At 46.8% G+C, this 121,896-nt stretch overlaps 4 protein-coding genes, 2 long non-coding RNA genes and 1 pseudogene across 20 annotated transcripts; 3 read left to right on the top strand and 4 right to left on the bottom strand.

The window, feature by feature from the left end:
• Positions 1 to 25,940: 25,940 nt before the first annotated feature.
• On the bottom strand, positions 25,941 to 29,055 carry LOC120703501 (zinc finger BED domain-containing protein RICESLEEPER 2-like). The gene is made up of 2 exons (XM_039987609.1): positions 28,850 to 29,055; positions 25,941 to 28,436 (listed from the first exon to the last, which is right to left on the bottom strand). The coding sequence occupies exon 2, from the start codon at positions 27,081 to 27,083 to the stop codon at positions 25,941 to 25,943; it is 1,143 nt and encodes a 380-aa protein (XP_039843543.1). The 5' UTR covers positions 27,084 to 28,436; positions 28,850 to 29,055.
• Positions 29,056 to 31,683: 2,628 nt separating this feature from the next.
• On the bottom strand, positions 31,684 to 35,309 carry LOC120703502 (auxin-responsive protein IAA21-like). Its single transcript, XM_039987610.1, has 5 exons — positions 34,744 to 35,309; positions 33,767 to 33,957; positions 33,058 to 33,199; positions 32,356 to 32,417; positions 31,684 to 32,044 (listed from the first exon to the last, which is right to left on the bottom strand). The coding sequence occupies exons 1-5, from the start codon at positions 35,004 to 35,006 to the stop codon at positions 32,007 to 32,009; spliced, it is 696 nt and encodes a 231-aa protein (XP_039843544.1). The 5' UTR covers positions 35,007 to 35,309; the 3' UTR covers positions 31,684 to 32,006.
• Positions 35,310 to 76,072: 40,763 nt separating this feature from the next.
• Positions 76,073 to 78,392, top strand: LOC120703503. Its single transcript, XR_005687021.1, has 3 exons — positions 76,073 to 76,889; positions 77,047 to 77,657; positions 77,792 to 78,392. It is a non-coding gene; the product is annotated as an uncharacterized LOC120703503 (long non-coding RNA).
• Positions 78,393 to 83,145: 4,753 nt separating this feature from the next.
• On the bottom strand, positions 83,146 to 84,470 carry LOC120702025 (microfibrillar-associated protein 1-like). The gene has a single exon (XM_039985802.1). It carries the CDS (start codon positions 84,468 to 84,470, stop codon positions 83,487 to 83,489), a length of 984 nt encoding a protein of 327 aa, XP_039841736.1. The 3' UTR covers positions 83,146 to 83,486.
• Positions 84,471 to 86,975: 2,505 nt separating this feature from the next.
• On the top strand, positions 86,976 to 95,272 carry LOC120703504. Of its 15 annotated transcripts, none has more exons than XR_005687032.1 (9): positions 86,976 to 87,584; positions 87,713 to 87,920; positions 88,045 to 88,093; positions 88,183 to 88,217; positions 88,311 to 89,780; positions 90,471 to 90,598; positions 90,850 to 91,658; positions 92,922 to 92,958; positions 93,091 to 95,272. XR_005687032.1 is itself a non-coding variant. In XM_039987611.1 (6 exons), the coding sequence occupies exons 1-5, from the start codon at positions 87,397 to 87,399 to the stop codon at positions 88,392 to 88,394; spliced, it is 618 nt and encodes a 205-aa protein (XP_039843545.1). In that variant the 5' UTR covers positions 87,036 to 87,396; the 3' UTR covers positions 88,395 to 89,780; positions 90,471 to 91,262. The 15 variants fall into 15 exon arrangements, 1 of the variants encoding a protein (XP_039843545.1); XR_005687035.1 differs by having other exon boundaries at positions 87,047 to 87,584; positions 87,683 to 87,920; positions 88,311 to 88,436; positions 88,651 to 89,780; positions 90,471 to 91,658; XR_005687034.1 differs by having other exon boundaries at positions 87,048 to 87,584; positions 87,683 to 87,920; positions 88,183 to 88,281; positions 88,385 to 89,780; positions 90,471 to 91,658.
• A 3,741-nt stretch (positions 95,273 to 99,013) lies between these two features.
• Positions 99,014 to 100,922, bottom strand: LOC120703506. Its single transcript, XR_005687036.1, has 4 exons — positions 100,453 to 100,922; positions 100,077 to 100,175; positions 99,620 to 99,689; positions 99,014 to 99,339 (listed from the first exon to the last, which is right to left on the bottom strand). It is a non-coding gene; the product is annotated as an uncharacterized LOC120703506 (long non-coding RNA).
• Positions 100,923 to 106,607: 5,685 nt separating this feature from the next.
• Positions 106,608 to 117,209, top strand: LOC120703507 (annotated as a pseudogene).
• Positions 117,210 to 121,896: the final 4,687 nt, after the last annotated feature.

The raw sequence follows: 121,896 nt of genomic DNA on the forward strand, positions 1-121,896 counted from the left end.
AGCAGTTGGGGATGGTTGGCGGCCAGGGCAGGCCGGCCGACCCATAGGTCGGCCGACCAGGACCATGGGCCCCACCGCCTCAACTTTGCCACGTGGCACCTCCCTGTTGCTCCTTTAGGTCGGTTTGGGGTGCTGCGGCCGGTGGCTCCCTCCTATAAATACAAGGGAGGGGGAAGAGAATAGGAACACACACACACCACACACCACTCACCTCTCCTCTCTTGCATTCCTTGCATAGTCTTTAGGCTTAGTGGAGTTTAGGAGAAGTCTAGGAGTCATCGAGTCGCCGGTTGTAAGGATCGATGGACCAAGAGGGGGGGTGAATTGGGCCTTTTTCAAATTTCTAAAACAATTAAAACAACCTTAACCTATGCAATGCTAGTAAGGCTTAATTCACCAACCGGCCAACAAAGCAAACTACACAAGCTAGCAAAGATACAACAAGATATGAAACTAAGCAAGGTAGAGCTAAGTTATGATCTCTAAGGTCAAGCACATGAATAATTGCATGAAAGTAATTGCTTGAAATGAAAGAGTGGGCAAGAGACAACCGGATTTTTTCCCGTGATGTCGATGTGTTGGCACACACCCCTAATCCATGTTGTGACACTCACTAAGAGTCTTGTCACCTCCCATGTCACCAAGACTTGGGCGCTCACTAAGAGTCTCCGTTCACCATCCCGGCGTGGTGGAGCTCAAGCCACGTACAAACTTCTTCGGGCTCCCACAATCCTTGGCAAGCTCCAGAAGAAACATCTTCAATCACCAAGATCGCCTAGGTGCTGCCAATCACCAAGAGTAACAAGCTAGGGTCTTCACTTGAGCAAGAACCAATCACCAAGAATGGATGCACACAAGCTTCTCTCTACTCAAGTCCTTAGTCTTGCTTCTTGAATGATTGAATGAACAAATGTGTGGAAGATGAAGCTCAAGGTGGCTCTCAACAATAGTATATTGTATGAATGTTGCCTGGTGTCAAGAGTGTGCAAAATGACCCATCCGACGATCCTCCAATTGTCAGCGTCGGTTTAACCGATGAGTGTAAACTGCCCTTTTTGGAAACTAGCCGTTACAACTCGGGCAGATTAACCGACGTATCATCGGTTTAACCGGTGAGTGTAGTTGTCCACTGATCAACTGAAAAACCAAGTCTCTGGACAACCGCACCGACGTTAACTCAAATCTATCGTCGGTTCAACCGGTGAGTATAACTTCTGAAATCCCTGGAAAAACCAACTCACTGGGCAAATGCACCGACATCAATTTCAAATATCATCGGTTTAACCGGTGTGTATAGCCTTGAAACACCCTGGAAAACCAACCTTCTGGACAACTGCACCGATGTCAATTTTAAACATCGTCGGTTTAACCGGTGTATAGACTTGTCTAGACTCTGCTAACTGCGTTTAACCGACGTATAGAAATATGGAAGCGTTGGTTAAACCGGTGTATAGACTTTTTCTGATTTTGCCTTTTCTGATTTGAGTCTTGAGTGAAATCCAAATATTCTTGAGATATAAGTTGAAAACCATTTATTTGAACTTCTTTAGAACCTGAGTGACCATAGTGTGCATCCAGTTTTGATTGATCATGTCCATGCTCAAGTTACTTGACCTTAACCCCTCTTAATAGTGCGATCACTACAAAACTATAAAACCTATACTAACCTAAGTGTCCTTCTCAACCTTACGACACTTAGGACTAGAAAGATCCTTAGTCTTGATATATATTTGAGTTGAAAACCGAGATCGTCTTTTTGAATAATGAAATTTAGGGGCCTCTTTTGACATATGACCAAATGAGCGATAATGTTTCATTAAGCTGCACAAACTCATTAGTCACAATAATGGTTGTCATTAATCACCGAAACATACCTAGAGGGCCTAGATGCTTACACCGGTGTTGCTCGAGAGTCTGGTATGGGTTCATCTCTAGCTCTCTCTTGTAATATTCGATCGTTTGTAATAGAATTAGACTATGGTTACCGATATCTGCTTGAAGTATATTCTGAGTTATCGAGTATATGCTTCTTGTCATGGTTGCGTTATCATTCTATGCTTGCATTGTATGATCGCCCTGTGCTGGAGATGGTTAGTCTTTTGTTCTTAGAACTCTATCAACTGCTCCAGTATTCGTATGATTGCTCTAGTGTGATGTCTGTCCATCCGGAGGGTGGGGGCTCCATCCGGGACACTAGAGTATCCCTTACTAGTGTAGACATGGTGTCTAGATTAGTTAAGTGTTGCTGGATGTCAACTATACCCACGGTTTGTAGAGGTAGCCGGCAGGTGGTGACAGCCCTGTCCGAGCCTTTTAGTAATCCTCCACGTTCGGTATGGGGGGTAGGAGGTACATAAAGTCGCCGGGGTGTACGGGCTCCTTCCGTCGCTTCGATAGCAATCTCCCTGTTGTGTAGTTTAATCTCTGACGAGCAAACCAATGAGAAAGTGTAGATATAGCTAGCCTAGCACAGCTGACTCGAGCTCTGACTTTTACCTTGCTCCCGGCCTAAAGCATCTTTTATCTTTCTTTTATCTTTCTTTTATTTATTTATCCGAGAGGGTAGTTTGTGTGTGTGTCACACTACCTCCTACCATGTTATTATCTTACCCCTATTTATGCATGAGAATATCCAATCTAGATAGAGTTTACCCACTAATATATATATTCTCTCACTCACCGCTTTCCCTGTGGAAATATAAATGACACCCCGGTATACTCCCGGGTAAAATGCTACAGCGGTATTCCGTGCGCTTGCGGTTTCATTCGTGGTTCATGAAATACTGCCACCCCAAATTGGCATCTGCGGGCGTCATCGCTGGTGACGTTGGTAGGCGCCAACAAAAGTCAACCAAGCGTGCCAGTCAATTTGACTTAAAATTGACAAGGGAGAAAACAAAGTCAAATTCGAGAGCGTATCGGCTGGGATTCCGAATATCTCTCACACAGGCGTATCGGCAAGCTTTGCCGATACAATACACGACAAAAAGATATTAAATGCGAGCGTGTAGTAAACGAGCGCGTCGGCAGGATCAGCCGATGCGCTAAATGACAAAACCGGCTTGAAGTAGCCGATTACGCGGTTACGACAAAATCTAAGCTATGAATGTGCAACTTAGATGATGTAAACTAAAAACAAATCTAAACCGACTCTTGAGATAACAAAAGTGATACTGCAAAAAATCTAAAGCCGATCTAATATGTTTTTAGCAGATTGATCTGATAACGGCAAAAAAGCATAGGAAAACCTACAAATCTAGCCGATATCAATAATTTGTGAATAAATCTAGACGAGACAACAGCGATACGCCCAAAAGTCAAAGCCTAGATAAACTCGATAACTTTTGAATAGATTTGAATGAAGCCACAGCGATGCGCCCGGTAGCTAAAACTCAAATATACTTGGTAAAACGAAAACTCACCAGCAAACCAAGTCGCTCGAATGTGAGGCGTCCTTGATGAACTTGAAAGAACTCGTCGAAAAAGAAAAGAAAAGGCGAAGTCGCCGAAAAAAGTGCAAAGGAAACGTAAAGTTTTGTTGTATTGGATTTGTATCAAGTTTCTCCGGTCCCTTACAACTGATATTTATAGCCTAGCGCTATCAAGTCCTAGCCGATTACGGCAAACATTACTTGACCAAAAAGAAAAGACTTACAAAAGATAAACTATATTAAATATTACAACCGAATCATCAAGATTTTCACAGAGTCTGGGTCCTCTCCTCCTTCCTTGATCTCATCGGCAACTCTCCATCGACCGAGTACTAGAGCGATCGGATCAGCATCTTCCAAGCATATTCCCCTGGTCCATCGGACGGACTCCATCGGTCGATTCCAACCCTGTGCATTTTTTGGTTTCTTCCAAATCGGCCACCTTTCCTTCACAAAAATCACCTTCCTTGACACGTGTCAAAAAACGGTGTCAACACATGCCCCCCAATTTCGGAATAATTTATTTTGTTCCGAAACTATTCTAGCCCACGATCGTCCTTCTGCCCCAATAAGCATTTAGAGCCATTCCTCGTACCCCGTGCACACGACTTATTCCGTACAACAGGGTAAAACTCTTCTTTGCTCCTGGCCCTTTGCCTTCCTGTCCACACAAATCCAACACGCCGATTCACCTTCCGTCTTTTCACCTACCCAGATTGGGCCATAAATATCACCCTTTGGCCTTGCATCGGCAACAAGCCTCCATTAGCTACAGCACCTCCTTCCTCCTTCATTAAAAACCCTAGGTCTTTCTGTAGCAATGACAGGCATCAAGCGCTCCGACGAGGGTCCTTCCGATGCCCGCCGCCGTTTGGGGTAAGCTTTTCCTCTTTACCCTCAATCACCACATTCTAGCATGGTTTTAATCTCCAATCTTTGCACAGCGACGACGCCTCCTCTTCCTTGAACTCCTCCGGCTCGGAGGGTCCCTCTTTCCCTAGTGTTCCCAAGAGCACCAAGGAGTACATTCGCCAGCTCCTTCGCGAGAAGGACGAAGCTCGGCAGAACTACTCTCAGGAGACCATCAGGACTCAATGCCTCACCACCGAACTGGAGGCAGCACAAGCTGACCAGGCCATTGTCCGGGTCCAACTCACCGCCGCCGACTCCAGGGTTGCCTATAAGTTATTGCTTCCAAAGTAGCACCCCTTCTGTTTTTCTGATCCCTTTTCTGATACTTTTCTTTAGTTCTGGAGTCAAAGGTCCAAGCCCTCCACGCCGCAGCTGCCACCGCGACCGGATCGGTGAATGCTCGCGGGAACACCATCGCCGCCCGCCTAGAGGACATCCCCAACCGCGTCCGGGAGGTTGCTGGACATGGGGTCCACCGCGGCGCCGCTGTGGCCCGCGCCATAGCTCAGCTCGAGTCCAGCTACAACTTCTTGCAAGTCGAACTGATCCACTTCCCGCTGGGCAGCGAGGACTGGTGGGCCTTCGAGGAGCTTGCCGACGACATGGAGATGGCAGCCACCGCCATCTCCGAAGATGTTAGCATAGAGGCGGTCATCGGCAATGTCTTTGCCGATGATTAGGTTTCTAGGAGTAGCATCTCCCTAGAAATAGTCTTTTGCTATATCAGCCAGATTATTTGATCGGCCCTTTTATAAATAATATTAATGAAGTATTTCCTTTTCTTGTTAACGTCCGCTGCAACTTTCCAATTGACAGAGCAAAAAATCAACTTTGACCTGAATTTGAACAATCTGGATTGTGTAGATTTCTTGCACTAAGGGCGATACATGTCATATCGGCCATAACAATTCAACCGATAACTTAATTAATCGGCTATGCATCCACCCAAACGCTAGGGTAATACTTCTTCAAATATTTTCCATTAAGAGCTCTAGAATACTCTTCCCCTTCGAGCATTTCCGGAATGTAAGCATTACCAGGAATGCATCTGCTTACTTTGAATGTCCCCTCCCATGTTGGTGACCATTTGCCGAATTTCGAACTTTTTATTCCTATCGGTAGATTCAATTTCCAAACCAACTCTCCCTGCTCAAAAGTTTTGGCTTTCACCTTTTTGTCATACCATCGGCCAACTCTGGCTTTGTTCGCCTCAACATTCACAAGAGCCTTCAGCCGATGGCCAGCCAAATCTTCCAATTCATCTTTCATCAAAGCAGAATACTCATCGGCTGTCAATTGATCTTGAAACGTGACACGTCGTGAATCAAGTTTCAACTCCCATGGTAGAACAACTTCATGTCCGTATACCAAATGATATGGAGATACCTTTGTAGTGCCATGACAGGCCATCCTATATGCCCACAAAGCACAGTATGCCACTTTCTAGGATATTCATCAACCTTCCTCTTGATGAGCTTAATGACTCCTTTATTAGAAGCTTCTGCTTGACCATTAGCTTGGGTATAATATGGAGAAGAATTCAACAATTTAATCCCCATTCCAGTAGCAAATTTCTCAAACTCATCTGATGTAAACATAGTACCCTGATCGGTTGTAATAGTCTGTGGAATACCAAACCGATAGATAATATGTTCTTTGACAAATTCAATCATCTCCTTCGATGTAACATTTTTCAAAGGAATTGTTTCAACTCATTTGCTGAAATAATCAGTGGCCACCAAAATGAACTTATGATTCTTGCTAGACGGTGGATATATCTGACCGATTAAGTCAATTCGCCATCCTCTGAATGGCCATGGCTTGATTATGGGATTCATGGCCGACGCAGGAACTCTTTGCACGCTCCCAAATTTCTGGCATTCTTGGCAACCTCTGTAATATGTGAAGCAATCTTCAAACATTGTTGGCCAAAAATACCCGCTTCTCCTAATCACCCATGTTGACGGTCATTAACGACCAATTTTGACCGTCCACTACTGCACAAAAGGGAACCACAAAGTGGAATAAATGCTAGCATAGGGTTTATTTATTAACAAATTCCACATATGGTGCTTGAGAATGTGTGCAGGTGGTTTTGAACTAATTTCGTAGGTTTCAAGTACACTTTGGCCAGACATAAATCGCAGAAATTATCAGAGCACCGATTCAGGCTCAAATGGACCAAGTGTAGCCCAAGAACCCAGTTCAGACCACTCAAGACAGGCCAAGCCCAACTAGGTTAAGACAAGGAGGCCTAGGACAGCCTACTGGACGAAGCTGGGGGCGGTTGGCCCACCTGGCAGGCTGACCGACCTACTGATCGGCTGACCAGGCCCATGGGCCCCACCGCCTCAGCTTTGACACGTGGCGCCTCCCTGCTGGTTGCTTAAGTCGGTTCCAGGTGCTTCAGCCCGTGGCTCCCTCCTATAAATACAAGCGGAGGGGGTAGAGGAATGGACACACACATCACACCCTCTCAACTCACCTTTCTCCCTTGGAGCTTGAGGCCTTCATCCTAGATGCTTAGGTAGACTAGGAGGTGTAGAAGAAGAGGAGAGTGAGGAGAAGTCGGGGGAAGTGCCGGGTCTGTCGGCACTCTTCTCCGCTTGTACCTCGACGGATGCTTATTCGGTTGTAAGTGTTCGAGACTTTCTTTGTTTGTTTATTTGGAATTAGAGTTTAGATCGCAAGTTATCATCTCTGCCTTATATTAGTTGATGTGTATGCTAGCGAGTAGCATTTAATCTTAGCTTAAGACCCCGGATAGAAAAGGGTAGTCTTGGCCAGGGCTAAGGTTAGTAGGGAAAGGCGTAGACGTGGTGTCTAGGCTGGACTATACCACTCAGTTATCTGATAGTCCCACGGTTTATAGAGGTAGCCGGCAGGTGGTGACAGCCCTGTTCGAGCCTTTTAGTAATCCTCCACGTTCGGATATCAGATAGAGCACATATTGGAACTACCGGTTTGCATAAGTCGGTCGATACCTTTAGCTCGAAGTATAACGACGACGTGATCTCTTCTTCTAGGCATAGATTCTAGATATAGAAAGTCCTCTCTTCTGTCTTTTCCACACCGGCGCGTGTGTCCTTGGATGAGCCTGAACCTGTAGATAGCGTACTCATGTTCCTCAGTGGATACGATACCCTGGAATACTCTTGGGTGAAAGCTACAGCGGTATCCATGCGCTTGCGGATTTTATTCGTGACATTGCAAAATACCAACAAGCTTTCTGGCGCCGTTGCCTGGGAACGATAGCTACATTATCTACGGACTCAGTCGTCCTCGTATCTCTTTTTTTCTTTTTTCCTTGATTCTACCTCAACCCCTGCTACCCATGGAGCAGCTATCTCTTTTACAGTTCTCTTCACCCAAGAGCGAGTTCTAAGAGCCAGCACCCTCTGCTGACCCAATTCTTTCTACTAGCTATGAACTCGACTCAGGCTACATAGCCTTTGTTCAGGAAAATTCCTTTTCAGGAAGTGATTGTGAAAATCCCTACCATCATTTGTGCGAGTTTGAGCAAGTATGTTCATGCAAGAAAATTTCAGGCATGACACACGAAACTCTTAAATGGAAATTGTTTCCTTTTTCGCTTTTGGGAGAAGCGAAGTAATGGTACATTCGTGTCGTAGGCGGTGTGAATGGAAGTTGGATTGAACTTCAGGACAGATTATGTTCTGCATTCTTTCTTCTTTCACGAATATGCGCCTTACAAACAGAAATTTTAACTTTCCATCAGAATGATAAGGAATCAATTGGTGTAGCTTGGGCTATATTTACCTTATTGGTAAAATCAGGCACAGACTTGTCATTACCCGAGCATTTATTGCTCCAGCATTTTTATGCTGGTCTTGACAAGGAGTCTGCACACCATCTCGATCTTATCTCTGCAGGATCTTTCGCTCATCTTACCCCAACCAAAAGTAGGGAAGTCCTTGACAAAATCTTGGACAGAACCTCTTTCGTTTGTATTCATGAGCCAGTCCCCACAGAGCCCGATATGCGTCAAGCGGAGCCTTCAGAAATCGAATCGGAATCCCCTGAAAGCCAATCAGTAGATTCGATCTATGAGACCACCCCTGAACATAAATCCAAAACATTGGAGGAAGAAGACCCTCTACCTCCGGAATTTCTCCGAAGTATCGAGCCAAATGTCTTTGAAGATTTCGGCAACACCTCAAGATACTTCTGCCAGAAGCGACCACCAAGCCCTGTCACTCCTACGGATCCCTTAGAGAATTTTCTTTGGGAGATAGTTCAAGAGTTGACAGCATTGATCAGCAACGAATGGCTGCAGGAAGAGAGTCATCTGTATCTCCAATTTATCTAAACTCTCCCTCCACATCATTCCGTTGCCGTCTCCAAAATCAAAATGTGGACGCTCTCTATAGTCCCGCTATCGGAGCTAATCTCATGTCAGATGAGTTTTCCTTAGCTTTTCTAGGCAATTACAAACTCACTCCGACAGACAGACAGCTCAAGAGACCTTCAGGTTCTCTTACAAGCAGCTACGGGATAATCACCGATGTGCCATTATGGCACAATGATGTTAAAATCCGTCTGAACTTCCATATCTTCGAAGACCTCAACTTCGACTTCTTGATAGGACATCCCCTTAAAGCTCTCTTTTCGGATGTTCCTAAAGACGGATGTTTAAACATCAAGTTAGGGAAGGACACGTTCCACATCCCTGTGGATCGAGCATTGACATGCTCAGTGGAGGATCTCCCTATTCCAGAGACGATCGAGAAAATAATGGCCACTTCCACCTCCGAGTTTTTTGACTTGGGCCTCGAGGAGGATATCGAGGAAATGCCGGAAGAAGTCAGCGATGCAGAAGAAGAATCCGGTGAAACTTTTGAATTGCTCGCGACTGAGAAGCCATCACGACCTCCGATTGATCTAAAGCCTTTACCTTCAGGGCTTAGATACGCCTTTCTGAATAGTGATGTAGAGTCTCCCGTGATCATCAGCGACAAACTCTCAGAAGAGGAGACGAATAAGCTCATTGTTGTTTTAGAGAAGCATCAATCGATCTTCGGCTATGCCCTACAAGACCTCAAGGGCATCAATCCTGCCCTCTACACCCACCGAATCCCATTGGATCCCGCAATAGCACCTTCTAGGGAAAACCAAAGAAGGTTGAACAATGCTATGAGGGAGGTGGTAAAGAAAGAGGTTGTTAAATTCCTAGATGCCGGAATTATCTATCATGTTCCGCATAGTGAGTAGGTAAGCCCAGTCCAAGTTGTGCCCAAGAAAGGAGGCATGACGGTGGTGGAAAATACCAAGAACGAGCTAATTCCCCAACAAACCGTCACAGGATGGAGGATGTGTATAGATTACAGGAAACTCAATAAGGCCACTAAGAAGGATCACTTCCCACTACCTTTCATCGATGAGATGTTAGAGCGGTTGGCGAAGCACTTATAATTCTGTTTCCTTGATGGTTATTCTGGTTACCATCAAATACCCATCCATCCCGAAGATCAGAGCAAGACCACGTTCACATGCCCCTATGGAACATATGCCTACCGACGAATGTCGTTTGGGTTATGTAACGCGCCCGCGTTGTTCCAAAGATGCATGATGTCCATTTTCTCCGACATGATCGAAGAAATTATGGAAGTTTTCATGGACGACTTCTCAGTCTATGGGACGACCTTCGATCATTGTCTAGAAAAATTAGACAGAGTCTTGCAGAGATGCCAAGAGAAGGATCTGATCCTCAACTGGGAGAAATGTCAGTTCATGGTCCGTGAAGGCATCATTTTAGGACACTTAGTGTCCGAAAGAGGGATAGAGGTGGATACGGCGAAGATTGAAGTCATTGAACAACTTCCGCCTCCCATCAATGTGAAAGGAATAAGAAGCTTCCTTGGCCATGCCGGATTCTATCGAAGGTTCATCGCAAACTTCTCCCAGATTGCTAGACCCCTCACAAGTCTCCTAGTCAAGGATGCTCCTTTCCAATTCACAGATGAGTGCCATAAAGCCTTTGATAGGCTCAAAAAGGCACTCATCTCAGCTCCAATCATTCAACCCCCAGATTGGAAGCTCCCGTTCGAGATCATGTGTGATGCTAGTGATTACGCTGTGGGGGTCATACTTGGTCAAACCAAGGATAAGAAGCATCACGCGATCACGTACGCAAGCAAGACACTTACTGGAGCTCAGCTCAATTATGCCACAACAGAAAAAGAGCTCCTAGCAGTTGTCATCGCTATCGACAAGTTTAGATCCTATTTAGTGGGTACCAAGGTCATCGTCTATACAGACCATACCGCACTCAAGTACCTCTTCACTAAAAAGGATGCTAAACCAAGGTTGATTAGATGGATTCTTCTACTCCAAGAGTTTGATTTGGAAATTAAAGACAAGAAAGGAGTAGAGAATTCAGTGGCGGATCATTTATCGCGTATGACCAATACGAATACCCAAGACCCGCCGATAAATGACTTCCTACGGGATGATATGCTTCTCAAGGTAACAGCTTCGCACCCCTGGTATGCGAATATCGTAAACTTCATGGTTTCGGGGTATATACCCCAGGGGAAAGCAAAAAGAAGTTAGTGCATGAGAGCAGACGCCACCTATGGGATGCACCATATCTGTACCGAGTCTATGCAGATGGGATACTCAGACGTTGTGTACCCACAGCAGAAGGACAAAAGATCATAGAGAAATGCCATGCGGCACCATATGGAGGTCACTATGGTGTATTTCGCACTCAAGAAAAAATCTGGCAGAGTGGTTTCTATTGGCCATCTATGTATGAAGATACAAAGAACTTCATCCGCAGATGTCCAAACTGCCAGAGGCATGGAGGGATCACAGCTCGCGATTCAATGCCCCTGAACTACAATCTTCAGGTCGAACTTTTTGATGTCTGGGGTATTGATTACATGGGACCTTTTGTAAGATCCCAAGGATGCGAGTATATTCTGGTCGCCATGGATTACGTCTCCAAATGGGTCGAAGCCATGCCATACAGAGCCGCTGATGCAAAGCATGCCCGTAAGATGTTCCATGAGATTATCTTTCCAAGGTTTGGCACACCACGGATGGTAATCAGTGACGGAGGGTCACACTTCATTGACTCAGCCTTCCGGAACTTTCTCAAGGAACTAGGGACAAGGCACAACATCGCGACTCTGTATCACCCTCAGACCAGCGGTCAAGCAGAAACATCTAACAAGCAAACCAAGAATATTCTGCAGAAGACCGTGAATGAGATGGGAGGGGATGGAAGCTGAAATTACCAGATGCACTGTGGGCATACCGTATAGCATACAAGACACCCATTGGAATGTCACCCTACCAGCTTGTCTACGGGAAAACTTGCCACTTACCCGTAGAGCTGGAGCACAGAGCGCATTGGGCTATCCGAAAGTGGAACATGGATCTTAAAATAGCCGGAGAATACCGAAAGCGTCAGATCTTAGAATTGGAAGAATGGAGAGACAAATCTTATCATAGTGACTCGATTACAAAGAAAGAACCAAGAGATGGCACGATAAGCGATTGAAGCCTAAGAACTTCAATCCCGGAGACAAGGTATTGCTCTTTAATTCCAGGGTCAAGTTATTTGGTCATGGGAAACTATGAAGCAAATGGCACGGACCGTATCACGTCATCGACACATCACCACATGGAGCCATCACGATACAAGATGACGATGGTAACGCCTATAAGGTAAACGGTCAACGACTCAATCTTTTCCTAAACCATAATAAAGCTCTTGATGAGGAGATAGACGTGATTGACTTAGTCGATCCCGTACTTACATTCAAAAAGAGCCATATAGGCCAAAAGGGCAGGTGGGCCCATCCTACCTCTCAAACTTATAACCCCACCAGTTGACCCGCGCAAGCTGGGGCCCACTGGAGCCCAGCCTTGGCCGGCCGATCTATAGGTCGGCCGAATCTGGACCAGCCCCAGTGAGTCCTAGCTTCGGGACACGGCCTCATTGACCCACCTACAGTCCAACTCTGCGAGGCGTGACGGCGTTTCGCGACGAGAAAAGGAGTCTCGTACTCTTCTTCTTCTCTTCAGAAACCCTAAAACTCTATACCTTGTTTCCATCTATTCCCCAAAATCTCCATTGGTTCCACTAGCATCCCATCACTATCAACCCATGGCCGGCAAGGGAGAATCCAAAACTTTGAGTAGGGATCTTAGATAAGACCCCACTCGTTATCATAGGTTTAGATGAGCGCAAGTCTTAGTCCTGTCGTTTAGGTTTAGGTCAATCTAGTCACGCCCAGGTCTTTATTTCATCTAGATTTGTGAACTTTGGCTCCCCGGTGTTAATGCCAGCAGAGCCCCATTATCTTTCATATTTGGTTTGTTTTGTCTATGATCGAAGAGCAGGTCGAAAACAAGTGTGGGGGAGATCCCATGACGCTACACATCTACGATCACATTCACACGTCACGTGCACCTCCCGCTCCGACTCATAAGTTTGCACTACCTCACTTGTTTCCTCCTTTTAACGTTTCTAAACATGAGCATATCTTTTCAAATCCTTAAACCTGTTTAAGAAATTTACTAATAAGAGCTCTTGATAGATGCCTTGCATAAATGTTTTTTATACCGCGCTTAAGTTTGTGAACTATATTTTATAGGACCCACGATGCTTAGTTGTTGACTAACGTGATATGTCTGGTTTAAAGTTGTTTGTCTCTTTCATGTTGATCAGACTGGGATTTTATTTATAAAAAACGAAAAACTAAGTTCTTGGTCTTATCTCTTTATCCACCATGCTACCAGAGCCATATGATATGATCCACTTAAAAAAATCCCATGCTATGTCTCTTGGCTACATGATTGAGCTTGATCAAATTTTGTGACCCATCATGGTTCTGCTCTATTTACGCACTTGATTTAAGGTTTTATGTTTAGATGAATCTTGTGCTCCTTAAATATTGTCTGACAATGTTATTCAAAAAGAGAGAGAGAGAGAGAGAGAGAGAGAGAGAGAGAAAAGATGGCATGCCAAAGAAGCATGACCCATCAAATAAAATTAGACATGAAAAGGAGCACATATTTATCTGTGCACTAACCTGATCAGTCGTAAATATGAGTATACACCTGTGGATCCAATCTTTGATCTTGCAATAGATTTGGGCCAAGTAGACGACATTCTACCTCATCCATCGAAACTCCATCTATACCATCAGAGCCGGTGAGCTAAAATAAGGATAAATGCTGGTAAGAGGCTACGAGCGACTCTAAGAGACCCATGGAGGAGAGTAAGACCATGAACAATTTTATAATAATATTTTTCAAAATCCCCAAGTCTGGCAACATGACAGGATGACACTTGAAGCCAAGATCATTCTGTTCTTCGACAACTCAAGATATCATGATAGACACATTGAAGTTCACAAGCAAGAGCAAGTTATGAAATAACTTTTGTGTAGGATATTCTATCAGGAAGCTATCGGCTCACCTTAGTCCTGACCTTTACTCGGGACGGGCAAAGGGCCAAGTGTGGGGGATCTTGTTGACAGTCATTAACGACCAATTTTGACCGTCAACTCCTGCACAAAAGGGAACCACAGAGTGGAAAAAATGCTAGCATAGGGTTTATTTATTAACAAATTCCACATATGGTGCTTGAGAATGTGTGCATGTGGTTTTGAACTAATTTCGCAAGTTTCAAGTACACTTTGGCCCGACATAAATCACATAAATTATCAGAGCACCGATTCAGGCTCAAATGGACCAAGTGTAGCCCAAGAACCCAGTTCAGACCACTCAAGACAGGCCAAGCCCAACTGGGTCAAGAAAAGGAGGCCCAGGACAGCCTGCTGGACGAAGCTGGGGCGGTTGGCCCACCTGGCAGGCTGACCGACCTACTGGTCGGCCGACCAGGCCCATGGGCCCCACCGCCTCAGCTTTGACATGTGGCGCCTCTTTGCTGGTTGCTTAAGTCGGTTCCAGGTGCTTCAGCCCGTGGCTCCCTCCTATAAATATAAGGGGAGGGGGTAGACGAATGGACACACACACACATCACACCCTCTCAACTCACCTTTCTCCCTTGGAGCTTGAGGCCTTCATCCTAGATGCTTAGGTAGACTAGGAGGTGTAGAAGAAGAGGAGGAGAGTGAGGAGGAGTCGGGGGAAGTGCCGAGTCTGTCGGCACTCTTCTCCGCTTGTACCTCGACGGATGCTTATTCGGTTGTAAGTGTTCGAGACTTTCTTTGTTTGTTTATTTGGAATTAGAGTTTAGATCGAAGTTATCATCTCTGCCTTATATTAGTTGATGTGTATGCTAGCGAGTAGCATTTGATCTTAGCTTAAGACCCCGGATAGAAAAGGGTAGTCTTGGCCAGGGCTAAGGTTAGTAGGGAAAGGCGTAGACGTGGTGTCTAGGCTGGACTATACCACTCAGTTGTCTGATAGTCCCACGGTTTGTAGAGATAGCCGGCAGATGGTGACAGCCCTGTTCGAGCCTTTTAGTAATCCTCCATGTTCGGATATCAGATAAAGCACATATTGTAACTACCGGTTTGCATAAGTCGGTCAATACCTTTAGCTCGAAGTATAACGGCGACGTTATCTCTTCTTCTAGGAATAGATTCTAGATATAGAAAGTCCTCTCTTCTGTCTTCTCCACACCGGCGCGTGTGTCCTTGGATGAGCCTGAACCTGTAGATAGCATACTCACGTTCCTCAGTGGATACAATACCCTGAAATACTCTTGGGTGAAAGCTACAGCGGTATCCGTGCACTTGCGGATTTTATTTGTGACGTTGCAAAATACCAACAACCCACTTCATCTTATAGGCCGATTGATGGGACCCATAGGCCCCTTCAAGAATTTCACCCATTAATACCTTTGCTTCTTCTTTATCGATGCATTTGAGCAAAACTCCATCAATCGTCCGATAGTACAAATCTTCTTCAAATAGCACATACTTGACTGCCTAAAATCTAATTTTTCTGTCTAATTTCTTGGATGGATCTCTCAACTAATCAACAATCTTTTTCCTCCAGTCATCGACCGTTAATTCCAAAGCGATACCTTAAAGCATGCTGAGCCAGCCGATTTGCATCACTGTTATGAAATTTTAGAACATGCTCAATGGTCACCTTCTTGAATTCCTTCAGCAATCGGAGACATTCTTCACGATATGATTGTTGACGCTTCTTAAAGCGCCAATTTACATACCGCAAGTGCACGGATCGTGTAGCTTTTCCCTTAGAGTATTCCCCCAAGGTTTATCAATCCACGGAACAAGTGTATTACTAGGCTTAACTAAGCACTAATGATGTTGGTAAAAGATCTATATTGAGTGTTTGAGTGTGAAATAGATCTAATCTAACCAATCTAATCTAATCTAGACTAGTGAGCAATGATAGATGTGTGCACAAGATATGAAGAGAATTTGTCCATAGGGTCTAGGATCACTAGAGATGTAATCGCCAAGCAACGAAGAACAGATCTAATCTACTAAAGGTGTGTTCCAAGATCAAAACATTTCCCTCCCGCATACTGTCACTACACGAGGATAATCGGTAACGAATCAACAAGAACACGATAGTTGATGTAATCTAAGTAAACCATGCAAGAGCAAAGCAAACCCAAAGCCAAGTCGCGAACTATTAAGCATCAAAACATCATCAACAAGAATCGTGATAGATCAATCTCATAAAGGATTCGGCAATTACAACTCAAGATCTCCTTACAACCCCATGAACAAACGAGGACTTTACCCCATGAAGCTAAGCGAAGCGTAGTCGATCATGGTGACGAAACCTCCGGCAAGGGATGGATCCCTTGCTGTCCTCCAACTTGCAGTGGCGCCGAGGGACGATGAGGCCTCCAGTGTTGCCTTTCTCTTGTGTCTAACTCGAATGGATCTCTCTCGATCTTTTCTGCTGCCCTTCTGCGATCCTTAGATGACCCCCTCTTTGACGGCGGCTTCGGGGTATTTATAGGCAGATATAGTCGATGGTTTTGGTAAAACACAGATTAGGGTTAATGCATACTTCGCGCTGAAGAAAACTGAGACCGATTGGGCCCCGAAATGGGCTAGGCCGGCCGGCCGGCCTGGGCCCTTTCTGGCCCGTTTTGGTCCCATCTTTTGCGTGTTGAATCTTCCTCTTATTCCTCATCTTAGCCCAGTTGTAACTATGCGTCAAAACATCTCCGAAATTGTCCAATTTCCTGTCAAAATGCAACATGCTCCAAAATCCAGGACAAAATCAAAAACAGTCAAGTTCGGGTGCCAAGTGGCGGGTTAGTACATGAATCATCCCGAAGAATTTACCAAAACAACTCCTAATTGTATAATAAAATGGTACTTAAGGAGCGCCAACAATGATCGCAAAATATCATCTTTGCATTCATATTCTCCAATTAACTGACTAATCACCATCATAGAATCTCCAAAAATTTCAACAGCATCAGCTTTGATTTCTCGAAGTAATTGAATCCCTTTGAGAATAGCACGATATTCAGCTTGATTATTGGTCGCGGACGCCTCAATCGGAAATGAAATCTCAAAATTTGTCCCCCGTGGGGAAATCAGCACCACACCAATTTCAGAACCATTCCCGCATGAAGATCCATCAAAGAATAAAGTCCAGGGAACAAAATCTACCATGCTTAGCTCCGGCCCACAATGTTGTACAACAAAATCGGCTACGGCCTGACCCTTAGCTGCTTTAGCCGATTCGTATCTCAAATCAAATTCTGACAAGGCCAGGATCCATTTTCCTATTCTCCCACTTAAAATTGGCAGCGAGAACATGTATTTAATGACATCATCTTTGCTCACGACAACACACTCAGCCGATAATAAATAATGTCTAAGCTTAGTACAGGAAAAATATAAGCAAAGACATAATCTCTCAACGGGAGAATACTTGATTTCAGCATCCAGCAACCTTCTGCTCACAAAATATATAGCTCTTTCTTTTCCCTCAAATTCTTGAATAAGGGCCAATCCGATAGCACGTTCATCAGCCGATAAATATAATTTAAACGGCTTATGATTTTGGGGAGGAACCAATACTGGAGGATTAACCAAATAATATTTGATTTCATCTAGCGCCTTCTGATGTTCCTCTCCCCATACAAATTCTTGATCGGTCATCAACTTCAGTAAAGAACTGAACGGCTGAATCTTTTCGGATAGATTAGATATAAACCTCCGAATAAAATTAATCTTACCGATCAACGGCTGAAGTTCAACTTTTGTCGTAGGGGCTTCAACTTTGTCAATGGCTAATATAGTCTTCTGACTAATTTCAATTCCTCGCTCATGTACCATGAAACCCAAGAATTGGCCAGCCGATACACCAAAGGCACACTTATTTGGATTCATCTTCAAGCCATGCCTTCTTGTTCATTCCAAAGCTTTACAGAGATCGGCCAAATGCTCCCTGTGTCCCTTTGACTTCACAACTAGATCATCAATATATATTTCTACAATTTTGCTGCTGAGTTCATGAAAAATATAATTCATGGCTCTTTGATACGTTGCACCGGCATTCTTCAGTCCGAAGGTCATGACTACCCACTCAAATAAACCAAGATGCCCTGGACATCTGAATGCAGTTTTGTGGATGTCTTCTTCTGCCATAAAAATTTGATTGTATCCAATATTGCCATCCATAAAATTGATCACCTTGTGTCCAGCAGCGGCATCTACCAACATATCGGCTATCGGCATAGGGTAACCATCCATCGGTTGAGGTCCCTGAAATCAATGCACACTCGTAATTTGCCATTCTTCTTGTAGACAGGAACCACATTAGAAATCCATTCGGCATAACGATACTGCCGAATAAAATTAGCTTCAATCAACCATGTAATCTCGGCCTTTATATCTGGCAAAATCTTAGGATTTCACCGTGTTGCTCCTTGCTAATATGGCTGATATCCTGGTTTTATAGGCAAACGATGTTCTATAATAGATCTATCCAAACCAGGCATCTCATAGTATTCCCAAGCAAAGCAATCTTTGTATTCTTTTAACAAACTCTTCAATTCCTGCTTGTATTCGGGATCTAAATTGGCACTAATAAATGTCGGCCTTGGTCTATCACCATCTCCAATGTCAATTTCTTCTAGTAAATCGGCCGACGTAAACCCATGTCCCAACTTCCCTTCTTCTTCTAGGAACTCATCCATTAGGAATTTTTTGAAGAACCGACCGCTTGGATCGTTGTGGAACTGTTACTAGCCGATTCATCATCGGCCTTAGCCTTAACACGCCAGACTTGTGATTTGACCCCCTTCTTGTTTAGGGTTTGTTCTTGCTCTTCCTCTATAATCTCCAGCTGGCGTACCCTCTGAACACGTCGCTTCTGAGACTTGGTCAAACCTCCTGGACACCACTGAGATTGACTTGTACGATTAGGCTCACGCTCTGAATCTCTCTGCATCGGCTGATCGTCTTGCACTCTGTCATCGGCCATCTGTTCTAGCCGATTGTGTGCGGGCACTCTTCTTCCAGCAGGATCACGTAGCATGGTCCTGCCCCCCAGTCGATCATGCATCGATACCTTTTTTCCTAGCCGATCATGCACAGGAGTGCGCTCACGTCGATAGGGTTCCTCAACATGACGTGGCCTCTTATATGATCGGCTACCTTGACCATTGCATTCGGGACAATTATATGCCGATGGCAATGTCAACCCTTCTTCCCAGCAGTAAACAAAGAAAGGACACCTCCAATGATCTTTCTCACGACGTTCTTCCTCTTCTCTGCGCTGCTGCCTTTCACGATCACACTGAAACTTATTCAACAGCATTTGAGATGTGACATGTCTATGTGGCGCCGATGAACGTTCAGCTTTATCCAGTGGACCCTTTTCTTTGATCTCATCGGCCACTATCTGTGCTTTGGGATCAACAGCCCCAGATCTCTTGGCCGATGATGACATCAGAACCTTGGCTTGAGAAGGACCTTTGTCTCTGGCCACATCAACCATGTTCGTGGCAAAAGGATTTCAATCGATCTTCATCGTCTTCTTGGGAGTCTCAAACTTCAACCTCCCTTGCTCGAAAGCCATCTGAATTTGCTGCCGGAAGACCTTGCATTCATTTGTATCATGCGACGTGGCATTGTGCCACATGCAATACTTCATATGCTTGAGCTCTTCTTCCGACGGGATCTTAAGGTATGGCTTCAGCTTGATCAACCCTTCCGACAATAACAAGTCAAAGATCTTGTCGGCTTTGGTAATATCAAAACCATATGGTTCAGGCTCTTTCTTACCGAATGGACACGTCACCGGCTTCTTGCTGTTTTGTATCCACTCAGCCGATGCGACCGTTTCTTGCTCCTCTTCAGACTCATCATTAGCAGAATACTCCACATAGTTTATTTTTTTCTGAAAAGGTTTCTTGGACTCGTAGGATCGAGTCTCCCCTATCATCCGACTCGCGATCTGGCTAATGCTTTCAAACTCTTGCGATGCATACTTATCTTTAATGTATGACAAGAGCCCATTAAATGCTGCATCAGCCAATTGCTGATCGGACAGAACCAAACTGTAGCATCGGTTCTTGACATCTCTGAACCTTTGGATGAAAGCAGCAACTGATTCATCATTTCTCTGTCTCAAGCCGGTCAAATCGGTCAACTTTAACTCAGTAACTCCAGAGAAGAAGAACTGATGAAACTGTCTTTCTAGATCGGCCCAATATAATATGGAGTTTGCTGGCAAAGTGGTAAACCAAGCAAAGGCCGGTCCAGACAAAGACAAAGAGAACAACCGAACCCTGAGCGCATCATGGTTGCCTGCCTCACCCAACTGTAAAAGGAACCTGTTAACATGTTCCATTGTAGAGACTTCTCCCTAACCTGAGAACTTTGTGAAGTCCGGCATCTTGTACTTATGTGGGAGAGGAATCTGATTGTAAGCCAGAGGATAAGGGGTCTTGTACATAACAGATTGTTGCTTTGGCCTCAAGCCAAACTGCTCCCTCATCACTTCAGCTATTTCTGCGTTCCAATCAACTTGCTGATCAACTGCTGGCATCTGCTGAGGAGAGGCCATGCTTGCTGTATTTGTCATCATTGCAAGCTGCTGAGCTATATGATTCATCGGCTGTTCAACCGATTACATCTAATGTACCTGTTGAGCTAACCGATTGGGTGTCTGTTGAGTCATCGTCGGCTGTGGAGCTGATGGACTAGCCGATTGTTGACCAGTAGTATCCATGTACAGTATGCTGACACACCGTATCTGTCCAGTTGCCTGATTGTGGAAAACCCAGTTGACTCCCTTCTGATGAGGAGATTGCGAAATCAATACTTCTGAAGGAGACTGGGGTTGAAGCAGGATAGCAAGACGCTGTTGTGGGGTCATCGGCGGTGGTGCCGATGCATCCTGCTGAGTACCCATCAGCTGGGTGGCCGATGGATCAGGCTGAGAGGTCATCGGTTGAGAAGCCGATGCATTGAACTGTCCTTTGACTGGTGTGGTAAAGTGTTGTCGGTCGAAACCCACCGGTGAGCAGTGACAGGCAACACGAAGAGCCGGGAGGTTGCCGGGGCGCTGGCAGGCACTGCTCCCTCATCGACGGCCCGCAATTCCAGCACACGCCGCGGCTTGTGAAGACGCAGGGCGTGCCACCTGACCTATACCCGATCAGGAAGGTGCGAATGTGCTTGCAACGATTAGCCTGCATACACAAACACGTGGAAACATAAGTCCGAGCCGTGGTCGGCTCCCCGGGACGACTCTTGCATCGGCTTTAAAGAGCCGATCGAGTCCCATGTCAGATTGGATCTGCATCTATCCGGATATTGATAAATAAAGCAAATAAGTATAAAGCTGCTTCAATTAAACCTAACTAATCTAATCCACGATGGTAAAAGCTTCACCGCTAGATCGAAACATCCTACACGTGACTGGGCCTAATGAACGTAACAGATAACTAAACCATAACCCAAAACAGAGGCCTAAGAACTAGCAAGAGCCGATTCCCGGAACAATCCCTATTAAGGCTAAGATAAAGCATCTCGTACACCACCGGATCATCCAACCCGTTTGCAAGGCCTAATCTAACGGATATTACGCCAACTCTTAGAGATAAGAGTAAACCATAACAGATTAGATCTACTAGACATGAAAGAAGCAGGGTGTTGCCTTTACGCAGCTAACTCTATGCAACGAGAGCTAGTATAAGATGATGACATGATCGCGTAAAGACAACATGATATTCGTAGATGATAAGCAACAAAGCACAACAGATCTACTAAAATCCATGCTACGAACATCGAGATAACTAGTACTACTCGCCATCAAAAATGCTTCAGTACGAGTAATACCAAGGTAAAAGCAAGAACAACGCTGCCCTGATCGCGAGAAGTGATCAGGGCAGCATGATGCTTACTTGGATGAAACCCTAAGATTAGGGGTGGCGATGCGCCGAGATTGTTGTTTGCGGGACGTGATGACGTTCTTTCTCATGAATAACATAGGGTACATATTTATAGTCCGGAGACTTGGGAAACAATCTAAACTAATCTTGTCCCGATCGGACTCTATCTCTAATCTTAAAATAAATCTAAAGATACATGGCCCATGTGGCCCAAATGCTCACGCAAGAGCCGATTTACAAGCCTTCTTCAATCTTCTGCTTTAAGCCCATCTTGCTCTCAGCCCATAAATTAATCATGTTAATTTATGTCGATAACATAAAGAAATCTGGATGCATACCATATCCATCATTGGATCCCATCCTTTGGGAAATCCAGATGCGGATCCACCCTGCACAGCTGTAGTGATAGGCGAAGTGGTCGTGTAGACAGGAGCTGTTGTAGCCGCAGATGCTGTAGCAGTAGTTTGTGGTGGCACCTGACTGTTGCTCGTTCCTGCTTGGCTATTTTGAGTCGATAGAGCTGCTGCTATAGACACTTCCAAGGGGACATATTGCATTTGATCTGGTTGTATGTAGCAAGGACCCATGCACCCCTGAAACGTACCTTCAGCGAAAGTTTTGACCACTGCGTTGTGCACCGTGTTGCCCATGACGGTCGCACTCTTGATGAAAGCTTGCACCACAGCTTGGCCAACCGCATCTATCATCTTGTTCTCATGTTGAGTCTCTGTCAATGGATGGAAGGATGGAAGATCAAACTTCTTGATCACCTCGCCTGATCTAGTGACGCTGTACGACTTGAGACATTCACGTTTAAACTTCTCCACCAGCTCTTCATATTCCTTCTTTTGTTCTTCTTTGAGCTTGTCTTCAGGAACAGGAATTTGGTTCTCTTCACTGACCACAGATTTATCAGTAATGTCCACCATGTTGAAGCTTTCAGTCCCACCGAGCGTGCCAAAAGATGTGTTGACGCAAAAATCAACACACTGGAATCCGAGGGCAAGTGTTCGCCAAGCTCCGAAAAGTCATCCAAGCGTGCCAGTCAATTTGACCTGAAATTGACAAGGGAGAAAACAAAGTCAAATTCGAGAGCGTATCGGCTGGGATTCCAAATATCTCTCACACAGGCGTATCGGCAAGCTTTGCCGATACAATACACGACAAAAAGATATTAAATGCGAGCGTGTAGTAAACGAGTGCGTCGGCAGGATCAGCCGATGAGCTAAACGACAAAACCGGCTTGAAGTAGCCGATTATGCGTGTACGACAAAATCTAAGCTACGAATGTGCAACTTAGATGATGTAAACTAAAAATAGATCTAAACCGGCTCTTGAGATAACAAAAGTGTTACTGCAAAACTTAAAGCCGATCTAATATATTTTTAGCAGATAGATCTGATAATGGCCAAAAAGCATAGAAAAACCTACAAATCTAGCCGATATCAATAATTTGTGAATAAATCTAGACGAGACAACAGCGATACGCCCGAAAGTCAAAGCCTAGATAAACTTGATAACTTTTGAATAGATTTGAACGAAGCCACAGCGATGCGCCCGGTAGGTAAAGCTCAAATATACTCGGTAAAACGAAAACTCATCAGCAAACCAAGACGCTCGAATGTGAGGCTTCCTTGCTCAACTTGAAAGAACTCGTCAAAAAAGAAAAGAAAAACGCAAAGTCGTCGAAAAAAGTGCAAAGGAAAAATAAAGTTTTGTTGTATTGGATGTGTATCAAGTTTCTCCGGTCCCTTACAACTGATATTTATAGCCTAGCACTATCAAGTCCTAGCTAATTACGGAAAACATTACTTGACCTAAAAAAAGACTTACTAAAGATAAACTACTTTAAATATTACAACCGAATCATCAAGATTTTCGCAGAGTCCGGGTCCTCTCCTCCTTCCTTGATCTCATCGGCAACTCTCCATCAGCCGAGTACCAGAGCGAGCGGATCAGCATCTTCGAAGCATATTTCTCTGGTCCATCGGACGGACTCCATCGGCCGATTCCAACCCTGTGCATCTTTTGGTTTCTTCCAAATCGGCTGACTTCCCTTCACAAAAGTCACCTTCCTTGACACGTGTCAAAAAACGGTGTCAACAATTTGTCTCTACAACCTGAGCAAGACCACTTCTCCTTACATCAAGGCATCATTAGATATAAGGGCAGAATTGACGGGGCCATTCCACGGCAATCCAAAACCAAGTGATGCAGGCACTGCACTCTAGACCTATAGGAGGTTGTTCAGGAACACTTGTTACCTACTATAGAATCAAGAAACTATTTTTCTGGCCATCAACCAAGAAACAAATTCAAAAATTTGTGGGGGCATGGACAATCTGTCAACAAGCCAAAGCTGAAAGGGTTGCATGTCCTTGGCTTCTCCAACCCCTTTTTGTATCATATCAAGCTTGGCAAGTATTGACCCTGGATTTCATTGAATGGCTTCCTAAGTCACTTCATTATGACAGTATACTGGTGGTCATGGACAAATTTTCTAAATATGCTCATTTTATCAAGTTTACTCACCCTTTCACTGCTTTCAAGGTTGCAAAGTTGTTCATGGAAAATATCTATAAACTACATGGAATGTGTTTGGCCATGGTGTCTAACAGAGCCATTACCAGCCAGCTTTGGCAAGAACTCTTTAAATTGTCTGGTACTGAATTGAGGATGAGCTCTGCATATCACCCTCAAAGTGATGGTCAAACTAAAAGAGTGAATCAAAGTGTAGAATCATTCTTGAGGTGTTTCATTCAATCCTGCCCTTCTAAGTGGTCTGACTGGTTACACCTGGCTGAGTTCTGGTACAGTACCAACTATCATTCTGCCTTGAACAAACTCCATTTGAATTACTTTATGGTCATGGCCCTAGACATTTTGACATTGAAGCGACTTATTCATGTTCACGTGTTGTTCCTGATCTAGAAGAATGGCTGAAAGAAAGGGAGTGCATGACAGGATTGCTGCAACAACAGCTATTAAGAACTTAGCATCGAATGAAAAGCCAAGCAGATAAACATAGAACACAATGAACATTTGAGGTGGGAGACATGGTTTGTATGAAACTTCAACCCTATGGGCAAACTTCGAATTTGATTATACTACCCAACATATGCACTATCAACATATATTTGGTGGATTCAACGAAACAAATTTGGTATTGTAAATACTATTATTTTTGTATAAATTTGGCTAAAGTTGATCAAATTTGACTTAGAACAAACCTAATAGGTCATGTAAATAAAAATGGAGGGAATAGTTGCAGCACGATTTTTCATTTTTTTTTAAATCTCTATGGTAGGGAAAGAGGCGAATACTTGTGGACCCAACATTAAGGATGTGTTTGGAGTTCTAACTCCAGAAAATTGTGGAGTTCTTGGAGCTGCTAATACCTAGCTCCAAAAATTCTTGGAGCTAGAGTTGCAAATAAATCAAGGATAATTTGCTGAGTTATTATACTTTTATTTAAGATTTAAAATAAAAATATAAAATTGGCCTCAGAGCTAGAACCATGCCGAAAACAGGCTTTGTCTACGGCCACAGCTCATCACATGTTACACATATACTCCCTTTGTTCACTGGCTTTGCCCCCACGGTTGTACGTCACCCTGACAATGGGTTGTGATCCTCCCGTAACCCCAGCCCGGCCCTATTACTCTAGGGATCGGCCCTAATCCTTATCCAACCCATGCTATAATATATATAATACCCTATCCAGCCCTAACCTTTCAACTTCAAAATTCTAATCCAATCCTACCCATTTTTTAGCCCTCGGGCCGATCCTTGCATATATAAGCACACCAGCCCTTAGGGCTGCGGAAGCCATGCTGTTTCATATGCACGTAGCCACGCAAGTACTGGAAACCTGTATTGCAGTAAGTTCCCCTAACAATAAAAGCAAGACAGACCATATACGATGAAATAAACATACATCTGTCCTCATAACTTAGAAACTATAAATAATTAGTTCATGTCGAACATCATCAGTCATCAGATATACACTCGTTTTATCACCATCAGGTGAGGTATTTATCAACAAAAAAAAGGTATTGCCGGCAAATGCTTTTCGTTCAAACTACAGAAGCGCCTCAGGTTCCATGAGATAGGATTGATACCACCTAAGTTAATAACATGAGCAAACTAATCAGCACTGAGAAGTTTTTGGAAGTGAAATGGTAAATCAACATAACACAATTGATACAGCAAGATAGCAGCACAAGTGTAAGGCCCATTTACCTTCATTCATCATCTTCTTCGTCATCTGAACCGAACATCCTCTGTCCACTGAATGGTTCGCCTTCCTCTTCATAGTCAAATCCAATCAACCAATTTATAGAACAATTTAGGGCTTCAAGAGTTTCAGGGGAGAGTGAAGTCCTATGTTCACCAAGGATTCTTCCAGCAGCACTAAACGCGGATTCTGAGGATACTGTGCTCACAGGGATAGCAAGAAAATCTCTAGCCATCAAAGACAAGATTGGATATGCATCTGAATTCTTCTTCCACCATGCTATAACATTAAAGTTCTCATCTGGCCTCACAAGGATTCTAGGGTCCTCCAAATAAACATCCAACTCTGATCGTTCTGAACGAGCATCTGAGTTTTGTGATACAAATTGGACAAATGCAAATTCCACACGTCTTTTACCACATACCAGTCCTAAGGAACTAGTACCAGACTCAGCAGACTCGCTTGTGGCCTGCTCATTAGATATATTGAACACAGGTAAAGTGTGGATCCTCACAATATTTTCATATTCTAGGTAATACTTCTTCAAGTACCACTTTAACTCTCTCATTTTCAGATCAACATTTTCACCAATGGTGTGGAAGTAGAACTTGATGAAGTCAGCTTTCATACAAGGATCTAGCACAACAGCTATGAGAAGAACCATATTAGGATTTGTCCAATACTTCTGGAACTTGATATACATCCTATTAGCAAATTCATGGAGTAGTTCATTAGTGTTCCACGTCTCATCGAGCAAGACATCTCGGATGGCTAGCAGCATTTTCAAGAAAAGGTGGGATGTAGGATGCCTATCCGCAGAAAACACTTTAGTAGCCTCGCTAAACTTTTGAAGAAAACCATGAAGAGCTTCCACATTTGCCCATTCATAATCACTTGGAGCTTCATGATATTGCTCAGCTGCATATCTGTTCAGAGCCACCTTGTACTTCAATGCTTCGTTTAGCATGTCATATGTTGAGTTCCAACGGTGTGGAATATCCAGATTCAGTCCTGACTTTGCTTTGAGGCCTGAAGTTTGTACAATTGTGTTGAAAGCCTGCATCCGGGATGGTGTCAATGTGACAACCTTGATGTTATCCCTCACTCTATAAATTGCATTAAGAATGACCTTTAAACATATGTGGACCATAATATTCAGCACGTGGGCAGCAGTGTTATCTAGTCGTCCGACTAATCACGATTAGTCGCGATTAGTCGGGCTTATCGGTCCGGTGACCCCGATAAGGGACACCGAGTAGGTTTGGGTGACTAGTTTTCTAGTCGTCCGACTAGTCGTCGACTAGTCGCGATTAGTCGCGCCGATCAGGTTGGAAAACGATCGGACTTGAGATTGTTTTGTGGGCTATTTGAGTTGTGGGCCTGGGCCGGTGACGGTTCGCAAGGTGGCCCATTAGGTTTTTGGTATATAGAGGCTGAGACAAAGTTCTGGACAATTCACAAATCATCTCTGACAAGTAAGTGAAAAATCGACCATCATTGTTGCCTTCATGCTTGCTTTTTATTAAGTAATATGCAGTACATATATCATATCGGTCCTGGGACACATAGGACGACTAGCCAGACGACTAGGACCGACTAGGCTCGACTAATCGGCCAGATCGACGACTAATCGCGACTAGTCGTCAGATCGGTCCCATGGCGACTAGGTCCGACTAGACGATTTGAAAACATGGGTGGGCAGCACACCTCATATGCAGGTGTTCACCTTAGAAGAACATCTCAGAACCTAAAGCATCACGCATGTCTTTTACTGCTCTGTTGTTCACAGTTGCATTATCTAATGTCAAAGTAAACAGATGGCCAACCAAGTCCCACTCTACCAAGCATGAGGTAATCCCATCATGTACTGCATATGATGTATGTGGGAAAGAAATCTGCTTGAATGATATGATTTTCTTCTGCAGCTCAAACTCCTCATCAATAAAATGTGCCGTAACACCTAGGTAGCCCAAATTCTGATAAGACCATAAATCAGCTGTGAGACTAACTTGTCCTTTAAATCCTTTGAATTTTTTCCATCAGCTGCAGCTTCTCCTCTTCATATAGCAAAACACAATATGTACGCACACTTTGACGACCAACAACTCTAAATGATGGCTGACAATAGTTTATCAAGTTTTTCCAATTAGGATCATCTGCTTTTCGAAATGCAATCTCCGCACAGAAAATATTTGGCTATCAAAATACGAAACACTTCTGGATCAAAGACAACCTGATCACCATTGATAGACTTTGTTTTTAGTGTTGCTAAGAATCTATCTCTATCTTCTTGCGGAATAGCATGACAGTGAAATCCAATATGTCTATTGAGGTGATTGGTGCCTTTTACAGTATTTGCATATCGCCTTCTCTCTACCATCGACCACTTCTGAATCAACAAATTTCCAAACTTCAGCCCCTCTCTTGGAAGATCGACTTGACTGGCCTGCTACTAAACTATCACGACTGTCCACCACAATTTCTGGAACTGAATCCATATCACCTAGATGACAAAAATGTAATTTCAGTTAAGTCTACAGATGCAAATGATGATGCATAACAAAAAAAACTCAACAAGAACACAGAATATTATCATGAATGCATTTGGTCATATTGTAGTAGTCTCTATAAATAATTTAACACAAGAACATTCCACTAGTTGCCCAAGGGCACCTGACCAAGCACACACAAGACAGGTGCCTGGTAGTACCTAGCAAGACCTAAGCACGAGTCCATAAACACTTGTGGCTATTCTTATCTGCCATCTAGTAAATTGAAGCAACACCAGCAGTTAAAACCATCGAACAGAGGCCGTACAGCCTAGGTTCACGGGGTAGACACGATGTTGTGCAATGCATTAATTGAACGTATCGATCAAAAGTCAAAAGATAGCAACAAATCGAGGGTGTGTCGTACATGCAAGATTCACGGAATATGATGGCGAGTGGTGGCAGCGGTAGTGCAGGGGCTTCGATTCTCGGCGAGGAGAGAAGTTGCTTCGAGGGTGCGCCGCCGAGCAGAAGCTGCTTCGAGGGTGCGCCGCCGCCGTCGCCACCGCCGCCTTGCAGCGCTGCCGCACGGGGAGAGGATAGGAGACGCTGTAAACCTAACCCTTTCTTCAGAGTCCACGGGCCGGCCCTTTCTCACGGTCCACGAGCTGATATTGGGCCACGTCTAGAATCTAGCCCTTTAGAGATAAACCCCAATCCAATCCGGCCTTTTCTTATATAGAGCTCATATGGAGCCCGTAAATAACAGCCCATGAGTTTGGGAGCCCATACGGCCCTTGGATTTAGCCGGCCCATTGTCAAGGCTAGTTGTATGTCTCACGTTCCTCTAAATCCTACGGCAACCGTCGCCTGCAGCCTCCGCCCCTCCGGTTCTGAGTGAGGCACAACTAGTAGCAGTAGGGTACAGTGCAATCTCCTGCACGTACGAATGGTACGTACAGGGGTATCTCATACGTGCAGTGCTAGTGCAACACATGCGGATCCACCATGTGCGCCCTGCGGCCAGGTCAACTGTTCCTTCACATGCCCGCGGTCTTCTGTTAATTCGAGCCACTTTTCCTGGCTTTGTACGCGTTTGTGGACCATGAAGATATGTCGTCAGAGAGAATGGAGCGTAGCAAGAGCCGACAGAGAGAAAGAGTTCGACAATCAGGTGCACCTCAGATCCTCCTGCGCCCGTGTCCCCGGCCCAGTTCACCGGCGGCGAGGTGCTGCCGCCGCTGGAGCTGCCCCACCGCCTGACCTCCACCCCGAAAGCCTCGATCCGGCCATCATCGCCTCCTGCATACCCACCCGCAGACGTTCCAAGGGGGAGTCCCGCCCGCACGCGCTGATGCACGCGCGGTTCCTCCCTCCCTTTCCCTTCCCTTTGCAGCTGCACGGCCGTGGAGTAGTCATGGATGGGCTTCGTTACTTGGACACCCAAAGGGGAACCGGCAGCTAAAAGGCATCTCGAGAGTAGGCACTCTCAGCAGCAGCAGCAGAATTTGCGGTTGGAACTCCTGCAATCATTCATCACACTCTGAAAACAAACCTCACAGAACTCAAGATGGCGAAAACATCTCGCGATCCGGTCATCAAAGCAGATGTCCTCATCGCGTACCAAGGGTGTGTAAATTTGTGTATATAAACTACACATTTGTCCTTAGAATCCACGCAGAAGTCACGCATTTCCGACGGCGAGGATCCGAGGCAACGGTTTTGCAGCAGGGATGGGGAATGCAAAAAATGTTTGGTTGGGTAGGCGAGCGAGAATACTACGGTAATGGTAAGGAAGCAAATTCACCATGTTCACTGTGTTGGTGCTGGAGGCTGCTGCTGGAGTGGTGTGAGAGAAAAACACTGCTGGCTGGCTGGTAGCTAGAGACTGCTGCTAGAGTGGTGTGAGAGAAAAATACTGTTGACTGGTGCTGGAGCAGAACAGGGTGATATGAACTGACAATGTTGCACATGCCGCAGGTCCACAGGAACGAACGAACCAACAGCAACAGGCGCAGGACCACCGCGTACTGCAGCAGCGGCCAAAAAGGCAAATGCGATGCGCGACCACATTTGGCGTTGGGTTGCTGAGGAATCAGAACAAACCAACCACGACACCAATGACCGCACCATGACCACACCACACTAGTAGCAGTTGAAAACACATACTAGTATATGCCCTAGCAAGGCCACCAACAAGGCAATGAAACCACACCATGTTGCAGCTCAGTTGCTGAGGAATCAGAACATATCGCTTGTTTTTTTTCTTTTTAATAATCCTCTTGTTTTTTTCTTTTTAATAATCCTCTTGTTTTTTTTCTTTCTTTCTCCCTTATCACAAACAAATTAGCCAATGGCAGAGCTTGACTAGGTAGGACAGTGGCAGCACAAGCAAGACAGGGGGCATCAGCATCTCCTGTGTCTCCGCATGAAAGGACACCCATCCATATCTTAAGCAACGGCGCAGCACAATGTGCAAATGCAGTTCTTCTTTATATATAAGAATATGCAATGCAGTTATGAGCCAACAAATTAAAACCACAATGCCAACCACCGAGTCACACTGCTAAAGATAAACATATAGCCTCTAAATGAATGATCTGTGTGATAAAGATAAACCAAGTCAAAGCATCGGTATAGAAATATTCATGTATGGTGTACGCACATCAAGAGTCCTGCAAAGAGAAACAAAAAAAGCCCGAATTCGCGGCGGTGACAAGAACAACCCTCGCTGAATTGTATTCAGTTTCCTTCCACCACCATCTCCTACTTTACTTGATGCTGGATGAATGATTGCAGGGAAGCCTACACCCTGCTTTCCAAAGACAGTATCATGACACCAGGAAAAGGATAACAGATTGGGGGGAAGGCCCCCACTAACACGAGCACTGATTGAGGGCCACTATTGACAATAGGCAGGGCACCACGCTTGCAGACTTCCAGTGCATGCTGCATAGAGACTGGAATGGATTAGACAGCAAAAGGGACTCTAGAGTTCTGGACCAGCTCACTTGGTAAGGTTTTGGATGCACAGAGCCAGCAACCGATGCGAGCAACTGAGCAGGTGCAATGGCTTGGAATAGGAACAGAAGATTTCTGACAGCCTGATGTGGTCTCCTAACTGCTGAATTATCAGGATTTGACAGTTCTGCGAGAACAGCTACGGGACGAGAATGATCATCAAGTTACAAAGAATGCACAAACAGTAATGCGGCCCTTCGAGTCACCGTGAGGGTTTTGCAAACAAACAGATGCTGGATCATGCGAGAAGTTTGCAAGCACAAAGCAGCACTCCAAAAACAGTTGGCAACTTACAGCATAACCATTTACAACAGAAAACACACTGTGACAGACATAGACATACTCACACATCTTATGTTTGCAATCTGACATATCTGAGTCCAAACCAAAAAAAAACAAGCAAAATAAGGGGAAAAAACAAAAACCATAGGTGTACATATGGATATAAGTAATCCCCTTCTCACATGTTAATTCCTTTAACCTTGAGGGTTTGAGAATGGGACCTTACAGGTAAGAGTAGAGTAGGATGAGGCTGTAGAGAGCAGAGTGCATTCATCCTTTTCCTAGTTACCGTTCTTGCTCTTCTCGGTTGCTCTGGGTGCTGCAAATATTAAGTAAACTATCGGATTACACACATATATGAAGTGAAAACAAGTTAATAACAGAGACTCGCTCCCTGATTCATGACCAGAAAGCAGGGTGAACACATTTTCACGTGTACGGTATATGGAATAGACCAGACCTAGTTCAAGCAAATTGGAAGTCCTAATAATTCTATAGAAAAGCTTATACAAGGTGCACTAGTGCAGACTGCAGGAACTGCAAGCAAGAGATTCTCTGATATGCCGCCACAGAAAAAGGCATGAACACTAGCAATACACCCATATTCAACCACATATTACTTGTACTTACCAAGGCCCACTGCATCTGAGCCCTTCATGATCCTGAGCCTCCTACAGCTGCCCGTGAACATTCTGCATTACAGCAAAATTTCAGAGATGAAGCAGCTTTATTTCCGAGGACAACACAGTTCCTGCACCCTTGGTTCAAGTCAAAAGCTCATCGGAATATGCAAAATGTTGGTGGGGCAGTAACTGGCACCCTGTGTAGGCCTATGGAAAATGTAGAATAACAAGGGTGTTAAGGGAGAGGATAACCTCCACCACTCCCCCAACAGGTAGGGATTCAACAGGTTCAAATTTGAGCTTCCCGTAGCATTTTTACTTTATTAATTGAAAACCATTAATCTCTCCCATTTCCTTTAGGAACAATAATACATGTGCTGATGAAAAGTGATCTACAAAATCTTCCCTATAGAACTTACACAGGACTGAGAGCAGCATATCAACACCCACAAACAAAGAACTTCAAAACCCAAAGCAGTAAACAGAACGTACTAAATTTTCCAATCTACTATAAGAAAAACAATATATCAATATATTTAACTATATAAGACAAGGATACATGGTGACGATGATAAAAGGTTTCACCCAAACATTATTTTTTTCAAAATACAGCTCAAATCCATCCACATTGCTAGTTCTCCTAGTTAATAAATTATTAAAATTTGGGCTGTGTTCGAGAAAAAAAAATTGGGCTAAGGAAATCACTCACCTCCACGGGACATCACCAACAAGCATCCAATCTCCATCCTTGTCCTTATATGTGAGCACAAGTTCGGTCCCATTTTTATGATCCATTAGTCGGCAATCAGATAATCCTTCTCTTCCTGATTTTCCATTAGATTCAATATCACCTGCAGGAATAGATACAAATTCAAGTACTGCTCCACCATATATAGAAAACCCCTCCAGTTCAGTCTTCTAACCAACATGGATGAACAAACAAGCAACGTTGCCACACTCTGCGCATCTCAAATACAACAGCAAGAGCATTTCTAACAAACTGCAGTTCAGCACAAAACGCATGAAGCACCGTTGTGCACGCCAAATATAGATTCTGTTTTTGGATGAAAGGGGATGATCCAAAACAAAATGCTTTACGCAAACAGCATTGTTACAAGCCATAGAAGATGATAGAAGGTATTGATACATAATGCAAGAGATATTGATGTCAGGGCAAGAAGGAACTAAGAAAATAGAAGCTTCAATTGATGTTCAATAGAAACACTGGTCCTTGTTCATAATAAATGTGGAAACGTGGTATATATGGATAGTAGATTTACATGTACTGTAAATACTGCATATCTTCAAGCAACAATTCATAGAAAAAGAATCAGTTAATAAAGAAATGTTATACATATACTAGTAGACAAAATCATAGTGCTGAGGAATGAAAGATCAGAGCCAACCCAAGAACTCACCAACAGTAAAGGAGCTGAACATTTTCTCCAGCGCCAGTGAGAGCTCTTTGTAGTTGCTGTACATCTTAAGGTCCACCTTCCTGAGGTATGGCGCACCATCCATGCTAACCTTGACATAGAGGCAATCCTGGTTCATCGCCATGGTGTTCTTTCTGTAGCTGCGGATTGGTGGCCATCCTACCACCTGTGCCCTGTTACAGTTATTCGAAAAGTCAGCATCCACGAAATATTGCTCTAATTTGCACAAATATATATAAAAAAAAACACAGCACAGCTTCAGCTGCAAATAGTTGCCGGATAAATGAGCTTGCAAGTACGGATCAGACAAACATTCCCAAATACTAATCACAAAGCATAAAGGAAAAGCAGGCTATTTGCACACTCGCTAACTACCTTGTTTCAGAGACTCTGGTACACTGGCATCAAGCAAATTGACAACAGACGTAAAAGTAATTCTTTTCACAACAGAAGAACTGAAGAAAGCCTCGTCTGCTTTTTCAGAGGAATGACAGGTTATCTTTTCCGTACAATGTTCTTCTTTGTTTAGCTAAAGAGGGGAACCTCTTATTGCACACATGCGCTGCCAGCCTTTTTTTTGTTTTTTCTGTAACATAAATAACTAAATTCACCAGGATTGTTCATTTTTAATCAGCAAATAGTGAAAAAATATTTTTGTTCGGAAGCTGCATGATTGTTTATTTGTTTTCAAGGGGAAAAAAGCCGGAGACAGATCAGACAAAAAAACAAATTAAGCAAATAAATAGGCATGTTACATAAAAATACGCCAAGAACATCGAGGAAGGCGCAACTTGCATATTTGTATAAAAAAAGAACAAGAAACTAACTAGCACTAAGAAACCCAATAAAAAAGAATTTTTTAGGAAAAAGAAACAGAAGAGCTTAAACTGCCACCACCAGGCCACCAATCCGCAAATCCACCATTCACGCACAGCAATCCGAGAGTGTGTTAGACGTACTTTGCCGCCGGAGCCTGCGCCTTCTTCTTGTCCTCCTCGTCGTCCGCCGGTTCCTTGCCGGTTGCAGCCGCGTCCCGCCGCACGATGGCGTCCGCGAATCCGCGCTTGGCCCCGCCCTTGGGAAGCAGCTCGAGGGTGAGCGGCGTCCCCGCCACGGCGTCGCCGCCCTCCGCGTCTTCCGTGCCCGGCAGCCCCAGACGTAGCTCGGTGGCCGCCGTCGCCGGCGACAGCCCGATGTAGTCCCGCTCCTGTGGAGGCGCCATGCCTAGCCAAACTTTACGAGCATCACCAAATCCTGGAATACTGGGTTCTTGGGGGAGTGAGGTGTCAGGAGGAGGGATGGGCTCGAGGTTTGTCTTGGCCGCTGGCCGCCGCTGCTGCTGAGCTCGTGAGTTCGCGAGTCGGGAGAGGGAGGAGGCAGAGGACAAGGAGGTGGGATGCCTTTACATAGAAGTCCTTGTAACTATGCTTTAAGGGCATGTTTAGATTATGGTTATGTTTTTGTCCTCTTCAATCTTTGCCATTTTTTTTTTTTTGGGGCAGCTCTTCAATCTTTGGCATTGGGATTTGGGAGGTAGAGCAGTGCAAGAATCAAAGGCGATAGGAAATTAGAAAGGTTCCGAATGGACAGTGTGCCACTGAAGCTGCTAGCAGTGTTTTCTAATTGCTTTTTTATTCGACACGTACAACTGTACAAGTGTTGAAGATTCTAATTCTACTGTGTGTGTGTTCTCCATTTTGCGGTATGGTGGTTTTTTGGGACTGATTTTTTAGTTTGCAATTTCCAGATTGTAATAGCTGCACAATCCCAATATGAAGCAAACGGCTAGACCGCTAGAATGCAGCCTTTACTATTTGTTTTCTACGATCTGCAGCTGAAACAAATAAATGGGCATTTAAACGCGTCAATTTTAAATAGTAGTAGGACAATAGGAGGCTTCTTTAGTTGGAGACAAAACTGCAGTTCGTTGCCGGTAACCTGGCCGATAAACATGTTTCACGAATATAATATATATACTCCTCCGTTCTAAATTATAAGTTATTTTAATTTTTTTCACAAGTCAAAATATTTAAAGTTTGATCAAATTTATACCATTTAGAATACCGCACAAGGATCGTTAAATTATTCATTAAATAGTATATATATTTGGTATTATAATTTTTCTAACTTTTTTATAATTTTGGTTAAACATAAAAATATTTCCGCGCTCTTTAAGAAAGTTAGGATGACTTATACTTTGAAACAAAGTACACCCGGAAAAAAAGAGAAAGTACGCTGCATGAGATAACCAGATCGAGGAACTTACACTAATAAATTATTACCATCACTATACCAAACAAAACGACATTATTTTTTACCTCGCCGTTGACGCGTCGCCCGCCAGACGGCCAGAGTCGCAGACAAGGGAGCAGTACGGGCGAGTAGGACTGGACACGCTGGTTGGATGGCCCGACGCGGAGACGCCACCGGAACGATGGAGCCCCAGGCCGGCCCGGCAGGCGGTCAGCAAACGCCGCTGCCGGCGGGCGCCCGCAGGCCGCAGCCGACAAGGAGCGATGGGGGACGGCGACACGCGCGCGCACCCGGCACCACGGGGCGACGGCGACGCGGCACCGGCCGCCCATGCCCGCGCCTGCTGCCGCCGCCGCCGTTGTCTCCCGTCCGCCCCGGCCCCATGGTCGTCCATGCGACGGCTAGCAGCTGACGGGCACGCCGTCGGCCAGACGGATTAATGGCGTCGGTCGTCGGCTCCCGTAGTCCCGTGCACGTGTGTCCAGACGGGACAGGTGGGTGAGGAGTGGGTGGTCACCACCGGGGCGCGCGTGCGCGCGCGCCCGGCCGGCCGGCGGGACCGCGCACGTGGCCTGGCCCATGGCGGCATGGCCGCTGCTCGATCGATCGACGGATGCTGTGCACAGCCAAGCAGGCGTCGCTCTGGGCGGGCCGCGGGCGTGATGAGACGCGAATTGGATGGGATCGTCGTTGGCGATCCACCGATGGGGATCCCATGCATGCTGCACAGCACAGCATGTAGGTGTGCGGTTGCTTGCAGCTCATGTCGTAGTACACTACTACAAAAAGAGTTGAAAACAATTTTCTGAGGCGGGCACACCCAACCGCCTCGGAGGTACCGTCACGGTAAATGAGGATTTTCTGCCGCCCACCTGTGTTAATGGAGTAAAAAACAAAAAAGAAAAAGAAAAGCCCGGCCTGCCGAGCCCATCTGGGCTGCCCGCGCAGCCCGCCGCCGCAGGGGCTGCCGCGCTGCTCCACCGCGCCGGGGCCGCCACGCACCTCCGCGCCCCGGCATGCCTCCGCCACCGGGAGGCGTCCGTGCCCCCGCGCGCCGCTGTTGCCGGTCGCCGGGAGGGGCCTTGCCCCCGCGCGACGCCGTCGCCGGGAGGGGGCCCCCTCCGCGCCCTGCTCGGCCGGATCCGCCGCGCCGCCGCCGGTGAGGGCCTACTCCGTGCCCTGCTCGGCCGGATCCGCCGCTCCGCCGCCGGGGAGGGCCTCCTCCGCACCCTGCTCGGCCGGATCCGCCGCGCCCCCTCCACGACCAGGGCCGAGGCCGCGCCGGAGGAGGCCACCGGCGGCGGATCCGGCCCTGCCACGCCGAGGACCGGGGCCCCGCGCACGTCGTGCCTCCTCCACGCCGTCCACACAGGGGCGCTACGCCGGCGGGTCCACGCCATGCTGCGGGAGGGAGAGGGGAGAGAGGGAGGGAGAGAGAGAGGGAGAGTGAGGCGGTGGAATGAGGGGAGTACCGCAGACCTAGGGTTATGTTTGTTTTATACTCTTTTTCAGCTATTGGGCACATTTGGGCCGCGTTTGGACTTGATCTATTAACCGAGGCGGACCATTGTAAGGTGACCGCCTCTGAAAATAGAACTATTAACCGAGGTGGTTACTTTAATGTTGACCGCCTCGGTTAACCTATTTTGCGAGGCGGTTTTTTCTGACCACCTCGGTTAATAAAAAATGACCGCATCGGTTAATAGAAGGCATTAACCGAGGCGGTTTTTAATATGCCCGCCTCCGAGGCAATTTCAAAACGCCTCGGTTAATGAAATTTTATAGTAGTGAGTAAGACGACGTCCCAACTGACCTGACCGAGGACATGGATCGGATCTTCTCAGCTGCCGTGCATGCCAATGCTGCGTCGATCACGCATGACACACAACCTTAATTCAGCTCAATTTGTTGAGGTAGGTTTCTAATTCAGACAGTAGTAGTTAGTGATAATAGTAGAAATTGGTGTGCTATAACGTGTATGTAGATGATGATCCTGCAAAGAAGACAAAGCACGTTATGGTCTCAACAAGATATCATAAGAGTTGAGAGTATCGACGATGTGAAAGAATATAATCAGTATGATCAAATGAACCTCTTCACAGACCTACCACAGAAGATAAAAGTTATAAAAGCAAGCATCAAAAAGGACGGCAAGCCATGAGCATGCAAAGACGACTAATCGAGAATTGTTACCACTTAAATATATGCAGCTAATATCTCATGCATTCATATATTTTGAAATAATTATAAATATGAGATATATTAATGTGTAAAAGTGATTGTAATATGTCAGGCTTACTATAATATTTTGTTTTAGTTATGTTTAATTTTTTAAGCATATTGTAGCTGTATTTAATAACAGTTGCAATCAATACATATAAATTGATATTTAATGACATACAAATTTTAAAATATTCTAATGTGTTTTCTTTTTTTTTTGATATAATAAAATTTGATTTATTCATTATATACACTTCAATTAGATTTTGATATTTTTCTTATGTTCCACGTCACAATATACTTGTGGTAAAAATTTCACATTTTTTTAAAGTGTTATGTTATTTTTATGAATTAAATGAACTTTCTATATACATTTCTTATGATATTTGTATGGAATAAATTTGAAAATCATTTGTAGGGGTGAGTGAGACTCCCACCTCGCCCGCTACATATCTTTTTCAAATTTATTTTAAAATTTTGTTTAATTCAAATAAAATAGCAAAATACATCAACAACGTGAAATTTTTACCATAAGCATGAAAAACATAATTAAACACGTTTAGTATTTAAGAGTGTGGAAAACACAAAGTTAGCCTTAGTGTGACTTAGGTACACAATATGGTTTCAACTCTTTTATTCCTTATATATACTGCAATTTGATTTTGATATTCTTCTTATGTTCTACCTATTGCAATATACTTATAGTAAAAGTTTTACATTTTTGAAGTGTTCTGCTATTTTTATGAACAAAATGAATTTTTAAAAAAATTAGAAAATCATCTGTAGAGCTGGGTGGGGGCCTCACCCACCCCTACAAATCGATTTTCAGGTGCGGGTGGCACCCCGAACCACCCCCTGAAAATCGATTTGCAAGGGCAGAAGATGCCCCACCCACTCCTATAAATGACTCTCTCTATATATACTCATCCTTCCAACACTTACAAAATTTTCGAGTTCGTGGCGAGGACGCCGTGAGCCTGCCCTAAATTTTCGAGCTCCTCCACACGCTCCCGCTCCGGTCCGCCGCCACCACCCCGCGGCCCCCCGCTCGACGCCAGCATCGCTGCTTCGGCTTGTGCACCGGCTTCCCCCGTGCCTTCGCCCCGGCCCGCCGCCACCAATTTGGCTCACTGCCGCCACCTCGCAACCACACCCCTCCCTGCTGGCACCGCCACCACCTCGTCCTCCCCAACCTCCAGCGCCTCCTCCATTCGCACCGCCGCCTCATCCTCCTCGTGCACCAGCGCCTCCCCTCACCTCAGCCCCGGCCCCCCGCCGCATACACCCCAGTCCACCACCGCCTCCTTGGGACTGCCCCTTCCCCACCGTTGCCACCGCACCTCATCTGCCCGACCTCCCCTCCGGCGCCTCCTCTGCATGCCTCGCGGGATCTGTGCCGCCACCCCGAATCTGCGGGCCCACGCCTAGCCGCGCCGAGCTCGAGCTTGAAAGTGCATCTAGGCCCCTAAATTTATTTTGGTGATTCTTGATAATCACAATTTGGGATATGATGCTTTCAATAAGATGTGTGCAGGAATAAATGAAAATCTTCAAGAAGAAGATGAAAAGAAGGCCCCCAATTCAAATTCATTATATGGTGGATTCTATCGGAGTTTTAATTCTAATTTTTGGTTTGAAATTGAGTATAGGATCACCGTACTATCAAGGGGGATGTGTTTGATTGATCTAGGTCGTTAAAGTGCTTTATTGACATGAATTACATGCATGAGAGACAACCTTTACACTCACAAAAACAAGTTGCACAAATGTTTCTACACTGGCCGAATGATTCGGCCTGCACAGCCATTTTGGCTCTGTTCACGGCCGGATGATCCGGCCCCTGCTATTTGTGAGCGCCCAAACCTCTCTGTCCAAGTCCGGATGATCCGGACCTAGAACTCTCTGAGCGCCTAGTAGTCTCTGACTCCGGATGATCCGACCCTATGCCGGATAATCCGGACCTGGGAGTTTTCGAGTGTGTTATAGCCTATTCTTTTACCCATCCGGATGATTCGAGGCTACCCCGGATGATCTGGAACCCACAGAAAACACACATAACGGTCCTGCGGGGGTGGGGGTATAAATACCCCCTCACCCCCCCCTCATTTACTCCTCTCTTCCCTCACGACCAACCCAGCTCCAAAAACATTCATTCCTCCACTCTCCTCCATCCAAAAGCTTGATTCTTGCAAGGATTCGCCTAGGGATTGAGAGGAAGTGAGATTTGGAAGTTGGTGTGTGAGCACTTCGCGAGCTAGCACTTATTCATCTCAAGACGCACTTGAAGCAACCTTTGATTCGTCGATTCACGTTTGTTACTCTTGGAGCTTTGCTCCTAGACGGTTAGAGGTGCCGGTGAGCTCCCATTCCTTTGTGGTTGAGCCTCCGGAAGTTTGTATTACCCCTTCTCTTCGTGAGAACAATAGTAAGTGACTCAATCCTCCTACGTGGTTGATTGGGCGAGGAAAAGGGGTTATAGGGCAACCCTGCTCTTTGTGAGCACCTCAACGGAGATGTAGCTCCTTCGTGGAGTGAACTTCAGGATAAATCTTGTGTCTCCTTTACATTTGTTCTTCATATTGTTCTTGAGCTCGTTTTGACCCGATCTACTTTTTAGTAGCATATCTCTTGTGTAGAACTTGTTTCCAGGCTTGTTTACTTCATTTGTCAACTTTGTATTCAAAGGAAATCGTCAAAAGCTAAGTAGATTTCAAATCTCGTACAAGATTATTTCTTGCTGTCAGATCATCCGACCCTACACAGGATCATCCGGGCCTGAGAAGGACCAGAAGATCCGACGTAAGGCCAGATCATCCGACCTGATGTTTTTCTGCCAAGTTTTTTCATGAAATTTTTAAACAGGCCTATTCAACCCCCCCCCCCCTCTCTAGGCCTAGTGTTGATCCTTTCAGAGCTCTGCGCCGCCCCTGCTAGCCGTTGACCGCCTGTCTCCGGCCACCTCCGCATGCCCCAAGGCATTTATAGGTTCGTCTCGACTTTCTCTTGCTACTCTCTTAGTTCTCCATTGCCACCGACGAGTCTAGTCGCCAGATTGTGGCCTATCGAGACCTTCCCCACCATAAAATCCGGCCAAGGGCCACATTACAAAGATTCAGATCTTTGTAATACAAAATGTAGGGGCCGCAACGTCGACGCCCCTGATCCTGCGCCGCCTCGTCCGTGTTCCGTCTCGCCGTCGCCGCCTGGAGGTTGTGTCACCGCCGGACCGCACCATCCGCCCTGCCACTGATCGCACGCACACAGGGAGCACGCCGGCACATGCACGCCGCCCACGTGCACAGGCACGAGCACACCTGCTCGCACGTAAGGCCACACGGGACCGAGCCACACCGGGCCTGGAAGGAGCCGCAGCAGATCCCACCACCGTAGACGCGTGGGGCCTCCCTGTTAGAAGGAGGGGGAGGAAACCTGCCCGTTGGCCGGAGCTGTCAGTGGAAGAAAGGAGGAGGAGAAAAAGAAAAGAAGAAGAAGAGAGAAGAGATGGGCCGCCATCTTTCCATCGGCCCGAACCAGCCTAAGTCGAACCGAGCCGGCCTTCAAGCCATGGGCCGAGCCGACATCCCGAGCCGGCCCTTTTTCCCTGAGCCGCCAAGCTGAGCCGTCTTGGGCCGACCGAGCCGGCCTGATGAATTCCAGCCCCGTACCAAGACAAGCCCTTTCCTTCTTCTTTTAAACCCGGTGCTGACACGTGGGCCCCGCCCATCAGTGACACAGTGCTGCTGACACATGGCATGCCCAAAGGCTGCCACATGGCGCGCTGTGTGATTTTCTTTTTTTGTAAATCATTTATTAATTTCAAAAAATGATTTATTTTTGAAAATTCATAATAAATCAACCGGAGCACCGAAAATTATGAAACCGGTTTCATAATTATTCTAAAATCATGCTCTACGCTTTATAGTAGGTTTTGTTGTGAGTTGGATCTTATTTGAGTAGTTTTGTGCATCTTTGCACTTTAGTCCCTATCTCTATATGTAATTATGAATAGGTCCCACTGCCGAAGAGTCGAACGACGACCAGGACTACCGGGAGTCCCAGGAGTTCTACGAGGAGCCCTCAAGTTCACTCCCACATATAACTTGAATTCCTATTAAGCATTGCTTGCTAGAATTGCTATTGCTTTACTTTGTGTGTGAGATGAACCTGCATGGTCTATTTGTTTATCGTATTCCTTGCATTCCTATGATACCTTGATTAATTCTTGAATGCTTTAGCTACCATGAGAGCGAATGGGTATGGAAATCCGTGATATGATAGTCTTGGCATGCATGAAGATCCACCATATGAGGAGCCGGTGATTAGGGCTTTTTAGTTGGGGGCGAACGACTGGCCGGGGATGTGAATTGGGCACATCCTAAGGAGCACCTGTGGCGGGTGCGGGACGAGGAGGGGCATACTTGTTATGGGTGCCCAAGGAGAGGCGATACCTATTATGGGTGCCTTTGGCGGTGACGGAGGTACATCCGGGTACCTCCCAGCTGAGTAGTTATCTCCCGACACGGTACCTACTCGGCCAGGACCACTCTGCATGACTACCCTGCATCAGGATCAAGGTGCGGATATGGATTCCGGATATCTATGTAACAACCCGAGTAGATATCCTCCCTTACTTGTAAACCACGGCACCTGACCTATAAAGGCGCCGTGAGGAGACCCATAGAACAAATCTGATCATTCATCGTCGTCTAGCTCATACAATACACAAAACACAGGACGTAGGGTATTACGCTCCCGAGTGGCTTGAACCTGTCTAAACCCTAGCATCATCTCGCAACCATCTAGCTCTTGGCTCCGGAATCCCCCCTTCACCTACAAATCTACCGCTGGGCATACCCCTGGTGGACTTGCCGGATAAGCAATCCGACAGTTGGCGCGCCAGGTAGGGGAGATTTCTCAGGAGTCCTTGCAGCGAGTTCGATGGCATCAAGATCCGGCGTCTTCTTCTCCACCAACGTCAGCATCCAGATGCAGGCCGCCGCCAGATTCTCCTTCACCTTCGGTAGTTTCCCGAAAACTACGGTTCCCCGGAACCCACCCACCAGTCCCTCGAGCACCGAGAGCGGCAACTCCACAAGCGTCAGATCCGATCTAACGGCGCAGAGCTCCATCGTTCGTCGAGTTTCTGAACTCGACATCAACGATCCTCCGATCGTTCGCCCCAGGGCAACACGTCGCCCTGTTATCTCCAATACCGATCTAATCTCCAGAATAGATCGTGTTACCAGATCCATCGCCGAGTGCATACAACTCGGCGAGGGCATGCTGGGTCATCCAGGCGACTTGGCCATCGTACCACACGGGCTCCGCAACAACTCTGTGGTGTACTCGGATCAGGTCCGAGTACGTATGGGCAACCTGCGCATCACCGAGTTGGATCAGTCCAACTCGGAGCAGATCCAATCTGATTCACCCTCACCTTCTGAGGCTGAATATCAGGTTGCAGTGTTCACCCTCCCACCCAACCACAACTGCCCTGACGGCCGGCGTCACATCTCAGTCGTCTCGCTGGACTCCGAGTCCTTCGACGGCGAGGAAGACCAACAGCGGGCGGATCGCCTTCACCGCAATGCTCTTCGCGCCGATCATCGGGCCAATGAGGAGGTCATCCAGCAAGGCGAAGAAGATCTTGAAAACGCTGAGTGCCGCAACCCCCGGGTTGGGCGAAGGCGTGGATCTCCACCAGGGCCCAGGAACCTCGAAAACGAGTTCGTCCTGGACTACGACAGCCACGAAGTCTTCGCCACACCATCAGCCAACATGGCTGCTGTACTCCAGGTATTCGAGGGTCTTCCTCAAACTCCTGAGATTGCAAAGGCCCGTGCTCGTCTCCACGTTGCAGCAACTCAGGCTCAAGGCCTGAGGAAGGAGTATTCAAACTACCAGGCATTGTCGAGCTCCAACCGCTCGGTACGCCCCCATCGCCGCGACGAGGAAGTCAACTAGCCGGACCTTTGCGACCGCCTCGACCGCCGTGATTTCGGCCCCGCATCGACAACCGTCATCGCGAACGGGATGACGCCGAGCGAGAACGACGTCGTCGCTACGACGAGGAGCATGGCGCACCTGACACCAACCGCAACAACCGCGATCGTCGACCTCGCGGCAACGACCACAACCCGGCGGACGACCTCGACGGCTTCTCCGCCTTCTCTGACAGGTTGTGAGCCATCCAGTGGCCCGCGACCTTCAAACCGGTCGGCATCGAGAAATTCGATGGCGGATCTGACCTCAAGATGTGGCTGCGCACCTACTCCATCGCCATCCGAGCTGTGAAGGACAACAACGATATCATGGTGGCATACTTCCCGGTGATGATGAGTCGCCAGGCGCTCAACTGGCTTGAGTCTCTCATGGCCGGCACGATCAACAGCTAGGAGGATCTCTACACCACCTTCGTCCAGTACTACCAGGCAGCCTGCTCGGGTCCCAAAACCAGATGGGATCTCGGCAGCGTCACGCAGCTTCCCTCCGAGTCCTTGTGCGACTACATCAAAAGGTATTTTGCTAACCGTAACACAATTACGGTGGTTGATGACAGGGATGTGATCTACCACTTCCACCAAGGCCTTCATAGCATCGAACTATGGAGGAAGATGTTTGAGAACAACCCCAAGACCGTCTCCGACATGATGGCCGTCGTCAACAAACACGCCGACATGGAGGACGCCGAGCGCGCACACCCACGCCACAAGGATCGCCGCGACCCCATCGATCGTCCTCGCCAAAGGGACGATGACTCAGTGCGTCTAGGCTGCGATCATCCTCCAAGGCCCGAGAGCGCAAACGCGGCCCCGACAACACCGTCGCCGTCGCCGACCGGCCCCAGCAGTGCACCTCCCTCGACTAGGAGGAGCTTGACCGGCTCCTCGACGCTAAGTGCCCCTGGCACAAGGATGCCAACCACATGGCGCGCGAGTGCCGTGCCCTCTCCAACAGCGTCACTCCAGAGGAGCCTAAGCGACCAAGGCTGGACGACCGCGACAGGCCGGGTAGCTCCAGAGGCTCCCTTGGCCACGGCCGCAGAAACCACTCGCCCAGGCGAGACGACGACAACGTGCAAGGCAACAGATCACCCGGCAACTTTCAGGAGGAAGAACAGGTGGTCAACATCATCTTTGGAGGTTCCAGCGCGCCGTCCTGCCGGCGCAGTATCAAGCTGCATAGCCACAACGTCAACTCGGTGTTCAGGCAACCGGTTGAGCCCTTTCTCTGGTCGGAGATCCCGATTACCTTCGACCGACGAGACCACTGGGTACACCTACCCAAGCCGGGTGCTTACCCCCTCGTGGTGAACCCGGTGATCCGCCAGATCCGTCTGGCCAGGGTGCTCATCGATGGAGGTAGCGCCCTCAACATCATCTTCGCCAAGACCCTGGAGGACATGGGCTTCGACATGACCAAGCTGGTCCCTTCACCACCATGCTTTCTATGCCATCATCCCGGGTGCTAGCTCGATTCCAGTTGACAAGGTCACCCTCCCGGTTACCTTCGGCACCCGGGACAACTATAGGACGGAGTCCATCATCTTCGAGGTGGCGCCGTTTGAGACCTCCTACCACGCCATACTTGGAAGATCAGCTCTCGTCAAGTTCATGGTGATCCCCAACCACACGAATCTTCTCTTGAAGATGCCGGCTCCGAACAAAGTCCTCTCCATCCGCGGTGACATCCAGACGTCTCACTCTTGTCAGACGGAGAACATCAACACCGCCGAAGCCATGGAGAGAAGCAACAACTAGGCCCTAGTCGCCCAGGCGGCCAAGGACCTCGCGAAGGATTAGCTTCGGATTCCTTCCAGCGACTCGGCGTCAGGGTCCCAGCTGCACCCCGACAGCCAGACGAAGGCAATCGTCCTCAGGGAAGACCACCCCGACAAGATTTCCTTGATCGGGGCCGAGCTCGGTTCCGCATAGGAACTCGCGCTCACCTCTTTCCTCCGCGCCAACTGGGACATCTTCGCATGGAAGCCCTCTGACATGCCAGGCGTACCGAGAGAGGAGGCTGAGCACTCCTTGGATCTCAACGAGAAGGCGCGGCCTGTCAGGCAACGGCTGCGTCGCTTCACTCAAGATCGGAAGGAGGCTATTAGGGTAGAGGTAACCCGGCTCCTAGCCGCTGGTTTTATTCGAGAAGTCACACATCCTGGCAAACCCAGTCCTTGTAAAAAAGATAAACAGTGAATGGAGAATGTGTGTTGACTATATAGATCTCAACAAACACTACCCTAAGGATCCCTTCCCTCTCCCGCGTATCGACCAGGTTGTTGACTCAACAGTTGGGTGCATACTCCTCTCTTTTCTTGATTGCTATTCAGGCTACCATCAGATCGCCCTGAAGAAGTCGGATCAAGAGAAGACCTCCTTCATCACACCCTTTGGGGCGTACGGCTACAACACCATGACGTTTGGCCTCAAGAACGCAGGCGCTACCTACCAGAAGGCCATCCAGAAATGCCTCTAGGGGCAGATCGGACGCAACGCCGAGGCCTATGTAGATGACGTCGTCATCAAAACAAGGTCCTGTTGACACGGATTTTGGCCTTCCCCTGCATATGTGAAATGGCCTATAAATAATACCAAAGATTGAATATTTAAATATAAAAATGAATATCCGTGTACACTGATTCAAATGCGTGTACACGGACGTAATATTGTTCATGTTTAGCATGATAGAGAAAATCATAGCCTTGGCTTGGCAAGGAAATTAAATAATGGGAGAGCATAATGAATCATGTTTGCGTATGTGTAAACATTGAAATATTTATTTGGTGCTTATATAAGACAATCAAAATGGAAGTCACGTCCGTACAAATAAAATAATTAAAATACACATGGCTACTCGGTGCCTCTAGGCTGATCAAAACGGACACGTATATTTGCCTCCACGTGTGGCGTGCCCATGGAAGTGCTAGGCCCATTAATTAAATTATGGTGTCCAGTAAATATAAATTAAAGAAACTAAATTATTTGGTGCCTGCAGCTCAGCACCTGCACGATAACCAAGTTTGAGGCGTGTGGACTTGTTGCATGCGGCTGGTCCCAATGATCAGATATTGCCCACGTGAATGGATAAATACATTAACGCGTCAAGTTTATTTGATTGGTCCACAAATCAGTCTCGAAGCTTACCTCTCCGGTAAAATAAAAAGAATAACTCATTGACCAGATCCCTCGGCACGGGACGCACGTCGCTGCCTCGCCGGTTGCGCGCGCACGTTCGCGGCGCTAGCGCGTCTGCCGCTCGAGACCTGCCGAAGCAACTGCTACTCCCTCGGCTTTATATACGGAGCCCTCGCGAGCAGGAGAAGGCCGGCCATTTTCACCATCGAAGCACCCAGACCGTCATCAATTCAATCACCGAGGAGTATTAGCCAGGCTGCCAAAAAGCACCGGCATACTCCCGCTGATCACCGACGAGTAGCACCAGCGAACATCGTCAGGCTGCCCGGCGTGAAGGTCAAGCAAGCTCCAACATCGACCAAGGAGAGAAGGCCAAAAGGCTACTGCGCTCTCCATCGACGTCAGAGAAGGAAATCAAGAGCGGCGCCAAGTTAACTGCGGGAAGGTGAGAAACTCCATCGGTCTCTCTTCGGATCTCCTTTTATCTTATCTTCATCATAGGATCCTTGCTATCATATTTGGCATGATGCTGCAGTTTGGTCTAGTTAGCGGATACAAGCCATTTATGTTGGCTCGGTCCCTACTTTGATACAAACTGAGGCTCATGCATTAAATTCACCATCAATGCATTCGCCGTCATACACTTTGCACAAGCTCTGCAGTTTGGTCTAGCTAGCGGATACAAGTCATTAATGTTGGCTTGGTCCTTACGATGGATACAAACTGAGACTGCATAATAATTTTACTATCTAGGTTCGATCCTCCATATTGGATTTAAGCCTAAATAAATTAAATTCATTCTCATTGCATTTGCACTATTGATATCGTTATGCCCCTCAATTCGGTCTAGTTAGTGGATACAAGTCATAAATGTTGGCTCGGTCCCTACGATGGATACAAATTGAGGTCGTGTATAACGGGCATTGCATAAATCCTAAGCTGACCATATTCACGCCTGGTCTCTCTCACTCACGGAGTGAATCAAATAAAATACACAACTAGGCGTCATCATGATTATTTCCAATATCTGGGCTTCGTGTGCACCCTATGGTAGTAATTTCCTTTGGAACAAATAAGTAAAAATGTCATCCATGCATGTAACTAATGGGAATACGGATACATGCTTCAAAGAAAAATCACGCCAGCATGCACACATCTTGCTTAGTGTTGGCTCTAAAATTAAATATTAAAAAAAGGAACATCATCTAGGAGCATGCTGCATTATCGCTCAATAGGTATGTTCAATTTTGGTCATGTATAAACCAAAATACCTGAAATGCTATGGATGAAATAGGCTCCATGCATGATTGGAGTAATAATCTTGTTAGCAAAATAAATAAAGAAATGATCAGACGTTATGCTCGCTATGATCAGAACAAATATGGATAAAATAAATATTCTTTCTCCAAAGTACACTGCGCGCATACATGCCATGGCGTTAGTGGTAAAATCATGATTGTGTTAGCATATAACTCGAACTGCTAATACATATAAACACATATTCATTGACCGTGCTTCATGTATGGATGGGCATCGTGTCATTAAGGCATCATCCGGCAAGCATTCATCACTACGGCGGGAAGATCATTGAAGATTTTTCTTTTGTAGTCATGTAATAGGCAGCCATATGATATAATCTTTCTTTTATGTACTCATGTCGGAATTCTTAATCAGGGGTGTTCTCCACGGAGATGTAATTAACATAATTTTTATGTAAATATAAAAATTATGGAAGTATGGACTCGCAATACCTGAATTTATTTATATTGTTCTATTTAAATTAATTTAACTTGTCTCTGCTGACGTGGAGACGGGCCGTTTCGGCCGCCCGTTTTCCCGGCATAAGGTCCAATGATCAGTTCATTGCCGACCTCCAAGAAATATTTGAAAATCTCAGGAGATTCAAATGGAAGCTAAACCCCACCAAGTGCGTGTTTGGTGTCCCGTCCGGGAAGCTACTCAGCTTCATCGTAAGCAGCCGGGGCATCCAAGCCAACCCGACGAAGATCAACGCTATCAGTTTTGTGAAGCCACCCAGGTGCAAGAAGGATCTGATGAAGATTACAGGGTGCATGGCAGCCTTAAGCCGGTTCATCAGCCAGCTTGGCGACAAAGGCCTGCCTTACTTCAAACTTCTCAGGAAGTCGGACAAGTTCGAGTGGAATGAGGAAGCTGCCCTAGCTTTCTAACAGCTCAAAAAGTTCCTCACAACTCCACCCATCCTCACAGCTCCAGAAGATGGGGAGACACTACTTCTCTACATCGCGGCAACCACTTATGTGGTCAGCACCGCCCTGGTCGTCGAACGAGACGAGCTAGGCCATGTCCACAAGGTACAACGACCCGTTTACTTCATCAGTGAAGTACTCGGCGAGTCCAAGCTGCACTACCCCCAGGTGCAGAAACTCCTCTATGCGATCCTCATCATGTCAAGGAAGCTGCGCCACTACTTTCAAGCGCACAACGCCAATATAGTCTCCTCCTTCCCACTCGGCGACATACTTCACAACAGAGACGCCAATGGCAGGGTTGTCAAGTGGTCAGTGGAGCTAGGGGCCTTATCCATCGAGTTCCTCCCTCGCTCCACCATCAAGTCACAAGCCCTGGCCGACTTCATCGCCGAGTGGACGGAGATCCAGGACCCTCCACCCGACGAACGACCCGAGCATTGGCTCATGTACTTCGACGGCGCCCTCAACCTCGACGGGGCCGGTGCAAGCATCATCTTCATCTCCCCGAGAGGTGAGCAGCTAAAGTATGTCCTGCAGCTACTCTTCAAGGCCACCAACAACGCGGCCGAGTACGAGGCTCTTATCCACGGTCTCAGGATCGCTGCCTCCCTTTGTAACACCCGGTTTATAAAAGGACATAAACCGAGCAATCATATACGTGCCAGGATCAAGTCACACGTATATACAACATAATGAACAGTATATCACAGCACATATCACGTAAAAAGACATAATAAAGCAAATACGAATGTTATTTATTACATTAATGACAAAAATGTCTGATACAGCGGAAGCGAAGTACAAATACGATAAAAACTCTCCGAAGCTGAGCAGGGCGCCACAGGGACGTCGACTGGGAGACGAACGCCTAGAAGTCCTCGTAGTCCTGGTAGCGCTGAGCGAACACCCTCGCGTCGGCAGGAACTGAGCAGCAGTAGCGTATCCAAGAGGAAAAAGTAGAGAAGAGGCAAGGGTGAGTACACAACTTGTACTCAACAAGTATAACACAAACTATGAGGCTCTAGGTTGGCTGACTAACTGCATTAGCTTTTAAGTCTTGGCAAAATTTTATTAAAGCTATTTACTACAAGTTGATGAATTACCATAAACCCATTTATATAGTAATTAATCAAAATTAATCATGTTACTACTGAGAACCAAACCGAAACCACCAAGGTAACCCCGAGAGGCACCCCCCTCGTCGGAAGGAGATAACCCCACTAATCAAAAGGAGGATCTGGGCTGCTCATAACTGTGAGCACAGCTAGTATACCAGTTTTACACTCTGCAGAGGTTGCACATCTTTACCCTCAAGTCGTGAGCTACGCCAGTTGTTCATCACACTTCCTTAGGTGAGATGACTAGCAAACTCACTACGAGGCCGTTACAAAGGACACGTTGGTAAGGTGTAACCGCTAAGGATTCAGTCAATGCAACGATGGGGCCCACCTCGAGGGGGTACAAGACAACACAGACCAGCCTCGTAGCGTAGGGACCATTGAAGCTCGACTCCCCTCTTGCCCCATAGGTAAGTTACTCCCGAACCAAAATGACCTAATTAGTAAGCCAAGACCGTCCCATTCCAGTCTTGTGGTAGCGCTGTTGTCCCAGGTTGTCGCTCTATGAACCGGCCCTTATGGAGAGTGGCCAACCCAGCAGTAAGCACCGTGCTGGCCCCCTAAACCATATTTCTAACAAAAACCAATTTTAACGAGATGTGAGCCACTCAAGCCACACAGAGGGCCACTCTCAGAATTAAGTTGCATATACCATTAATCAAATTAATTAAAAGGGACCAAGTGTGTTATAGCGCGGCACCTAGCACAACTAACCAAAATGCAACCCAAAGGATATATATATAAAGGATATAAAGTGGCTAGGAAATCCTTATAGGCATGCAGTATTAAAATGCAGTATGAAAATGTATTTAAAAGTGATAGGTTGTTCATGTTATACTTGCCTTCCTCGTACTACTCCTGCTGCTGCTCAAAGTGGTCGGAAGACGGCTGCTCCGGGTACTGGTACTGGGGCTCCTCAGATGGATCAACGTCTACTCACGAACACATGGCCAAAATAAGGCACAACAATAAGCATACAAGCAAACACTAACAAAAGCTAAGAAATAGTATATCAATACATAAAAACAGCACACTAAACTAGTCTAAGACTATTCTACGCGTTACAACGATCGCGTGGACATAAAGAACGCTTAAAACGGAGCTAGAACGCAAAATCTAGGCTAAAAACAAGTTCTAGGGGCTTATCTGCGAGAAAAACTAAGTTCCATGGGGTTTTCTGCAAAAACCGAGGGCTTAAATGTAAAAAACCTTAGTTCTAGGGTTTAACTCGCAAAAAGGCCTCATCAGGACGGCGGGTTCTATTTTAAGGAAACTCAGGGGGGTACATGCAAAGTTCTGGGCAAATCTGCAAATAGTTTTGAATAAGAAAGGATCGCGGGTTGATTCAACGAAAACCCAGGGGTTCTTATGCAAAACTAACTGCGCTGACCGTTTTCTTGGGAGTTGACTCGGGCTGGAAATGAATCTGGGCCGTCCGATGGAGATCGCGCGGCCCAGGAGGGACTTGGCACGCGGGGCGGCGGCGGAACGCGCCGGCATGCTCTGTTCTGCGGCGGCGCAGCATAGGGCTCGCCGGAGTTCGTCGAATCTGGCGTCCTGGGGCTTGTTTTGGCCTGCGGTTTGGCCTGGGAGGTAGTACGCCTCATGCGTAAACCACTGGTGCACTCTACGAGGCGCTGCGGGGCTGGGAGAGGGACTCTCGCCGACATGGGCGGCTCGGCGGCGGTGGAAAAGCGCCGGCGAGCGTGGCGGGGGCACCTAGGGTGCACTACAGGTCCTAATCGCTAGCGCAAAAGATAGATGGGGCCGAGGGAAAGCTCACCGAGGGTGTGGATCGGGTGAGGAAGCGGCACAGGGTAGTCGGCGACGAGGACAGGGGCGCTGCGGCGGTCCTCCGGGCGTCGGGCTGCAGGATTCGACTCGCGGCGTCGCTGGGGAGAAGAACAAGGGGTCAGAGGGGTCCAAGATCCCACAGCGGCGAGCAAACGGGGTGGCGGAACCTCTTACCAGCGGCAAGGTCGTGGTTGAAATTCAGCGCGTGCGGGGCCGAATCGAGAAAGGCTGGCCTGGGGAAAACTCTGGACGTCGGGGCGGTGCTTCTGCGCGGACTGGCCGGAGCTCCGGTGCATCGGGGCGCTGTGGCAGCAGCGGCGCAGAGGAGCGGTGCGACGGAGCGAGGCGAGGGCGGTGGCGCTAGGGTTAGGGATGGCGGCTGCTGATGGGAGGAGGAGAGGCTCGGGCTTCTATTTGTAGGGCGGCTGGATGGCCTGGGCGTGCGTGCCTGGGGAGGAAAGCTCGCCGGGAGACTCAGCGTGATGGGCGCGGCCGTTGCGCCGCGGAGGAAGGGGATGACCAGTGGGTCCCACTGGTCAGCGGCGGTGAGCGCGCGCTGTGCGCGGGGCAGGCCGACTGCGGGGTGCGCGGAGCTGGGCCAGCGTGTGAAGGTGGAAACGGGCGGGGCGTTGCTGGGCTTCGGCTTGGGCCGCGCGCGAGGGAGAGTCTGGGCCCGCGTGGGAAAAAGAGGAGAAAAAGGATGGGCCGCGCAGGGGTTTAGCTGGGCCGGTTTAGTGTGGGGTTTGGGTTGGGTTGAGTTTGGGTAAGGGTTTTCCTTTCTATTTCTTTTCCTTCTCTTTTCTACTCTAGCTCAAACAAACCTATTTGAATTCAAACAAAATTTGAATCCAAAACCTTATTCACTCAATCAAATAAAGAAATGCTCCAGCATGATGCAACAACAAAATTAAACCTATGATAAAATTTTAATTTCTTTAGGGACAAAATTTTAGATTAAATGCAAGTCTAACACAATAAACCTTAGAAAATTAAATAAAGCCAATTAAATTTATTATTAAATGCTGGAATTTAAATTAGGGTGTTACAGACCCTGCCCCCTTAAAGAAATCTCGTCCCCGAGATTTAGCTGGGCTGGCTAGCAAAGAAAAACAAGGATGGGATTAAGTTCTACTCATGCTTGAGTCAAATTCTCATACCCATAAGTCTTGAGTTGGACGCATGTTGCATCTCATGCTCAATCTGCTCTCCTGACGGGGTCTGGACCTTTATCAGTCTTTTGGTAGGCTGCATCACAAGTTTGTTTCGATCTGACCAATTTTGACCAAGAATGATGTCGATTCCTGTTGACTCCATCACAATAAGGTCCTCAGGGAAGGTTGTCTCGCCTATCCTCATGCTGACTCGAGGACATATGTATCTGGAGATCTGTTCTTTTTGTGATGATGTGACGACCATTCTCTTCCTCATGGGAAGCTTCAATATCCCATGCTTAGCAGCAAACTGCGTGCTGATGAATGAATGTGTAGCACGAGAGTCTATCAACACTGAGGCTGGGAAAGAGTTGACCAGGAGCATACCAAGAATGACTGGACTATTATCCCGAATGGTTTCTGCTAACACATGGTGAACTCTACCCTGGAGGTACTCTTTTGGTCCCTTCTTGGATTTCTCATGCTTTGTACGATCACTACACACTGGTATCACCTGCTGCTGAGCCTGATCATTCTGAGCATCTTGCTTGGAGCAGTCCCCGGAAATAAGGTGGGTCTTGTCACCACTGGTATGCGGGATTGTTGAAAGGTCCTGGACTGGTGCTACTGGTGACAGCTGATTCTGAGGACAACTTTTGGCATAATGACCTTTTTGTCCGCATTTGTAGCACTTGCGGTGGAGTTGAATGACGCTACTTGGTTGACCTCCCTATGAACTTAACATCACATCTGGTATTACTTCTGCTGCTTGCCTTTTGGGCTCCTTGCGGCCACATGGCTGAATCACCTTCATAGTGATAGTCAACCCATCAACATAATCATAGAGAGCTTGATTCTCGACATGTGCATCTCTAGAGCACTCAGGATCCTTTCTCTTCTGGATGGTCTGTAGCTCATCGACTGATGGACTGTCGATGAAAAGGGAATCCTCTGCTAGCTGCTCTTGATGAGACCTCTTCCTCTTTGTACCGGAGAACAACCTCTAGTTCCTCTTAGTTGTGGCTTCATCTTCAGTCGCACGAACTTGACGACAAGGAACGCCATAGAATTGGCAACACGGGAAAGTTTTCTCACCATCACCCATTGCACTGTCTCCAAGGTCTTTTTGTTCCGCTGCCATCTGAGCTGGGATAAAAGGAAATATAGATTGGTAAGGTCAAGGAAGAGAGAAAAACTCCATTATTTAAGGTTCTATCCTATTTAGACAACACTGCACAGGCATTACTGCTGATAACTCCAGATAGGTGTTACATAAATCCGAGAAAAAGGAACTATAGTATAACTCTTCTGCTCCGTATGAGAGATTCTCCAATTCCCATGTACTATCTGTAGGCCGGGGTGTCACATCCCTACCCCCTTACAGAAACCGACGTCCTCGTCGGTGACGTCCTTGCCAGTGAATCCCTGGATATCATATCCTCTTCGTATTATTCTTCTTCTTAACAAACAAGACCGGGGAAACTCAAGGCATGATAAGATAGAGAGGATAGAGTGAATGGTTTTACCCCCAACGATCTAACTCATTCTATTATTTAATTAACTTTAACTTAAGACTGATTTTTATTAAACAAATTTAACTACTAAACTATGCAATCAACCAAAGATCCAAATCAAACATTTGCATAATAACAAACATTCAGACTTCACAACTTAGCCGAGTTTAACACACAACTCGACTAACACAACGCATCACAAAACGTACTATCGTATTATTATAAAAGTGTCACCTAGCTTATACTCATGGTGGTCAGATGACTGATTCAGGCCAAAATCTACGGAAACTATTCTTTAGAGAGAGAAATCAAGGCAAGACGGGTAAAAGTCATAGAATTCAAGGGGTATAATAGCAAAATAGTTTCAGCAGACAAGGCTGAGAGAGAAGAAGACTTAAAACTCGACCAGTTCTATCTAGGCTTCGTCCTACAGTCGATACGGCTCTGATACCACTCTGTAACACCCGGTTTATAAAAGGACATAAACCGAGCAATCATATACGTGCCAGGATCAAGTCACACGTATATACAACAGAATGAATAGTATATCACAGCACATATCACGTAAAAAGACATAATAAAGCGAATACGAATGTTATTTATTAAATTAATGACAAAAATGTCTGATACAGCGGAAGCGAAGTACAAATACGATAAAAACTCTCCGAAGCTGAGCAGGGCGCCACAGGGACGTCAACTGGGAGACGAACGCCTAGAAGTCCTCGTAGTCCTGGTAGCGCTGAGCGAACTCCCTCGCGTCGGCAGGAACTGAGCAGCAGTAGCGTATCCAAGAGGAAAAAGTAGAGAAGAGGCAAGAGTGAGTACACAACTTGTACTCAACAAGTATAACATAAACTATGAGGCTCTAGGTTGGCTGACTGACTGCATTAGCTTTTAAGTCTTGGCAAAATTTTATTAAAGCTATTTACTACAAGTTGATGAATTACCATAAACCCAGTTATATAGTAATTAATCAAAATTAATCATGTTACTACTGAGAACCAAACCGAAACCACCAAGGTAACCCCGAGAGGCACCCCCCTCATCGGAAGGAGATAACCCCACTAATCAAAAGGAGGATCTGGGCCGCTCATAACCGTGAGCACGGCTAGTATACCAGTTTTACACTCTGCAGAGGTTGCACATCTTTACCCACAAGTCGTGAGCTACGCCAGTTGTTCATCACACTTCCTTAGGTGAGATGACTAGCAAACTCACTACGAGGCCGTTACAAAGGACATGTTGTTAAGGTGTAACCGCTAAGGATTCAGTCAATGCAATGATGGGGCCCACCTCGAAGGGGTACAAGACAACACAGACCAGCCTCGTAGCATAGGGACCATTGAAGCTCGACTCCCCTCTTGCCCCGCAGGTAAGTTACTCCCGAACCAAAATGACCTAATTAGTAAGCCAAGACTGTCCCATTCCAGTCTTGTGGTAGCGCTGTTGTCCCAGGTTGTCACTCTATGAACCGGTCCTTATGGAGAGTGGCCAACCCAGCAGTAAGCACCGTGCTGGCCCCCTAAACCATATTTCTAACAACAACCAATTTTAACGAGACGTGAGCCACTCAAGCCACACAGAGGGCCACTCTCAGAATTAAGTTGCATATACCATTAATCAAATTAATTAAAAGGGACCAAGTGTGTTATAGCGCGGCACCTAGCACAACTAACCAAAATGCAACCCAAAGGATATATATATAAAGGATATAAAGTGGCTAGGAAATCCTTATAGGCATGCAGTATTAAAATGCAGTATGAAAATGTATTTAAAAGTGATAGGTTGTTCATGTTATACTTGCCTTCCTCGTACTACTCCTGCTGCTGCTCAAAGTGGTCGGAAGACGGCTGCTCCGGGTACTGGTACTGGGGCTCCTCAGATGGATCAACGTCTACTCACGAACACATGGCCAAAACAAGGCACAACAATAAGCATACAAGCAAACACTAATAAAAGCTAAGAAATAGTACATCAATACATAAAAACAGCACACTAAACTAGTCTAAGACTATTCTACGCGTTACAACGATCGCGTGGACATAAAGAACGCTTAAAACGGAGCTAGAACGCAAAATCTAGGCCAAAAACAAGTTCTAGGGGCTTATCTGCGAGAAAAACTAAGTTCCATGGGGTTTTCTGCAAAAACCGAGGGCTTAAACATAAAAAACCTTAGTTATAGGGTTTAACTCGCAAAATGGCCAAATCAGGACGGCGGTTTCTATTTTAAGGAAACTCAGGGGGGTACATGCAAAGTTCTGGGCAGATCTGCAAATAGTTTTGAATAAGAAAGGATCGCGGGTTGATTCAAGGAAAACCCGGGGGTTCTTATGCAAAACTAACTGCGCTGACCGTTTTCCTGGGAGTTGACTCGGGCTGGAAATGAATCTGGGCTGTCCGATGGAGATCGCGCGGCCCAGGAGGGACTTGGCGCGCGGGGCGGCGGCGGAACGCGCCGGCGTGCTCTGTTCCGCGGCGGCGCAGCATAGGGCTCGCCGGAGTTCGTCGAATCCGGCGTTCTGGGGCTCGTTTTGGACTGCGGTTTGGCCTGGGAGGTAGTACGCCTCAATTTTAAACCACTGGTGTGGATAGATGGGGCCGAGGGAAAGCTCACCGAGGGTGTGGATCGGGTGAGGAAGCGGCACAGGGTAGTTGGCGACGAGGACAGGGGCGCTACGGCGGTCCTCCGGGCGTCGGGCTGCAGGATTCGACTCGTGGCGTCGCTGGGGAGAAGAACAAGGGGTCAGACGGGTCCAAGATCCCACGGCGGCGAGCAAACGGGGTGGCGGAACCTCTTACCGGCGGTGAGGTCGTGGTTGAAATTCAGCGCGTGCGGGGCCGAATCGAGAAAGGTTGGCCTGGGGAAAACTCTGGACGTCGGGGCGGTGCTTTTGCGCGGCCTGGCCGGAGCTCCGGTGTGGCAGGGCGGCGTGGCAGTAGCGGCGCAGAGGAGCGGTGCGGCGGAGCGAGGCGAGGGTGGTGGCGCTAGGGTTAGGGATGGCGGCTGCGGATGGGAGGAGGAGGAGAGGCTCAGGCTTCTATTTGTAGGGCGGCTGGATGGCCTAGGCGTGCGTGCCCGAGGAGGGAAGCTCGCCGGGAAACTCGGCGTGACGGGCGCGGCCGTTGCGCCGCGGAGGAAGGGGATGACCAGTGGGTCCCACTGGTCAGCGGCGGTGAGCGCGCGCTGTGCGCGGGGCAGGCCGACTGCGGGGTGCGCGGAGCTGGGCCAGCGCGTGAAGGTGGAAACGGGCGGGGCGTTGCTGGGCTTCGGCTTGGGCCGCGTGCGAGAGAGAGTCTGGGCCCGCGTGGGAAAAAGAGGAGAAAAAGGATGGGCCGCGCAGGGGTTTAGCTGGGCCGGTTTAGTGTGGGGTTTGGGTTGGGTTGAGTTTGGGTAAGGGTTTTCCTTTCTATTTCTTTTCCTTCTCTTTTCTACTCTAGCTCAAACAAACCTATTTGAATTCAAACAAAATTTGAATCCAAAACCTTATTCACTCAATCAAATAAAGAAATGCTCCAGCATAATGCAACAACAAAATTAAACCTATGATAAAATTTTAATTTCTTAAGGGACAAAATTTTAGATTAAATGCAAGTCTAACACAATAAACCTTAGAAAATTAAATAAAGCCAATTAAATTTATTATTAAATGCTGGAGTTTAAATTAGGGTGTTACACCCTTGGCATCAAGAGGCTCCTTGCCTATGGCGACTCCAAAGTCGTCATCCAGCAAGTTAACAAGGATTGGGACTGCACTCAGGAGAATCTGGACGCCTACTACAAGGAGATACGCAAGCTAGAGGCCCACTTCTACGGCCTGGAATTAAACCACGACCTCTGGGACAACAACATGGCAGCTGACGTACTTTCCAAGCTGGACTCCAAATGGGCACTCGTCCCAGCCGGAGTCTTCGTACAGGCTCTCAACTCCCCCACTGTCAAGATCGAAGAGGAACCTCCCACTAAGCCTGACCTAGCGCCAGCCCTAGGCCAGGAAGTGCTGGTCGCCGATCCAGATTGGCGAGCCCCGATACTCAATTTCATCATCAACAACAAGTCCTATCCGAAGGACTAGGAACACGAGCGACTCGCCCGTCGAGCCGCAAATTACGTCATCATCGGAACCGAGTTGTTCAGGTACTCGGCCTCCTCAGGAACCCTCTCCAAGTGCATCTCCCAGCAAGACGGAGTCCGGCTCCTTAGTGGGATCCACTCGGGAATCTGCGGTAATCACGCAGGAGCGTCAACCCTGGTTGGCAAAGCCTTCAGGTCAGGCTTCTACTAGCCTACGGCCCAGGCTGACGCCCAGGTTATCATCAGATGATGCCCAGGGTGCCAGTTCTTCTCAAAGCAGCAACACGTCCCGGCTCAGGCCCTGCGGACGATCCCTCCATCCTAGCCATTTGCCTGTTGGGGACTCGACTCGGTGGGACCACTCAAGGCGACACAAGGCGGCTACACCCACATCTTCGTCGCTATCGACAAATTCACCAAGTGGATCGAGGTGAAGCCGGTCTCTTCCACGTCAGCAGCCAAGGCAGCCGAGTTCATCGAAGAAATGATGCACAGGTTTGGAGTGCCCAATCGGATCATCACGGACTTGGGCTCTTCCTTCACCGGATCCAAATTCTGGGACTTCTGCCAGGAAAGCTGCATCGACGTATACTATGCCTCCGTGGCTCACCCACGGTGCAACGGCCAGGTAGAACGTGCCAACGGCTTGATCCTCCAGGGGCTCAAAGCCAAAATATTCGATCCGATCGAAAAATACGGCTCCAAATGGATCCAAGAACTACCCAGGGTAGTATGGGGGCTGCGCACGCAGAGAAGCTGGGCCACAGGCTACTCCCCCTTCTTCATGGTCTATTGTTCTGAGGCTATCCTCCCGACGGATATCGCCTTCGGTGCTCTGCAGACCCAGAACTACGACCAAGGCGAGGCCAAAACAACTCGGCTAAGGAGCACCGTCTCACGGCAGCCCTCCAACACGCCCCGGTACGAGCAGCAGCTCTGTCGTTATCACGAAAAAAATTGTCCAGCAACGCGACTTCAACGTCGGCGACCTAGTACTCCGACGGGTCCAGTCCCCCGGAGGCAAGCTAACTTCCCCATGGGAAGGTCCCTTCATCGTGAGCAGTGTAGTCGTCCCAGGAACCTACAGGCTCCAACGCGAAGATGGAACGGACGTGGGCAACCCATGGAACATCGAACACCTTCGCCGCTTCTATCCGTACAAGAAAGATAAATAAAGCTGTGTACTCAACTCATCAGCTATTAATAAAGTTCAAAGTTTTTAGTTACTTGCACTTGTTTCTTTTTCTTCTCCCCGATTTGTTCAACACACTCGAGGGCTACACGTCGGTTAGCCCGACTCACCTGCCACACTCGGGGGCTAGGCTCGGCCAGCCTGATCAGCCCAAGTCTGCTCAGCGTAGACACCCCCAACGTAACCAGTTGTTGTGAGCACAACCCTGCTAGTCTTGGAACCACCCTGCGTCACCTCTTAGTACTAGCGCGCTTGATGACCAGCTCTCAACCCGGCAAGTAAAGGCACATCACAGGGTCGTCTTTCCTAACTACTCCGCCAACTCGGCAACCCCATGGATTAAGAAATTAAACACTAACACATGAAAATTTATTTACACACAAAATAAATATTGTTCATTGGCCATCCGCTGACCATTTTCCCAGCTTCTACAGTTACAGGTTGAGGTCGGCAACCACGCGCTCTGTGATCGGCCGGGCATCGGCGAGGTAGTCGGACCAGGCGAGGTCCGAGGTGTCTGGCGCCATCCCGTCACCCACCGGCTCCAAGTCAGCCTCAGGGTAGTGGGACTTCACAAGTCCCAGGGTGTACTGGGACGCATCCTCGGCGACCTTCCTGGTGAAGCCCTCTAGCCGCCCGCGCGCCGCCTCCAGCCGTGCCTCCAGGTCCTCCGCCGCGGCCATGCCTTCCGGCTCGAAGGCGGCAAGGACAGCGTCCACCTTGCCAGCTGAGCCTCCGCACCTGTCAGCAAGGTCATACTTCAACTCCTCGCGAGTTCATTCGAAAGGAAAATAGGGTGGTTTCCGAACCATACCTTCGCACGCTTGGCGCTCCAGGCGGAGTTTGCCCTCGGTGGCATCCTCCCTCGCCTCCGTGGCTTCCCGACCCTTCTGCAGGTCGGTATTGGCCTTCTTGCTGGCCGGCAGGTCGCGCTTCAGGGCGCGGACCTCCTCCTCCAGCCCTGAGAGGGTACTAATTAGCTTGAACACAAAGGAGTCTCCGTAGAGCGTGGCATGTTCCGTACCCCGCTTCTCCTCCGCGAGCGCCTTCTCGGTCTCCGCGCGCTGCTTCTCCAGCAGGCGGTTCTGCGCCTCCAACCCGGCCAGCTGGGACTCGAGCTGCTCGAGCGGGCCGTCCGCGGCTGGCACGCTCCGCAGCCTCTCAGAGTGGGCCCTCTTTCTCACTATTCTCATGAATTAAGAATACCTCCCTCTTGTTTTGGAATTTGAATTTGAATTTCATGGTCTTTCCCATGATACGGAGGCTGATTCTTCCTGTCCCTACATCAATTCTGGCGTTTGTGTCCTTGAGAAATGATTGCCCAAGTATGAGCGGGATCCCAAGATCTCCTTCCATATCAAGGACTACGAAGTTCACTAATATGTAGATATTCTTGACTTTTACCATAAGCCTTTCTACGACTCCTTCCGGATATCTTATCATGGAATCCGCCAGCTGTACACACATAGTAGTAGGGTAAATTGATGGATAGCCTAGCTTTTTGAACGTTACCTTGGGCATGATGTTGACACTGGCTCCAAGGTCACAAAGGGCGTGATCAAATTTATAATCAAAGATTGAACAGCTGATCACTGGGTTTCGGGATCTTCTCTTATTGTAGCAGCTAACTCGCCCGCGCACCTCTTCTTGGGCGTGTGAGCTTTTCTGCATGGCTGAGGGGTGTCCTGCTAAATGGCTCTTTACACATAGCATTTATGACATTGACGCTCTCTAGAGTTGATTCGGGTTGCCCCGGAATCTTCCCTAGTTCAGCAGTAGGTGTAGCAGTAGCTAGCTGAGCCAATTGAGTTTCTAGCGCCTTATTGAAACTCAGCTGGTTCTTCATAGCGGTGGAGAATCCGTCCATCTTGGCATGGATGGTCTCCATTGATTTGTCTGTAGCGGCCAACTTCTTCTGAAGGGACTCATTGATCTTCGCTTGGCCGTAGACAAGATCTCTCAAGGTAGGCTGGTTAGGATTGAAAGAATTTGAATTTCCATTACCTCTTTTGTAGTATGGGCATGGTTGATTCCGCCCATGACCTCCTTGTGGACAAAACCCATTGTTGCCATTGAGGAATAGAGCTTCCTCTTGGGTTTCCGGGCAATTGCCGCCCGAATGTCCAACATTCCCGCATACCTCGCACGTCATGCGAGTTTCCATGGCTTGAAGTGTTTGCATTTGAGCCTCATCTTGGGAATAATCCTTAAGTTTCTTGAGGAGGAGATCAATCTCCATAGCGAGCATGTCGGCCTCCTTGACAGAGTGCATACCTCGCTGGCGCGGTTGAAGGTGATCATTGCTCCAACCTTGGTTGGACACCATCTTCTCGATCAATGATGTTGCTCTTTCAATGGTCAGCAAGAACAAAGCTCCACCCGCAGCGGCATCCATATGATCACGGGATGACTGTGTCAACCCGTTGTAGAAGATCTGTAGAATGAGCCAATTGTCCATTCCGTGGTGCGGACACGCCAAAATGTACGCCTGAAATCTCTCCCAAGCTTCAGGAATTGACTCATTTGATGCCTGCTGGAGGTTCGAAATCCGACCACGAAGAGCATTGGTTTTGCCCGTCTGGAAGAACTTCGAGAGGAACACCTTGGCACATTTGTCCCAAGTATCCACAGCAGCCTTGTTAGCATAAAACCACTGTTTCGCTCTCCCCAAGAGAGAGAACGGAAACAGACGGAGCCTGATGGCATCTTGCGATACACCCTTGATAACAAAAGTACTGCAGAGCTCTAGGAACTGCTGGAGATGAGCACTGGCATCCTCATTGGCCTTGCCACAGAAAGGGCTGGCCTGCACCATCGTAATAAGACTCGTCTTGATCTCGAAATTTTCCCCTCCGGTGTTAACCTCGGGCCCGGTAGGGACCTAGTTAGCAGATGGAGCAGAGTAATCACAGAGTGTCTTCTGGGCCATAGCTCTAGGAGCTGACGACGATGCGATGACTGGTTCGGCTGCCGAGAGTGAGATTTGAGGAGGTACTATACGAGGTCGAACCCTTCTCAAAAGTGACTCTGGATTGAAATGAAAGTTTTGCGGCAAGCCGAAACCGGTCATACACTACCCTGTTTTCATATCAACAAAGACAAGAAAACAAAGCCAAGTTAGCCTATTTAGCAAGCGAGTACCAATTTCGATTTTGTTCACAACTTTGGCTATATACTTCAATCTGTGCCTTCCCCGGCAACGGCGCCAAAAATGCTTGTTGGCGCCTACCAACATCACCACCGGGAAAGCAGCGATGACGCCCGCAGACACCAATTTTGGGTGGCAGTATTTCATGAACCACGAATAAATCCGCAAGCGCACGGAATACCGCTGTAGCATTTTACCCGGGAGTATACCGGGGTGTCATTTATATTTCTGTACGGAAGGTGGTGAGTGAAGAGATATAGACTAGTTGATGAACTTTATCTAGATTGGATATTCTCATGCATAAATAGAGGTAAGATATATAACATGGTAAGAGGTAGTGTGACACACACACAAACTACCCTCTTGGATAAATAAATAAAAGAAGGATAAAAGATGCTCTAGGCCGGGAGCAAGGCAGAAGTTGGAGCTCGAGTCAACTGTGCTAGGCTAGCTATATCTATACTGTCTCATTGGTTAGATCGTCAGAGATTAAACTACACAACAGGGAGACCGCTATCGAAGCAACGGGAGGAGTCCGTACACCCCGGCGGCTTTATGTACCTCCTACCCCCCATACCGAACGTGGAGGGTTACTCGGGCTCGGACAGGGCTGTCACCACCTGCCGGCTACCTCTACAAACCGTGGGTATAGTTGACATCCAGCAACTCTTAGCTAATCTAGACATTATGTCTACACTAGTAAGGGATACTCTAGCGTCCCGCGCGGAGCCCCCACCCTCCGAATGGACAGACATCACACTACAGCAAATATACGAATACTAGAGCAGTTGATAGAGTTCTAAGCACGAAATACTAACCATCTCAAACATAGGGCAATCATGCAATGCAAGCATTGAATAATAACGTAACCATATCAAGAAGCATATATCCGATAACTCAAAACATACTTCGAGCATATATCGGTAACCATAGTCTAATTCTATTACAAACAACCGAATATTACAAGCGAGAACTAGAGATGAACCCATACCAGACTCTCGAGCAGATCCGGCGACTCGAAGACTGCTAGACTTCTCCTAAACTCCACTAAACCCAAAAACTATGCAAGATGAGCAAGAGAGGAGAGGAAGTGTGGTGTGTGTGTGTGTGTCATATTCTCTACCCCCCCCCCCCCTTGTATTTATAGCAAGGAGCCACAGGTGAGAACCTGCAGAACTGACTTGAGCAACTAGTGAGGAGGCGACACGTGGCAAAGTTGAGGTGGTGGGGCCCATGGGCCAGGTCAGTCGGCCTGCCCGGGGCTCCAACCGCCCCCATCTTCTTCTAGCAGGCTGTCTTGGGCCTCCTCTTGTCTGAATGCTGGGGCTTGCCTTGTCTTGACAGCATTTGGGTTGGGTTCTTGCATCACTTTTGGTCCATCTGAGCCAGATTCGGCGCTCTGATAATTTCTATGATTTTATGTCGGGCCAAAGTGTGCTTTCAACCTGCATATTAGATCAAAAACACAACTTGCATTTTCTAAAAGGTAAAGTGTGGTTTAGGGACTTTATTGGATAAGGATGCGTGTAAAAAATGCAAACTCTCATGATTTTTTAATCAAGTTGACGCCTGGAAATGATCGTTAGTGAGCGTCAACAGTGGGCTCCCCACCGACGGAGGAGGCGTAGCCGCCTCAACCTGGTGGGTCTCATCAACGGACTCCTCCACCTTCCTCTTCCTGCGAAGTAAAAATTTCCGCAGCATCAAGATGAAATTCAAGATTCAAAGTAAAATCAAGGGGCAGTAGCCCAACTTCACTTACCCTCCGCTGCGGCGCGCGACGAAGGATAGCTTCAACGGCACGGTAGGCGGCTGTAACCGGGGCACGAGTAGGGGAGACCCAATGCCTCCCATGCGCGTCAGCCCCAGCGCTGCCTCCCCCTCCGCGCGGCCGGCACCGGGACCGGCGCCTTCTCCAGATAATTCAGGGGCATCCTCCACCCCCGGCCCCTCGCTCCACGACCTCGAGGCGTCGTGGGTGCCCTTCTGCAGGGCGCCCCTCATGCCGGCCTTCGAGGCTGAGATCTTTCATATGGCCCGCCTCCTCCTTCGCTGTCCCGGTGCAGACTGGTCGGGAGGGACGGTGGCCCCTACGACTTCAATGTCCGACTCGCCCCCAACGGACGAGTCGGATGATACCTCCAGATCGGCCGCCTTCGGCTCCTTCAAATTGGCTGGGGCGGCAGCGTCCTTCCCAGCATCCCCCTCTAGCAGGGGAGCGGGAGACCAGAACTCCTGAACTTTGGCCTGCACAGAAGAAGGCGTTCCGAGTTGATTACAACCCAATGGGTGTGCCGCATACGCAAAACATGGCGAAAACAACTCCAGGACAGAAACAGAACAACTCGGAACAAAAGTAGAACAGATTCGAAAAATGAAGATTACTTACGGCTCTGGTCGGCCGCTTCAAGCAATGTGCTTTTGGGCACCCTTTGTCCCGGATCGGCCCTTGCATCATGCGGGCGACCCGGTTCGAAGCTTGTCCCGGGAGACCATTCGGTTCTACCCCTGGGTTGGGTCTTGGCGACCCCAGTACTCGAAACCGGGGTGCACCCTGTCCTGAATTGGCTGCACTAGCTGTTTACTGAAGGACAGGGCCACCACGGCACCTGTCAGCCCCTGGGCCGACAGGCTGGCGATCTCATTGAGGAGAAGCATCACTTGGACCATCTCCTCCTCTGTCGACAGCTCCTCCCAGCACGCACAGGACTCCGGTGCGCGACCGGTGTGAGCGGGCAGACAGGGAGCCGCGTTCAACACCACGAACCACTCCTTATTCCACCCCTTGTTGCTGTCACGAAGCTCCGGGGCCGGATACGATCGGCCCTGGCATAGAGAAAAGACAGCGCCGCCCACCACATTGCGGCGGGTGGCGGACGGGTACCCCTTCAGATGGTACAGCACCTGCCACAGGTTGAAGTGCGGGGCGATTCCCAGGAACACCTCGCACAGGTGGATAAAGATCATGATCTACGCGATTGAGTTCGGCTTGAGATGTGTTACCTCAAGCCCGTAGAAGAAAAGGAGCCCGTGGAAGAAGGCCCCCGTGGGCAAGGCGGAGCCCTTCTCATAGAAGGACAGGAAGACCACCGTCTCCGTCCTGTCCTCCGTCGGGAAGTCCTCCTCGTAGCAGCACTTCCAACCCGAGATCTCCTTCTCGGGGAGGAGGCCACGCTCCACCAGATCTTGGATGTCCTGCTCCAGGAGGGTGCTCGATGCCCATGCCTCCGAGGGCGGCGGCACCTCGCCAGCGTTCCCCGACACAGAGGAGGAAGACTTTGGTGAAGCGCAAGCCATTTCGGGTGGCGGCAAGTGGACTAATCAACAGAAGCACGGAGAGGGCGACTACGGCGATGAGGCGAGAAGGTGAGAACAGGAAGGCAAGGGAACGGGTAGCCCTCCATGGGCCGAGCCTTTCCCTTTTTAAAGAGGATCAGATGCGTGTGCAATGGCAACCCCGAAGATCGGGCGGAATTCGAATCGACTTTCCAGAAACTGCCCGAGTCGTACTCGGCAAGGAGCGGGCCCCCAATGGTAACTTTCTGCCCATTGCAGTAAAAACCAATGGTAAAAATACAAACTACCTGGGCGCCGCAGCCACTCGGCATGTCTCCGTGACTTCGCCAGTCACCCTGCTCGGGGGCTGGGCGCCGCAACCACTCGGCGTGTCTTCGCGACTCCGCCAGCCACCCTGCTCGAGGGCTGGGCACCGCAGCCACTCGGCGTGTCTTCGTGACTCCGCCAGCCACCCTGCTCGGGGGCTGGGTGCCACAGCCACTCGGCGTGTCTCCGCGACTCCGCTGGCCACCCTCCACAGGGGCTGGGCGCCGCAGCCACTCGGCGTGTCTCCGCGACTCCGCCAGCCACCCTGCTCAGGGGCTGGGCGCCACAGCCACTTGGTGTGTCTCTGTGACTCCGCCGGCCACCCTACTCGGGGGCTGGGCGCCGTAGCCACTCGGCGTGTCTCCGCGACTCCGCCGGCAACCCTGCTCGGGGGCTGGGCGCCGCAGCCACTCGGCGTGTCTCCGCGACTCCGCCGGCCACCCTGCTCGGGGGCTGGGCGCCGCAGCCACTCGGCGTGTCTCCGCGACTCCGTCGGCCACCCTGCTCGGGGGCTGGGCGCCGCAGCCACTCGGCCTGTCTCCGCGTCTCCGCCGGCCACCCTGCTCGGGGGCTGGGCGCCGCACCCACTCGGCGTGTCTCCCCGACTCCGCTGGCCACCCTGCTCGGGGGCTGGGCGCCGCACCCACTCGGCATGTCTCCGCGACTCCGCCGGCCACCCTGCTCGAGGGCTGGGCGCCGCACCAACTCGGCATGTCTCCGTGACTCCGCTTGCCGCCCTGCTCGGGGGCTGGGTGCCGCAACCACTCGGCGTGTCTCCGCGACTCCGCCAGCGATCCTGCTCGAGGGCTGGACGCCGTGACTCCAGGGTCAAGTGGACTTGGTCTGACGAATGACTGGGAAAATGACAAGGCAGCATGGCAAACTGAGTGTTCAGGCAACTCGGGAATTTAGACAAACGAGGCTTCTTTATAGACCCTAGAAAAGCTTCTTCGAAACCTTCCAAGGCTCGGGGGCTGCACCCAATGGGTGCGCCTAGGGGCGCATCTCGTTGAAGATTGAAGGGAGACAAGAATCATCATATGAGTTCCGAAGAACTTCTCAACCAGTCAACCATCAAGATTCGGCTCAAGCTCTTCAGCACTCGGGGGCTTAACGGAGGTACATCCGGGTACCTCCCAGCCGAGTAGTTATCTCCCGACAGGGTACCTACTCGGCCAGGACCACTCTGCACGACTACCCGGCAGACAGGCACTCGGCTGGACGTCGGAAGGTTCCTCCGAGGATCAGGATCAAGGCGCGGATATGGATTCCGGATATCTAGGGACCTCAACCGACCTAATTCCATGTAACAACCCGAGTAGATATCCTCCCTTACTTGTAACCCACGGCACCTGGCCTATAAAGGCGTCGTGAGGAGACCCATAGAACACATCTGATCATTCGCTAGCTCATACAATACACACAGGACGTAGGGTATTACGCTCCCGAGCGGCCCGAACCTGTCTAAACCCAAGCGTCATCTTGCAACCATCTAGCTCTTAGCTCTGGAATCCCCCCTTCACCTACAAATCTACCGCCAGGCATACCCCTGGTGGACTTGCCGGATAAGCAATCCGACAAGCGGACCTCTACGGAGGACTGTGTGAGGAGATGCTTGCCCCGGCATATGAGAACTGGTTGGGGTAACTATGATTTGTGGGATTTTATAAACGTGCACGCCACTTATCCACTATATATGCGGGTGGACCCGGTCCGAGCTAGCTATGTGCGTCACCAGACCTGTTAGTAGGATAGGTATCATTGTGCGGGGGAGGTTCAGTGTCGGGGTGGTACTGGCCTTGTAGAACTCCGAATGGCAAAAGCGGGGAAAGCCTCACAACTCCAGGGCGACCTCTTGCGAGAGGATGCATCCAAACTTGGGGGATCCAGAGGGTGCCGTAGCGGTTAGTTTCGTTCTCCGTAGACTGGTGCCTCAGGGCCAGTCGGAGTTGCCTGCCAGTTGGCGTTGAGGCGAGTGGGTACAGGTGTACAACCCCTGCAGGGTGAAAACTATATGTATAGCCGCATACTCAGTCATGTACATTCCTACTCTTTTGTTACTTCTTTTAGTTAGTGTCCCTTGATATATTTCTACCTCCCTCTAGTACCACTTTTCCTGCTTGGATAGCAACTGAGGTGCAGGGAGAGGGAGTTCCTGCACCGACCTGGGCTTTTGTAGATGGAAATTGACCGGTGCTGGTATGGCCCGTGTCGAGGAGTTATGGATGACATATACATATATGATTGCATAGAAAACCTTAGCCTATCCATTGTCTACTTCTATATCTTATTGCATCCACTTAAAGCTCGCATACAGATGGTGACGTGAACCAATCCTGTCCTTGGGGATAGTTTGGCAAGATGCAGGATCCGATCAGGATATCGACGCTAACAACAACGGATGGTACAACTGAAGCTTAGAAGCTCGTGTTGCGCTCAAGTTCTGCCTGTGGAGTTGCAATTCAAGATGAAGGAAGGCCCGAAGACTAGCTACCGCTACCGCTTTCTGTTTGTTCCAGTTTAGCCCAGTGGGCTTGTAATAAAAGATTCATACTAAAAATCCTTTGGATATTGTAATAATTAAACCCATATTTGTACTCTTTTAAGTAAGTATGAACTGATTTACTGCCTGAAATGAGTTCTGTATGTGATAGCTACTGATCCAGGGACTATCACAACGACACAGGGATTTGGGTTCTCCTTTCGGAAGCCTGGATCGTTTCATTTACTATCTTCTGCATAATGTTCTTGATTTGCTTATTTGATATTTCTGCTTGACCACTTGTTTGGGGATGGTATGGTGTTACAACTCGGTGGTCTACTCCCAGCTCGCTGAGACACTTCCTGAAGGTTTTGTCGATGAAGTGTGAGCCTCCATCGCTTATCACGACTCTCGGAACTCCGAAGCGAGGAAATATGATTTTCTGGAACATTTTCTTCGAGCTCTTTGAGTCGGCTGCAACACAGGGAAGTGCTTCAACCCATTTGGACACGTAGTCAGCCACCAAGATGTACTCGCATTGCTCAGACATAGGGAAGGGACCCATGAAGCCAACTCCCCATACGTCAAAAATTTCCACTTGAAGGTTGCTCTTCAGTGGCATAGCATCTCGGGAATTTATGTTCCTGTGCTTCTGACATCTTGGGCATCGACGCACGAACTCCTTAGCGTCCGCATACATGTTTGGCAAGAAAAATCTACTTTGCCAAACTTTTGCATGGGTTCGGAATGCTCCGTAGTGTCCTCCATAGGCTGAGGAGTGACAACGCTCCAAAATATTGCAGGTCTCACATAGCGGGATGCAGCGGTGGAGTAAACAATCAGCACAGACCTTGAATAGATAGGGATCATCCCAAAGGTGAAATCTGCTGAGATGTATCAATTTCTTCTTGTCTTCTCCTAGAGGTATATATCCAGTCACCATGAAATTTACCTAGTTCGCATACCATGAACTGCATGAAGTGACCTTCAGGAGAGTATCATCTCTTAAATAGTCGTTGATCGGCAAATCTGACTCTTGTACTTGCATTCTTGAGAGATGATCTACCACACAATTATCTGCTCCTTTCTTATCCCTGATTTCCAAGTCGAATTCTTGGAGGAGCAGGATACAACGGATTAGTCGTGGCTTAGCATCCATCTTGGTTAGAAGGTACTTTAGTGCAGCGTGATCCGTGTACACTATCACTTTAGCACCGACCAAGTAGGATCTGAACTTGTCCATGGCGAATACCACCGCCAGAAGTTCCTTCTCTATTGTGGCATAGTTCAGCTAGGTCCGGTCAGCGTCTTACTTGCATATGATATAGCATAATGTTGTGTATCCCTGCACTGACCCAGCACTATGCCCACAGCGTCATCACTTGCATCGCACATGATCTCGAAAGGTAGGTTCCAATCGGGAGGCTGTATGATGGGAGTGGTCACGAGTGCCTTCTTGAGGGTAAAGAAGGCCACGAGGCATTCCTCGTCAAAGTTGAATGGGGCATCCTTTGCGAGTAGGTTCATCAAGGGTCTAGCTATACGGGAGAAAGCCTTGATGAATAAAATCTAGCGTGACCCAAGAAACTCCTGACTCACTTGACATTTGTCAGGGGTGACAATTGCTCGATAACATTGATATTTACCCGATCCACTTATATCCCTCTTTCGGACACTCTATGTCTGGGGACAATCCCTTCTTCTGACTATGAAGTGGCACTTTTCCCAATTAAGGACTAAGTGCGTCTCTTGGCATCTCTTGAGAACATTGTCCAAATTCTCAAGGCATTGATCAAAATCTTTGCCATAGACCGAGAAATCATCCATGAACACTTCCATGATGTTCTCAATCAGGTCTGAGAAGATCGCCATCATGCACCTCTAAAATGAAGCTGGTGCGTTGCATAAGCCAAATGACATTCTCCTGTAGGGAATGTACCATAGGGGCATGTGAAGGTAGTCTTACTCTGGTCATCTGAATGAATAGGTATTTGATGATAACCAGAGTATCCATCAAGGTAGCAAAAGTATGAGTGTTTTGCCAACCGTTCAAGCATCTCGTTAATGAAGGGGAGAGGGAAGTGATCTTTCTAGGTAACCTTGTTGAGCATCCAGTAATCGATATACATCCGCCATCTGGTAACTGTCCTTTGAAGTATGAGCTCATTTCTCTCATTCTGGACAACTGTCATGCCTCCCTTCTTTAGGACTTCTTGAACTCGGCTGACCCACTTACTATATTGCACGTGGTAGATGATACCCGCGTGCAGTAGCTTCAAAACCTCTTTCTTGACTACCTCCCACATTGCATCATTAAGCCGTCACTGATGCTCTCGTGACGGCTTATGGTCCGGTTCCATAGGTATGCGATGGGTGCATAAGTTGGGGTTGATCCCCTTCAAGTCTTGAACAAAATATTCAATGACGGATCAGTATTTCTCCAAGACTGCAACGGGCCGCCGAGTTTCACTCTCTGTCATCTTATCACTGATGACAACTGGCGTGGCTCTGTTGTTGTAGAGGAAAGCATACTTCAAACTAGGAGGCAGCGACTTCAGCTCAAGAAGGAGAGGTTGCGGTTTCTCCTCCTCATTGAGCTAACTTTGACTGTCCGGATCTGTTTCCTGGGTAAAGTGGGTCACATCTTCTTCAAGAATAGGTTGAGTTTGCTCTTCTTGGCTAATTGGGTGTCTCCATCTAGAACATATTCAGCGAAAATCCGAATTTTAAAAAATAGCCGGAAATAGAATCGAAATTTTCAAATTCAAATTTGCGAAATTGTTGGCTGCTAGGAATCCATTTCTAGGGGTGGTTCACCCTGGAAATCTATTTTCAGGGGCATGTCATCCCCACCCGCACTTGAAAATCTATTTGTAGGAGTGGATGGGGGGGGGTTGTTGACCTGCCCCTACCAATGCATTTCCAAGGGCGGATTTTGGCTACGAAAACTAGGGGCGGGTGTGCTACCCGCCTCTAAATATATGTTTTTAACTACACCTAAAAATGTGTTTTGTTGTAGTAAATGCATATTTCATGATTGTACAAATATTAGTCCTTTATTTCTTGTAGTTATATCTCATTCTCATCACTTTATAACTTCTATAATTGCTGTTACAAAATAAAAATTATGAAACAGATCTAAAAAATATTTGTTTATTGCCTAACCCCAATTCAATCATTCATATGACTCCTATCCAAATCTTATAGAATCGTTCTCAACTATACGATTCTTCTTCGGAGATGCTTTGGATTGTATGCAACGTACGTGACAAATTATGCGAAACCTTACCAATTTTTTTATCACATCCTCCACATATGATATCACGAGATCTTGACAAATGTCATGATTTTCAGATCTCATTTGCTTTTTATAGAATTTTAAAACAATTTTTTCATACATTCGTGATCATGATTCGTGCACAAGATGTTCGAAATTTCCTTTCATTCTCCGAATATCACCTAACATTGTAGTCAATAACATGAATATAAATTTTCCATTTATTTTATTCCACTATTTGAATCACTTGTAGTTCAAATTTGACTTATCCCCTAAATTTCTTTTAATGAAATTAATCAATTAAATATAGCAAACAGGCTGGTAAATATATCAAATTTTAATATGAAGTACCACGTATAGTATGAGGAAAGCACAAAAAAATTTGGAGGGCAGAAGAGGAAATTTTATTTATTTGCCAAGTGTCACCTAAAAACACTAGGCAAAGTCAATGGTTTGCCGAGTGTAATAAAATACACTCGGCAAAATAAAGACTATGCCGAGTGCCACTAACAGATACTCGGCAAAGTTCTAACGATCATTAAAATTACTGTATTTGATGTGCGGCGGGCACGTGCTATTGATTTGCCGAGTGTATTTTTTGCCGAGTGTTTTTTCGTTGTTTGCCGAGTGCATTGTGTCCTGTGCTCCGCAAATTGGACATTTTGCCGAGTGTGTTGTTTTTGCCAAATGTTTTACACTCGGCAAATGTGTTGTTTGTCGAAGTGCCCGATGGAATGCACTCGGCAAATCAGTAGGCACTCGGCAAACATGGGTTTTTCCGTAGTCCCTGTATATGGTTACAAAATTAACTTTAAGGAAAAATTCCTGCACAAATTAACTGAATAAAATCAGAAATACAAAATAATCGGAAGTGTACGCAAACTAAAGATAGGGGTCAAAAGGATTGAATATCTCATGCATTTCGAGAAATGCTATAGTGACCTTAGTATGACTAGTATAGTGGCCGGGCGTTGCTGCGGGTAATATAAATATTACCCATATCTACATGAGACCAGCATGAGGTATTAATTATCCAGTTTTTTATTGTGATTCGGATTGATTTATGTGGGTTCCGACACTACAACAAATCTGGGCTTCTGTGACGATTACCTGATGACAGAGCACATATCTGTCATAAACAATCTGACGATTGTTCACAGGATGACAACTGTTGATGACCAAACTATGTCTCTGTCATAATTATCGTCACAGTATATTCTGCATGGTCTCTGTGACGATAGCGCGATGACAATAGTTGATCGTCATAAAATATAGAAGTATTATATTTTTTAAAACAAAAAACACTAGAACCTGATATTTACTAGGTAGTCTTGCATACATGCTTACCATTGAGCTAGTACTTCACTTGTGAGTAAATCTGGTAATTCGTATTTTAATTGTTCTCGGAAAAAAATAACCCAAAAAACTCAAAAACACGTGGCACAATGGGGTTCGAACCCAGCCCATATGCCTTAAGTAGACCACACAAACCACTGCACCATTATATGTTTGTATAATTGAATAGGACGTGCTATAATTATATTAGTGGGTGAATAAATTTGGCAAAAATGATGGTGAGCCCGTGGACCTTAATTCATGGAACGATTTTTTTTAAATTCATTCATAAAATGATTTGGTATTATACTTTCTATACTAGGATCCATATTTTAATCTAAAAGAGAATAGAAAACTCTATCAGTGGTGAGCCCGCGGCCCACTACTGTGCTCGTGGGCTACAATTAGGAACTCTGGCCCATTAACTAGGCCTACTTACACATTGGTCACCTGTTAAGGTTAAAATATAAATTTAAACCTTCGTGAAAGTCTAATTATTTCACTAGCGCAATGGTTGTGCTGTTGGTGTCGGTAGTGCCATGGCGCGGGTGCAACTCTGTGTTGTGGAGCAACAAATTTTTGGCGTTTTTTTTTTCGCGGGATCCAGGATTCAAAACAGTGACCATCCACTAAACAAGTTTGCTCAGTACCACTGGGCTACAGCTGTGTTGGCGACATTTGAAGCGCCAACATTTTTATAACGCTAGGCAACGTGCTTGATCTACTTGATCACGAACATATACATGGTTCAGTTTTCTCTTTTTAATCCGTAATAAAATTTTAAAACTGGTATATCTCTCTCATATGAACTTCAAATTTGATGATTCTTTTTCCATAATTTTTCTAAAATCATGCTATTTTATTTAATGGAGTTTTTTATGTTAATTGCTGTTTTTTAGATCTTATACATATATATTGGTTTCTTCCACCCAAATAAAGAATAAAACAATATGTTTATGCATAACAAATTGTGTTGTAACTTTGTATTTTCAAATATTATGGTTAAGGGCAGATATGTCCAAAATTTAGGTGTATACTAGTTCAAAAAATGATATGTGGTATTCAAATATCAAAGTTTGACTTGAATTATATGAAACTTTGTGATAGATGTTTCCATTTACGAACAATGTACAGTTCGATACTATTAGAACAACTTGAATTTTTTATGGCAAGTTAATGAACAAAAAATGTGTTGTTTTTTCAATTTTTAGAATTTTTTTACTAAATTGAAACATTATTATAATTATTCTATGGTAATTTTGAGATAGAGGTACAAATTATACATAGGAAACAATTGAATTATTGATCTACCTCTATAATATGGGGTTGTAACGTGACATATGAGGTTAGATATGGTTTTATACAATTTTTTAAATCTTATTCGAGATACATCTAGTTCAATTTTGAATTATATTCAACAAGCACATGAAAATTCATTTACACTATAAAAAATAGCGAATCAACTCCAAAATTTTTGAAACTACTACGAAACAATGTATACTTAGTCTGTTTCATGTAAAAAAATATTTTGGGTATATAATATAATTTGATTTGCATCTTACTTCAAAAGTTTTGAATTTAAATGTATTTCTGCTTAAATGATATAAGTTGTAAATGATTGCGTAAACTGGGCCAAGAATCCTATCTTGGGCCAATTTCTGCTAAAGTCCAACTCCTACAGACCGTTCATTTTTGAAACAACGATCCAGATGAACCGCTGAGCTGTATAACAGTTGTGCCTCCCGACACCCACTCAAACCCTAGCCACTTCCTTCTCCCTCCGGTCGTCGCCTCTCGTTCTCTCTCACCCCCACCTCTGAGCCGCCGTCGCCCTCCTCCGTGGTTGCTTCAAGGGCCCGCTGGGCCATCGCCTCCGCCACCATGCCGGCACAACCCCTTCACAGATCCGCTTGGGCACCCGTTTATGCCACCACGCCAGATCCCCTCTCCCTCCCTTCCCTACCAGGTCCCCTCAGATCCATCCGTCGCCGCAGTTCCCATCTCCTCCACGCGCCACTCCCTCCTCCCGTCATCGTGTCGCTCCCCCCTTTGGCTTGACGCGCCGCCACCGAACGGCACTCCCCTCGGCCTCCGTCCTGCGACGTGTGGCCAGATCTAGCGGGGGGCGCCCTACATGCCATCCGCTTGGTGGCCGGCCGCCACAGCATCCCTCGCGGGGGTGCGTTGGTGCGCGGATCCGGCAAGGGTAGCGCCACGAAGCAGGTGCAGCGGCCGGCCTGCTGGTGGCGGGCGTGGGATCCTGCATCCTGCATCTCCGTCCGCCGCGTCCTGCATCTCCGGCCATCGCGGACCAAGATCAGGCAGCACGGGTGTACGACCAGTAGCTTGGTGTGGCGGCCACTGTGATGGCGAGGGGCACTGGCGACGCAGGGCTACAGCAGCGTGCGTGCGCCACCGAGGGGCGTGCGCGGGCATGGCAGCCTGCGGGACCAGCAGCGGCAGTAGTAGGGCGAGGCCTTCCACGTAGATCTTGGCCGCGAGCTGCCGAGCACACCGTGAAGGATGACGCCGACGTGGTGCTGTAGCAGATGGAGGGCGACTGCATCCAGGGGAGGTCCATCTCGTACTTCCCCCAATTCCCAATCTTGCTTCAATTGTCGTGGTTCATCAAGCAACGGAGCTCCCTTCTCCCTAATCAGATCCACGACGACGACAGCAAGTCATTGTTTTGTTCCCAAGAATTGATTTGTTTCTCTGGTTTTTTTTTCCAGATTTGGTGGTGTTTGTCGATGCACAGGTCTTCCTTGCCTGGTCAGGATACCTTTCTTCTGTTCTGAACTCATTGAACTTGAGTAGAACATTCTAAATACAACTACACTACAAGCTAACCATTTTCAAGTGCTGCTGCCTTTCTAGTGCTTATGCATATCTAAGGAAACCAAGAGTCCCACTGTTGAGCTTTTTTTTGCCCTAGTCCAATTTTTTGTGCTGTTTTTGCCTTTAAAAGTATGACAACCAAATGATATATATCCTTGAAAAGTTATATCATTGAGAGATGTTACCTATATTCTGCTATAGCCTGAAACTTTTGTATGGCTTCAAACTATGCATCAATTACAATATGTGGGTGCTGTAGGTCGATTTGGCTCTAGGACAAGCAGCATGTTGTTTTCATGCTATAGTGATGCTACTGTTGGCTCTATCATTTAATCCTTAATAACTTGACTGATGCAACTCTATCCTGTATTTTTCTTATTGTCTTGATTAAGCGATCTCTTCTTTTTCTATGCCTGACGATGTACCTTCCTTTTTTTTCTAACTTCTTTTTGTTGCATTGAAAAGAGCCATTAGTTTGGACTTGCTGGAAAAGAGCCAGATCAAGGTATTGTCATTACTCAATTTACTTGCTGGATTATTACTCTCTAAACAGAATCTGTTCATTTGTTTGCCTCCAAGTCCAAACAAAATGGACTTTTTATTCATCAGCAACCTAAAACATGCACCTTTTGATGGCAGAAATGAGGTGGCTGAGCTTGGAATTTGATGGCTGCTGTTAGTGTAGCTGAACTTCAAGGCTGTGATAACTTTTGGTACTTCGGAACTTGGTGGTGTATGTGGCTGCTGGAACTTGGTGCTAGCTGCTGGTTGCTTGCAGGTTTGTGCTTTTGGTGGATGGAGTTTTCTTTTTGCATTGGTTGCTATAACGCAGGATTTTTTGGCACTAGTTGCTGGCTGCTAGCTGCTAGCAGGGATGCAGGCTGGAGCTTAGCGGTGGCTGCTTGGTGGAAATTTTTGCTGGCTGCTGGTATAGTAGTGCCTGCTAGGTGGATTTTTTTAGTGCAGGAACTTATCTCGGTTATCCCTTGGATACTACTTATTAGAATGTTGACGACAGAGCACTACATGTTGGAACTTTTTAGTCGGCTGGGACTTCTGTAGTTGGATGGTGGATGGATCATTTTATATTTATGTTTTAGGATTTTGTATAGAAACATGTTGGATATTGTATTTTGTGTGCTTTTGTATCGAAACATGATGGAAATAGTATTTTGGAATGTATAGTTTGGAAAATTAATTAGTCCTGGAATGTGATTATAATATAATTATGGTTGGCTCATAATATGGGCTAGAATTGTATTGTTGGGCTATAATGAAGAAAGGTACAAGCTGGGTCAAAAAAAGAATTGGACCAATTGGGCTGATTGTAATTGTAAATAAAAAAACCCATTGCTATATAGGCTGAATGTGAATTGTCATGTCATTTGCCAGATCACTCGCCTTGTAAGCTGCCACATTACATGTCATCATACATGTGGCGTTATTTGGTTCAATTTGTTATGACGAATTTATCTCGTCATTCATCAATGACAGGAGAACCATAGTCACTGTATTAGTATCGGATATGTATAATTATGCGTGTGTTAATTTGTAGAAATCTACATCGAGTCATGGAAGGGAGGGCTGGTCTGACTCACATTCGGGATGACTAAAACTCACATGTAAATGACACAATGCGAACCAAACCAAAATTTTAGGTGGAAACCTTAGGTGCTTTAGAAACATCTATAGATATAGATAGATAAAGATAAATTATTTTAATTTTTTAGATATATAGTTTCGCTATGTATTTAGAAATTGCTATGTTATGACATATAGGAAGTAAATATTTATAGGCAATAGTTGATCCATATCACTTGTGATGGTGTGCAGCATAGATCTTTCAATGTAGTCCTAAGATTGTTCTAAAATCCATCTGCAAGAAATACGTAGATTGATGGGTCAATATTATGAGTAACCAAATGTTATGTTAAATCAAGGAAAAAGCTATCCGACGAGGTCGCGCTAGCGCGCGTCCCCTCGCTAACCCAGCCTTGGTCTTTCGCGTCTTCTTTATTTTTATATTTTTCAAAAAAAATTACAGAAATATATTTTTTATTTTAGATTTTACAGTTCTATACCTCTACCGCCCCGGCGGGGGGTCTGCCGCCCGGCAGAGGGGCGGTAGGGACCTATATGTAAATAAAAATAATTTTTTTTACGCAGAGCTCCTTGTCGGGTGCCTGCCGCCCCCTGCCGGGCGGCAGGTACCTGCCGGGCGGCAGGTACCTGCCGCCCGGTGGCGGGGCGGTAGGGCAGGCAAAAGTTTATTTCCTTTTTAGTTTCCTAAACAGTGAAATTATAAATTCAATTAAAAATCATAGAAAAATCAGAAAAATGTAAACTAAATTTTGTTAGTTTTCTTAAATCAAGATCTACAGAGGAAAAATACTCATGCATGTGAAATGTCAGTTTTGCCCCTGCTAAAAATTTTAGGTTGTATTTAATCTAGTTTATTTTGTATCTGTTGTTCTGTTTGTCTAAAAATCCTAAAAATTTTGTGGTAGCCTACTCTTTGCATGTGTATTCCACTGTAAAATTTTCAGGTGCATATCCTGGTTGCATATTTGTGGATCTATTATTGTTGGATTTCCATCATTTAGCCCTATGATGGAAATCCAACAATAATAGATCCACAAACATACACTTAGGCTATGCACCTGAAAATTTTCCAGTGGAATACACATGCAAAGAGTAGGCTACCACAAAATTTTCAGGATTTTTAGACAAACAGAACAACAGATACAAAATAAACTAGATTAAACACAACCTAAAATTTTAGCAGGGGTAAAATTGACATTTAACATGCATGTGTATTTTTCCTCTGTAGATCTTGATTTAAGAAACTTAACAAAATTTAGTTTGCATTTTTCTGATTTTTCTATGATTTTTAATTGAATTTAGAAGTTCACTGTTTTGGAAACTAAAAAAGAAATAAACTTTTGCCTGCCCTACCGCCCCGCCACCGGGCGGCAGGTACCTGCCGCCCGGCAGGGGGACGGCATGCTCTCCTAGGGATCAAAATACGATTAAAAATAAATTTTATTTACATTCAGGTCCCTACCGCCCTGCAGGAGGGCGGCAGGGGGCCGGCCGCCCCGCAACCGGGCGGTAGGGGTACAAAACTGTAAATTATGAAATCGAAAATATATTTCTGTAAAAAATGATTTTGAAAAATATAAAAATAAAAAAAACGCTGGTCTTTCTCCGCGTCGCGGCCCAACATCCCACGCATCGGACCAGCCCGCATTTTTGGCCCATGTGCCAGCCTGCATAGCTGCATGCTCACGCCCATCACCCAATTAACTAGCAGGATGAGGAAATAAACTTTGTTTTGGTACGAAGGTTCTATAAAAAAATATTTTATCTCATTCATATTACCTCTATTTTGAGAACTAATTATACCATCATGTTCTACACGACGAGACGAATAAAACTAGATTCCACTTGCATATATTTTGATAATGCTTTGCACTAGTAGTAACTTATATATAAATTTAAGTTTGATATTATTGAATAAGTTGCCACAAAATGGAAGGGTCAATACACACAAGTTGTCATACAAATAAGATATAAATTATCACGTGTATAAGTTGTCACAAACATAAAATATCAACAGATTTATCACACATCTTATATGTGTGGGAACTCATGGTATAATAGATTCTATTTTTTTAGCAATTTTTGTTTTATATGTGTAACAACTTTTTATTTTGTAATAATTTGTATATAAATTTATAACAACTTATATGTATCATTCTGTTTTTGTGATAACCTATATGTATAACAAATAACAACTTATATATGCATACTGTTGCAACTTTTTTAATAATATAAAAATCAAATGTAAATATAAGTTGCTACTAGTGCAGCTTATGTATATGACAGATTTTATTTGTGACAACTTATATTTATAGCAACTTATACTTTTGTGATGAAAACTTTTATCTTATATGTTTGGCAACATATATCTTATATGCGTGACAACTTTTGTTTTACATATTTTATTTTATGGCATCTTGTATTTTAAACTTATGACTATGATAACTTAATTTTTTTTCCATTACGTATGTGTGTGCCATCTTTTGTGTTTTTTTGATAACTTATGTATATTATGAATTTTATTTGTGATAACTTATGTATATTATAAATTTTATTTGTGACAATTTATATATATTATAAAATTATTTGTGACAACTTATGTTTATTATAAATTTTATTTTTTTGGCACCTTTCTTATTATAAGAACATATAAATATTTTTTGTGACAACTTTTATCTTATATGTGTCACAACTTATATCTTATATGTGTGGCAACTTCTTCAATAATATCATACTCAAACTTTTACATAAGTTGCTACTAGTTAAAAACATTTTCAAAATATACGCAACTGGGATCTAGTTTTGTCCGTCTTGTCACGTAGAACACAATGGTACTATCGGTGTTCAAAATGGAGATCATACAAACGAGATAAAATATTTTCTATAAACAAGTTGCATGTTAAAAAATCCCCACTGCATGCTGCACATAGGTGGGTAGGAAGGAGAGATAAGGGTGTGTTTAGTTCATTTTGCAAAATTGTGTAAAGATGTAAAGAGGGCATTTGAAGTACTAAATAAAGTCTATTTGCAAAACTTTTTGCATAGATGGGTTGTAAATCGCGAGACGAATCTAATGATGCTAATTAATCCATGTTTAATCAATAATTAGCGGGTGGTTACTGTAGTATCACTGTTGCAAATCGTGGATTAAGTAGGCTCATTAGAATCGTCTCGCGATTTACAGCCCATCCATGCAAAAAGTTTTGTAAATAGACTTCATTTAGTACTTCAAATTAGCAAGATTCCATTTCACTTTAATGCGTTTACGGCTTTTTTGCAAAAACCTGTAAAGATCTAAACAGGGCCTAAGTATAGCTGGAAGAGACACGTGAGGACAGATCATTGCTGTGTAAGATGCCAAAACCGGAAGAAAGAGGGGGTCGCGAGATCACCGTCTGCGCGACGGGTTGCGCGATATCTTGGTCCTTAAATCAAATATAACAACATTATAGAAAACCCGTCGGGGTAGGAAAGGCCCGAAATTCATTAGCCCCACTCAGCTTTTTTAGCCCAAATTTTTCTTATACTATAGAAAATATCCTTTTTCACTTGGACGTACGGTACATCCTTTTCTTGTCTTTTTCCCCTCCCGTAGCCAACCTTATCCGAACTAAACTGCATCTGGGAGAGAAACCGAGATTCCCAGAGCGCAGTCAAGCGAGAGGGGCGACGCGGAGCTGCTACCTCATGTGCGCCATGCCGTCAATGAAAGCTCCCGCCCCTGTGCCCCTCCATCCTTGTCGGAAACGGATCGAGACCGGCGGCGGCATCCTCGCCGGGAGGAAGACAATACATGCAAGAAAAAAGGGCATCGTAGGGTTGCTGCTCGATCTTGGCCTCAGCATCCGTCCACGCTACTGATCGCAGTCCATGGCGGCCCCTTCGTTCCTCTCCCCTCCTTCCAATCCGGTGGTGGCTCTGCCCTCCTCTCCCTCCCCTCCAATCCGGGGCGGCGCACGGACCTCTCGAGATTGCTGGAACCTTTTGTTTACTTTCATTATTTGCATTGTATTGCAAGGAGGCTGCGATATGCATATGCACATTGCGACAGTAGCTGAGTCTGCGTCGGAAACGGATCATTGCCGTGCGTGTGTTTGGAACGAATGGATTAGGCTCCGATCCCCCACACCGCCTGCTGCCCATGGAGACAGAGATTTTGAGGTTTTGACGTGCAGCAGGGGTAATATGAAAGAAACCGGTGGGAATAGTATGATGTAGGCCCACATATCAGTGTCTAATGGCGGACCAAAAGTCAAAATACCGTAGAAAATGGTCTGTATCCAACAGCTTATTCAAAATCTAATAAGAGATGGCTAGCGCTCAGCGCTAGGCAAAGATGCCTAGCGGCACCCCCTGAATAGAAAACGAGGATATAAGACGAAGTAGATAGATTTTCTATTGGATGAGGTTTTTTGTCTTTCTTTTCTTTCTTTAGCTAACTCACTCAAGATACAAGAGCTGTTGGAGATGCTCTAAGTAGGTAAAGATAAATAATACTGGCAGAACAATACAAATGAAATAAAAAAAGCAATGGCAGATATTGGAAGGGCTGTCAACATGCTAAGATCCTAAATGTAAACATGTTATGGTTAATGAATCATAGTAGCCTGTTGTGTCCTCATTCGCAAGATGTGTCCACTTCACTCCTCCACTTCGCCCAAACTTCTTCACTTGCATAACCTTGGGCAGGATGGACCTGTCCATCCTGTCTTCTCCGGTGGGCGCAGAGAAATTAATCACGCTTGTAAACATCATCCAGACCACTCATTTGGCTCCCATCATCATGCTTCTCCTGGAAGAAGGCTCCCCTGTGATGGTACCTCTGCATGAACTTCATCATCTTCTTGCGCTTTGCAAGCGGCACCGGCTTGGGATTGCCAGCCTCACATTCCATACGCTTCTCCCCCGTCACGTTCCTCACCTTCTCAGCCTCCCCCTTTGTCAGCCTGGCATCCCTGTCCTTTCTAATCCTCTCAATTTCCCGGTTCTTCCACGCCTCGTACTCCTTTGCCTCGTCTGTGTTATCGTCGGTGTCAATGTCTGCAGTAGGCTCCTCGTTCTGCGTCTTCTCGAGGTGCTCTTCTTTAATGATCACCTCCACCACGATCCGTCTGGTCTTGACCTTTCGCTCCTCCATCCTTCTCCTGACAAGCTCCTCCAGCACTCGCCGCTCTTCCGCCCTCTCTACCACGGTCTCCCGCCTCTGTTTCGCCACGAACACCGGCTTCACCACGGCGATACACGTCTCTTCTTCTCCCGAATGAGCCTCGAATTCGGACTCTGAATCCGACTCCATGTCCGTCGGCACCTCCTCGTCCTCCTTCGGCAGGAGCTCCTCTTCCTCGCGCTCCCGCAGGAGCCATCGCTCCCGGATCCGGCGTCGCCGCTCCTCCTGCGCCTCGTCATCCTCCGCTGCCGCCGTGGCCTCCGCATCCCGCGGCTCAACCACCACCTCCACCCCGGCCACGGACTCGACGACCTCTTCGTGGAGGCGGACGCAGCGGCAGTCATCCCTGGCGGCGGAGTGACGGCGCGGCGACACGCTGTCGAGCACGGACGCAGCGTGGGGGATGCTTTGGTCGTCCCCGTCAAGGTCGCTGGCCCACTCGGGAAACATCCCTCGCCGGTAGCGCATGACCCTTGTGAGGCCGATCTTGCCGCGGAGCCTGTCGCGCACCGCGATGGCGGCGTCGCTCACGCCCGCCAACACCGGCATGGCGCTGGCGGCGAGGCGCGCGATGCGATGCTAGATGGACCTGGGCGATGAGATGAGGCCGCGGCACGCCTGCACGGGTCGGTTAGGTCTCTCGTGTGGACGGTGGCGGCGGTGTGCGTTTTATAGTGACCACGGTCCACGGGCACGGAGGTCGCTGGTGCGCAGAACGGAAGGCTGGACCCGAATCGGAGTAGCAGGGGTACGTGCATTAATGGTCCACTTTCGGAAAATCGGAATTCATGGGCCCAGCCGCCTAGTCCTGGCCTATCAACCGATTTTTATCTTCCGTTTGAACTCATTTCTTTAATAAATGCAATTACTATGGCTCGACAATAAAAAATACTTAGAATTTTAAATATAAAATAAATAACTAAAGAATCACAATTTTGACTTAGTAAAACCCATCTACTGCCAACACAACTAATACCTTCATTTCTCTTTTGTTGTATAATTGTTCTATTCTAGTTAATTGAATCGGTTCAATTTTTGTCCTCGGATTGAAATGAATCGAGACTGATAAGAAGTTAGTTAATGATGTTTGAGCATGTACTCTTTTTGGGGTGTTTAGTTTTCTTTCAAAAATTTTACACCCTATTACATCAAACAAAATCTTGCTATTAAGAAGTATTAAATAAAATTTATTTACAAATTTTTTTACACAGATGAGTTGTAAATCGCAAGACAAATCTAATGTGTCTACTTAATCTATAATTTTCAATAGTACTTTGTAGTAACCATCCGCTAATTATGGATAATTAGGTTCATTAGATTCATCTTACGATTTACAAACCATTCGTGCAAAAAATTTTGTAAATAGATTTTATTTAATACTATTAAATAGCACCATTCTCTTTAAAAAAATTTTAGGGAAGCAACTAAACACAATTACCCGGAATTATTTGTCCGAGTCACCGAGTGGTAATGGAGGTGTGGACTTGAAATCTACTGCGCTCTGTCCGCGCAAGTTCGAATCATGCTGCCGACTTTTTTTTGTCCTCGTTTGGCTAGTGTCAAGTGAATCTCCCAGCTGGACATGATGTTTTGCCTTGGGGAGAGGGACGCGATTTCCCCTAGTGGTGATGATGGTTTTGCATAGTCTGCAAATGGGGTCCGCGATGAATCCTCCTCGTCACAGGACCATGTGGACGACAAATAGCAGAAAATCGTCCAGTGAATCAGTGATGGTCCCATTTAATATTTTATAGACTCTTCGCCGGCGTTTTCTCTGTATTAGGGTATGAGGTCTTCAGCAGCGTAAAAAAAGTAAAAAATTTATATCCATACAGGAGATATATGGTGAACCTATGTTTCTGATCATACCGGTACAACATTATTTATTGGGTATAACAATGCAGCTTTATATCTTATTGGGTATGAAGTCAGGAGACATAGCATTGTATTTACATTATGATTTTGGGATATGAGATGTGTGCCTTGGAGTATGGCTTTGAGAGTTATTGGAAGGATGTGATCCTTATCTAAGGATCGGTGGTTGTTAATCTTATTTTTTATATGGTTGCATTATTTGATTCGACATATCTTATTGATTCTTTTTGGTTTACCTGTAATGAAAATTTTAAATCTATGATTAATGAACTTAGTTTAAATAGCTTGTTAAATTAGTTTAATTGCCGAGATCTCGCATCTCACATCCTTTTTTATCTTTCCAGGTACTCGAATGCCTTTTGCGTAAAGGGGTGGAGAATTAGCAGCTCACGTGACTCTTTTCACACAATTGTCTACTTTAACTAGTGTTGTAATATGAATAGTGCTAGAATTTGGCTAGACTAAAGCTTTAGACTTTTGGATCATGATAGTTGTTCCTAAACTTTGGTGGTGTTTATATTCTCTTTAAGTTGTTTTATCTTGCTAGTATGCTTACTTAATCATATATCATGTTATCGTGTTACTTCCACTTGAACTCAAAACAGGAGAGATGCTGCCAAAAGATCTTCTTAGCATGATATATGTTGGTTTGGTGGCATTCTGGTTAAGACTTGTTTAGAGGTGTTACACGTGTGAATTCCGAGGAGACGCTGCTGCATTGTCGTAGTGCTGATCGACATGACATGAAGGATGAACCATGAGCTGCGATCTGCTTCCTCTTCACTGAGACATGACTACACTACAAGGATTCGCCTCTAATGCCACGCCAGGCGATTGCAACACCACTAATTTGGTAGCCATAGGGGTGTCGTATTGCAACATTTCCGTAAAATGGTTGCAATATGTGCTTATAAGGCAACAGACTAAATGTATTGCAATATGTGTGGTTTGTCGTTGCAATTAGTTGGCGTTATTGCTATGGCGCTTTAGAGTTGCATTAGTATTGATTTTCGTTGCAATTATTTGGTGGAATTACAACTATATTGGATTTAGTTGCTTTTACTTCTAATTATTGCCATAGTTATTCTGGGTTGCAATAATAATTTTAAGTAGTGTTACAATTGCTAGGTGGTAATCTCCTACTACCTAAAAAAGCACGAAGTTCTGTCTGCCTCCCGTGGGTCTGCCTCCGCTCCGGGCTCTGCCTCCCCGTGGGTCGCTTCCCCACTCGCGAGCTCCGCCCCCACATCTCTTGACGGTCTCCTCACACGCGCGCCCCTCCTCCGTCGCCCCACGCTCGGCGCCGCCGCTCTCGCCCTGGGTCCGCGCTCCTCCGGCCCGCGCGCCCCTCCTTCTCCGGTCCAGCCCGCGCTCCTCTCTCTGAGCGCTCCGCCAGCTCGGCGCTGCCGACCCGCGCGCCCCTCCTCCGCCAGCTCGGGGCCGCCGACCCGCGCCCCTCCTTCGTCGCCCCGCACTCGGCGACGCCGCTCTCGCCCCGCGCTCACCCTGGCCTGCGCTCCTCCAGTCCCTGCGCCGCCAAGCCGTGCGCCCCTCCTTCCTCGTCGCCACCGCTTCGCCGCTGCTTCATCGCCGCAACGGCATGACAGGAGCAGAAAGCGGCAACGGTAGACGATGCTCGTGCACGCGCGCCTGCGTAGGCGTCAGCGCGCTGCCCCAAGGAGCACCTCCCGCGGAGGCGACATCCAGGCCCAAAGGCAGCGGCCGGGGTACTTCCCCAAGAAACAGAGCTGACATATCCGCGGCACTGGCGACGGCGGCGTTCGCTAGGTATGATGTTGTCGCTCATGTGTTCCTTCTTGGATTGAGGATTCAATCTGTTTTCTGTTTCCAGTCTCAGTTAGGTGGATTCTCGTGGAGAATCCCAGTGTGCGTTACTTCCATTTTTTGGATAGCAGCTTGGAAGGGCGCCGGCAGCACATGTGGATGGTCCACGCCATTGGCCGCCGGCAACAAGCCCAAGCAAGGTGGGCAACTCGACACACTCCAGCTTTACCTAAAGGAACTGCAAGAACGACTGGCTTGCGAGCAATGAAAAGCCATCACACAACCACATTTCCTGCATTGCTTGCAAGGTGTTTGGTAAAATCTGTATACTCTAATTCGGTAAGCCCCCACAGTCATGTCCCATGCAATCTTTTATTTTAATGCTGGAAGGACAAAAAATTCCATTTTTTCCTGCTTGCTTGGTTGTACTGACAAAAATTCCTGTGCTTTTTTGCTGTTGCAGTCACGGCCAGTGCATCGTTACGGTTTGGAGCTTTGTAACTTTTCTAAAGGTTGCATAATTCCTTTTATTTTAGTACTCTAAAATCAATCTATTCCTCATATTTGTTTGCCAAACCTAAATATGCTGCCATCATAATAGGTGTGCAGTACGGGCATGTACTTGTCCATATGAAGGTGATATTACCTCTTATTTGTCAGCTCTGTTGTGGTGTCAGAAAGCAACGATTCAACATACTAAGTGATGTGTTTTTTATTCTGAAATTTCAGTCTTACTCTTACATGCAAGTAGCTCTACACATTTTGTTGATCACTGAAGAATCATTCTACACATTTCGTTACAGCAATCTGTAGCTGCAGATGAAGACAAGCGATAATGCTTGTGTGCTGACGCAGGTATTCCTACTTATATGCTTCTCCATTGCATCTAATATTTGAATGGCATGCTTTATGGCAATATAACAGTTTGACCATTGTTCTGCATTAAGAGATCCTATTTAAATTTTTAGATTACCAGTTCTATCGATTGGTTATATCATCTAAGTCGCACGGGTACTATACTTGAGATACCAATCTGAGACTATAATTCTTATTTCTTTCCCAATTATAGACAGCCCTGGCCCTGGAGGGGGGCGAGAGGGGCGGCCGCCCCGGGCCCCCAATTTCAAGGGGCCCCACCGGAGTACATACTCCTATTAGACTTAGTAGTGCAATTAGAATTCCAATGGATAGTTTTCGTATCTGAGACTATAATTCTTATTTCTTTCCCAATTATAGACAGCCCTGGCCCTGGAGGGGGGCGAGAGGGGCGGCCGCCCCGGGCCCCCAATTTCAAGGGGCCCCACCGGAGTACATACTCCTATTAGACTTAGTAGTGCAATTAGAATTCCAATGGACAGTTTTCGTTTTGCTCCGCACTCATGCACCGCTGAAGCCCACAAATCGCGATTGCGGCGGCGGCGTCAGACCTTCGGCTTCCGCTTCCGCAGTTCCTTGCGCCGTGCCGCAACTCTCGCTGCCGGCCGCGCGCCGACGACCAACGCGCAGGCAAGACGGGCCAACGGCGCTCAGCGCCCGACGGAGACTAGCCTGGACGGCTGGACCAGGAGTGCAGGACGCATCGCACATGTGCTGATGCACACAACATGCAAGCAGCAAGCCGGCAAGTCATATTCATCTATTCATGTTAGTTTAGTTTAATTCCATAACCGTCTCTCCTATAAATCAACCGGTTATTTGATCAATCTTGGTTTTTTTTAATTTACCACATAGCGCATTCATGACTAACTTATTTTATTTTCTCTTTAATTTCAGCATAAAGTACTATCATGTCATCTGGAAAATATTAAGCTAAGAGAGTGTTGCACTATCTTTGCAAGCACTTTCTCTTCTGATGGTTCATCTGATGTTGATTTAAATGATCTGATTTCAGAGTTACATTTTCTTCAGCTGACTTTAACAGATAAACCAATAACTGCTATGGAGATTTTTGAGTATGTTAGAGAAGTGGACTGCTGTCCTAATGTTTCAATTGCTTATCAGATTTTATTTACTAAGCCTGTCGCTGTAGCATCAGCTGAAAGAACATTTTCAAAAGGAATTATATGAGGTCCACAATGTCTCAAGAAAGGTTAAATGGTTTGGCAATTTTATGTATCGAGAAGAAATTATTGGATGAAATCGATATCGATACTATCATTATCGACTTCGTATCTAAAAATATTAGAAGAAACTTTTGAGGTAATATATACTCATCGCTTGATATTAATGTTATCTATACAATTTAAGCATTTAGTGGTACTATTTTTTTCATATATTATTTATTTATTATTATTGAAGGGCCCCTAGCATAAATCTCGCCCTGGGCCCCCGAAATCTCAGGACCAGCCCTTATTATAGATGAATGCAATTTAGTTGTTTCAATTTGTTAAGACATACAACACATACTATATGACTGGGTAAAAATTTACTGGCATGCCTTTTTCCTTTAGACAAAAACACATACTAGAATGTGCTTCCGATATGATTTTTGGAGTGTGCAAAATACAATTCTTTATGTCATTGCCAGGGATAAATTTTGCATTACTTGGATGGTGTAGGATTTAGGATTTATTGTCAATTCTAAGGTAATATGATTAGCAGTGGGCCATAAACCCTCCATCCTCCAGATGGCACTGAACTAAGTGTGTGATGCTCAATCTAAGACATGTCAAATGCCCTTTGCTTAGGCAAATTCTTCGAACTTTTTTCTGACTAGATGCTATAATCTTCTGTTGTGATGTTTTCATTCTTTTTAAATGTCTCGTTCTATTGACGGCATATCTTGGCATATGGAGAATGGATCACAATATGTTTCCGCATATTAGATTGAAAACCAACAACCAGCTACTGAAATTGTATCCATCTGAATAAATTTATTTCAAGTCGCAGGCTGCACTTTCCTTTTGGTGGACAAATTGGAGATATAATCTTCAGAGATGAAAAGTAGATCAAGGCATCAAGACCATGAAGAAAGGAAAAATAAGAAAAGGAAAAAAAATTGAGGGGGGGGGGGGAAGGTATATGAAAGGATTACAGTTTGTCATTTGCATTTTTTAAAAGCATTCTATCCTTGTTCTGGAAGGCACGTAGTTCATTTTTGCTGAATAGAACAGCTACAGTATTTGCCATATGCATGCTTCATAGAACCAGGTTTCACAATAACAAATGAAGTTCTTATCAGTTCTTGTAAAGTTATATGTGAATCTACTAATTACAATGTCAATCCTGAAAGAGAGATGTTCAGAGTCATGCGGTGCTTACCCTACAGGAGGCTCTGGAAGCATACTTGGTGGCTCTATTCAAGGAAACAAAACTGTGCGTCATCCACACCAACTGCCCAAGGGCATTCAGCTGTCTAGGTGGATCAACGTGAGAGGGCTTAGGTTCTCTGCTATCCTATCCTAGGATATTAAGGATCCAAATGATGCTATGAAATTAAACTGTGTAAACGATGTACTCTCTTGGTTCAAATCTGTATTCTCTGGACTGTTTCAACTTACACGTCCATGGATTCAGTAATATGGCATGATTTGCTCTTGTACCGTACCCAAAACAAATCCACTTTGTCAATACCCTTTCAGAAGTTATAGATTTTCCTTTTCATTGCCTAGGATTGTTTTTTGTAACAAATTATCTGCTCTTGTATACCCATATAAAATGTACCAGTTCCAAGAATACCCATATAAAATGTGTTGATCCATGTATTGTTCTTGGTCAGAAAAAATAGTGTGTTCTGTGAAGCGGAAGAACACTTGTACTGAAATAATACTATGGCACTTTAGCTATCATAGGGCCAAGGTATATATTTTTTGTTGTTGTACGATACAATATAAGTGCTATGATGCAATAACATTAATTCAAATTTAGTTTGAAATCTGCATTTATTAATGGTTATTATGGTTGGCATCATATTCATGATTTCTGATTGACCAAATAAATTAATGGTTGGATATTCGCTCATACTGTCCACGTCTTTTATGTCCTTATAGTCCAGGTAGGGGCATTGATGAATATTGATGGAAAAAAGAACTGGTTGAGTATGGTGACTATTGTAACACATCTCCAATGATAAGCATGGTGAGTAAGCTATCGCCTGTTGATATTGGTTAACTGGTTATGTGTCTATGTCGATAGCAATCTCTATGTTGCATTTTGGTTGAATACTTTGATATGGATACCCGCTTGGTTGTTTGATTTGCATCACGATTTGTCTCCATATACTTGTTTTGTTCACGTTAAAAAGAATTTGACCCCCGTAGCAACGCACGGGCATTCAACTAGTTGGAACAAGAATTCCGAAATGGTTGCAATTGCATGTTCTTGTTGCCACGGTTTTTTAGGGTCATAATAAATTTTGTGGCGTTGCAATTTCTTGTTACTTTTTGCAACTACCATCCTTACTGGATGCAATATATATTATTTTACTATTGCCACGAATATTTTATGTTGCAATAGACCAATTTGTTCATTGCAGTACAATATGGTTTGTGGCACTTGTATTTTGTGGGTCTTTGAGATAACAAAATTCTATTTGAAATTTTTCATAATTTGAAATTCAAATTTAGCATGTGTGGAAAAATTGATAAGACAAATTCTTTCAAAATATTTTAGTATCCCAAAATGCCGTTTTAAAATTTCATATTATGATATTCAAAATTTTCATGGTATGGAAAAAATAGCAAGAAAAAAATAAAAAAGATGACATGACCAAGATTTGAACCTACAACCTCGCAAAACTGCACCGGTGACAGCAAGATCACTACTACCACTATGTTTGTGAAAAAAATTAGTACTTTATTTTTTATAGGAACCATGACTTTAGCTATGTCAACATAAATTTTAAATTATTTAGATAAAGTTAGATGGACAAATGAAGAAAATAAAAGTGGGAGAACTCGTTGAGGCAAAGGCAAAGGTAAAACACGTGGCTCTATAAATGCACATTCGGCTTCTCAAAATAAAAATAGCATTATGCTTTCAGGTATGTTAAAAAAATAGCATTATGGAACAAAAAAGAGCATAAACGAGATTTGAACCCAGACAGCGAGGGTTATATTCAGATGCCTTACCACTAAACAAAGTCTTTGTTTAAGGCTACCTTTAGTATTTACCTTTCAGTACATGCTCTGAACGTGCACTAAACTAAATTACCACCATGTCCGTCAGCTCGAATACAAATTCAGCAAAAATAATGACCAAAGGAAGACTCGAACTTACATCATAGGGAAGACAATCAACCACCTTACCACCGAGCTGTGCCATCATTTGTGAAGACATTTGTTATTTTTACTTTTTAACTGTGACGTGCTCATGACTTACTTCCATCTCATGTTTGCCCAGCGAACCAGCACCATGCAGTCCAGCCGGCATCATCACTGTAAGTCACACCTCTGAATAGTGCATTGTATCTTATTTAAATTCTAAGGTCTACACATATCCATATTTAGCTTGAATACAAAAAATAGTTGCAATAAAGATTAAATTTCTAAATAAAGAAATCATCTTCTAGGCTTTCTACCACAACTGGTGCAACAACTCCATCATCGATGTAGGTGTCATCTTCTTCGTCGTCATCCTCATCAAGACTCCATCATCTGGTTCGGGAACAGCTTCACCACGCACCTGATTAGTAACGGAGGCATCACCAGTTGTCCCTTGCTTGTCTGCTCTTGTCCAATTTGACAAATCCTCATTTGAGCCTAATAAGTTAATGTCCTGGATTCCCACATCAATTAGATCGACTTCCATGTCTCCCTCATTTTCTGCTTCTGGCATGGCAAACAAATTTCTTGGTCACACTGCAACAACACTGGACCATCCCTACTTGTTCATAAGGTTGACAAAAAACACCGGTTCTGCCTATATTGCTAGAATGTAAGGTTCATTTGAATATCAAAACCTAGAAGCATCAATATCGACAACACCATATTTATCCCTACTGTAGCCTCTATTTCTGCTAGTCCTGGCAGCCGGCACATCATACCAATCACATTGGAACAATAGAACTTCTTTTTGTGTAGGGAATTCGAGTGAGATAATTCTTCTAATCACTCCATACCAAATCATGTTGCTAGTAGTACCATCACCCCTCACAAGTACACCACTGTTTTGAGTGACAAGATTTCTCTCAATGGAAGTCGTTCAAAATGGCGTGTTATTTATGTAGCATCTGTTGAACACACGAGCTCTATGGTCCGGTCCCAGAGAAAGGGCATACATCAGTTCACTTGCCTCCCCTTTCTCATATAGCTTGGAGATCTGCAAACTCAGTTTGAAAACATATGTCTCTATTAATATGTAAATTGATCTAACCACACAAGGAATAAAAAATAGAACTAACCTTGCCCTCAAACCACCTTACAAAGTGCTCCTCGTGTCGTTTATTAAGATTCCTTAGACTAATTTTTTTAAGTTCTTCCATATGCTCCCTACATCAAAATAACCAATTAATTAGTTGATCCAAAAATGGATAGTATAGTACAATAATTAATGATGGTAAATTGCAACTTACTCGACCCATGGTCTAGCTTCATCGCAATTACTAATTATGTAGTGCCTCATCTTCTGTACCTCATCTCCACCAAATATCTTGATAGTCTGTCCTCTCCTCTTGTAATCCATTTCACCAAATATGCTCAGGCCAGATGGCGGCTCATTCACAGCTATACTTTCATGACGATCAGCACGATTCAGCTTGGTATCGACATCCAAGAATCTGGAGCAAAATGTAAGGCACTCCTCGACTATGTATCCCTTAGCTATTGAACCTTCTGGGTGCGCCTTGTTCCGCACATATCCTTTAACAGTACGTAGATACCTCTCCACTAGATACATCCATCTATAACACATGCTTCCATGCCTTCGAGTCAGCAGGGTGATGCATTTTCCCATCATTGACCAATTCTTCCTTATGCCATCGCATTTGTGATGATGTGCTCTCTGTCATATATAATCTTTGCAGGCGAGGAGTAAGAGGAAAATACCATAGTATTTTTCGTGGGATATGCTTTATATTTGTTGTAACAGCACCACCATCCGCATCACCCATGTGAGCACCATTGTCGGGTATTTTCCACCTAGACTCGCCACATTTGGAACATGTATCCAGATTTGCATTTTCCTTCCAAAATAACACGCAATTCTTCTCACGGGCATCTATCTTTACATAGTCCAAGCCTAGATCTCGAACGACCCTTTGCACTTTCTCCATTGTGTCTGGAACACAATGGCCTTTAGGGAGAACCATTGAGAACAGATTAAGTACCCCCTCCAATGCTCTGTTACTAATGCTGTACATGCACTTAAGCTGAAAAAGTTGCACAATAAATGAGACCTTAGTAGCATCTGAGAAACCAGGATACAATTCCTTTTCTGCCTCTTGTAACAATTTGAAGAAGATCTTCGCATGTTCATTCGGCTGTTCATTAGTATCTCGGATCTCTCCATGTATAGCACCTCTGATTAGGGATCTAACCAAATTAGTGGCACCATAGCCATCACTCTGTGCATCTTCTTCATTGTCTACTGCGGTTTCAGGTGGTGTGGCTTCATTGTATACATGTACATCTGCTGCTACTGGTATGTCATTGTGAACTTCAACATCAGCTGGTTGCACGATTTCATTGTGTAATCCTACATCTGAACCTTCCCCTTCCTGAATAAAGCTTTCATCAAACCTTCTATTAAGCAAATGAATCTGAACCACAGATTGCGGTCTGTATACCATGCAAACACATCTCGGACATGGACACGCAGCAGTTCCACCTGTTGATGTGCCACCAAATGTGATGTCCAGAAATTGTGGGAATTTCTCAAGCCACTCAGGTGAAGAACGAGGCAAGCGCATCCAACTCCTATCGCCACGTGACATTATTCTGCATGATGATGATCACATCAAACAAAAACAAATTAAAATTCTATCAATTATGTTAAAAATAAAAGTATATGTACAAAGAGTTATCAGCTAGTGTGCATATATGTATATATATCCACTAAAAATAAAAGTACATGTACAAAGAGTTCTCAACAAATTAGAATTCCTATCGAGTTCTGTTATACCAACCACTTGCAGCGGCATCTCAGCTATCTGCTATCTGTTTGAGTTTGGCAATAGAGATTTAGACTATGGTACTAGACACCAACACTAAGTTTGAGAAGGAAAGGTCAACGATTCAATCCATATTGCTAGCCCCTTCAATCTGACACCATTTATCTATGATTTGTATTGCCCGTAGCAAAGCACGGACACGAACCTAGTCTAAAAATAAAAATTAGTGGTAAATACATATATAATCTTGTTCAACAGAGTGCTAATAGGGAACTACCTATATACTAATATGGAACTGCTCAGCGCCAAAGGAGACAAAATATTGGAGATAATTTAAAAATTGATTATTGGGCAAATGAACAATACCTAGAACACCTGATGTAGACTTGTGGTTTGTGGGGGATCGCGTCGGTGGGAGGTGGCGCCCCTAGCGACGTCAGGCGACGGTAACGGAACACGCCGGCGATCGAGGGGGATTGCGACGGCGGGCGGCACGAGATGCGCGGATGCAGTACGCTCACAGCGGCGATGATTTTGGATTATCTAGAAGGCGGTAGGGGTTCCGGCATGCGTTCGCCTGAATCGATGGAGTAAATAAGCCATGATGTGCACCATGGATGCAAAAGATGAGATCTGAAACTCACCGTAAACGTACATGAGGCGTTCTTCACCGAGTGCAGATTGGGGCAGGGCGCTTCCAGCGGCAGCGCGGCGGGCCGGCACGCGTGCGCTCGCCTGCCCTGCAGTCCACCGATTCCAGGATTCTTTTTAATTTGGTCTAGGACAAGTCTCACGTAGCTAGGATTCTTTTGCCCGCAGCCGCCGTCGCTCAGGGCACCAAGCCACAACCTGCTCGAGGGCAAATCTCGCGCCGTTGCCCGCAGCCGCCGTCGCCCAGCCCAAAAAATCCGAGCAGCAAGCAAGACAGCAACGCCACGACCCACCCGGCAGGCGGCAGCCGCCAGAGTCTCATGCAACGCAAAAATTGCGTCAACCAAAAATTTTGTTAGCAAAGGGATTCGAAACCTACCCACAGCCCTCAAGACGGGGGCACCAGACCAATCCGACTCAAACAAGCATGTTGTGTTGCAAACAGACTTGACCTCAATAGATGAATATAACATACACCTATCGATCGGTGGCTCGCGCTAGATGTGCACGCCGGCCGTAGCGACAGCGAAACCGTCACAAGTCGTGACAGCGTCGCCTAACTTGAACGTCGGCCGTAGCGACAGCGAAACCATCACAAGTCGCGAGCGGTAGCTCCAAGCTCTTCAACAAGCCGAAGTAATTAAGGTAGACTTTTAGCTCGTTAGGATAACGAGTCGATCCGTGCTAGCTCGTTATACTAACAAGTCAGATTCAAGAGCCGAGGTGATCGAGCTGAGCTTAGCCGAGGTGACGAGGCGTCGTCCATGGCCTTGTCAGTGTCCATGAATCGGTGTAGCGCAGCTGGAGCATCAGCGGCACCGCCTGAGTCATCCGGCCTCGTCGGTCTCGAATGGCGTCGTAGTCGTAGAGGTACGTCGGCGATGCATGGTTGCGCGAGCTGGACCAGGTCCACATCGTGGCAGCACTGTCGTGGATGGAGTGACTCCAGCAATGCGTGTGTACGAAGACGCAGCTTACTTCCTTTTTGCTGCCGCACGTACTCGTGCATGCCCCTGTAGCTTGCTTGTGTCTCTACAGCACAGGTGCACTTGCACGATATCAGTGCACGCCTGTGCTTGCATGGGAGCGTGTACTCATGTGCCAAGTTGCAGATCAGCTTGTCGGCTCCGTGCGCGGCTCCTCGACCATTGGCGTGATGAGGCCTTGCGGCAGCCTGACGCCGGCAACACTCGCCGCCTCGACGTCGTCACAGCGCACGGTGCCGTCGTTGCCGGTTTGGTGGCCTAGCTTGATCACGCCGCGCCTCACTGTCGTCGGGGCGCCGTCGTCGTCGACCGGCGCCGGGCTTGGATGCGCAGTGGCGGCCTCATCAGGCCGCACTCCGGCATCTTTCATGGCCCCGTCTTGTTGACGCTGGCGCCTCCATGGCCTTCTCGTGGCTTTGCAATGTCAATTTGTATATCTTTAATGTCAATTTGTATGATGTTTCTAATGAACCAAGAACAATCGTGAAAATTAAGTACAATAGATAAGTAGTGGCCGATCTCTCTCCTCCTTATTTATCTTTTTCTCTACAGCACAAACACATCCCTCTATTCCATTGGCCCACGCAAGGAGGAAGCCAGATGCATTTTTTTTTCCATCGACAAAATACTAGCGCCAAACAGGACGCGCGCTCCCGTCAAAACAAATGAAAATAAAAAACAAAACTGGCGCCCCCACCTGGTCCCACCCACCTACGTGATTTTCTCCCTTCCTAATACTCGCTAATCTTATCGGGGGAGAGCGTGGCAATAGAAGGTCCAAGTATAGCAACCAAGTGTTGATCGTGGAGATAAAAACTTCCATCTATAGCAACCAAACATTTGTCGTGGCAATAGAACAACAACCTCTCACAACCAAACATTTATCATGGCAACAGAGGGCTCCACCTATAGCAACCACAATGTTTAGTGTGGCAATAGAGTTGCCACCTATAGCAACCAAATGTTTGTGGTGGCAATAGAGTGTTTCGCCTATAGCAACCAAAATGATTAGTGTGGCAATAGAGTGGCCAAGTGTTGCAACCATAAAGATAGTGTGGCAATAGAGGATCCATCTATTGCAATGCTATTGATGCGTGGCAATAGGTTCTATTGCAACAACCATTGTCATTGCTAGTGCACCTATTGCCACCCTTTGAGAACGTGGCAATATATATCTCAAGCAACAATGAGTGTGTTGCAATAGTTAGTATTGCAACACCCACAGTGGTTGCTTATGCTATGCCTTGCAACACTCCATGGTGTTGCAACAAAACACCATTGTGTTGCAATAGGAAAAAATCTGTTGCAACACCAAAATAAACCGTTGCGCAAACCTATTGCTACAACATCAGTGGCAACGCCTCCCAACCAAATTTTTGTGTTGCAATTTTATCTATTGCAACCATTTTTGGCATATTGCAACACTTTTAGGCCGTTGCATCAGGGGTGAAACCTTGTAGTGCTACATTGTGGCAAGCTACTCACTACCAGAAAACAGGAAGTTACTGACGACGGGAAACCGTCAGGAAAGGGCTGAAAACCGTGAGGAATACTGTTCTTGACGGCCAACTGTCGGGAACAAGCCGACAGGAGCTAGTTGTCAGGAAAGACCTCTTTTTTCCTGACGGTTGGCCGACAGGAATACTTTCCTGACGACAGTTCCTGATGGTCGGTCTTTGGATGGAAACTCTGACTAATTCCTGACAGTTGAACCATCAGGAAACCAGCTAATAAAGCAAAAAAAAAAAACACAAACGGACTTGCATCTGCAACTACAATTTGTCAGCTCCATCAAATCTAGCTTGTCTGATTATTTACATGTTACATACATATCACATTGTCATCAATAAGCTATTGGAACAAAATAAATAAATGAGAAGTCCACCAAGTATACATTTTTCAAATCTAAAGTCATCATATGACAGATTGATTTAAACTCTACAACTCCTTATGTATGACTCCTAGCTAGTTATCTAAATTTGGTGACAGCTCGGTATATCTTTTAGTCAAGTAAACTAAAGATCAACTGAAGTTCACCTTCTAGCTGCAAAGAAGCAAGATGACACTTCTGTACCTGAACAAGCGACCAAATTAACTGAATCAGATGGTGACCCATATTAAAGTTGTCAAAACTAAAAATAAAAATAGTAATGATGGAAGTATCAGTTCACTCTACTACACATATCTAGTTAAGTTAAAAACTTTGCTCAAGCAGAGTAGAGAATCATTTAGTCTTAAATTGTCCCTTGAAAATTATTGTTCAAGTAGATTGCTAAACTCTTATTACTCTTTGTATACATGACTCCCAGCTAGTTATCTGAAGTCAAGTAAACTAAAGGTCAATTGAAGTTTACCTTGAAGTTGAACTGAAGCAAGATGACACTTCCATGCCATCCTCCATGCCATCCTATTGTATTTTTGTACCTGAACATATTATGGCAACTCATGTTCACATTGTCAAGACTGAAAATTAAATAGCAATGATGGTATTCATTAGTAGAAACCATACATGACTTCAGTCTGATTCAGAACAAAATAAAGAAGCGCTCCTAGAATTCTTTGATCCTAAATTGTTCTTTCTAAATTCTTGAACTCAACAATAAATAAAATGCATGCAGAAATCGTACAGGAGTTCAGTTTGGTTCAGAACAAAGCTGAATTCAGTTTGGTTCAGAACAAAGCTACTTACATGAGAAACTTTTGTGCCAACTCAATCATATATATTTCCCAACATCCAGACAGTATTGCAAGCATTTGTAAAACGGGCTGTAGCTAAACAGTGAAACACTAGGATATAACGGAGGCACTCACCTTCCAGATTCTAGCAAAGTACGACAATGATGCTTCACATATAGATTTGCTCGCACATCATTAGGTTTGTCTGAGCTAGCTAGCAGTGCTCAGCGTTTCCTGGTAAATAAAATTATTAACTAATCAGTTTATTCTGCCAACATAGAAGGTAACAAGTACACTCGAGCTAGTTGTCCCAAATAAATTCTAGGATATATATATCATTATGAAACAGAGTCAATTCTTACTGGAGTCATGTATTCATGTATTCATTTTCGTTTCATAAACAAGGCTAGAACACAATCATCAAATGAAATACCACACAAAGAATCATATGATTTCTAGTCAAATCTTTACTCGGCACCTAGAGAGAAATTAACACCACAAAGAATTGTACCATATGGCGCTGAGGAAGATGTTCTTGGAAGGTGCGCATCCTGTCTCATCGAGCGCATGATGGAAGACACGGACTTGCGTCCGGCTCGGCGGCGTTGCAGATGAGAAGCAAGAACTCAGCGTATGTCACCGCCTCACCAGCACGGGACAACCAAATCCGCATCAGGCTTGCTGCCGGAAGCACTCCGCTTGGCCGGCGCTGGCGACGCAGGGAGATCTACGGGAACTCGATGCTGACCGTGAGCTTCCGGATCTGACTTGGATGGGGAGCATATGACGGGCCGGCATGAACTGGACCTCTAAGGAGGTCAGGTAGCAAGGAGGGGAGGCATAGGTAGCGATGGTGGAGGCTGAGGCTAGGGATCCATGGAAAGCGAGCGGCGGTGGCGGCGACCTAGGTCTATGAGAAGCAGGGTAGAGTGGAGAGGATAAGATTTGGGTGAGAAGCAGGTTCCCATCCTTTTTTTTGAGGGGTGGGGGTGTTGGTGCGGGGCTCCAGGCTGGGCTCTTGACGTTCGGCATATACCGTCAGGAGTCGGCCCGTTTCCGGTAGTGACTCCAACTCTACTTGCGCGTCCAGAGGTAACAACCCATGATCATCAATTTGCATGAGATCTTTGGTAAATGCAGTAGAATTACGAATTCATGCTTGCATAGTGTTCCCGTTTCCTTACAATGCCTGCCCGACAGAGTCTCTCTTAGGTAGGCATTCGGGCTGCGCCAACGAAACCGGTCTGACCAATCCACCATACTAGTCTGACCGGTTGGCATAGAGGCGTAGTGAAATGCACCTCAGCGCTGTAGAGAGATGGATTTGGGTAAACACCACACACCCCATCAAGGGGGGTGACCTCATATATATATATATATATATATATATATATATATATATATATATATATATATATATATATATATATATATATATATATATATATATATATATATATATATAGCTAGAGTGGCTTGGAATACAAGCAATACATATGTATGGAAACTATACACGCTAGGCTATACATATCTAATACCCACCCGCAGTCGCAGCGGGAGGATCTCGGACGCAAAGACTGGACCTAAAATCAGTGAACAACTGTACAGGAAGGTCCTTAGTCATAATGTCCGCGAACTGATGTGACGATGGCACATGAAGTACCCGAACTTGGCCCAAAGCTACCTTCTCCCGAACGAAGTGGATGTCAATCTCGATATGCTTCGTGCGACGATGATGAACAGGGTTCGCTATCATGTAGACAGCACTGACATTGTCACAATAGACAACTGTCACTGAAGGAATTGGGACATGAAGTTCCTGGAGAAGCTGCCGCAGCCAACAACACTCGGCAACCACATGAGCAACGGCGCGATACTCTGCTTCTGCGCTGGAACAGGAGACTATGGTCTGACGCTTGGAGGACCAAGAAATCAGATTGTCACCGAGGAAGACACAGTAGCCGGAGGTGGAACGCCGACTGTCAAGGCAGCCTGCCAAATCCGCGTTTGAGTAAGCGATGAGCGTCCGTGCCGAGCCAGTGCCGATGTGGAGTCCAGAGGAAAGGGTGCCCTTCACGTAGTGAAGAATCTGCTTAATCAACGCGAAGTGGGGCTCACGAGGATCGTGCATGAAGAGGCACACCTGCTGAACTGCATACGCCAGGTCAGGTCGAGTCAGTGTGAGGTACTGAAGAGCGCCAGCGAGACTCCGGTACTCAGACTGATAAGCAACATGCACGCCATCCGTCGCGGAGAGCTTGGCCCAAGTGTCAACAGGTGTCGCTGTAGGCTGACACTCGTCCATGCCGGCACGGCGAAGGAGATCCACAGCGTACTGGCACTGAGACAGGAACAACCCGTCTGAGGAGCGCGTGACGGAGATGCCAAGGAAGTGGTGCAAGTCCCCGAGATCCGTCATGGCAAACTCAGAGTGAAGACGCTCGGTGATGCGCTGAAGCAGAGCTGAAGACGATGCCGTGAGGATGATGTCGTCGACGTAGAGTAGCACGTAGGCGACACTCGTGCCCTCTTTGAAGACAAAGAGGGAGGTGTCAGACGTAGAGGCGATGAATCCAAGCTGGTGAAGGTATGTGGCAAACCGCTGGTACCACGCCCGGGGAGCCTGCTTCAGACCATAGAGAGATTTCTGTAACAAACAGACATGGTCAGGAGCAGTCTCCTCGAGGTGGCCGTGAAGAAAGGCGTTCTTCACGTCCAATTGATGAATCGCCCAGGCGTGGGAGACTGCTATGCTGAGGATGGTGCGGATGGTGGCCGGCTTGATGACGGGGCTGAACGTCTCGTCGTAGTCGATGCCGTGTCGCTGGGAGAAGCCGTGGACCACCCAACGGGCTTTGTGACGGGCAAGGGTGCCGTCGGAGTGGTACTTGTGCTTGAAGATCCACTTGCCCATCACCACGTTAGCACCAGGAGGATGAGGTACAAGTCGCCAAGTGCCGTTGTCGATGAGCGCCTGGTACTCCTCCGCCATGGCAGCACGCTAGTTGGGATCAGCCAACCCACTGCGATAGTTTGCCGGCAGTGGGGAGATGACGGAGGTCGTCGCAGACAGGTTCAGCCGATCAACCTGACGAAGCGATCCGGTCTGTGATCGAGTCACAGGCCGGGAAGGGGCGGGCGCCGGCGTTGGCACCTGTGCTGGTGCAGGGGGCGCTGGTGCTGGCGGCGCCGCAGGACCTGCAAAACCTATAGCAGCAGTAGTAGCAGCAAGCCGCGGACGATGACTGTACACAAGCTGTATGTTGCTGTGTATCGGCGGCAGTGCGACGTCGGTAGCAGCGAGTGGCAGCCCAGCAGTAGCAGTCGGGCCACTGGGCGGTCCATCTGACCCGCCCGGAGGTGAAGACGCCACGGCCGGTGTGCTGTTTGGCGAGGCCGAGGGGTTGAACAGCACTGGGCCACGGAAGAGGATGGCGGGATCCTCAGGCGGCTCCTCATCAGGAAGCCGGGGCGACGAGCGCGGTCGCTCAACGTCGACAAGCGACGGAGCTTCCGCGGGGAGGTGAGCCACTGCAGCAGTGCAAGGCACCGGCGTGGCACGTCCAGCAAGCAGAAAGTCGATGCTGGAGGTGGAGAACGGGGTGTGCAAGGCGAAGGGGAAACATGTCTCATCGAAGACTACATGACGAGAGATGATAATTCGCTGAGTCGAGAGATCAAGGCAATGATAGCCTTTGTGTGAAGACGGGTAACCGAGAAAGACGCAAGCTGTGGAGCGGGGAGCCAGCTTGTGAGGTGCCGTGGCAGAGAGGTTGGGGTAGCATAGGCAACCGAAAACGCGAAGATGCGCATAGTCAGGGGCCTTATGGTACAACAGCTCATAGGGGGTAGAATTTTGTGTCGAGGTGCAGGCCTCCTATTAAGGAGGTAGGTAGCAGTGGCAAGAGCCTCTGCCCAGTATGGGGAAGGCATGTGTGCATGGATGAGTAGGGTGCGGCTGATGTTGTTCAGGGTGCGCAGCATGCGTTCGGCTTTCCCGTTTTGGGGAGAGGTATAGGGGCAAGATAACTGTAGGTGAATACCTAGTGAGGAGAACAGAGAAGTCAGACTGTTGTTGACAAACTCTGTACCGTTATCAGCCTAGAAACTCTTGATGGGAAGACCGAACTGAGTTTGGACAAAGGCGCAAAAACTGGTAACGTGAGAGAGAACGTCCGACTTGCGAGCAAGGGGAAACGTCCAGCAGTAATGAGTGTAATCATCTAAGATAATCAGATAGTAACGATAACCAGATATGCTTGCGACAGGGGAGGTCCAAACGTCACAATGAACAAGCTCAAAAGCAACACTACTCCGTGAACTAGAGTTGGAAAAAGGGAGACGCACATGTTTACCCAACTGACATGAATGGCAAAGCGTATGAGCTGGCAAAGAATGTCTAGAGTCACGGAGCTTGGATGACCGAGACGATGATGCCAAGTGGTGGGCGTGACGGCGAGGCTGGCGTGTGGAGCAGTGGAGGTGGCGGCTGTTGGGAGAGTGTAGAGGTCGCCGTCACTATTGAAGCGAAGCATCTCGCGTCTGGTCTGGATATCCTTAACAGAGAAACCAAGAGCGTCAAATTTTATGGAACAATTGTTATCACGGGTAAACTATCTAACAGAGAGCAGGTTACGGATGAGTGATGGAACAACTAGAACATTATTGAGGGTAAATTTGGACGCACTGGTGGGTAGGATGGAATTGCCACGACACGTAACTGGGATGGAGGAACCATTGCCTACGGTTATGAAGGAGTGAGAGGGGGGTAGGCGGGAGAGGAGTATACCATCCGTCGCCGACATGTGGGGGTAGGCGGGAGAGGAGTATACCATCCGTCGCCGACATGTGACCGGAGGCGCCAGAGTCCAAGACCCAGCCAGGCTGTTGAAGCGCCATCTGATTCAACGCCGCAATCAGGCCGGCCTGATCCCAAGATTGGGCCAGCGGTGACACCTGCAGGGGAGTAAAGGCCGTGTGCGCCTGGGGTGATGGGCCGAGCAGCCCAGGAGCTGAGCCGCGCCAGCCACCCGCGGCTTGCTGCTGGAATGCAGCCTAGCCCGGGTTGAAGCAAAACCAGGGCCCAGTAGGTCGCTGTCCCATGGGCTGAGGGGTGCCGCCAGCCTGAGTGGCCTGGCCGGCCTGCTGGCGCCCCTGCCCTTGCCATGCTTGCCACCACCGCCGCCGTTTCCGCCGCCGCCGCGCGCCGTTTCCGCCGCCGCCGCGCCTCTGGTCGCCGCGCGCTGGAGCAGATCCAGCAGAAGAGGAGCGGCAGCCTGGGCTCATGCAGGTGGACGAAGAGGCGTTGGTGGAGGCGAGGAGGGCGGTGCTGGCGGCCACCGAATCGGAGTTCTTCAGGTGCAGCTCCTTGAGGACGAGGATGTCGCGGGCCTGAGCAAAGGTGGGGAGGACGGTGGAGTTGGCGATGTCGTCGGCGGTGTTGGTGAAGCAATCGTTGAGGCCGCGCAGAAGGTTGAGGATGAGTCGAGTGTCCGAGACGCCGTGCCCGATGTCGCGCAGGGAGTCGGCCATCTTCTTCATCTCCTGGCAGAACTCAGAGATCGGAGTATCGCCTTGCTGCATGGAGTGGAACGCGTGGCTGAGCAGGAGGGCGCGCGGCTCCTTGTTGGCGCGGAAGAGGCCCTCGATGGCGACCCACAGTTCGCGGGCGGTCTGGTCATCGCCGTCCATGACGAGGTCGAGGACGGATTCGTCGACGGAGCCGAAGATCTAGGTACGGATGCAGCAGTCGGCTTGATCCCATTGGGGATCGGTGCGGCAGGCAGGGAGCGTGCCATCAATGTGCGGCTTGAGACCGAACTTGCCGCACATGGATTTGAAGAAGGACGCCCATTTGGAGTAGTTGGAGTTCTTCAACTCCAACGTGATGGGGACGTGCGACTTCACAGGGACCGTCGCGTAGGGGTGGACGACGATCGAAGGTGGTGCAGGGGCGTGGCCGTCATTGGAAGCGCCATGGTGCCTCCTCCGGCGGCGGGCAGGGTGCCCTGGCCGAGAGCCGGCATGGACGGCATGGAGTCGGAGGAAGACACTGTCGACATGGGGAAGGAGAGGGGGGGGGGGGGTGACGGCTAGGGCACGCAGAGGAGGCGGCGGCCTAGGCTATCGCAGGGTGGACGCGCCGCGAGGGAGTCGCGGTGCGGGAGGGCAGCGGAAGGAAGGCCAGGATCAGATTGATCCTAGGCGATTGATACCATGTAGAGAGATGGATTTTGGTAAACACCACACACCCCATCAGGGGGGGGGGTGACCTCATATATATATTAGCCGGAGTGGCTTGGAATACAAGCAATACATGTATGTATGGAAACTATACACGCTAGGCTATACATATCTAATATGCGCGTTGCACGTTCAGTGGTAGGTATTTAGCGTGTGTGTGCGTGGCACGTTTCGCATCAACAATTCTGTTCCATATATTGCTTGCGTGTTTGTGGCACTAGGATGAAGCCATCATTCATCGAAAGGTGAAGACAAAAGAGCAAAAGAAACAGTATCTATCTCGCTTGCCACTTGCCAACTCTCATCGATTTGACGCAAGGATTCTTCCTAATCACTTGCCGCATATCCTTACGGTGTTTTTTCTCTTAAAAGGAGAAAAAAAACAGATACAAAATAAAATATTCTTGGAGCACACACGAGTCCACTACACTTTCCTCATCATCTACAAAAGATAGGGATTGCAGAAAGGCTCAATCTCACACCTGGCCACACCATTCTCGTATTGCCCATAATTAAGCCGATGGAACCACTCCTCTCCATCGCCGTGGTGACTCTCTTCTTCTTCTTCTTCTTCTTGGCCGTCACGAACCAAAAGCTATACTACTACAATCGTCGTAGCTCCCTCCCTCCCGGTCCCGGACAACCACGGATCCCGCTGCTTGGATACCTTTTCTGTCGGCCTCCCACCGTGGCCTCTCTCTCAGCGGTGCTTCGGCGCCTCCACGACGCCCATGGCCCCATCGTGACCCTCTGGGCCGGCAGCAGGCCGGCAATCTTCATCGCCGGCCATGAAATTGCCCACCGCACACTGGTCAGCATGGGTGTCGCCTTCGCGCAGCGCCCACCATCGTTGTCCTACGGAGTTAATGGTTACGGTATCAACAGCGCCGCGTACGGCAGCCGCTGGGCTCTCCTCCGACGCAACCTTAGCTCCCACCTCGTGGCTGCGGACATCAGCGGCCCGCTGTGGTTGTCCATCGATAAGCTCGTTCAGAGCCTCGAGGTGGAGGCGCGGGAGGGTGTCAACGGCATCGTGGTCGCATCAGATCGGCTCCGGCACGTTGTGTTCTTCTTCTTCGCCGCGCTATGCTTCGGAGAGGGCATAGACGACGACGTGCTCGCGCATCTGCGTGGCTTGCACGCCGAGATCCTCTCTCGTCGTCGAGCTTGACGCCTTCCACCTCATGCCCGTGGTCCTTCAGCTTGCGTACTACTTACCCAGGTTCTTGCAGTTGTTTGACGCCCAGAAGAGGCACCATGTTATTGTCATGACCCTCATCAGTGCTCGTCGGCGACGGCAAGAGAAAGTTGGAGACGTCATCGACTGTGCGGTTCCTCGGTGCTACGTGGACATGCTTCTAAGCCTTGGGCTCGGAGACCTTGAGATGGTGAGCCTTTGCTGGGAGTTTATGAACGCCGCGGCCAAGACCACGACGACGGCCCTCGAATGGATCATGGCGCGGCTTGTACTCCACCAGGTATGTCATGCACAGAACAGTGATAAAACTATCAGAGTTTATAGGATTTTGACGAGTCAAAAGCTAGTACTGCTTTCCATGTGATCATATAGGGTTCCTATTCCTTAGAAGGCTGGAAAAAACGATCTGTTTCAATCGCAGGAGCTAGTTGTTTCCCCGTTTCCATCTGACACTCCACTGTCTTTTTTTTTCAACCTCCAGCTCAACGTCCTTTCTGTTCTCCTTCAAGATACTGTATCCTCCCATGGCTACATGGAAGCACAGCCGCACAAGTGACCGGCGGTAGTACTGCTGTCGGCGGGCCTCACATGCTAGCTCTCTCCGCCCACCAGCAGCCTGTCACCCTGCCCAGCAGCTGTCCTCGAATTCAGCTCTGAGAGCAACTCCATTAGGACTGCTAAGTTTGGGTGAGTAAATGTCCATTTAGAAATCCACTTTTAAATTTTACTCACCCAAATATAGGCCTCCACTCCAGCAGGCCGAATAAATTGGACTTCTATAGAGGGCCCATGGTTGGCAGCCCAAATTGGGCCACCAAATTGAAGGGGTGGGGGAGAAATTTGGAAGGCCTACCAAAATAGCAGCCTATTTGGAAGGCCTGTTGGAGATCAATTTTTTACACCCACCGAGCAAATATGGAGATAGAAGCCCATTTCGTAGCCCTGCTGGAGTTGCTCTAAGACCCTCCATAGATGCTGTAACTGACTGTTTAGAGCTCTTCCACGATATTGCTCCCTTTGCAATAGTGAAGATGTATCCAGACGTGGATTTTCTGTCATCTACATCTCCTGCAAAGTCTGAATCTGAATATCCTTATATTTCTAGAGATTCTGATTTTCTGTACGTTAGCATGAGGCCAGTAGTGCCCCTCACATAGCGTAGAGTCTTCTTTACCATCTTCCAGTGCACTATGCCTGGATTACTTTGGTATCTGCCAAGTACCCCGGTAACAAAACTTAAGTCAGGGCGAGTGCACACTTGTGCATATTGTAAGCTTCCGACAGCTGAAGCATAAGGCACTGCCTTCATTTGCTCGAGCTCATACTGATTCTTGGGACATTGATGTTTCCCGAAACTGTCGCCCTTGACTATTGGAGCAGGTGTGGGCTTGCTCTCATGCATACCGTATTTCTTTAATACTTTTTCTTGGTATGCTTTCTGCGACAATCCTAACACCCCTTTTCTTCTATCTCGGTGAATCCCAATTCCTAAAACGAATGAAGCTTCACCATGATCCTTCATATCAAAATTCAAGGACAAAAATTTCTTTGTCTCCAGTAGTAGATTAACATCACTGCCAGCTAGCAGGATATCATCCACATACAGGATAAGGAAGATAAACCTCCCATTCTTAAACTTTGCATAAATACAATTGTCCTCTTCATTTTCTTTAAATCCAAACATTCTGATTGTTTCATCAAATTTCAAGTACCACTGCCTTGAGGCTTGCTTTAAGCCATAAATTGATTTCTTTAGGTGGCATCCTAAATTTTCTTGGCCTTCCACAACAAAACCTTTCGATTGTGCCATGTAGACGTCTTCATATAGATCCCCATTTAGGAATGCCGTCTTCACATCCATCTGATGTAATTCTAAGTCATAATAAGCCACTAAGGCCATTATTATTCTGAAAGAGTTTTTACATGAGACCGGAGAAAAGGTCTCGTTGCAATCTATTCCTTCTATCTGTGTGAAGCCTTTTGCCACTAGTCGCACCTTATATCTTTCTATATTCCCTTTGGAGTCACACTTTATTTTGTAGACCCACTTGCAGCATACTGTTTTGGCTCCTTTGGGAATTTCTTTTAAGTCCCAAACTTTATTGGTACTCATTGATTTCATTTTATCTTCCATGGCTGCAAACCACTTGGATGAATTTGCGCTTTTCATGGCCTCTTCAAATGAGGTGGGATCACCCTCAATTTGTATTTCTTTGCTATTATAGACTTCATAATCGTCAGAAATAGCAGATCTTCTAGTTCTTTGTGGTCTTTGTGGGGCCATTGCAACTGGTATTTCTGGTCCAGGAGGCTGCTGTTGCTCCCCCTCATCCACGGCAACGGGTTCTGGTTGAGCATGAGGAATGGAATCCTCATTCTCATTTGCTGCCACGTTAGGAGAACTAACAACATGTGTTGGCACTGTAGTTCTCTGTACTGTTGGTGCCACAGCCACAGTTAAGCAGAAATAAGGTTCTTGAGTCGTCGGAGTAGGGACAAATACCAGCTTCTCCTCAAGATTAATTTTTTTGGCTACCAAGCTCCCCCTGATCATCTGATCTTCTAGAAAGACAGCGTGTCTTGTTTCTACGAATTTCGTATGTCTGTCAGGGCAGTAAAAACGATACCCTTTCGATTTTTCTGGATAGCCAATAAAATGGCAACTGACTGTCTTGGGATCTAGTTTCCCAATGTTTGGATTAAACACTTTGGCCTCAGCCGGACAGCCCCACACTCGAAAATGATTGAGCGAGGATTCTCTTCCTGTCCACAGTTCGTACGGTGTCTTCGGCGCCGATTTACTTGGCACACGATTAAGTATGTAGATAGCTTTTTTTAACGCCTCCATCCACAAGTTAATCGGTAGCGTGGAGTAGCTCATCATGCTTCTTACCATATCCATAAGGGTACGGTTCCTTCTTTCTGCTACTCCGTTCTGCTGAGGCTCGCCCGGTATAGAATACTGGGCAACTATACCATTTTCCTGTAAGAACCTCTCAAAAGTTCCAGGAACTTGGCCATATGGGGTGTGCCGACCGTAGTACTCTACCCCACGGTCGGATCTGGCTATCTTGATCTTTAAATCATGTTAGTAGTGACAGAAAATGGTCCACATATATCTGTGTGAATTATTTCTAAAATTCCCACACTATGTTTGGCATTTTTATTTATTTTCTTAGCAAAATCCTTTAATGCAATCGATACATTGTTCTAATTCTAAAAATTCTAATGGCGGAAGAATTGATGCTTTCACTAAGCACTCTATTCTCCCCCTCGAAATATGGTCTAAACGACAGTGCCATAATTTCGACGAGATTGCATCAATTCTCTTGTTTCTTATTAACATTTATAGATGATGAGGCATTCTTATTCTCATTGCATACAGCATTCCTTTGCCATCACCAAATTGGCAATCAACAGAGTCATCATTTAATCGTGACTCACTTATCAAATTTCTTTGGACATTCTGTTGAGCTTCTTTTAAGCCATCTCCTTCTGATTTGTTCTAGGTGGGAAAAGTTTCTTATTGTTCTGATAGTTCATATTTTTCTGCTGAACATGGAAGACAAGCCCACCTCCATTGGTGGCCTTGAGTCTATCCTCTTCTTGAATGCACATGATAAGCAGCTTCTCAACGTTCCAATTTTCTGGCTGAGTGTTCTAATTGACATGAAAAGTTGAAAAGTCTTTGGGAATAGACTTTAACACCAGCAAAGTGACACCAACAATGAAAGGATCTGGAAGAGGCATGTTCATTGTCTTAAGCTTGTTTGCCATGTGGCTCATTTCTAAGATATGTTCTTTGATGCCACCGCCAGTGTATTTCTTGGTCATAAGCTGCTCAGCAAAGTGGCAGCTTAAAACTCTGGATGAGTCAGTAAACTGACTCTTCACCATTGCTAGATACTCAGTAGCAGTGGCGAATTCTGAAATTCCCATTATTATGTCATCTGAAATGGAATCTCTGATGATCATCAGGCACTTGCGGTTTGAAATATTCTAACGTGCCTGCTGATAGTTCCATTTGGTTCAAGCAATGTCATAGGCTTTCCCTCGAATAGTCCATGCATCATCTGCTTCGTTCTGAGCCCTCACGGGATTTTCTGGTTCTTCTGGTGCTGGTATTATGATGGCCAAATCTATATGAGCCATCGCCAGATCAATTTGTGACTTTTGAAAATTATTTTTCATAGTTCTGGCCATTTAATTTTGGAATAGCATTCACATATGACATGGCATTAGTCCCAAAATTCGGAAATTTGGGTACAAATTCAAGATAACAATAATGGTATGTTTAAATTTAACTTTGGTCAAAATTCAAACATATAATATTCTGTGCATTAAGTCTAAATCACCTTTGGGCAGAGATAGAGAAACCCCGGACGGCCGTCACAGGATTCAAAACCCCGGTCGGCTGGTGCCCCTTCCCTTCTTTCTCGGAGCGGCGGCGGCGCCTGCCGACGGCGGCCGGGGAGATGGTGGTGCGAAAGCGTCGCCGCCGGCGCCTTCGCATGCGAGCGCTCGCTCCCGCTCTGTTCTTTCTTTCTTCCTCCCCCTTCCTCCTCTCTGAAGCCGACAAGCGGCGGTCGACCCTTGGCGACCGGAGGACGAGGAGCATGGCGGCGCCGCTGCCGGTCCCCTCACCGGCGCACGCGTCCACCAGATGGTGAGCCCGCCGCCGTCGAGCGGTCGAGCGGCGGTGCCCTGTACGCGCAAGCGATGCCAGCGTCCCGGCGAGGCGGCGCTTCTGATCCTCGGCGCACGCGCGCGCGCACGCCGGCGTCCCAGCGGCGCACGACGGCGCGGTTCTGCTACTGGCACGGCGTCGACGACAGCCAGTGGCGGCTCTGTCCGACGGAAAAACCAGGTAATCTCACTGGATCGAGTTCTGTTCTAGGGTTAGAGTTCTTGAGTTTTCTTTCGATTCGAGATCGATTTCTCCTCTGTTTCTTCTTTTTCTTCCCCAAAACCCCGATCTATGCACTAGATCAGCTCTGGTACCAATGTTAGAAACAAAGGTTCTAGGTTCTTAACTGAATCTCAACTCTAGGCACAAATCGGGTATGGGGAAAACATTCTGAGTAGTCAACAAGTAGTTCATCCCTGATCTACTACAAGAGGGAGAGAGACAGAGGGAAAGAGTGGGAGTAGGAGGCGCAGATCGTCAACCGGAGATGGTGCAGAGGAGGCGGAGGTCATGGCACCGATGAGCAGAGGAACTCAGGGTCGTCGAGGTGCGGGTCCGGCAGCGGCGACGGGAGTGGCAGCGGTGAACGTCGTGGCGACGGCTTCCCGTCGGCCTCGCGCTGACCCTTGATCAGTAGGGATGTAGGAGGGGGGGTGTGGCAGCGGTCAACCTCATCACCCGTGCCCCGGTCGCTCTCCCGTTCTATATAGCGCGGGCGACGGGGGCCCACCAGCCGTATGGGCTGGACGCCCTCGATCTGGGCATGTTCATGGGGTTCGGCCCGATCTTTGGATCGGGCCCGTGGAGATCAATTCCAACACCCACTTCTAAATTTTACTCACTCAAATATGGGCCTCCACTCCAGCAGGCTTAGTAAATTGGACTTCTATTTTTTTCAACTGACAACTGGACCCCACATATCATTACCTCAGCACCCAACCCACCTCTCCCACTCGCTCGTGCCCTACCCCGAGCCGCAACGTCGCCACCCGTGCCCGTCGGCTCGTACTGGGCGTCGAGCAGGATGTTGGAGGACTAGAGGTGGCCGTGCTGCCGCCCGCGCGGTTGCTGCGCTCCTCCACCGGCTCGCCGCCACCGACGTCGGCGGGGACCGGGTCCTAGCCGAGGCGGCAGCACGGTCAAGGCGTCCACCTGCAGCACCAGCATTAGCTTGGCTACCACTCCAACGGCGAGCATCTCCTGCAGCACGGCCGGGGTCGGCGAGTGCCGCGCCACGGCATGGAGCGCGCGCACGGCGCTCTCGGTGGTGGCCAGCGACACCCGCATGGCCTTCTTGGACACGACGGCCAGCCCCACCGGGTGCGCGACCAGGTCCGACCGCCCCTCGGCGCATCCGCAGAGGTGGTCGATCGCCACCACGGCAAGCTCGGTGACGCGGCGGCCGCCCTCGTCGAGGAGCAGCTCGGCCAGCGTTGCCACCGCGCGGTTCCGGCCCCACGAGCACAGTCACACAGCCGGCACAGCACGTGAAGCAACGCCTTGACCGCCTTGGAGGACACCCGGTCGGAGACCACACGCACCACCTCCTGCTCCAGCTCGGCGCTCAACGACTTGAGCAGGAGGATGCCGTAGGTGCGCGACCGGTAGCTCGGCCGGCGCAGGACGGAGGTCAAGGTGTCCAGGAAGTGGGGCTCCCTTCCCAGGATCTGCGCCAGGCTCCTCTCCGATGGCTTGAGCGAGTAGAGAATGGCGGGGAGGAGGAGCAGCTCGGCGAGCGCGGTGAGGAGCGCATGGAGGTGGGCGAGGCCCGTGGCGGGGGCGGTGGGGCCGGCGGCGGCGGCGTGGTGGTGTCCGAAGGGGATCTAGGGATTGGGATGAAGAAATGAAAAAAAGAGAAAAATTAGTGGGGCCCACAGTTGTCAGCCCAAATAGAGGGCTACCAAATTTGTGGGGTGGGGAGAGAAATTTGAAGGCCTACCAAAATGGCAGCCCATTTGGTAGGCCTGCTGGAGATTAATTTTTTATACCCACCGAGTAAATATGGAGATAGAAGCTTATTTAGTAGCCCTGCTGGAGTTGCTCTAAGAGCAACTTCAGTAGAACTTCTAAATTTGGGTGAGCAAATGTCTATTTAGAAGTCCACTTTTAAATTTTACTCACCCAAATATTGGCCTCCACTCCAGCAGGCCGAATAAATTGGGCTTCTATAGAGGGCCCATAGTTGGCAGCCCAAATTGGGCCACCAAATTGAGGGGGTGGGGGAGAAATTTGGAAGGCCTACCAAAATAACAGCCTATTTGGAAGGCCTGTTGGAGATCAATTTTTTACACCCACCGAGCAAATATGGAGATAGAAGCCCATTTAGTAGCCCTGCTGGAGTTGCTCTAAGACCCTTCATAGTGTGCTAATGCCCAAAAAATGGGCCCCACACCAAGCAAACAGGCACATGTTAGGATTGGGTGCTCTAGCCTAAGAGGGGGAGGGGGTGAATTAGGCACTCTAAAAAACTTAGACCTATGGCTCCAACTAGTTTGCACAAAACTTAAGCTAAAACAAGCTATCTAGATGTGCAACTATGGTTGTTCTAGTGTGAAACCCCTATCCCAAAAGAGTTTAGCAACCTATCTTTCCTATCAAGAAACTACTCTATGAAAGTAAAGGCATACAAAATGCTAGTATGAAATGCGGAAGTTTAATGAGCGGGATAGGAGATAGCAAACTCTTGACGCGGATGTTTATCCCGTGGTTCGGTTAGCCACAAAGGCACAGCTACATCCACGTTGTTGTAGCACTCACTAAGAGTATTGCTACTCGGCCACCAAATCTCTTCCGTGAACACAATCACGGTCACCTTGGCCCCGGGTTCCACTAAGGAGTTTCTCCACAAAGGATGGGGGTCTCCACGTCCCCCGCACAAAGTGTCGTCGCCGCTCCACACCAAGTTGAAGGGTCGATGACGTTGCCGGCGAGCTTCACAACTCCAAGGGGCCGGCGCACCAAGCTCTTCTTTTGGTTCACTAAAGAACCACAGCACAAAGACTCAAGGCCTTGCAATCTCACTCACTAAGAGCTAATCTAGCACTCACACTTTACAAGGCTAGTGCTAAAGGCTAAGGATATGATCAATGGGCTCTTGTATGGCTTGGAGATGATCTTGGGTGTGTGTGTGACTTCTAGCAACTCCAGCAAACTTCAAATGGCCAGGGTGAGGCGTATATATAGGATACCAAGTCTTGTAGCCATTGCTCCAACGGTCAGTAGAAATCTGCGTATCATCGGATGAACCGATGCCTCTGGCGGGGTAGCGTCGGTTCATCCGATCACTCTAAGACCCGAAGTAGCCGTAGAACTCCTAACAGCTGACACAGTGATCATCGGTTGAACCGATGCATGACCGTCGGTTAAACCGATCACTCTCAGCACTCAACTAGCCGTTGGCCTTCTTCTCTTCTGCTGACGTCATTACACCGGTGCTTTGCTCCGATGCATCACCGGTTCATCCGGTGCTGAAGGATCTTCTCCTGGGCGCTTGACATCGTCTCTGGAACATAGTATGCCCAATGCTTCGATACCTGTCGTGATGCCGTCGGTTCAACCGGTGCCTCACAAACACCAGGGCGTCGGATCTTCCGACAACCATCGGATGCACCGATGCTTAGGTATCGGTTAAACTGGTGATACTAAAGTATCTCTGTCTTGATTTCTTTGACTTGGTGTTTGTGACAACCATCGGATGCACCGTAGGGGCGGCCCTTCGGGCCTAACTACGCTTATCTTCTCTTTGTCATCACTTGAACCTAAAAGCCTAAGAATGGTCATCTTAACAATCATATTAGTTCAAGTGTTGTGTTGTCTATATCAATCACCAAAACATTATATTGAAATATGGCATGAAAGACCATTTTCGCTACAGCACCGAAGCTATATGAGCTGCAGGGTGCAAAGTCTAAGGCGTCGAAGCTATCTACACTGTTGGGCCGAAGAATAAAGTATTGTTATTTTTTGCAGCAGCAACAACAGCACGTGGAGGATGAGATGAGCACGGAAAGCAACAAAATACTTCTTTATTGAATGGGCACGGGAGCTTGTTCTTTTCTCGCTCCAATTTTACAGGGCATCGCTTAGAGCTGGCATCACTTGTCACAGCGTGAGGAGTGAGGCTTAAATCCTCTCTCTTCTTGGAGCATCACTCTGGGCACAACGCTGTGGAGGGTCTAAGGTCACTTGCACAAATTCCATGCCAGAAAACTAAACTCAATGGAATTCAGACTCTTACCTCTCCACTTATTTCCTATTTGGTCACAAGATCTGAGTATAATATCAAGATTTCAATCGACTAATAAATATCAAATTTACTCCATATATATATATAGAACTATTTATATATATGTATGTATGTATGTATGTATTACATAAACATTGACCTTTCAACAGGATACCCAACGAAAGCTCCTGGATGACATAGCTACGAGAGCTGGAGGAAAAAATCCAGGGACAGGCAGTGAGAGGCCATTCGTGGAGGCCGTGGTGCTTGAAGCCCTCCGTCTCCACCCACCTGCGCACTACCTATTGGCTCACACGACGGATAGGGATGTCTCCCTGGATGGATACGTGATACCTAAGGGCAGCGTTGTGAACTATGGAGTGGGTGACATCGGTCGCGACCCCACGTTGTGGACTGAGCCGGATGTGTTCAGACCGGAGCGGTTTCTGGAAGGCGGAGAAGGGTTCGTCGTCCGCGGCATCGGCAGTGGCGGCGGCGGCGGCAGAACGTTGAAGATGATGCCGTTCGGTGCCGGGCGGAGGGCATGCCCGGGTGCGGCAGTCGCCCTGAAGGTTTTGCAGTCATTCGTGGAGAATCTGGTGACACGGTTCGAATGGAAGCCAGTCGGTTGTGTGGGGAAGGAGGTGGAACTTGACATGTCAGAAAGGCCAGGGCTTGTTACTGAGATGAGGACACCGTTGCACGCTCGCTTAGTGGTCAGGACGAAGCAGGAGCGGAATTGATGAAATAGACGCTACTGGTTTAGTGTATGCAGTGGATCCTGCGCGACGTCCTGAGTTTTATTAAGTGTCATGTTCACTTTAATTGTAAACTAGCTTCCTATATACCCTATGTTGTATCCTTGGACCAAATTAATATGATAATTCATTAATTATTGTCGTGTTTTAGAGAACATTTCGATATATACAACATTTTACAGACGGTTCTTGAACTCTGGCCCCTACGGGTGTAAGAGGGGCCTATAATAATAGCTGCGGTTTGTATAACACATTTCCCCCTTTAGCGGGAATATGTTTTAGGTCAATTGTATAGTTTCATGATATAGTTATCAAGACTAGAATTATGTAATTGTGCCAGCTGAGTTTCATAGGGATGAAACTCTTCTCTCACCTCATGAAACTCTGTCTCCTCTCTCCTTGCCATGTCAGCAACATTGATGAAGTGGCATAGAATTTAATGCCATAAAACTCTTCATAAAACTTCTATATTAAGACAGACCTTAGGGATTGTTTAGTTTCAGGGGCTAAATTTTAGTCTATGTCACATCAAAGAGAATATTAGTATTTAGAAGTATTAAATAAAGGTTAATTATAAAACTAACCGCAGAACTCTATGGCTAAACTGCGAGACGAATCTAATGAGGTATATTAATCCATAATTAGTGGATGGTTACTGTAGCAAATTATGGATTAATTAGGCTCATTAAATTCATCTCGCGAATTAGCACTTAGTTGTCAAAAAAAATATCAACAAATTTTATTTGATACTCCAAAATAATAAGATTCTTTTTTATGTGACAGAAAAAAGTCCGTGGAAACAAATGATGCCTTAGTGATCTAGTACGCACACTGAATAAGACAATCATTATTCATGCAAATCATTCCCAATCCAATACTAAATCGCATGAGGAGGGAATAAAATAGAGCAAATGTTCACCACTTCAACTATTGGAATTAAAACATTCTTACCCCTGATGGGAATAAAAGGGAAATAATCTAAGAGAAATGAGAGCAAAACTTTTTTTTCGATGCGGATGTGAAAGTGATCGGGTGCACGTAACCTAGGAGGGGGAGGGAGTAAATTAGGAAATTTAAAACCTTAACCTATAGCTTCAGCTAGTTTGCACAAAAACTTAATCTAAAATATGCTATCTAAATGTCCAACTGCGGTTCTTCTGATATGAAACTCTCATCCCAAAAAAGTTCTGCAACCTATAGCCAATCCTACCAATATACTACACTAAGAATGTAAAGGCACACAAGTTGTAATATGAAATGCGGAAATGTAAAGAGATGATGAGAGGAAGCAAACTCATGACACAAGGATGTATCCCGTGGTATCGGTAGGCAAATGCCACCCCCGATCCACATTGTTGAAGCACTCAATCAAAAGTATCCTTCTCGGCCACTAAGTCTCTTTCGGAGACACCTTGACTTTGCCACCGAGGCAATGGCTCGAAGGCCTACCCAAGTTCCCAATCCCCTTGGCCCCGTTTTCCACTAAAGAGATTCAACAATGTGGTCGACGCCTGAAGCGTCCCCTCATAAGAGGTGACTTAAATGTGATACAAATATCAGTCCCAGGAGGCTGATACACATTTATTACATCAGATGGTACATCACCGTACAAACCTCCGAGGAGGCGAACACTCGATACAAACGATAATAAGAAGTAAAAAGGCTACGGTGATACACCAAAGCACGACCCACATGGGATCCAGCTCGGGCTCAGAGTATTGCGCCAGCAGAGGCATCTTGCAGAGGGCCGACACCACAGGCAAAGTTGGGTGCGGACGCAACCTCTACTCGACGTCTTCAACAACGAAGTCCGGATCTTCCTCTGAAGAAAACCACAAATATATATCGGGTGTGTACAAAAGTACTCAACAAGTCTAACCCCACCCACGGAGGGGGTAACACAGATATGCACAGGATAAATCAAGGATAAGGCAGAGGTTTATTTGCAGTAAAGCTAGATTTTACACATGCAGGGGTTTTGTTTTGAAAAAAAAGTTTTCTTAAAGCAGTTTCTCACTTAACCGAATAATGAGTGGGGTTGATCCTTCACAAAGGATCCAAGTTTAAATGCTACCGGACTCCCCATTTGCAGTAGCTCACGGCACAACTGCCGGACACCTTCCAAAAATAACTCACGCCATGAAAACATTCCTCCCAAACGTGTAGTTGTGTGACCAAACCGTAACCCGCTCAATACCATGAGCACGGCTATTCGAATAGGTTTTACACTCTCCAGAGGTGTGCAACTTTACCCACAAGTGGGGTACCACAGCATGATCACCTTAGTGTCGGTGCAGATCCCATCAAAGCCATTACCAACCTTAGCTAGATCTGACTAGCCAACACGGGCTCCACCAAGGGGCCATTGACCTGACACCGAGGTTGAACCGGGGCATAAGTCACCACGAACTTATCCCTTCTCCTTGGTCACCCGTTGCTCTCAGCTCTCCTGATGGCTATCAGACTAACTAGTGGGGTTTATGCTAAGCCGTTGCCACATACAGCGGTCGAGTGGTTTGCACGATAGTTGAGTCAGGCAAGATGACACATCAACTCGGTCCTTAATTGTGACAGGATGGATATCTCCCAACCTTCTTGCTCTACCACAACGGTACGAGCCTCCGACGCATGACAATCCTCCTAGGGAATGCCATTCATCCATCCCATCTTAACATTTTATTCTTTATAACCCAACTTCCTTTTTCTTCATACTCACGCATTTTCCCTTTTATAAAGCATGTTGTAACCATTTTTGAGTGTAATAAAACGAGTACCGGGTCCTAAGCGGTGCTTTAGAAGTGATTAACATCCATAAAGAATAAATCATATATAGACGTTAATGGTCAAGGAATGGTTATAACAAATCAAGGGGTGGCTATCCAACCATGTTTCAGCTGTAAAAGCATATGCAAATTTGTAAAACAGGCCAATAGGTTGTGTTTATAAAACTGGGTCGAAATATGCAATCAAAGGATGAGATTGAACTTGCCGTCTTCAAAGCCTTACGGGAGGTCCTGATCGAGGTACTGTCCTCCGGGTTCGGGGTCGCGGTACTGGTCCTCGCACACCTGCTCGCGGTACTGCTTGTCGACGGGTTCTTCCTCGGTCACTCTGTGATCCACGATGCTGTAACACCCGGTTTACAAAAGGACATAAACCGAGCAATCATATACGTGCCAGGATCAAGTCACCTGTATATACAACAGAATGAATAGTATATCACAGCACATATCACGTAAAAAGATATAATAAAGCGAGTACGAATGTTATTTATTACATTAATGACAAAATATCTGATACAAATATGCGGAAGCGTAGAATAAGTACGAAACTCTCTCTGAAGCTGGGCGCCGCAGGGACGTCGACTGGGAGACGACAACCTAGAAGTCCTCGTACTCCTGGTAGCTCCGGGTGAACTCCTCCGCGTCGCCGGGAACTGAGCAGCAGTAGGGTGTCCCCAAAGAGAACAAGAGGAAAAGAGTAGAGTAGGCAAGAGTGAGTACACAACTTGTACTCAACAAGTATAACACAAACTATGAGGCTCTAAGGTTGGCTGACTCAACTGCATTAGCTTTTAATCTTAGCAAAATTTTATTAAAGCTAATTACTACAAGTGGATGAATTACCATAAACCCAGTTACATAGAAATTAATCAAAATTAATTATGAACTACTGAGGTCCAAACCTGTAACACCCGGTTTACAAAAGGACATAAACCGAGCAATCATATACGTGCCAGGATCAAGTCACACGTATATACAACAGAATAAATAGTATATCACAACACATATCACATAAAAAGATATAATAAAGCGAGTACGAATGTTATTTATTACATTAATGACAAAATGTCTGATACAAATATGCGGAAGCGTAAAACAAGTACGAAACTCTCTCTGAAGCTGGGCGCCACAGGGACGTCGACTGGGAGACGACAGCCTAGAAGTCCTCGTACTCCTGGTAGCTCTGGGTGAACTCCTCCGCGTCATCGGGAACTGAGCAGCAGTAGGGTATCCCCAAAGAGAACAAGAGGAAAAGAGTAGAGTAGGCAAGAGTGAGTACACAACTTGTACTCAACAAGTATAACACAAACTATGAGGCTCTAAGGTTGGTTGACTCAACTGCATTAGCTTTTAATCTTGGCAAAATTTTATTAAAGCTAATTACTATAAGTGGATGAATTACCATAACCCAGTTACATAGAAATTAATCAAAATTAATTAAGAACTTCTGAGAACCACACCGAAACCACCAAGGTAACCCCACTAATCAAAAGGAGGATCCGGGCCGCTCATGACCATGAGCACGGCTAGTATACCAGTTTTACACTCTGCAGAGGTTGCACATCTTTAGCCACAAGTCGTGAGCTACGCTAGTTGTTCATCACACTTCCGTCGGTGAGATGACTAGCAAACTCACTACGAGGCCGTTACAAAGAATCTCGTTGGTAAGGAGTAACCGCGAGGGTTGGATTGGCGACTATGGTGTAGGTCTAGTGGACGTCAAGACACGTAGCACAGATGAGGCCACTCAGTACGAGGGCCATAGAAACTTACCACCCTTGCCCACGGGTAAGTTACTCCAAACCAAAAAGACCTAATTAGTAAGCCAAGACCGTCCCATTCCAGTCTTGTGGTTGCGCGGTTGTCCCAGGTTGTCGCTCTAATGACGTACGGTCCTTATGGAGTGTAGCTAGCACAAAACACCATGCGAGCCCCCTAAACCAAGTTTCTAGAAAAACATGTTTTAAGGAGACGTAAACCACTCAAGTATAGAGCAGAGAGGGTAACGCTCAGAATTAAGTTGCATAAGACCATTAACAATTTAATTAAAAAGAACCAAGT

The sequence above is a fragment of the Panicum virgatum genome, chromosome 4K (assembly GCF_016808335.1).
Source record: "Panicum virgatum strain AP13 chromosome 4K, P.virgatum_v5, whole genome shotgun sequence".
Classification (NCBI taxonomy): Eukaryota; Viridiplantae; Streptophyta; class Magnoliopsida; order Poales; family Poaceae; genus Panicum; species Panicum virgatum.

Bases quoted from the DNA above. Each gene is read 5' to 3' on its own strand.
- LOC120703501 (XM_039987609.1), bottom strand. From the start codon at position 27,083: ATGGTCCACATATGTTTAAAGGTCATTCTTAATGCAATTTATAGAGTG.
- LOC120703502 (XM_039987610.1), bottom strand. From the start codon at position 35,006: ATGGCGCCTCCACAGGAGCGGGACTACATCGGGCTGTCGCCGGCGACG. The intron at 33,200-33,766 runs GTGAGTTCTTGG...CTATTCCTGCAG, and splicing joins GTTCAGCTCCTTTACTGTTG to GTGATATTGAATCTAATGGA. The intron at 32,418-33,057 runs GTGAGTGATTTC...GCTGTAATGCAG, and splicing joins GTTGGTGATGTCCCGTGGAG to AATGTTCACGGGCAGCTGTA.
- LOC120702025 (XM_039985802.1), bottom strand. From the start codon at position 84,470: ATGCCGGTGTTGGCGGGCGTGAGCGACGCCGCCATCGCGGTGCGCGAC.
- LOC120703504 (XM_039987611.1), top strand. From the start codon at position 87,397: ATGACAGGAGCAGAAAGCGGCAACGGTAGACGATGCTCGTGCACGCGC. The intron at 87,585-87,658 runs GTATGATGTTGT...AGTCTCAGTTAG, and splicing joins GCGACGGCGGCGTTCGCTAG to GTGGATTCTCGTGGAGAATC. The intron at 88,094-88,182 runs GTTGCATAATTC...CCATCATAATAG, and splicing joins GCTTTGTAACTTTTCTAAAG to GTGTGCAGTACGGGCATGTA.